The sequence below is a fragment of the Triturus cristatus genome, chromosome 5_2 (genome assembly GCF_964204655.1).
Source record: "Triturus cristatus chromosome 5_2, aTriCri1.1, whole genome shotgun sequence".
NCBI lineage: Eukaryota > Metazoa > Chordata > Amphibia > Caudata > Salamandridae > Triturus > Triturus cristatus.
This window is the reverse complement of record NC_140588.1, coordinates 1,012,914,079-1,013,058,257: the sequence shown is the minus strand read 5'-3', so window position 1 is coordinate 1,013,058,257 and position 144,179 is coordinate 1,012,914,079. Positions and strand designations below refer to the sequence as shown.

Sequence of the window (144,179 nt, the reverse complement as noted above, 5' to 3'; positions counted from 1 at the left end):
GACATCGTAAATTACGATATAAGTAAGGTATACCAAAAGAAGGGATTTTAAGGAACCAGGGATCATTGAGTGCATTATATAGAATAAATTAAGAAGTTAAGTGGTACTTAAAAAACACTAAAAGCACTAAACGTGGGCCCACAACAGATTCATAATGGCCCAATCCTCTTTCCCAAAGGCAGCATTGCTTAGCGGTATCATTCCCTGGCAATGTAGTGTGTATTTTACTCATATCGCTTTCTGATTACAGCGGTGCCCCTGATGAAGTTTGCTACCGCTATACAGATGTCGGTGGAAGCCAATGATTACAAATAATTAAAACCTTCACTATACATACACGAACTAAGATTTCTCAATTATGGAAGCAAGAATCTGGCTCTCACTGACTTACAGAGTGCACAAAATAGTACACAGTTGAGCGTGCTTTGTTTAGATGAATTGTCGCAAGGAGTGAGTTTGTCTGACCATCTTCCTTGGCGAGGAAACGCTACCAAAAAGTGCAAAGTGCTTAACTGAAACCTAGTAAGATAAAATCTGGTCTGAGGATTTAAAATAAAAGTTAAATAAACTGTGGGTTAGCCAAAACAAGGGGGTAGACTCCAGGATAACCCGGGAGCTGATGAATGTGTGCTTTGCCCCTGCTGAGAAACGCCTGTTTGATGGTATACTTGGCATTTGGGGGAATATTCTCGAGGTTTTAAAAAAAAGTGTCCTAGACCTAGCTCTAAAAACATGTCTCTCAAAAAATAAAAACAGAATCTTTTTAAAACTATGAGCAGTAAGGCAATCCTTAATAATGTCTCTGGAGAATGCTAAGTTCTCCAAAAGTCAAATAAATCGTAGCCCATAGAAACAAGGGGGCAAGGCCAATACAGTCCTCTATGGACTCTAAGCCCAGTTCTGCGTGGCAAACAGATGTAGAGGCGTATTTTGGTAACATCGATAGTCTTTTAATAAAATTGTTCTCTACTACTTGGAGCTGTTGACATCTATTATACCCCCATACCTCTGCCTGATAAGTACCGATAGGGAGGCATTTGGCTCTGTAGAGTTAGTAATTCTTTCACAGGTTTTGACCCCAGCTTAGATACAAACCGAAAAAGCGCATCCGCTTCCCAGCTTGTCTGCTCTGCTCTAACAGTCAAAAAGGGGTCATATTTCATCTGAGCATTGAATAAGTTGCCCATATGAGAGACTTTTCTAACTTTTTCTATCACCTTTCCCTGAATGACAAAGGTTTTAGTTTTTGTGGTCCGAGGACCACAGACCATGATATATGGTTTGTTAAAGTTTACTTTTAAATTAAGAGATGCCATGAATCCTGTAAAGGCGTCGAGACGTTTTTGCAGGCTTATCGCTGTCCTTGCCGTCAACACAGTGTCATCTGTGTATGAGAGCAGAGGGACAAACTTCCTACCAATTTTGGGGAAGTCAAGCTCCCTTTTTAATAAAAAGGCCTCCAGCCCATTAGTGTAAATAAGAAATAAAAACGGGGCTAAGATGCAACCTTGTCGGACCCCCTCCGTAGAAATGATAGATTGTGCTTTTCCCCCTTACAGACATATCTTACAGTCATTGATGTATTTGTATGAAGCCTACGTAGAAGGGTAACTAATGCTTTTTCAACACCCATATCTTCCATCATAGCCCACAATTTGTCCCGGTTGACAATATCAAAAGCACTGGACAAGTCCATGAAGGCCAGGTGAATAGAACTGGTCATGGACATGGACAAGACTGGGCAAGTTGACTTACAATCAACAGTTGGGACTGAGAGGCATTTAATTAACCTGGTAACCTCCATTTCCTAATAATTAAAAACACTTGCAACATATTGGTTTCATACGGCACTTTTTCCAGTTAAATGATCTTCAATATGTACTCACAACAAAAGGACAAAAAGCTGAGTTGGCCTTTTTTGGATTCCAACTCATGACCTACAGCTTTCTGAGGTATCACTGATCGTTGGAACAGTTGCTGTTGTTGTAAAAAAAATCTCAATAAAGGGATAAGGGCAGTAAATGCAAATTCTTAGGCAAAGTGGATGTTTTGAAAGAGATATGGCAGAGGAACCGTTTGAAATATTATCTCAACCAGTATGCTTCAGCCACCACCCACTCATCTTAGGCTTTTCCATAACCCACCACCATCCGAGGAATCACCCAGAGACATCTCTCTATGTGTCCATCCAATCACTGAACAGGTGTCTCATTCATTTGTGCCCCACCATCCTCCTCCCATCGAAGTAACCACCTCCTGGCATCAGGCTTGGGACCAGAAGAGTTACGTGTGCTCCCTGATCCCATAACAACACTTCAGCCAGGCGAGGATATGGGATTTGGGGTTTTCTGTCGGAATTAGGATTTAATCATGAAACCCAAAGTAGTGATGGGTCCCTCCTAGGTAATTCTTCCTCGATTTGTATGTTTATATTCAGGGGTTTGGCCTTTAAATCAGTACTATTGTTATTAGGAGATAAGTATCTATAATAGCGTGTTTTGTGACCCTGTAGAAGTATCACAAAGCTGCTATTACAAAGGCCACTAGGTGGGGAGCGTGGCTTGGACAGCCATCATGGCGGACGCAGCCTAGTGAGGCTCTGACCGCCCAAGCACCAAATCAGACATAATCCGCTGTTATCTCTCCCCCGGACAAGCCAAAACACAACGCTCCTGATGGGAGCACAGCGGTGCCCTTGACCTCGGTGCGGCAGTTGATCTGACGTCGGACAGACCTCAACCAGGGAGGAGGAGTTGCGGCCTAGTGTTCGAGCCTGCACCAGCGAGCGGGACCCTGCTAACACAGGCTCCCGGAACGGAGTGTGCGGCCCATAGAGATATCAGGACGCTGCCCCTGATGAGCCCCATCGATGCCTGAGGGGCCTGTGGCATGGGGACTAAGATACGTGTCCTTGCCGGGGCCGGGTCTGTGGCCTGGTTGCTGGTGACTGCATGGTCCCCAGGGCACGGTGGATACAGAGGAGGATCCCCCGGGTGCGTTGGGCAGCGACGTTCTGGGTGGTAGGAGCCCAGCGGCACCCTTTGCCCCTGTGAGGTGGACGACTCTGCTCCTGGAGGGCCTCGGATGAGAAGGGAGAAGCGGCGGCCTTTTGTTTGGGCCTGCGCCGGTTGGTGAGTGCACAGCGGCAGCGGGTGCCAGGGGCCGCAGGTGTGTCTCGCTGTGGCCGGGGCACTGCCCCCGGGGAGCCCTGCCAGCCCCTGGGGTGCCAGAGGAGACGGCTATACCCACCCGTGCCTGGGCCGAACCCGCAACTCCACCACTGGGGCCTGTGGGGCTTGGGGGCCTGAGGGAGCATTCTGATTGGGTGCCGGGGCCACTGCCCACCTCGCGGGGGGATCTTTGCGGCACCTCTACGACACTTGGCATGGCAGCGGGGATCGGCGCAACGGCCCGATAGCGGGTGGCCATTATAACACAATCACCAACATTGCTGCCGACTGGTACTGGCCCTCGGTGCCCTAGTTAAAGAGTTCGCTATCCCTGTCGGCAGTACTGCCGGGGTGCATACCAGACAAGGCCTGCTGAGGGGGCAGGCTCCCGCCTTCCCGTGGCACCGGACGGGGCGTGCCTAATCCATTGGACTTCCCCCCCTTCAGAATGCTGGGCCTGCCGGGGGACCTCCTATGGTGCCGTGACGCGAGCTGTGCCCCGAGCTGGCATTGGGGCCACCCCGTCGGGGACAAGTGGAGGCGACTGCTTGCGCGCAGGGGTTGTGGGCCTGGACCCGCCCCCCTACATCATCCTGTGAAGAGCAGCGGTCCATGGTCCCCACAGGGTTACACCCGAGTGTGGGGAGCTGTGGGCCAGGGGTCCGGCGAGTCTGGGTCCTTTATGGGGTTTACTTGGCAGATTGCCAGTGGGCTACGGAGGCGGCTAGGCTTGGTGTGCCTTGCGGCCCGGGGTGGCTGGAATCTGTGAGGCCCGGCACACAGCAGTGCCCGCGAACACCCCCACTGAAGCGCCCGAGAAGTAGGACACCTGATGGAGACACTTACCAGATAACTCCACAGGGGCGGATACAGACAGGTGTGAAGAAGACAACACACGCTTAGCCAGTGGCGCCCCCCCTCATCATGGCCAAGGATAAGCCAGCAGGCCCCACTTCCAAGCAAAGCACATTGGACCAATTCACCACGGTCCCCGGCGGCGCAAGTAATACAGACAATGGGAGCCCCATCCCCGACAATGCCGCCCTGCTGGCCACAATCACCCAGGCCCGCAACACCCTAGATGCGAAGATCAGTGCAGTGGGATCAGAGGTCTCCTTCCTGCGGCAAGATCTCAGAAAAGCCGTTGACCACATTACAGAGGCGGAAACCCATGTATCAACAGTGGAAGATACAGTGGCAACCCTACAGCAAAAAGTGAATAAACTCACCACCGTAGCACAGGAGTTGGTTTCCTGGGTTGAAGGGCCACTCCAGACGCAATAGAATACTTATTTCTACCACGCAGCTACATACATAGGGCCTTGTCAGGTTCTATCCTTCCCAAGGGTCTCTCAGATCATTCCCCGATCTTACTTAGATTACATATTGGGCTAAACAAACCCCCCTCCAGATGGCGAATGTCACCATGGCATCTACGTGACCAGGGCTATCAGAATGTCCTAAGACAGGTGATTACAGACTATTTAGCATCTAACTTGGCCACTGCTCCTTCCAGTAGAATACTGTGGGAAGCCCTTAAACCCACACTCTGTGGGGTAGACATCAGCTATCTCGCCGGTGAAAAACGCAAGCGCCTCGCCCAAATAGTATCCCTGGAAAATCGCCAGAGAACTCTTCAAGCCAAGGTGAAGGAGGCTCAGGCACAATACCGCAGCGTAGCCTCCTCCAAATACAGCAGCTACATCAGCATCTCACTACTGAGGCGCAAGAGATTTGGTTGCCGACCCAACATAGAATTTATCAATGGGGTGACAAATCTAGCAAGATGCTTCCCGGCATATGTCAGGCTGAAATGTCTCCCGCCTTGGTGCTGATACTGCAAAACACAGACAGGATTCTATGTACTACCCCCGAAGAGGTCGCTCAGACGTTTGCAACCTATTACACCTCCCTATATGCACAGAAGGAATCCATATTGAGTGCGCTGATAGAAGAATTCCTAAAATACATACCACCCCAAAAGGTATCTGATCACATACGGGACCAATTAGACGCTCCCATAACAGTGGAAGAACTCGGTGCAGCTTTTCAAATATATAACCCGGCCGAGCGCCTGGTCCTAATGGATCTCCAAGTGAATTCCCATCGATCGCACATGACCCAGCTCAGTCCACATCTGCTCGAGGCACTCCACGAGGCCCTGGAGCAGCGCATCTTACCCCCGATTGGCGCCACGCCGAGATAGTGGTGTTCCTTAAACTGGGACTCCCCCCGGAAGAACCCTCTTCCTACCGCCCAATCTCCCTCTTGAATTTTGAATCCAAATTACTGGGCACAGTCCTTGCCGACCGCCTCTGCATGTATATTCACAAGCTTATCCACCCTGACCAGGCCGGCATCATGCCACACCGTCCTACACGGCATAACATTCAACGAGTCCACAATGCCATTGCGAAAGCCCCGGAATTGGGCCGCCCGGCGGCCATACTATTAGCCGACATAGACAAGGTGTTCGACTCCCTAAGCAAGACCTATCTATTTCAGCTCCTCCCAACGCTTAACTTTGGTCCGCGCTTCTTGTCTTATATACAGTTATTATACACAGAGCACTCTACCTCGGTGCGGGTAGCAGGATTCCGGTCGGCGCACTTCCCAAATCGTCGGGGTACGAGACAGGGCTGCCATCTGTCTCTATTACTATTTGCGCTCACGATAGAGCGTGTAGCAGCATGGGTGCGGCGAGACCCATTATTACGAGGGTATGACTGGTAAATGGACAGGTCTAATAGGATTGCGTTGTACGCAGACGATGTGTTATTCTTCTTAACAGATCCCAGATTCTCTGGCCCACAAATTCTCCAGATGCTTTGGGTGTTTGGGGAAACCTCCAGCCGTGGAACCAACCCAGCGAAGTCGGTGTTATTCCCAATATGCGGGGACCAGGGGCGTGGCTCCTGGGCTTCGCAATTGTCCCACGCAACAGGGCGCTTTAATACCTAGTGGTCTTCATTTTGCCATGTCCCACGATATCCTGAGCACATAATATCAACCCACTACTATCCTGTATCCGGGAGGAGATGAGGGCATGGTCCCCTCTGCCTTTGTCTCTGTTCGGACGATCAGCAATCTTTAAAATGGTCTCCCTACTTCGCATCTTATACCGACTACAAAATTTTCCATACAAAATCCTGTGCATATGGTTTGCCCAGGTCAACGCGCTCCTCAACCGCTTCTTATGGGGGGGAGGCTCTGTCCACTTTGCATTGTGAACCAGCACACAGTTGACGCACTGTGATGAGATAGCGGCTGCTGATGTATATGGCTATTATGCTGCATCTCACCTGCTGAACATAAATGAGTGGTAGTACAGCTCACACACAGACCCAGCGTTCGCTGTGGAGAGACTTGCGATGGGGAACACCCCCTTCCTGAGCTTTCTCTACAGCCTCAACAACCTTGACCATTTACCCCCCGCTTGTAGAGTTGTCATATAGCTCTGGCGTCACCCTATGAAGAAAAAGAGCTGGGACAGGCGATTGACACAGACTCTGTGGCTGGGAACCTACATGCGACCTGTCGCCGGGCTCCCAGGATTCCGAGCATGGGACCGTATTGGAATCTCTAATCTAGGCGATATATTACAGGGATCCACACTGAAATCTTTCCAACAATAGCAAACAGAATATCATCTTCACCGGACACAGTTTTATAAATATCTGCAGCTGAGACACGCCTTGACCGCCCTGATCCGCTCCCAAGACAGCCTGCCAAAATTTCACCCCTTAGAGGGACACCTACTGATGGGGGATCTTGGCGCGCAAAAGGTTTGGCAAATCTATCAGACACTGATTACCCACACCCAAACTACACTACACACAACCCGAACTGCCTGGGAAGCTGACATCCCTGACCTTACAGATGATGATTGGACTGAAGCCTTAGCCAGTCCACGGGGTGCCACTGTAGCCTCGAGATACCACCTAATCCAGTTTAAATACCTTCATAGAGCACATTACACAAACTCCCACCTCTTGAGGATGGGTGCTATCCAGTCCTCCACATGCCTCAGATGTGGCGAGTCAGAGGGATCCTTCCTACACACGGTTTGGAGCTGTGGGGCACTGCAGCTGTTCTGTCTAGGTCAGGTCCTGTCCTGGCGACTTCCATTCGAACCCACGCTATTCTTATTTCGCAGTACTGAGGGGATAGGAGGAAATCAGTACAAGCATCACTCATTATTTCTGGGCCTCACACTTGCCAAGTGGGATATTGCACAAACATGGAAGGGGACCTCCCCACCGTCACTGGGGGGGGGGGGGGGGTGGGGGTGGAGGAAGGCCATGAACAGGTGCATGGGGCCAAGATTGCCTTGTACCAGGCACGTGGCTGTTCTAAAAAACACAGGAAAATTTGGTCTCGCTGGGCAACCTACCGGGGTATAGACCTGGCTCCCCTGCCGTCCCTAAACCCTCCTTAAACCAGGCAATATAATCAGTGTGGATAACACAACAGTACAATGAGTCATTTCCGTCATCTACATATGTTCACACAGACATTTCTTGCAGTGGAACATGTGTCAAGTTTAGTTGTTGGCCTGTACGTTTACAGGCGATACTGTTGTTTGGATATAATTGGTACCATCTCATATATACTGTATCCGAAATAAATGGATTGGGCATTGCCCGTTATGTACCGCAAAACTCAATAAAATTTGTTATTAAAAAAAGGCCACTAGGTGACGCTGTGGCCATAAAAATCAAACAAAGCTAAATGGAAAATACCAGTGCAAGCATTAAATCCATCCTCCCGAGACCAACTCGCACAGGAGTGAGAAGAGCTGGATATGGAGGACCAAGTGAACGAACTAAGACAAAAGCACTGAGAGAGGATGTGGTGTCACAGCCTGCGCTGCCAACTTAGGAACTGGGGAACCAAGTTCAAGTGTCAGCGATTTTGGCCATGATATTACTTGAATGTTGGGCCAACCACTGGTGGCTGCCTCTGTGCGGGGATGGGGGGCAAGAGGGGGGAGGCATTATATAAAAATAAAAAATTAACTTACCTTCATTGCTTTCTGCATGTCTCTACCATAGTCCTTGCAGAGCACCGGAAGCACCCACTTTAATACCTGCCAATCACAACGCTGCAGGAGCAAAGTCGTGATTTGTCTGAGCGGCCGAAAAAGCCACTCAGGCAGTAACTGGGAGGCTGGGCATGTTCTCCACTGGGCTGTGCAACACAGCCCAGTGGAGAACATGCCAAGTGAGGGCCGACCAAGCCGCCATGCGCACTTAGGGAGGGAGTGCAAACCATTCCTGCTCCCTCTGATGGCGGCGAGCCCTGCTTCGCCTGACCTGGTTGGAGTCAGAAGTCTTGCTCAGAAAACGAAAATGATAATAACATAGTTATTATCATTTTCTTTTTCCTTTGCGCTGCTCAACGAGCAATGGGGCGAAGCTCCTCCGCCTTAGTGGAGGAGCCACCACTGGGGCCAACCTACCAGGAACATCTGCTCCGAATCCCTCCCCTAGCAGCCACCCGACCCATTTGCCAGACGAACAGTGGCGGCCGCTCCTTCTCCCACCTGGCGGCTAAGGCCTAGAACCTCAGAGCTTCACCATTGCTCAGGAGTTCAGGAAGGACTTCAAGACCTTGTGTTCAACCAATAGGAAATCAGACAGCAGCATCCAGTAGCACCTCGAGACCCTCACGGGTGAAGCAGCCGCACTCTACAAATACTGATCGATAGGTGCATCACACTTGCACCATGCAATGCAGCGCAAGCGCGACGCAACTACTAAGGACGATTTGTCAAGTCACGCTAGGCCCCCATGCGAGAAACAGCATAACAATATAGGCTTTACATAAAAAATGCTGTTACCATGTAAGTCTTTTACAACAATAGATTTTAGAACCGATATGCCTTTACCACGGATGACTTTTACCACGAAAATTGTGGTAAATGTAAGTATTTTGCAGGTAATTAGTAAGCATTTAAATCTATAAATATATCATTTGTATCCTTACAATCCTGGTGCGTTTCAGTTCTCTAATGAGCCTTGTACACAGGTGGCCTAAAATCAGTATTTCAAATGACCATGTGCTTTTATGTACGAATTCCCGGACTGCCATGTTCTTATGTAGTCCGCTGGTCATGTATTCCCTTTACAGTGCGCAATGGAATCAAATAAAACTTTTAAATGAACTCACACAGCAGCATACTTGCACTACCTCTGTGGGGAGCAGGCAAAGTTGACAAACATTTCATCTTCACAAACTTGAAAACTTGTGAACTTCTTAAAAATTTGCAGATGGAATTTTCTTTAAGCACAACATTAGTGATTGCATGTAATTTGCAACAACTATCTCTAGTTTGATTTTGCAGTCTTGTGGTACTTATTGCACAAATTAACCAATTTATCTTTTACATATTAGTAGTGACGCTATTTTATTTTCCATCATTCCATAATCATCAGGGACAAATTAAATTGGCTATGGCAAATAGCTGGTAACCATTAGCAACCGGAAGCAGAAGTAGCCGGGAGCAGCAAATGAGCGAGCAAGCGAGCTGGAAGCAAGGAGCAACGAGGAGCGAGGAGCCTTTGACCCGTGCCTGAGCCACCCCCGCTGAGGCGCCCCCTCCCAAACTGTGGCAGTAGCTTGGGGTTGATACGGCATGTTGCACACGAAGGCGGCAGGATAGTACAGCCTAGAGCAACGTGGAGGGGCAAAGAGTCCATGAAACCGATTCGCCTCACCCCAGACGTCAGCTTCGGTCTAGTCTTGGTCTCTGACCTGAGACTCGACCCCAGGCATATCAGACTGGTCTCAGGATTCCTGTGCAAGGTTTTGGGCTCAGCGAAGCAAGGTAAGGTAAGGTGCGGGGGTAGAAGAGGTAACAGCCGGTGCGAGGGAGTCGTGTCAGTCACGCTCCCTGTCTGGCCCCCCACACACCGCCCAGCAGGCGATCTACCTGGCAGGGTTGAAAGGTGGCTGGCAGGATTGAAGGTGGCTCAAAGGTGAGCCAAGCCACTTCACTCATCCTAGTCTGGTAACACTAACAACCAGACTCGGAGAGCACCCGTTGTCTGAGACGCAGTTCCTCAGCAGGATAGCAAAAGGATTGAGATTAAAAGGATTGAAGCAAGGGGGGCCTGAGTTGGAGACTCCGCCGCACCGGCACACAATACGAACCGCAAGTGCGTTATTTCGCACCTTTCGTATGCGGACTCCACGGAATTAAAAATCGGAAGATGCCACAAGTTTGCTGAGAGGTTTTTCCGAACTGAGCGCGCTGCGCTTACTGTTATTTCTGCACTAGACGTCTTCTCCTCAGAACGCCCGCCATTTTGAGTGTGCTGCATTTCTTTATGACGCGCTCGCATGTAGTGAATTAAAGTGGATTCTCCTTCTCAGCGAGTGTAGTAACAGACGGCACCATTCCTGACATCTGGAGAGACTAACTATCACAGTGAGAAGAACCCTGCCTTCTATAGCCAGACTTTCTTGTCATGTTGTTCACCTCAGCTATTCTATCTCCCCTGCTGACTAATATTAAGGTATGCAAACTGATCTACTGCTGACTATGTTTTTTCCTCAATGGCTCTAAATGCTTTGAAGCCATTTTGCAACCTGGAAGAGCACAATATGACCTGCCTGTGTGTTTCTCATGCCTAAATAACACATTTTCTTTTTTCTTCATCATTCAAGGGAGTTCTCTTTTTGATATACTTATTGCAGCGATTTCTGTTATGAAAACTTTGCATCACTTATAATAATCTGGTCTCCTCCTCTTCTTAATCTACATCTTGGGATTATTTTCTACGAGGAGATTGATTCTTGGAGCACTAGTTTATTACAACGTGCAATTTTATTGGGTTATCGTATGCATATGGGCAGAATACGCAAACCTCAATTTAGCTTTGTTCCTAAAACTTCCTCCACAGCAACGTCTCCATCTCTTGTTTCCTCCACGTCTACTGCTCCTTCATCCATTATAGATATGGCTGGAGTGTCTTCTGTTCGCAATCAATTGGTGCATTCAGCTCCGCAGAAATCCTCCCCACCTACCTCAACACCTAAAAGACTGAAACAAGACCTTCCGTCTCCAGATAAGACATCTTCTCCCATTTCCTTGGAGTTGCTCTTGGATGAAATTCGTGCCTTGCGCCCGTTTGTGGAGGAGACGAACAATAAAATGCAGTTACTGGAGGAAAAATGGTCTTCAATGGAAGGTAGAATCTCCACAGTTGAGCAACAACTTTCCACTGTTCAAGGTGACTCTCAAAGAATATCCTCTCTGGAGAAAGAGGTTTGTATACTCCAGCAACACACTGAAGATTTGGAAAATCACAACAGGAGGAATAACCTACGAATTTATGGACTACCTGAAGCCTTGGAAGGGGAAGACCCTGTCGCCTTTTTCACCTCCTTCTTACCAAAACTACTGGATATGCCTAAATCAACATCTCTCAATATTCAAAGAGCCCACAGACTTGGCCCTCGCCCTTCGCTTTCTTCTTCTTCAGTCAGGCCCCAAGGAGCTATTATCCTTTTTTTGAAATATACCGGCCTACTCTCAGTCCTCTCTGCAGCCAGAGCTAAATGACAACTCTCTTGGCTTGGTTAGAAAGTTTTTCTATCCCAAGATGTTTCTAATGCTACAGCAACCAGACGCAAAGAATTCCTAAGTCTTCGACCACCTCTTCGCACATTGGGAGCCCACTATGGCCTCTTCCATCCCTGCATTTTCAAAGTAACCTTCCAAAATCGTACTCTCTCCTTTGAAGATACTGCAGATCTTAGGAAGTTCATACACTCTCATACTTCAACCAACATGGATACTGCTGGTCCTTCTAACGGTTGATATGTTATATTCATCATTGTATTCTGCACACAACTTTCATACTGCCAATGTATGATATTAGTACGTTCATCTTTATCTCTACTCCTGTTTTTATTCATCCTCCTCTCTCTTTTTTGCATTTATTGATAAGGATAATTTCTTCGAGTACTATCTTTCCGACATAACATGGTTAACAATATAGTTAGTATTAATATTTTCTATGGTTAATTGTTATGTTATATGATTCATATTTGTCTTTGTGTCTCTACTTTCTTAAATGTGTATCTTCTAATTTTTTCTTGATTCCCCTTTATATTTCACAGGTTCATCCGTCGCTCTAATTTTTTTAAACCTTTTTTCTCTTTTGGTCCGTCCACATGTCTCTCTTATTCTGGTGTGGTCCGGACTTCCTGGTTGGGCTGTTCATCTTCCGTACGTCGCCATTGCCCCACCCTTATTTCGTCCTCATTCCCCTCAGGTATGTCTCTTCAGTCGTCCTTTGGATATGTACTGTCTCTCCTTATATTCTTTTTCTTCCTTCTGTCTTTCACTCTTCCTTGCCTCTCTTCCTTTTTTCCCCTTCCCATTGATCTCCTTTTTCACTTTCTCTTCATTGCATATTTTGTTCTATGTACATTTTTTAATGTTTTTGTATTCAGAGTTATTTCCTGGAATGTAAAAGGTTTTATTAATCCAATTAAAAGACAGAGAATCCTTTCCCATCTTGCCTCTTATAACCCTGATCTGGTTTTGCTACAAGAGACTCATCTCACAGAAATTAAGGCGTTAAAATTAAAAAGAAGTTGGGTGGGTACGGTCTTATTTTCTCCTTCTAATGATAAAAAGAATGGTGTTGTAATTTTATGTCATAAGAAATTAAACTGTAAAGTATTATTACAATAAATTGACACAGAAGGTGGATGGATACTAGCTACACTGTTAATTAGCAATGTTGCTTTAACTGTTTTTAATATCCATTGTCCAACACATCCCGATTGTTCCTTTTGGCCTTTAATTACACAAAAATGTATCCAATTTCAAGATGATCTCTTCATACTAGGAGGTGATTGCAATCAAGTTATAGACCCTTTTCTTGACCGTCAGTCTCAGGTCCGTTTTGTCCCCCATAAGACCCACAAGCACTTTCTAGACACTCTATTGCAGACACACCTCATTGACTCTTGGAGACTCTCTCATCCTGACACTCTAGATTTTTCTTTTTTCTCCCCTCCTCACTCATCCCTTTCTCGCCTAGACTATATCTTTCTCTCACAATCCTTATCTCAGAATCTCCTATCTTCCTCTATTGAACCTATAGTTATTTCTGACCACGCTCCAATTGTAACTGATCTTGATTTGCTCCCTCCGCATCCCAAGTCTTCTCATTGGCATTTTAATAATTCTCTTCTCTCAGACCCTCTCTTCTCTTCCTCTTTCCGCTCCTTTGCTAAATAATTTTTTGAACTTAACTCTGATCCCTATTTATCCCCTCATATCATTTGGGACTCTTTTAAGGCTACTGTGAGAGGCTTTATCATAGATTTTGTTTAAAAAAAAAGAAGCGCTTCCTTCAGCAACGGAAAGCCACTTTAGCGCAATTGAATTTTAGACTTCTTCGAGAGACTCAATCTCACCCGATTTGATACGAGCAAAACTCGCTTTTAATAAAACTACCACTGATAATGCCTCCTCTGTGCTCCTTCGTAGTAGTGCCCGTTATTATGGGGGTCGTAATAAATCGTAATAAATCAGGGAAACTCTTGGCAAATTATCTCAAAACGCACAAAGAACGTACTCTCATAGACTCTATTTATTCTTCTACTAATTCCTTTTTACATAAAGATCAAGATATTCTTAATGAATTTAAACTTTTCTATCAAAACCTTTACACTGCAGAATCCCCCCCCCTCCTCTTCCCTCATTAAGGCCTATCTTGATAAACTCCCTCCTCCGTCTAACTCCCATCTCAATCTTTCTGGTCTTGAAGTCAATTTATCCCTTAACGAGTTATCCACTGCCTTAAATTCTCTCACTAAAGGCAAAACTCCCGGCTCAGATGGCTTTTCTGTTGAATTTTACTTACACTTTTCTGAATTATTACTCCTGAAACTTTTAACACTTTTTCATTCATTTTTCTTAACTGGCAAGACTGATGGTACTTTTCAAGAAGCCACAATCTGCCTCATTCATAAAGAAGGTCGGGACCCTAAATTTTGTAAGAACTACCGTCCGATATCCTTGGTTAATGTTGATTATAAATTATTTGCTAAATCGCTTGCTTTACATTTAGACCCCCTCATGCCTTATCTTATCGGTAAAGAGCAATGCGGTTTTGTCAAGGGTAGACTTACCTCTGACAATTCCCATCTTTTCCTTAATGTTTTAAATAAAATTCCTTCCTTTTCCATTTCTCTGGCAGCTATTTCTGTCGATGCTGAGAACGCTTTTGACAGAGTAGATTGGTCCTTTTTATTTGCCTCACTACAATGGCATGGTTTTGGCCCTAAATTGATCTCCCTTATCTCCTTATTGTACTCCGCTCCTAAAGCCTCGATATTAGCCAATGGTCGAGTTTCATCTTATTTTACTCTCCAACGAGGCGTCCGTCAAGGATGTCCATTATTAAGGGTGGGCGTAGTGGGCGTAGTGGGGCTACGTGAAGCAGCACGTAGTGTGCCCAAATCTACGCACACTACGCGCTTCGCGTAGCCCCACTACGTGCCACCCACCTCCCGCCCGCCCTTCTTTTAAATAATATCAGCAATATAAAATAAATTAAAGTAAAGCGACTTACCGTAAGCGCGGCGTCTCCGGGGCTCCCTCTTCTTCGTTTCTAATTTCTTCTGGCAAATGCGCATGCGCGGACGCCCGCGCATGCGCATTTCTCGCGAGAAATGCGCATGCGCGGGTGTCCGCGCATGCGCATTTGCCAGAAGAAATTAGAAACAGAAAGAGGGAGCCCCGGAGACGCCGCACTTACGGGTAAGTCGACTTACTTTAATTTATTTTTCATTGCTTATATTATTAAAAGGAGGGCAGGCGGGAGGTGGGTGGCGGGTGGCAAGCAGCTACGCTTCGCCCTCGGCGTGTGCGTAGCGCTGCCCTGCTTCGCCTACTTCGGAAAGTGCGAAGCAGGCAGCGCTACGTACACTACGTGGGCGAAGCGTAGTGCTACGCCCGGGGTTATCCATTATCCCCTCTTCTTTTTGTTCTCGCTCTTGAACCCTTTTTATCCTCTATTTGTTATAATGATTCCATTTCCGGCTTTCCTTATGGGGACCAACAACTAAAACCTTCTGCCTACGCCGACGATATTCTGTTATTTATTTCAAATCCTGATTCCTCTATTCCCTCTTTATTGCTTGAATTTGATTCCTTTTCGCAGGTTTCTGGCTACAAAATTAATTCAGATAAAACAGAAATTCTCCCTCTCACAAACTTTTGTCTCCCTCATGCCTTTTCTTCCACTGGATTTGCTTGGAATAGCTCCAAAATTAAATATCTGGGTATATGGTTTTCCAACTCCATTACCTCTTCAGCCAAACTAAATATGTCCATAGTTCTGTCCCGAATTGAAAAATTGTTCTCTTCCTGGAACCCCCTTTTTCTTTCTTGGTGGGGCCGATTAGATTCAATTAAGATGATGATTGCTCCTCTATTTTAAGCGTATCGATTCCTGCCTCTCTACGTTTCTTTGGAAGAGTAAACATGCCAGAATCGCCTTGTCCTCTCTTTGCAAACCAAAATCTAATGGTGGGGTAAACTTCCCAGATTTTCGTCTCTATCACAAATCTTTTTCCCTTCGTCAAGCCTCGAAATGGCTCATACCTGATCCTTCCCCTCTTACCCCTCTCTGGCTCTCCATTGAACATACTTTATTATTACTTTTTTCTTTTTAGGAAGTTATGTCTTTTTCTTCAAAAACTTCCCACACCTCCCTCCCTCTCTTTAGACACACCTGTTCCCTTTTGAAACCTTTAGTTCAACCCACCTCTACTTCTCGGGAATCTTTCTTAGACTCCTCCATTTGGCATAATTCCCTTATTTTACTTAATAACAGGCCTATTTTTGGGAAATCGTGGAGATTAAAGGGTATCATTTGGGTTAAACATTTCTTCAATGGCCTTTCTCCATGTTCCTTTCCCAAATTTCAAGCTCTATTTCATTGACCCCGTTCTTTCCTGCAGAAATTTACTATTCTTTATGGCGATTATTCTTGATGTTTATTATTCCCTTCCCTCTTTATCCTCTATTAACGCCCAAAACTCTCTTCTTAAAATACTTGTTTCTCTACCCGTAGCCTCCCTTATATATAAATATTTCTTAGCCACTAATCCTGATCCAACAAAATCTAAATTGGAACTTTCTTGGGAATCTGACTTGGGATGCGAATGGACTATCAACTTCTGGGACAAACTGTGGTCTAGATCTTTAAAAATCTCTTGTTCTGCTTCCCTTACCCAATCTATGTTCTTTCTCTATCATAGACTTTATCTTACCCCTGCCTCAATAGCCAGATTTTCCTCTTCTATTGATTCTAACTGTTGGATTTGTGGTTCTTCCAACGCTGATCTCATACATCTTCTTTTCCTCTGTCGTTCAGTTTCCAACTTTTGGGAGAGTCTGGTCATATATCTCCCGATTGTTTAAGATCTCCATCTCCCACTCTATACCCCTCCTATTCGCTGGAAGTCTCTCTAACTCCTTAGATCTTCCTTCACACAATCATGGTCTCCTTGATCTCATGCTTGCTCTAGCCTTCCAACACATCTCTGTCAATTGGAAATCCCTCACGAAACTTTCCATTCAACATTGGTGGAATAGCCTCTGTCATTTTCATAGACTTGATGTTGCCTTTGCCTCCTCCTGTAAACCAATTATTATTAGAGATTCAATCTGGCTACCCTTTACTATCTATATAAATCAGATTGTTTTAAAAAAGAATTCACCTCTGTCCTCTGAGAATTTTAAACCCCCTTGAAATATGTCATCTCTGTTCTTTATTTTTTCTACCTATGCTGATTTAATTTATGGACTTCATTGATCAATCATTCACTCATATTGATATGTAATATGCAATGTAATATGCAACTTTCTTTACGTTATGGTATTGCTTTCCCTTCCCCCCTCTTCCTATTCCTCTCCCCCCTACCTCATATAAAAATCCAAAATTGCTTTTATTCTTCCATTCATGTACTAGCCAATTCTCTTGTTATTCCTTTACTTTTACATTTTGATTCTAGTTGCTGGTATGTTGTATTTTCTCTATTGATTGATAAATAAAGCTTTTCAAACATAAAAAAATAAAAAGGGTTGAAGCAAGGCTAGTGCCGGGGTTCCCTACGTTGGGGCGGAACCGGCTAGCACTAGGCCGGTGCGGCTTACTCTTTCCGTGGTGACCACCACTGCACCTTGACAGACGTGTAGCAAATCTAGCATGGGGAAATCTTTCATGTACAGTGAAAGAGCACAACTAAATACTTCAACTGACTACCACAATGCAAGCTCATTTATCACACAACAAGTGCTGGGCGCGCCCTCGCTCAGAGTAACTGCTGCCTTATAGCTAAGCATAAAACATCTTGTAATCCAACTTATACTGAAAAAGTTGTAAGTGTGTGCTCATGCCCCTCCTGCACAGGTAGGGTGTGGCGGCGCACCAAATATTTCTCCACATGGGTAGGTGCTTTCCCTGACCAATGGCTTTAGGAATTTCCCGAAGCAGCAATTGTATAGCTTAGCCAGCAGTCACTTCAGCATCAAAGTACTCAAGCATCTAAGATACTGTTATTGTCAATACTGAGCATATTCATACTTTTTCAACTAAACTGCAGAGTGGCGAGAAGGAGCACGAGATCCGGCCAGGTCAGACAACCATGATCGACAGCATAAAAAGTTCCACAAGAAACTGACTTCAACTGGAACAGCAAAGATTAGTCAACAGTGGCAGCGGGCCAGGCTAGTCCTTTAATATCACCTCTTCAAATCCTCTTTGGGAAATCGGGCAATATTTGAAAATTCACATATTTAAAAGATCCCGCTGCAGCTATCTTCTTCAGAATTGAAAGTATAAAGGGCTTGCATAACCCTCTTATTCCACAAAAACCAGACTCCTCTACAAAGTGTATGGTCCAGCAACAAAAATCCAATACAAAAGAGGACGCACATAATGAAATCAAAGCAACAAGCAACCCACAATGAAACAACATAATTGCCATCCAGGCACAGGTGCACACCTCAAAAAGCCATATTATGGCAACTGAATTAGATCAACAACGTCCCCTACTACTTTCTGAACATCCAGCTTATAATATTGTCCAGACATAGGCTATGTTCAAAGGATCAACTCATCTATATTCTACACCAAAAATGGACCTAAACCAGATCGAAATATATTGCTTAGACATGGGAGATAGCTCTTTAATGTACTGGGCCTGCAAAGGACGATCTGGATGTCCCTAGGCTTCACTCAACACTAATGATGGATAACGCTGATCTTATAAAAGCCCTGGAGATCAAAACCCATTATTAGACTAACAATGAAGAAGCATGTGCTTTAATGCCAATCGAGATCCTGAGCCAGTCTTCCCGACTGCATCAAGCATTCTCAATTAATATTTCTGAAATAACCAAAAATATGACAATTTCTTCAATAATAGAAATCCCTAGTCACTCAACACCACAATTCAAACTAACACAAATAACTGCTCTAAGGCAATAACACACAATGTATTCAGTTCAATGCAAGACTAATTTGGTACGATAAGTCAGAAACATTGTAATGCATCGTCAGCACAGCAGAATAACGATAATGTCGAAGCTCATGCAGTCCCTCAATCTAAGGAGCATCATGGCCATATTAATACAGAGAACATTTCATCGCTACACACTTCCTTAATAAATATTCTACAATCATCAATTTCTGTACTAAATATGCAATCTGACAAATTAGACCTCCAGATGATATCATGAACACCATGGCAACACACATTGCCAGCATCAATATCAAACTATAAAAATGAACACACCGGTTTTCAACAGTACAAGCAACAACATGTTCGGGCAACAAGGAAACTGTAAATGCTGCCCAATACTTGACAAACTAAGCACTCTACCAGTTATTTTATCCGACATTCTGAATGAGTTGAGAAATAGTGAGAACCCAACATTATCTAATCCCAGCCGCGGTCCGTGCAGGTAACAGCGGTGGGTCCAGGTAAAGGGGGATTTTGAGGGACGATGCAGAGGGAAAATAAATAATTTTCCCTCAGCATCGTCCCTCGAAATCCCCCCTTAGCTGGCCCCACCGCTGTTACCTGCACGGACCGCGGCTGGGATTGGATAATGTTGGGTTCTCACTATTTCTCAACTCATTCAGAATGCCCCACCGCTGTTACCTGCACGGACCACGGCTGTCTAATCTGCATACTTCAGAGGGAAAGACCCAAGAACAAGCGCAGGCAACAGCAAAGCAACAAAGAGCAGGAAAAGAAAATAATACACACAATAGTCTCTGTAGATTCTCAATTGCACTGATTATTCCACCGTGACACAGCCATCTACATCCAGTTCTCCAACCACAACTATGGAAGTTGATGATTTTAAATCTCAAGCACAAACTCAACGGCAAAAGAAACCCACTAGGAAGATGAGATGGATCGCCAATCATCCATTGCAAAAATGCGAATACAGAAAAACCTATACCCTATGTTCACTGTCAAACAGAAACATCAATCCCCACCAGCAACAATCATCCCAAAGGCACCCATAAAAGCTATAACTACTGCATCACCTGATGGAGCAGTTTCGAAACTACCCTCCATAGATCTATCAGAAAAGTCACCATTAATTTCTGACAGACCAGGTCCTGTGCAGAAGACCCAGAAAGTAAAAACTGACATGCGTGGTCAGAACATGCAAGATCCGTCTCTACCGATCCTCTCCGCGGTCACGGCACTTGAGCCACAATACAAACCAGAGATTAAAATCCAATTAACTGACAAAATGAACATATCCTCCAGGAACCACATAAGGAGGTACAATTCGGACAGGGTCATGTCTATAAGCAGGAACTCATCAACTGCCTTAAGAGTAACAACGGTCCCTTCAGACAACCATAGTACAAAAGGACTAGAATGTACAGTAACAACAGCACAGGCAGATAGGGTCATCTCAGTTGCTTACCCCAATACTAAAAGGCAACTCTGCTGATAAGCAATATTACGAACATCATGACCGGTACCTCCCCGTAAGCAACAGGAAAATGGTAAAAGTTAATATTTATAACAAAGGGAGAATAAATAACACAACGCAGTTACAAAATCCCATTTGGGAATCAACACAAAATCCCTCAGAGCTCAGTTCTCGCCCCCCAACGCTAATAGTGACTCCTGGCAAATCGTGTTAACACCTCAATACGAGTCACATGGACAGCAGGACATATTAAACAGGGGAAACATCATGAGGCTGTTCGGAGAGATACCTACATTGTGACACATCAAATCAACTGATTTAATATCAGTTAGATTCCTGCCCAACAAAGACGGCAGCCACTCTGAGAAAACCTTAACATCGTGTAATTCAGAGGAGACAGTCATTCTAATAAACAGTGCAAATAAACAATTTAAATCGTGGGGTACACATCTTTCTAAGCCCTATCAATCTCCCTTGCTAACCTTGGCTCCAAGGCAGAGCATCCACACGGGTACCATCCCAGTAGACTCAATTTAAAGAATGCTCATGGCTCAAAAGGTAAAGACATGAAATCAAATAGCACAGACTAGAGTCATCCTTAATGCCCCAAACATGCAATGACCTGCAAACCAAGTGATGAGCAAACTGAAAGAAAACGCCCTTAGTATCCTCTCCTTGAAGATCGCGGGAGCAAAGCTTAAACCTTCAGATAATGTATTGCAAACCATCTGGGGCAAATATGAAATTATAACCTTGCCAGAGACCTAGCTGTCCGGCACGCAGCAACTAGCTGGCTACACTCTTCACCAGGTGGATGCAAATAAAACACATCAGTTTGGAAGGCCTAAAGGGGGTCTATCAGTCTACATATCAAATGCATTGAAGGTTGAATCTGAGCAACTACTAACTCCAACCTTGGATATACAGATAATTAAGCTTAGCCTCCGCCATTAACTTTGGAAAACACCAGTAATTTTGTTTAATATCTACGCTCATCCAAATGCACTGAAACAATCATCTGCACTATTTAGCAAATGACTACATGAGGTAGCCGAAGTAAGATTCAAGACTCCTACTTGTGAAATAATAACATTCGACTTCAATACGCATCTAATATATACACTGGATGAGGATGAGATTTGGCAGCCGAGAATTAAATTTAGGCAGTTAATCCACAAGTCAACTATCCTTAAAAATGACTTAAGCGAATCGGGAAATAACTGGTCACAGCACTAGAACACTTGGGCATGAAGGAAATGAATGGCAAAACGAAAGACAATAATCCTCCAAATTTCACATATTATGGACCAACATCAGGATCAATAATTGACTATACGATTCTCTCCCTACCAATATTGCAACAGCTGAAAAAGTACAAAATCAAATGCTTGGCTCATAGTGATCATTCATATCAACATCTGGAGATCAGCCTAAATCCTGACAGACATCCTTTGGCACTCGCAGTAATCGGAGAAAGGGAAACAACAAATATAAAACGATTAAAGTGGCTGCATCATTCACTCTCAAATTTGGCTGCAAGACAAAAGTGTTAATGGAGGATAGTATAGCTTCATCTACCACTCCAATAAATGCTTAGATAGGTTTTATGACACGACTGCTATGCATGCTTCAGCATTAACATCCAGAGCAAGCCAAAGATCCCAACGGCCGGGGGCATCAATGAAAAAAACCCTTGATCCAAGAAAAGACCTGAGAAGGGAAATCAGGAAGGTCAGGAAACCTGGTACAGCAACAATTGCATGGGGAAAAATTAAAAAAAAACTGAAGAAAGCAATATAAAAACAACTCTGGCAAGAGAGGAGAAGAAAGTCAGAAGATTTCTGGGCTAAGCTCTTGTTCAACTGTAAACAATCAAATACCAGAGCCTTCTGGAGAACAATTAATAGCATTCGCAGGGAAGGAAGAGTAATAAACACCGCATGTGTCACGGAAAAAGACTGGGCAGCTTACTTGATGAAGACCTTTGCCAATCAAGAGTGCTCCTTAGTGCATGGAAATTGTTAAGTAGTCGAGTCAGACTGTGTCAAAAATCCAATAACTTAACCATAGAGCAGTAGCCCAACTCCTCCGGCATACTCATACTGTGCACTGGCACGAGTGGTAAATGCTGTCATGGACGGTAGAAGCAACAGGGCGCCATGGCCTAACGGTATTCCGCAAGCTATATTTAAGCAAGATCCGAAATACTGGGCCAGCCCAATAACAGCACTGCTCCAAGAGTTGGAGTCCATGTGAATAATCCCAAACAACTGGAGGAGGTCAATAATAAACCCAATTTTCAAATGGGGATCGAGCAAATCCAGTGAAACACAGGATAATTGTGCTCGCAAGTCCTGGAAGATTTAATTGATTGGTCTAACACCAATAACTTGATCCCACTCCACTGACAGGTTTCTGAAAAGGTTATGGTACCACCTTCAACATGCGAGCAGTAACAACAGTTGCTGAGAAATGTAAACGCTGGAAGAAAAATCTGCTTCTCTTTTTTATAGACCTAAAAGCGGCTTTTGATCGAGTCGATAGAGCCCTATTGTAGGGAAAACAAAGGCAGAGAGGCCTTCAAGGAAACACCTTAAACTACAAGTTATTATACACTGATACCTGGATTCAAATCAAGGTGTTGAATGGAACAAGACTGTCCAGGCGAATACCTACAGCCATTGGCCTCAAGCAAGGGTGTATTCTTGCCCTGCACATCTTTAACCTTTTCATGGCTGATCTATCGCCCCAGCTCGACCAGGTAAATTCTCACCCTCCGACATTGATACCATTGACCCTGACACACCTCTCACATGCTGATGGCATTGTACTGCTGAGTCATACGAGGGTGGGACTCCAAAGATCAATTGAAGAACTTGCAGTATTTGCTAAGATCAATCAATTAGAAATGAATGCAACTAAGACAAAAACAATGTCATTATGGACTAGAGAAGTTAAAAACAAGTGTTCTCTTTGGAAATGCTCATCATCGTATCCATACACTTATTCACCACGGGCATTCACTCTCACAATAGGACTCGTAAATACTTCACTCAGGATGCTAAAGCACTTATAACGATATTTAATTAATTGATATTTTAATTGACAATACTCCAATAATACATAAAAAATATGTGCAACTGAAAAATTTAAAAAGACATACACAACATATTAAAAACCCCTATGTATCACAGTTGTACAAATTCATTGCACTACCCACTACTTGGAAAGTAAAAAAATTAGACAGATATATTTGTCTTGTCACTGTTAATTTGAGGATGGTTACTTTCCTGTCTTCGTGTTATTGATTTCTTTTAACAAATGTAACAAAGTTTTAGGCGTCAACGCGTTTCGGTGGCGTAATCTCAATCAAACCGCCTTCTTCAGGACAAAAAGTTTGATTCACTCCTTTCCATTATAAAAAATGGTACAAACATTTGATTCTTTATGTACTGGTGCAAAAGCACTCATCGTACGGTTGCTTTGGTAGAGATTCTTTTTGGTGGTTCTCCAATGATTCAATGTTCCCTATGGATCCCCACTATGTATCTGTATGGGGTTCCTCGCTGTTCAGTCAGTAGTCCTGTACTGTTCAAATCAACCCCTTTTATATTTAAGCGGTTCACTTGGCCTCAGAGGTTTAGTATATTCCCAGAGTGCGTATCCGTAGTTTTGTGGCTCACGGTGTCTGCTTACTCCGGTCCAGGTTCTCCTTTTCTATGGAATAGACCCAGCACCCCTCTTAAAATCAAACTAGGAAATGTAAGCACAGAAGAGGTTAACAATTACAAGTACCTAGGCTTATTATTTGACAAGCAGTATATGGTGAGAAAAAACAATGCTTTAACTCACACTTGTTGTGCTCTTGCCAAGAAACTGGATGGGTGTTCCTTTCAGCCACTGTTAGCAATCATTACTGCAAATTGCTACCAATGCTGGCCTACCAGAGTGTGGTCATGCATGGCAAAGATGCACAAATCCTGTATAAACTCCAAACAAATAGCTATAAACATGTTTTTGGGCTTCCCCATAATGCTTCACATGCGCAAGTCGATCTGGAATTTGGGCTAACACAACAAAGCATAGCAAGAAGATTTCACCTTAGTAAAACTTGGCACGAAATTCAAATTAATCAATCTAGCCCTTTGGTCTTATGGCAGTCTTTGAGGCATGATGCAAACTCTAACTACAATAAAGCTTATGGTCATCCTTGGAAAAAACGAATATAATTGATTTATGAGACTTAAATCTATCACACTCAACTTTTTGTCGGGCAATCATCAAAGCAGCTAAAATCCCCTCTCTCAAGGATGACAAGAATAAATTCACTGTTTAATCTCATGCCTGAATGGTAATACAAACATATGTCATCCTGCAACCAGCAGCATATTTCTTCATGACCTATGCAGCATATTTAAAGAAAAAACTACTGGCCATCCGGTTAGGGAAGCTGCCGACTCTGGCAGACAAACCCGTATGGAGATATAAAGGATCAAAATTGTGCCTTAAAAGAAGATATCATACACTTGATCTGAATATGTCCTGCTCTAAAGGGAGCCCGCACTTTATTGCTGCAGCACACCTTCAATGATCGGGGGATTCGAACTTGCCGAACGGCCATAATGAAGAGCGTAGATCCTACTGACCCCCAGATGAACTGCAAATTCCTGAAATTTCTGACATTGCATGGCTAATTACTTAAACTGACCACTATGGGCACAGCACAAACAGCAAGTTAGTACAGTGGCAAGGAACAAGACGACGATGAAATACAGTTTTAAGATCTTTTAAGCGGTTTCAGATTTGCAAGGACATATCCAGTTTTGCAGCACTCTGCACAGTTGGAACTTATATATTAATTTGATATGCGTATACACAATGGCACTTGAACTACTCTCTATCAGTAGAGAGATGTTAAACATTGCAAAGTATTTATGATAAAAAACAATGGAAATTTTAGCATTTTAAGAGTGTCTAAGCGATTTTCGATCTGTGATTTGTTGTCTAATACGTATCATTTTTGTACAATCAGAAGTAATACAATAATGATATGCATATGTATAATGTCACTTTAAATTGCACCAGTAGTTATAGCGAAGATTTTTATTGGATTTTTTCCCCCAAGTCAGAGCGAGTGATACATTAAATCTTCATTGTTGCCTTACATTTATGAAATATCATTGTGCATATAAACATTATAGGAACCAAAACATAGAATAAACCAACATTTAGGGAGGGAGAGGAACATCACACAAGAGTAAAATGTGTTTGATAGTTGGATTTAACCAGTGAAATTTGGATTATAATAGTAACAGACCGTCATAGCCATCTAAGAGATTGACGACTGGTCTAATGCTGCAAGAGCATACTGTATTTTAGTAGCCGTGACTGCAGACGCTGGCTCCACCTTGATGCCAGTTGCGCAATATCATCCGGGCATAACACATAAACCCCTGGTACATTGTGCTTATATTTGTATGACCTGTCTCCCTTGAGGGTTGATACAAATATGTAAGCTTCAAAGGTATTTCATTCTCGTTGTTATACTCACATCTATGTAAGAGATAATCCCTAACCTGCAGAAACTTGAAAAAGTAGCTTTGCAGGAGCCCATTTGTCTCCTGAAGAGAAGCAAAAGTCCGAACCTCCTGTGTGTCATAAAGTTGCCCTACATTTTATAAGCCCAGGTGTCCTGAAGATTGCCCTATACTATCATGAAACATGTCTGGAAGTGATGGATTGCCCCATAGCGGAGTATAAAAGTGGACTGGTGGTATAGAATATTTGATACACATATCACGCCAAATCCGAACCACGTCTCTGATTACCTTAAATCTGACCCTCTTAAAGTAGTTAGGATCCAATAGTTTCTGTATTGAGTACCTAATATCATAGCCGAGTGCAAGTTGATACCCAAATACAATCAGAGCGGGTTTATTCCTGATCAATAAGCTTTGAATCCGCCCAGTGAACGAGGCTCAGAAGTATAGCTTAAAATCCGGTAGCTTGAATCCTCCCTGTATATAAGGCTATTTCATGAAGCAAATAGTTTGCCTGGCCTTCCTCTAGCCCTATATGGAGCTACTGATAGCTCCTTCAAGCTGTTTGAAAACATAATCCGGGACCTGAAGTTGTATGGCCCGAAATAAGTAAAGAAACTTCGGTAATATGTGCATTTTAATGATGTTGCAGCGTTCCAAGATACTTAGTGGGAGCCAATGCCATAGCTGTAATTTAGCTATAACTGTTTTAGGAGGGGCTCATAATTGAGCGTATTGATATTTTTCACATGGCTGCTCAACCGTATGCCAAGGTATGTAGCCGCGTCGGTGACTCCTATTATCGGGGTTAGTGATTTAAAGTTAAGGATTATCCGAGTTTTCAATAAATTCAGTTTATACTTAGAGAGTACACCGAATCACTCAGCCTCCTTAGATATGAAATTAATAGAATCTCTAGCATCTGAATATTATCCAGAACATCAGAGAGTTTCCAGTGAGGAGACGATATAGGTCACGCCACCCTACAAATTACCTAACTGTATTTATTTACAGCTTTATATAGTCTATGAACTGCCTGTTAGCGAGTAATAAATAAAAAAACAGGATTTCCTCTTACAAAGAACATATAAGAACATACCTTCTAAAAGTGGATAGGAGAAGAGGTGGGTTAGAGGGGGCAATCCAGGCTGGTCCATAGTTGGCTGCAGAGACAGGATTGCTGTCTGCAAAGGTTCTAATGTTTCTAACTATCAAGTTTCTGGCCTTCATTATAGCCACCTCCCCGTATGGAGATTGTTTGTGATGAACGAATAATGTTGTCATACCCTATTTGTTTTAAAACTTGCCGATCCTTGTATGCCAGATGGGTTTCAGTTATACCTAATATGTGTGGGTTATAGGCAATTAGCTCCTCCCACATTAGACCCAGATTTCTAGCTTGTTTTAACCCAGCAACGTTCCAACACATACTTTATAAGCTAACCATTGAGGTATTCTAAAGTTAACAGTTTCTAACCTATCTTCAGTGTTAAGATGCTTCCCTGGTCCAGATTTGTATAAAATTGTATGTGCTATTTCCACCCGTTCTGACTCGTATGGTAAAGCGGAGATTTTAATGCAACACAAACATAAATACTTGTCTACTACAGTATGATTTTAGATTTTAATTTGTTGATTGTCGAATATCATTCTATGAAATCAATAATTGAAGTGGAAATTAAAGTTTCTTGGAAAACTGGCTAAAACACAGATTTTTTTTAATTTTAATAGTTTCCGTTTTATAATATGCAGCATTTGGAATTATTGTGATGGTTTTTATTAACTTATAACAATAAAATTGACTCAGAGACTATGGCATATTTACAATATGGTTTTAATATATTCTTTTCTCCGTACACTTAATCTAAAAAATATGCCATCTTTAATTTGCTTTTGCCGTATACATGTATGTACATCACACCATATATTCATTACACAACAATTAGAAAACTTTAGATGAAGATACTGTAGTCATATATTTGTATTTTTCAGTAATACATGTCTATGAGAGAACTCATTTTAAATGCGAAAGCACACTTGAATGCACACCAACGAAGTATAATGGTTATATGGAAAAATATATAAAAACAAAATCCAACATTATTTGTAAAACAGTATAAAACGTTCTGTTAATCTAGCGCTGGTGACGTATACAGTGCAGGCCAAGAAGTGGGATCTCATGTCATCATTCTGAAGCTGACACTTGCCCTCTTACATGGAGCAGTGAAACACCAAATAAACAGAAATACGTTATTTCAGGTGTTTTGCCAATGCATTTTTAAGACAGATTCCCATTGACAAATCTCACAGAATTTCCATACATTCTGCTTGGGAATATCCCAAAATAAACTTAAATTCAGAAAAGAATTGTTAACAAAACCTTGCTAAGAAAGTGAGGAATTTAATCCACAAAATGTTTTGGTGTCAAAAATTGCCGTATTAAAAGTGAGCTATCCAGCAGCACATTGACATACACACATTAAAATGTTTGCAATATTTATATATTCCAATATACCATGTGAGTGTATTGGAAAGAGAAGAAGAAGCAAGAAAGAGGAAAGAGGGGTTTAGGGAGACAGACAGAGAAAGAGAGTTCTCCCTTCCTTTCCACCACTGGAATTCAATGCCAACTTAGTAAGGCAGTAGACATTGGAACACATGATTTGTTCGTTCGACATGTTTTGGCATTCATACAAGCCAAACTGGTCTACTCTTTTTGGGAAAGTCAATGTCAGGCACATTCCTAGTGGTGGTGCATGAGAAGCTGCGTTTTTAATGTACTGGGTGGACAGCAGATGCATTAGTGAGGCCAAGCTTTTACAGTAGGCATATGTTTGGACATGCATACCCTTTACTAGGGTAAGGAATTGACTTGATTGTAATGCCTAATACCTATGGGGTGATGGTTTCTGGTAAGTGATTGGGTTTGTTGTGCAGGAAGACCTTCCTCTAATTATTATGATACATCCACATACAGAACTTTCATTTTTGTGGCAAGGAAAGATGCAAAGCTATCGCTTAGCTCCTGAGATCAAGGAGGGTGGCTGGGATTGGCTCTTTGCATCTGAACATTATGCAGATCATCAGAGAGTTTCCAGTGAGGAGACGATATAGGTCATGCCACCATATAAATTACCGAACTCTATTTATTTACAGTTTTATATAGTGTATGAACTACTTGTTAGTGAGCAAATAAAAAAACAGGATTTTCTCTTACAAAGAACATATATAATAACATACTTTCTAAATGTGGATAGGAGAAGAGGTAGGTTAGAGGGGGCAATCCAGGCTGGTCCATAGTTGGCTGCAGAGACAGGATACTGATTTCACAGAGAGTGATGGAGCAAGAACCGTCCCGGTTCCGGCGGCAGGGTAGGTCTACGAGCTTTAGCGTTCCCACACGCTGGACCCTAATTGAAGTCCTTATACCCGCCGGCAACTGTTGCAAGACTTCTTTGCTATCAGTTTAGGTTACCTTACCAAGCTTGTGTGGTGTGTAGATTTTTCGCATGTCCACCTTGTGTAGATAGTTCCACCACTGATCCTGAGGAAGTGACCTAACCGCTATGGCTACTATGGCACGAAACATGTAGATCCCTTTGAGAGTAGGGTATACATAACTAGATTCATCATTTCTAGCTTTAATACCCACCTCAACCACTTTTATTTTAATTAGGCGGTTTACCACAATAATAAAGTGTCTTTTTGGACGAACTGACCTATTTTACATTCACTTCACCTACACTCACATCTACACACACTAGGGCCCTTACCCCCACTGCACCCATCGGCAGGAACAAAAGATCCCCTGCTAAAGAGACCCAATTTTGGGTGCCCGTCAGGTATTGCAGCGCCGACCTGACGAGGGGCAGGTTCAAATGATGAAGCATGACACCTAGCTTGCTGGGTGTGTGAGAGCCCTAGTTCCAACAAGGGAATCTCCCTTTCTTCCCTCCTGCTTATCTAACAGCGGGGCCCACTTGGAACCCCTTACACGTGACAGTACTTTTTCTTATCTTTCTTTCTTATCTTCTTTAGAGGAACGCTGTACCTTTTCTTGTACACAAACTTGACGGGGTATGTACATTGGACCTCATTAAACTTACCCCTTTGTCCCTACGTTTGTTGATAAGGAGCAAGAAGATAACATGGGAAAGAGAAGACTTTAGAGGCTTAAACATGCATGGAAAGAGATGAAACAACAGCGATATAGGTCTAATTGGCTTAAATGTTTGAATACGTTTTCATTTTTATGTAACAATGAAGCACATCTTGACATCTAATCCAAGTGAGATGGCTGCCCCTGAGGAGGATTGTAAAATATTGAATTAATATTTTTAATCTAGTCTTGTGAGCTCTTTGCTCCTTATTTTGTTTCACAATTCAAATATTTTGGCTTGTTGGATCATAGTTATTCAAAATTTCAGATGTAAATGGCTCTGCAGATTATACATAGCAGTTTATATTTGATCTACATTGTCTATCAGCACACTGCTACAATGCTCCGCAATTCAATTATTTTATTCAGTTCTCAAAATAAGAGTGTCCATGGTCAGTCTCAAGGTCTTCTTTGTCTTTTCTGCACTTTCATGCCAAAGTAGATAACTTCTTGCCAACACGTTTCATTCCAATGGTATAAAACCAAGGAAATCCTCAGAGCTTACAGTAAATTATCCACTATCCATTAATAAAGAGGCGCTCAGACAGAAATAAAACAAGCGTGAAACGTGTATAAATCACCTTCCAGGAAATGCAAAATCAGTCAATGCAATAGGTTCCGGTCCTAAGTCAGCTATGTCTCTTGACTTCAAAAGGTTCCTTGGCTCACATGTGACTCCAGGCCTCGTGTATTCGACATTCTGTACAGTGTGGGATCACAGTAGGTAGTAATAGCACTGATGCTGGTACTCTGAATAAGATTGCTACAACTACTCAATAAGGGAAATGGCTAGAGTTTGGACCAACAGGCAGAAGTTGACCAGTGTCAGAAACAATTTTAAGGTTTTGGGGGTGAGCAGAGTAGCTGTAGTTGCTTGAATTGTGTGGTTAGTTTGTGGTGTCATTCAAAAGAAAAGCTTGATCTGGAAACCAATAAACTTAACTGCAGAAATTGGTAGAAGTTATCACTTTACTCTTCAACTAACCAGGTCTGTTGAAATTAAATGTACGATGTCTGCAAAGAAGAATTCATTTTTTACTTTTTCTATTTTTAGGGTTTAACTCATCGTCCAGCTATCTATTCTCTTGCCCCCTTTATTCATTTTGGCACAGCTGTGCTAATGAACTTTAATACCCAAACAATTTCCTGAATTTCCCCAAGGTGCTTCTACAACAAATGGCAATAAAACAATTGTAAACACACCAGACAATAAGGTCCCTATTGTGCAACATGGCAAATATTTGCAAAATACGCATGCACAGTTATGAATTGGACTGGCCACCTGCAGAGCTTCTATGTTGCTCAGAGACTTACCCTTCACTACACTGATTCAAAATGTGGGATAACATTTGTGTTCACCTCTAGAGTAGTGGTCAAGTGACTTCAATCACTATTCTAGTCATGCCCTCAATTATTATCCTGCATGGTAAATAGATGCAAAGTATATGAGGTTTGGTGCACACAAAGGTGGGGGGAATCATACCTGATGACTAAAGAGTCATAAAGCGGTACAAGCCTGAGCAGGTACACAGAGTGGGGCGATGGTGTAAGTAGTGTATCTAACCAGATGGACAGCAAGTACTCTTAGAAAGTCCTGAAAAAGTCTAACCAATTTGTGTAAAACTAGCCATATATGAAGCAAGCAGTAGAAAGGCCGGAGATACAGAGTGTTTCTTCACACACCCCGGGGGTATACGTGAGATATGTATTGACTGAAACAAAGATGTACAGGTTATGTACAAACTTTATAAACATCATTAGACACAAAACCAATCTCCTGTTGGTTGTGTTGAACTGCCCCACGGAGGTAGATGGAAAAGGAGAAATGATAGAATCCTTCACTGTGAGATGCCCTTGAGCTGCATTGTATGCAGACTATGAAAAGAAGGAGAATTATGGCTGTATCATCAGGTCAATATTTGGCTCTACAGTTTTAGGTTGAAATGTAGACAGTCCTGAGTGAACAAAATGCCCACAACTGAATGATTTTGGAATTTTTAGTGGCAGCCATACAACTAGGTCAGGGTATATGTTGTGTAATGTCTGGAATTTCACGTAACGCTTATTATGCAAAATTGCCCAAATAACGGCATTATGCCACATTGCATAATTATGTTGCATGCGCAGCACTAAAGCAAACGGCCTGAACACAAGCGGCTATTGCTAGCGCCAGTTGTTATGTCTTGCTATATTTTTATTGGGAAATGCCTCCTTGCTTCAAAAATTGACACAAGGAACATTTTACGATAAAATAGAATGTTAAATGATGGATATGCATTTTGCATAATTATATGTATTTTTGTGTGATTTTCCCAAAACTTCACATACTTACATAAATGCAAATTACAAATATTTGGCACACCCCACAGACATCTTAGGAATGCCATTATCCATTAAAGATGCCCCATGCTAAATTTCACAGGTTTTCATTGCTTTACACCCACAGCTCGAGCTTTGTAGACCAAATTGAATTACACCTGCCTTGGCTTTTCCAAAATCTCCTACTATTCTAGTTTGAAAGCCCTCGCCAAGTACAGAACTCCACACTGCCTCGCGCGTCCAGGCACAAGGAAAATCCATATATACTGCAGACTTTATGGCGACCCTCAAGACAGCCTTGGAAGTTCCAGTGGAGAGCAGCCTTTGATTATTGCTTGCTCTTCTGTCCCATCTCTGCCTCCCTCCTGGCATCGGCCACATCCGTAGGAACTCGCACCGTCAGCCCATCCATGGCCTTCTTCATACACACCTGGCAGCCAAGGCGAGACCTAAAAAAAGGAGATGTAGTAAGACTTCACAAGCCATGGAGAATCTTTGCAGTTTATTGGCTAACTAGCACATACATTCCAAAAATGAATTACAAAGCATGTGTCCAAGATCAGTTCTCGGACAGCATTTTATGAAATCTACTGTACATGCTAAGGTGGACTGGTGCCAGATATTACTGAGCGTTGTGAATGACCGCTGACCCCTAGTTTGAGAGATCTCAAATGAGTTAAGCACACTTTATCCTAAAGGTAGCCTGATCTTCCTACATGTTTCCATTGAAGACTGGGCTGCTGACATTACCACAAAACTCATAGGGGTATATTTACTAACATTTGACACAGTGCAGCGCGGCAACCAAAGTGCAAGGATGCGGGCGGGAAATCAAGCCTAGGTTTTGTAATGGGAGGGTAACATTCCAGTACAAAATACTATTCCTACACCTACTTTCAGAATGTCCCATGTCTGTATGTGTGCTGTACTGTCCAGCACACAGGCAAAGATGGAAACATTTGGAGAAAAGAGAACGCTTCTGCCAGGTTATGCCTGCCTTGAGGAGGTTTACATTTCTGGTGCAAAGGCCTGTCTATCTTTTTAGTAGATAGGGCTTTACATCAACATCCAACAACGGTACACCCTCTGGTTCCAGCAGAAAATACGTTGTTCCCTGGAAAGTAAATTCCAATTTTACACTTTGTGCCAGTTTCCGACACTTTTGTGATGCAAACCATGCCCAAAGTGTTAGAAAATATGCCCCTCAATTTAAATTCCTGAACAATCTCCTGTTTGTGCAAGACATTATCTCCCAAATTCAGAATACGAGTCTAATACTGAAAAGTATTAATTCAGCACACCTTCCGCACGGCTGGGTACTGGATAGCTTAAGCTTTGTAAAATTAAAAAACATCTGCATTACAGTAAGGTAGACCCAGGTATGTGATGGCAACATTTAACAAGTTATATCCAAGGGTACCTGAAGACAGAGTGACACCATAAACATGGCAGATGGTGGGCTTCATCGGTGTATATTAACAATAAAAACAGCATAGGGGATATACATGACAGGTTAGGTTAGGTGAAGTGAGGCTAGGCAAGGCATTTGTACAGCATGGCATGCACTCTGAAAGGAGTCATGCAAACTAGTCTTGACCCCACGACGCCAATCCCTGTTCACATTCTGCAGTTAAGGGTGAAGCAAGTCAGGCACATCCTCGGGCACGTCAACTGTAAGAAATACAATGAGGTCTCCGAAGATGCCAGCTAACGGAGTAAGACTCAAGCAATGACTTTAAGGCTCGGACTTCAAATAGTCCTTACATGGAAAAGGCAGCAGCAGCCCAACTCCTTTGGTTAATAGGTGTACACCCATAAATCCCACTGTAGGAGGCTCCACCAGGGGTGCAGAGAAATGTAAGTGTAGTCGTAGGAGTAAGTTTAAACGGAAAGACAAACGGCGAAGACAGAAAGAGCTGCAGGATGGTCAACAGATGCTGCAGCCAAAAAGGTCTGTATTGCGAATGAAGGATGTATTGCGAGTGAAGGATGTATTCAGAGTGAAGGATGTTTTGCGAGTGGAGGATGTATTCAGAGTGAAGGATGTATTGCAAGTGGAGGATGTATTGCAAGTGGAGGAGGTATTGCGAGTGAAGGATGTATTCAGAGTGAAGGATGTATTGTGAGTGGAGGATGTATTCAGAGTGAAGGATGTATTGCAAGTGGAGGATGTATTGCAAGCGAACGTTGTACTGCGAGTGAAGGATGTATTGCGAGTGAAGGATGTATTGCGAGTGAAGGATGTATTGCGAGTGGAGGATGTATTGCGAGTGAAGGATGTATTGCGAGTGAAGGATGTATTGCGAGTTAAGGATGTATTGCGAGTGGAGGATCTATTGCGAGTGGAGGATGTATTGCGAGTGGAGGATGTATTGCGAGTGAAGGATGTATTCAGATTGAAGGATGTATTGCGAGTGGAGGATGTATTCAGAGTGAAGGATGTATTGCAAGTGGAGGATGTATTGCAAGCGAACGTTGTACTGCGAGTGAAGGATGTATTGCGAGTGAAGGATGTATTGCGAGTTGAGGATGTATTGCAAGCGAACGTTGTACTGCGAGTGAAGGATGTATTGCGAGTGAAGGATGTCAGGACAGCAGGTCCATTAACACTCTAAATGAGTTAAGTGGCTGAAGCGCAATAGACGGGATTTCAAAAGACACTTCTGCTTGGGGTTCTGAGGAGACAATGTGCATAAATATGCCTTCTGCCGCTGCCCTTCTTCAGGATGAAAGAACTAATAATTAGACACAGGAGGGGAGAATGAGAAGACACTGGGATTTATTCATCATTAAGAAACTAAACATTAAATAAGGATTGGCAATTGATGATGCAAATCTGAACATGCACGTAGTAAATTCGTGAGCGATGGTGCAAATCCGAGCACGCACTAGTATTTGATGACTGAAGGTGTAAATCTGAGCATGTACAAGGATTACTGACTACAGTTCCAGATTACACAATCTGGAACCGCATTTGGAATTAATGAACGGTAATGCTAATCTGAACTTCCATGGTGAATTAAGGAACTATAGTACAAAGCTGAACATTTACTAGGAGTCACTGAGTGCTGATGCAAATCAGACCATGCACTCTGGAAAACAAGTTAAGGGAAAATCTGAAAATGTAGTAACAATTACTGAGTGATGGTGCAAATCTGACCATTTACTTATTATAGAGTGATGGGAAAATCTTCTACTAATACAAATATTTAACACTCTATGTTGAATTTGCATCACAACAATATCAACATGTATCACTATATTTATGTTACCTGCTGTTCCAGCAATGCCTTTACCTTCCTGTGTCTAGAGACAAATTAAAAACCAGACCACTAGATCTACTAGGTTTGTCAGTGCTTTTTTCTCTTCTGGTTATTCCCCAAACCACATCCCATCATGAAAGTAAACTCTCCCACAAAGGTCTAGAGACGTTTATCCACAAACAATTAGGCAGGTGCCACCTACGTCCCAGTGAGTCCGTATGCTAAGTCCAACATGTCCATCTCCTCGTCTGTGACGGGGTCCAACTGGTCATAGATCTTCTGTTCGAATATGAGATGGCAGGTTGAACAGGCTAGAGTCCCTTCACAAGCACCTGGGAGCGAGAGGAAGCAAGGGTTGAGTAATTCTTGATCAGAAAGAAACTTGACAGCAACAGTGAGGGCAGTGGCACACACACAGACTGGAAAAGTGTTTAGGTGGAACACCTCCATTCCCATTCTTGCCACATGGCCAGTACTGTAGAGGATAGGTTTGGGAAGCAAAACACCACAGAGGCACCTAGCCAGTTGGTAAAAGGTCCACTTTTACCGCGAAGGTGAAGTGAGGCATTAAAAGAACAAATCATCTTTTGCCAAAATAAACTGTGAACCTGAAAGTTGGACTAATGGATGGGGAAAGTATACCTTCCATGCACCATAAACAAACCTATACATTCCCATGTGCAAGGTGACCTTCCCTGTTCCATTCCTGGTCATCCACCTTTTCCTCCTTTCATCTGCCGACCACTGTATATAACAGACCTTCAGTCATGCCTATATCTTCCAGCCTTCAACCCCCCCCCCCCCCCAGAACCTCAGGAAGCTTGCTTGCAATGACATGTCTCCCCACTTCGACCTATTTTGCTACTAAACCCTCATGTAATTAAACATCAACCTGATATTTTATTTTTCTATCACTATCACATCACACAGAACCTCCAAAGGTGTCAATTGCCATCCAAAGCATCTGCGGGCTTAGTGTTATCAAATATATGTCCTTAGCCAGATAAGACAGATAATCAGTATCTTGCCAACACAAAAAAGGAAATTATATCTTTGTGCCTCACCCATGGCGGTTTCCTTACAAAATCTTGTCTGCTCATAGTAAACTCCTTCACGGTCCCATTGATGAAGGTTGGTGTTTTAGCTCCACTTCACTCTTTCGGGGGCAGTAACTGGGTTAATGTAATTTTTGCTTCTTGCAACAAACTCACTCACTCCTCCAAGTTATCTTTACAGTTTTCTTAATCCTAGAACCTCATGTACGAAGGTGTTTTGCAGCCTCTAAGCCTGTGATTTGCATAAAAGCAGGGTTTCAAACTGCACAACACAGTTTTACAGTGCATGAGGCTGTCATATATGGGTTGCCCAGGGCAGTATACCAGGGCAAGTGGGAGGGGAGTAATATTGTTTCAGGTGATTCTGAGGTGCACAGATTTCCCATACACAGTAAGAGCTTTTGAGACCTAATTAGGAGGGGTGTAGAACAAACAGCATTACCCCATTTGGGAATCACAATTTAATATATCAATGCTTCACAACCACAATTGCAGTCGCAACCCAGTGACCAGATATCGACACCTCAAAAGGGGTTGTATATGAATTGCAAAGGGGAATTTATGTCAGTGGGACAGCTCCCCTTTAGGAATCATATCAAGCAACTTCGGGGAAGTAAATAAACTATTGCCTGGTCCCTCCAAAAGTGTTTCTAAATGGGAATATATGGAATACCTGAAGGTGTCGAAGGATCTGACATGCACTCTTTCTTGAAATCTTCAATCCCTAAGATTGTTGGACTGACAGACATTTCTACTCTCATTATTCAAAAAGCCCATCACATAGGCCCGAAGACCACTTCTTCAAAGTGGTAATTTAAAGCTAGAGGTATCATAGTTCTGTTTCTGCAGTTTACTTATCTAATGAAAGTCCTTTTTGCAGCCAAGCAACAGAAGCAAATGCTCTGGTCTGGTCATAAGTTCTTCTTTTCCCAAGATGTGTCAATAGCAATGGCAAATAGAAGAAATACATTTTTAGACCTAAGTCCAGGGCTGGGATCTATAAAAGCTAGATAGGGGTGATCCATCCATGTGATGATGCAATTTTTTAAAAATCATAATACAAAACACATTTACTGATGAAAGACACAAAAAGCTGAAAGAACACTTTGCTCATGTTAGAGACAGTGACACATGAAACAGAGACAAGAGTAGTAGAAGCACTGTAAACACATACAAAGTAATACTAATACATATAAATGAGTTGCACTAATGAGAAATACTTATGAAAATGTTATTTATTAATGTTTACTGATGAATTCATGTTGTATTAATAGAGTGGCCTAGTGGCCATGTAGAAAAGTCGGTTCAAAAATGTGTAGAAACATGGTATGAACTTGAAACTTTGCATTATAATACTGGAGATGGTATAGTTAATGAAAAGTGACAAACTAATTTTGTAGAATTAATTTAGAAAACTATATACTTACATGAACATTGAGAAACATTTGGGGTAGTAGGGTATTTCTAAGCTTAGCTATTTTTATCGAATAACATGTGGTGAAATTTCTACTTTATTTCTTACTTCAAATGATGTATTTGCATTATATTTGATATTAATTTAGACTTTATTTCATATAATTGTGGTATGCCAACTTAAAGGGTTATTTCCAAATGTGCTTTCTCTAATGCTGACATGTGTCTTGACCTAATACAATGGGTCTTTAATAGCAAGTGAATGTTGCATTATTGGGTTCAGTACACATATAACTTTTCAACATTCCTAAATGTTTCTTCAATGTTCACAGAGAATTATTCCTGTAAGAACAGGTATTCAGCTGTTGCTCTAAATGGCAACTTTGTATTTCCTTTTCACCGATGTGAGGTCTATGTGGACTTTCAAATCTCCTATTTCTCATGACTATTATGGGAAAGCATATTACTGTTGAGAGTATCCTAGGTGACGTTATGTGAATCCGAACATATGACAATCTTTCTAGGGTGGTGTGATGCTACAAAACCAGGACTTTGTTAGAGACTTTATAAAAGAAGAAACCCCAGAGGCGGAGCAGTGCTAGACTTTTTCTTTTCCCCTTGATCGAGGACGCAATGCTTATCAATTTTAGATGCTCTTTAAGAACCATAATTTTACTTTTGGACTGCCTTGCTGAATGCTACAGTCAGTATCAGATGGACTCAATTTCTTTATGAACCAATTAATTTCGTATTACTTCGCCCTATGCCGATAGACTCGCCCTTAATGGACTCTAAACCTGAGCCCTTTCTAAAAAAAAATTCTTTAGGATTTTGAGCTGTTAGACAATCAAATTATACTTCTGCTTTTAATGGTAGTGGGACTCTAGGTTAGAACATTTAGGGCCTCATTACGATGTTGGTCGGTGGTCCCGACATCGTAACTAGGACGCGACCGCACATGGTGCAGTTGCAAACTTCCATTTTACAATGGGAGATTGTGCTGCAATCCGAAACTGCCCGCAGGACAAGCTCCCATTGTAAAAGGGACTTTTTTGCACATCCCTGCACCGTATGGCAGAACCTCACGGTGTCTGCTACAGGGTGCAGGGATAGGGCAACAACTGTATGGTCAGGGGAGAAGGGGGCCCTGCTGGGGGCCCCAAAGTCACTTTCTGACAGCCTTTCTATGTGGGAAAGGCTGACATGGAAAGGCTGTCAGAAACCAACATCATAACCACCCGAGGGTGGAAATGCTGTCCTTAAGGGATTATGAGCGGTTTCCGACTGGCCGATGAACTTATTGGGCCTGTCGGAAGCCAGTTGGTTTGCCCAGCCGGTTTACACTCCAACCGCAAAAGTTGTAATTCGGCAGTCAGAATGTTAATCAGTGGTTGGAGGCTTTCTGTCTGACATCGAAATAGGGCCCTTAATCTTTAATAGACTATAAGCGAAATCTAAAAATCTTATTAATACACTTATGAATGAGGGCATTTGGTTAGTAAAACAAAATTCAACTGTTTCTTTATTTGTTCTGATATTTGACTCAACAAAGAATTTTTGAAGATAGTATTTGTGCAAATTTACCAATTTAGGACAAATGCATACGATATGATCAATAGTTTCAAATGTGTAACTACACAGATGACAAGAGTTGTTGTTCCTGAGAATGAGATTCCAAGATTTCTCAACCTGAGCCGAAGGGATGTAGAATCTCAGGAATTTTCTTTACATTACAGCTTCTAGGTTGGAATCAAGATAACGTTGCTTGAAGTTGAGCTATGATTTATTTAGTAAGTTGCTGTGTTTGTAATTAAATAGTGACTTCAAATCCCAAGTTTGGCAATTCAATTTCAGTTTGTTTTACCAGGTTCTTCCATTCAGTTTGGGCCATAGATGACAGCATTTCAAAAGCTTGAGGATTGTGATGTTAAATTACTTTACTAATGTCATCCAAGTTGAGGTTAGAATTTTTATATCTGTTTTGTTTCAAGTCCTCCAGAATTACTCCTTGTATGGTGAGGCTGTTGGCATTAACACAGTCAAATAAGTAATTCACTATTGAAGCGTTATGAAACCTTTGTAAAGATTGTGTGTTTAGTTCTAGCCTTATCTTACTTTGCAGGGTCGAGGTTTGCAGTTTCAAAAGTTGTTGAATATTTTGCATACCATTTAATTTTAACTGTGTTAATAGTTTTTGTTTAAATACCAAGGATGAATATAATAAAAAAAGGGCTTAGTTTTGATGTTAGACCCATTCTTTATTGACTTATTCTTCTTCCTCCATAGCACTTTGAAAACAATCTCAGAGCTTTTGCAGTTTCAATCAAATTTTGCTTCTTGATTTTCAAACAAGCTGACCAGGAAAGTCCAAACTCAATGTTTACTCCCCTAGTATGCATAGCTGTATTACTGTTCTATAATTGTGTTTCCCGGATCCCAAGCCATTGGTTTTACTTTTTTGTTGAATGTTACAACGTTTGGTCCTGCAAAGTTGACATTTAAGTCATTTTCTAGGTTGTAGGCATTGACATTGGACAGCTGAAGCATCGTTGCTTTTGCGGTTCAGGAGAGCATGACAATATTGTCAGCATATGCCAGACGAGTGATGCCATAACTGCTAAGGTTTGAAGGGAGGCCATCTAAATACTTCGGGAGGTCAGAGATGTACAGCAAGAACAATAACAGGTCTAAAATACAGCCTTGTTTATGGCAGTATGAGGTATACATTTATGGTGACAGGATGTTTGTGGAGATCAGTTTAACTCTTACCCAGGTATCCTTGTGTAGTTCTCTGTTATGAGATGAAATAGTTCTCTACTAAGAGATTAAGTAGATTTGGATCAATATCCCAGTTCATCAATTTATTTGAATTCAGCTGAAAAAAAGCTAGGGCTCAGGCCCCAGTGCACCACAGAAGTTGGCACTTGTGATTCTCATTGCCATCAGGAAGTTGTTCAAGCATGCTAGTAGCAACTTCCAAATAAGCGCCATTTGTTGTGGGTAACATGATGCCTAACGGCAGCAGCCATATGTCAGGTAGGCCAAGAAATTAGTTCTAGCAGTACAATCATTAACCCAAAGCCTGGCACAGGTGATGGTGGGAGTTTCACTTGTGGTCAGATGTGCTCCTGTTGTTCAACTGAGAGATGAGATTGAGTTGGAGGTTGATATTGAGGATGAGATTGAGGATGAGGATGAGATTGAGATTAGATGAGATGAGGTAGGTGAGAAAAGCAACTCAGAGACCGAATAGCTGTTAATGTCAAAAGCAAAACAAATCAAGAGCAGTTATGGATGCTAGGTGACCCTAGTCTGAAGGATACCATCTCCACCATCACAGCAATTGAACAGTCCAAGAGGTGGCTAAAAACTGTTAGTGAAAGGAAATTGGATTATAAGTGTGGGGGTGTTTGTTGTATTAACAATTGTGTGGTCAAGGAGGAGGGCACTCTCAGGGAAAGTGAAAAACAATGAACCTGTTATAGGTGCTCAAGAATGCTGTTCGGGGTTGCCTGAACTGCTCTAGTGTTTTAGCGCATTTTGTACAACATGCTTAAGGGCATGGAGCTTCCAAGATGATATTGATGGAGCAGGTGGTGCAAAATTTTGTATACCTCCTCTATTTTTGCATGAAAATACTAATTATATAATCTATTAATTATAATATTATTAAACGACTGTTGCATGTATACTAATCAAAATTATTAATACTAAAATACACATGGGATTTGTTAATTACATGGCTAAATAACTCTGATGAGAACTACACGTTTTTGATTTAAAAAAAAACGGAACAAAGGCTTGTAGTGGGAATACTATCATCAGAAGGAGGCTGGAATGCCTTTCCAGTTACTGCCAGACTGACGTCTTGCTCACAGGAATTCAATTTTGAAGTTCAATGTGTTTCTGAGAAAAAGAATGCCATGACAGACATTTTGTCCAGACTGCCCATTCAACCACAAGAGGGTTCGTAAGGGTTCAATGAGGAGCATTGTATACCCACTCTGGCATGTGCTGCACGTGTTTTCTCTTGGAACCTCTGCAGCAGTGTGGCTTGAAGCAGATATGCTTGATGCGGGGCTGAATGCTGTACGCCTGTGGGTAGAAATAGGTGAGACTGGAGACTGACGGAGTCCTATTGTTCAAGGATGAGAAGTGCCTTCCCCCGCCTGGATTAAGTGTTGCTTGAGGCAGCTCCTGACATTGATACTGGATAGAGTACAGGTATACAGTACCCATTCCAGCAAGACCAAATACTTGGATTGAAAAATACCATTCGATTATAAACCATCTAAAACGGCAGAGATAATTACAAAATTACCCCTAGCTGAAATCCAACTAGTAAAACTAGGAGCATTTCTTGGTGTGTTATGCCTCAACATATCAGATACATGATACCTAAGCGATTATAAGATGGTGCATAGATAAGTATCGTGGAAACCCTGCCGGTTACTAGTGCAGCAGCCCATTTTTTATGGGGTCCCAAGGGGATCGCTGCATGAGCAGCTGTCCCCTTGGGGAATTTCGCGCAGTGGAACAGTCCACACAGCGCGTGAGGGCTCTAGGCAGGCAGGGGGCGGGGCTTAGCAGCACGAGCAAAGCAGGCAGCAGTTAGGGAAAACTGTGTTTTTTTTCTGTGAGGAGATTGTGAGGCTGTCGTTTTTGGGACACAAGCCTTGCCAATTTTCCTCATTTCTGCTAGTTTTGGCGTGTTTTTTCTTCAGGCTTTGCTTCAGGATGGCAGAGTCAGAGGCTGTGAAGGAGGCATTGCGCATTATTTATGACGCAGGTCGTGAGAACCTATTGCAGCCTGGTGTTTCGTCAGTTTTAGCGGCGGTGGGGAGACGCCCGTAGAGGATGGCAGATCAAGGAGTCTCGGAAGCAGTGGCAGCTTGTTTACCTGCGAAGAGCCGGTCGCAAGGGGCTGTGGGTCGTGCCGAGGTGGAAACATCGACGCTGCAACATAGAGGTCGTGTGGCGCGTCGCAGCGGAGCCAGCAGGTCACAGGCTACCAGATGTCACTCGCTTCCTGACAAGTCTTCAGGTCAGTTGAGGGCGGTATCTTCTCTCCGCATGGGGCGTGCTAGGAGGAGAGTACAGAGCAGGGGTGGTACTACCTCCAGAAGCCTTACTACAGCAAGTTCCCTGTCAAGCAAGGGGAGGGGGGGTTATTATGACATTGGGGTAAAGGAAAATTTGGTTTTGCCGGCACCTACATCAGCTTTTAAGAGAGCGCACGTTTTTGGCAAGGTGCTCACAAGCATTGCTAATTTTCAAAGAATGTCTTCCATTAATATTGCGCCTCCTGTGTCTTTTGAGGGACGCTCTGCTGTTTTGGTGGATTATTCTAGTGACAATGGTGATGACAGTGAGGGGGGGCAAATTTTGGCAGAGGTAAAGCACAATAATACGAACGATAATTTTGCTCCGGTGCAGGGTACTGCAGGGGAGGGAGCCGTTCCTGAGGTGCTTTTGGCCCCGGTGCCTAAGGGCCCGCCTGGGGAGTATGTCAACTCATATTTACAAGACAATATCAACACTTTAGCTGTTGATTTAAAAGACTCAGCGTTTGAGGAGGTTCAGGATTTGGATGGTGCTGACTAACTGTCTCACAATATATACCCTACGTCATGTTCTGAACCTCCTGGGTATTCTTCAGGTTTTGAATCTATTTTACCGGAATCTCGTTCTCCTCCTTGTTTCTCACAGTTTACTTTTGACTCTGCATTAGGGCCAAGTCGAGGGCAATGGGTCTGGGTGGATCATGCCACTCCATCTTCGGCAACGGGCAGTGCTACGCAGTTTCGGGATGGTGGTAATTTGCTAGCGGCGTCTGGCGCGAGCGGCTGGAAGTCTTCATCTTACAAGGTCCCGCAGATGGCGGCGGCGTGTCCAAGTACAAGAAGGCAAAGCATGGCGTGGCTGTTGGTAAGGGGGTTGTGTCACAGAGCGGATCAAAGGCGGATTTTGCTGTGACCAATCGGGATTGTTATGATGGCGGGGTGGGAGACGGGGAAATGCCGAGTGGGAGTAATAATGATTTGGTCATACCTGAGGAATATGCTGGTCAAGGTTTGGTGGACGAAAATATACATGAAGGTTTTCTATTTGATGAAGGGATTTTTGATGCAAGAGCTATGCGTCAAGAACAACTAGCGGTTCCAAAGGGGTCGGGGTCAACTGTTGTTGCTAGTATTTTTCAGAGGTCACGAGGGGGCAAGACAGCGGAGCAGGAACGGCTTCGGGGGCAACAACGGCGAGAGGATCCTCAGGAGTTCCAGAAGCGGGCTACTCAATTGACATCAGGTAGGCCGCAGTGGTGGTCTTCGTGGCCGCAACCTTTGACAGACAAACCTAGTGTACGTTCAGTGGGGGTGGGTGATGACTCAGTGAAGGAAGGTTCGGGTTGCGGGGCAGGGGAGGCGTTTGATAAATCTGCAGAACAGGTGGGAGTGGGTTCAAGTGCTGTGGGATCAAATAAGGCGCCAAGCATTGATAAACAGGTTAGCACTGATAAACAGGTTTTGGATGGGTCTGAATCCTCATCTGGGCAAGTTTCAGGTGCTGTTCACCCCATGCACAAAAAATTACCTTACATGGGTTTGTCCATGCCCCTGGGTACGCATTTGGCTGAGAAAACTAAGAAGAGGATTTGGGACCACGAATTTGTAGACGTATTCAAGCTCCTTCATAGGGATATTCAAGCAAATGAGGGGTCCAAGGAAGAAGAGTGGGAGCTTTCGAGGCGTCCTAGGGTTCCAAAAAATATCGAAAATTGGACAGCAGCATTTTTTATTTATGCAAGCATCTATTGTGAAAAACATCAGGACAGGGCTGTTGCAAGTATATTGATATCATACGCAAAGCACATTTACAGTCCGGGGGGTTCGCATGGCTCAACTATGATGAGGAGTTTAGGGCTAGAGTAAGTCTTTTCCATGATAAGCCTTGGGGGGATGTGGATCAGGAACTGTGGCTTCAGTGGATGTCCTTGTCTCAGACGGCTGCGACAACGCATACTTCAAGCGGGCTCCCAATTACTTATCGGCCCTTTCTGCCTCGCCCCGCCCAATTTGGGGCGGGTGTTGTGGGAAGAGGACAACTACCAGTTACGGTATCCTGTTGGAACTTTAATCGAGGTTCCTGCATCAGGCAATTTTGCAGGTTTATGCACGAATGTTCACAGTGTGGTGGGAAACATGCCATCATCCAGTGTTTTGGCAACCAAAGGTTTGGGGATCAGGGAAAATCACCAAGAGGTAGGGGAGCTTTTCCGCAGTTTATCTCAAAGGGCTCATACCCCAATTAAGTTATGGGTCATGACACAGTGGTTGGAAAGGTATCCTGATACGGTATCAGCTTCAAAACTCTATTGGGGTTTCAAGGAGGGTTTTAAGATAGGTTATCAGGGTCCCCGTTATAATAGATGGTCTGACAATTTAAAATCGGCGAGGGAGTTGCCTCAAGTGGTGCAGAAGAAATTGGATTTGGAGATACAGGAGGGCAGGATAGCAGGTCCATTTAAGCACTGTCCTTTGAGGAATTTGATGATATCTCTGTTGGGTTTGGTTCCCAAAAAATTGGCAGGTGAATTTAGACTAATCCATCACTTATCGTGGCCGGAGGGTCAGTCTATTAATGACTTCATTTCCCCGTCAGACTCCAATGTGTCTTATACATCTGTTGATGATGCCCTGAGGATGGTACGCACAGCTGGGAGTGGTGCGGAACTGGCTAAATGTGATATCCAGTCAGCGTTTCGTTTACTGCCCATTCACCCATCAGATTTTGAGCTGTTGGGCATGTTTTTCAATGATTCTTTTTACATTGACAGAGTCCTCCCAATGGGTTGTTCGGTACTTTTCTTCAGTGGTGTTTTTCGGAAAAAAGCGGTCACAAACAGGTATGTCACTATTTAGATGATTTCTTGTTTATTGGCAAAGCTCAGACACATCAGTGCCACAGATGCCTGAACATTTTCCAACAATTGGCTGAGGAGTTCGGCGTTCCTTTGGCTCGGAAAAAAACTGAGGGTCCTGGTACCAAACTTACATTCTTAGGTATTGAAATTGACACAGAATTTATGGTGGCTAGGTTGCCGGCGTCTAAAGTGAATGAGATTAGGTCATTTTTATTGGAGATCATTGACAAGAAAAAAGTTCAGCTCAGGCAGGTTCAGCGTCTTTTGGGCTATTTGAATTTCGCTTGCCGCGTGGTGCGTGATGCAAAAACAACAATTGATGGACAGAATGCAGAACAATGTCATACATTCACCCCAGTACAGAGATCTGGACCTAAATCCATCGTTTTTTTGCTCACCATGCCATTCCAGTTTGAACCCAGCCATATGCAAATCAGTCTTGACCCTGTGCCCCATGGGAACAGTCCAGCCCGAACTGCCAAGCCAGGTCCTCCCTGGACTGGAAACAAGCATCCTAGGACCGGTTTCGGGCTTTCAGCCCTCGTCAGCCAGGATAGCTTGATTCCAGTGGCATGGGGAGCAAGGGACTCACGTCTGAGCATACCCTTCCCACTCGGGGTGACAAATGCAAAAACAACAATTGATGGACAGAATGCAGAACAATGTCATACATTCACCCCAGTACAGAGATCTGGGCCTAAATCCATCGTTTTTTTGCTCACCATGCCATTCCAGTTTGAACCCAGCCATATGCAAATCAGTCTTGACCCTGTGCCCCATGGGAACAGTCCAGCCCGAACTGCCAAGCCAGGTCCTCCCTGGGCTGGAAACAAGCATCCTAGGACCGGTTTCGGGCTTTCAGCCCTCGTCAGCCAGGATAGCTTGATTCCAGTGGCATGGAGAGCAAGGGACTCACGTCTGAGCATACCCTTCCCACTCGGGGTGACAAATGCAAAAACAACAATTGATGGACAGAATGCAGAACAATGTCATACATTCACCCCAGTACAGAGATCTGGGCCTAAATCCATCGTTTTTTTGCTCACCATGCCATTCCAGTTTGAACCCAGCCATATGCAAATCAGTCTTGACCCTGTGCCCCATGGGAACAGTCCAGCCCGAACTGCCAAGCCAGGTCCTCCCTGGACTGGAAACAAGCATCCTAGGACCGGTTTCGGGCTTTCAGCCCTCGTCAGCCAGGATAGCTTGATTCCAGTGGCATGGAGAGCAAGGGACTCACGTCTGAGCATACCCTTCCCACTCGGGGTGACAAATGCAAAAACAACAATTGATGGACAGAATGCAGAACAATGTCATACATTCACCCCAGTACAGAGATCTGGGCCTTAATCCATCGTTTTTTTGCTCACCATGCCATTCCAGTTTGAACCCAGCCATATGCAAATCAGTCTTGACCCTGTGCCCCATGGGAACAGTCCAGCCTGAACTGCCAAGCCAGGTCCTCCCTGGACTGGAAACAAGCATCCTAGGACCGGTTTCGGGCTTTCAGCCCTCGTCAGCCAGGATAGCTTGATTCCAGTGGCATGGAGAGCAAGGGACTCACGTCTGAGCATACCCTTCCCACTCGGGGTGACTGATGCAAAAACAACAATTGATGGACAGAATGTAGAACAATGTCATACATTCACCCCAGTACAGAGATCTGGGCCTAAATCCATCGTTTTTTTGCTCACCATGCCATTCCAGTTTGAACCCAGCCATATGCAAATCAGTCTTGACCCTGTGCCCCATGGGAACAGTCCAGCCCGAACTGCCAAGCCAGGTCCTCCCTGGACTGGAAACAAGCATCCAAGGACCGGTTTCGGGCTTTCAGCCCTCGTCAGCCAGGATAGCTTGATTCCAGTGGCATGGAGAGCAAGGGACTCACGTCTGAGCATACCCTTCCCACTCGGGGTGACAAATGCAAAAACAACAATTGATGGACAGAATGCAGAACAATGTCATACATTCACCCCAGTACAGAGATCTGGGCCTAAATCCATCGTTTTTTTGCTCACCATGCCATTCCAGTTTGAACCCAGCCATATGCAAATCAGTCTTGACCCTGTGCCCCATGGGAACAGTCCAGCCCGAACTGCCAAGCCAGGTCCTCCCTGGACTGGAAACAAGCATCCTAGGACCGGTTTCGGGCTTTCAGCCCTCGTCAGCCAGGATAGCTTGATTCCAGTGGCATGGAGAGCAAGGGACTCACGTCTGAGCATACCCTTCCCACTCGGGGTGACAAATGCAAAAACAACAATTGATGGACAGAATGCAGAACAATGTCATACATTCACCCCAGTACAGAGATCTGGGCCTAAATCCATCGTTTTTTTGCTCACCATGCCATTCCAGTTTGAACCCAGCCATATGCAAATCAGTCTTGACCCTGTGCCCCATGGGAACAGTCCAGCCCGAACTGCCAAGCCAGGTCCTCCCTGGACTGGAAACAAGCATCCTAGGACCGGTTTCGGGCTTTCAGCCCTCGTCAGCCAGGATAGCTTGATTCCAGTGGCATGGAGAGCAAGGGACTCACGTCTGAGCATACCCTTCCCACTCGGGGTGACAAATGCAAAAACAACAATTGATGGACAGAATGCAGAACAATGTCATACATTCACCCCAGTACAGAGATCTGGGCCTAAATCCATCGTTTTTTTGCTCACCATGCCATTCCAGTTTGAACCCAGCCATATGCAAATCAATCTTGACCCTGTGCCCCATGGGAACAGTCCAGCCCGAACTGCCAAGCCAGGTCCTCCCTGGACTGGAAACAAGCATCCTAGGACCGGTTTCGGGCTTTCAGCCCTCGTCAGCCAGTATAGCTTGATTCCAGTGGCATGGAGAGCAAGGGACTCACGTCTGAGCATACCCTTCCCACTCGGGGTGACAAATGCAAAAACAACAATTGATGGACAGAATGCAGAACAATGTCATACATTCACCCCAGTACAGAGATCTGGGCCTAAATCCATCGTTTTTTTGCTCACCATGCCATTCCAGTTTGAACCCAGCCATATGCAAATCAGTCTTGACCCTGTGCCCCATGGGAACAGTCCAGCCCGAACTGCCAAGCCAGGTCCTCCCTGGACTGGAAACAAGCATCCTAGGACCGGTTTCGGGCTTTCAGCCCTCGTCAGCCAGGATAGCTTGATTCCAGTGGCATGGAGAGCAAGGGACTCACGTCTGAGCATACCCTTCCCACTCGGGGTGACAAATGCAAAAACAACAATTGATGGACAGAATGCAGAACAATGTCATACATTCACCCCAGTACAGAGATCTGGGCCTAAATCCATCGTTTTTTTGCTCACCATGCCATTCCAGTTTGAACCCAGCCATATGCAAATCAGTCTTGACCCTGTGCCCCATGGGAACAGTCCAGCCCGAACTGCCAAGCCAGGTCCTCCCTGGACTGGAGACAAGCATCCTAGGACCGGTTTCGGGCTTTCAGCCCTCGTCAGCCAGGATAGCTTGATTCCAGTGGCATGGAGAGCAAGGGACTCACGTCTGAGCATACCCTTCCCACTCGGGGTGACAAATGCAAAAACAACAATTGATGGACAGAATGCAGAACAATGTCATCCATTCACCCCAGTACAGAGATCTGGGCCTAAATCCATCGTTTTTTTGCTCACCATGCCATTCCAGTTTGAACCCAGCCATATGCAAATCAGTCTTGACCCTGTGCCCCATGGGAACAGTCCAGCCCGAACTGCCAAGCCAGGTCCTCCCTGGACTGGAAACAAGCATCCTAGGACCGGTTTCGGGCTTTCAGCCCTCGTCAGCCAGGATAGCTTGATTCCAGTGGCATGGAGAGCAAGGGACTCACGTCTGAGCATACCCTTCCCACTCGGAGTGACAAATGCAAAAACAACAATTGATGGACAGAATGCAGAACAATGTCATACATTCACCCCAGTACAGAGATCTGGGCCTAAATCCATCGTTTTTTTGCTCACCATGCCATTCCAGTTTGAACCCAGCCATATGCAAATCAGTCTTGACCCTGTGCCCCATGGGAACAGTCCAGCCCGAACTGCCAAGCCAGGTCCTCCCTGGACTGGAAACAAGCATCCTAGGACCGGTTTCGGGCTTTCAGCCCTCGTCAGCCAGGATAGCTTGATTCCAGTGGCATGGAGAGCAAGGGACTCACGTCTGAGCATACCCTTCCCACTCGGGGTGACAAATGCAAAAACAACAATTGATGGACAGAATGCAGAACAATGTCATACATTCACCCCAGTACAGAGATCTGGGCCTAAATCCATCGTTTTTTTGCTCACCATGCCATTCCAGTTTGAACCCAGCCATATGCAAATCAGTCTTGACCCTGTGCCCCATGGGAACAGTTCAGCCCGAACTGCCAAGCCAGGTCCTCCCTGGACTGGAAACAAGCATCCTAGGACCGGTTTCGGGCTTTCAGCCCTCGTCAGCCAGGATAGCTTGATTCCAGTGGCATGGAGAGCAAGGGACTCACGTCTGAGCATACCCTTCCCACTCGGGGTGACAAATGCAAAAACAACAATTGATGGACAGAATGCAGAACAATGTCATACATTCACCCCAGTACAGAGATCTGGGCCTAAATCCATCGTTTTTTTGCTCACCATGCCATTCCAGTTTGAACCCAGCCATATGCAAATCAGTCTTGACCCTGTGCCCCATGGGAACAGTCCAGCCCGAACTGCCAAGCCAGGTCCTCCCTGGACTGGAAACAAGCATCCTAGGACCGGTTTCGGGCTTTCAGCCCTCGTCAGCCAGGATAGCTTGATTCCAGTGGCATGGAGAGCAAGGGACTCACGTCTGAGCATACCCTTCCCACTCGGGGTGACAAATGCAAAAACAACAATTGATGGACAGAATGCAGAACAATGTCATACATTCACCCCAGTACAGAGATCTGGGCCTAAATCCATCGTTTTTTTGCTCACCATGCCATTCCAGTTTGAACCCAGCCATATGCAAATCAGTCTTGACCCTGTGCCCCATGGGAACAGTCCAGCCCGAACTGCCAAGCCAGGTCCTCCCTGGACTGGAAACAAGCATCCTAGGACCGGTTTCGGGCTTTCAGCCCTCGTCAGCCAGGATAGCTTGATTCCAGTGGCATGGAGAGCAAGGGACTCACGTCTGAGCATACCCTTCCCACTCGGGGTGACAAATGCAAAAACAACAATTGATGGACAGAATGCAGAACAATGTCATACATTCACCCCAGTACAGAGATCTGGGCCTAAATCCATCGTTTTTTTGCTCACCATGCCATTCCAGTTTGAACCCAGCCATATGCAAATCAGTCTTGACCCTGTGCCCCATGGGAACAGTCCAGCCCGAACTGCCAAGCCAGGTCCTCCCTGGACTGGAAACAAGCATCCTAGGACCGGTTTCGGGCTTTCAGCCCTCGTCAGCCAGGATAGCTTGATTCCAGTGGCATGGAGAGCAAGGGACTCACGTCTGAGCATACCCTTCCCACTCGGGGTGACAAATGCAAAAACAACAATTGATGGACAGAATGCAGAACAATGTCATACATTCACCCCAGTACAGAGATCTGGGCCTAAATCCATCGTTTTTTTGCTCACCATGCCATTCCAGTTTGAACCCAGCCATATGCAAATCAGTCTTGACCCTGTGCCCCATGGGAACAGTCCAGCCCGAACTGCCAAGCCAGGTCCTCCCTGGACTGGAAACAAGCATCCTAGGACCGGTTTCGGGCTTTCAGCCCTCGTCAGCCAGGATAGCTTGATTCCAGTGGCATGGAGAGCAAGGGACTCACGTCTGAGCATACCCTTCCCACTCGGGGTGACAAATGCAAAAACAACAATTGATGGACAGAATGCAGAACAATGTCATACATTCACCCCAGTACAGAGATCTGGGCCTAAATCCATCGTTTTTTTGCTCACCATGCCATTCCAGTTTGAACCCAGCCATATGCAAATCAGTCTTGACCCTGTGCCCCATGGGAACAGTCCAGCCCGAACTGCCAAGCCAGGTCCTCCCTGGACTGGAAACAAGCATCCTAGGACCGGTTTCGGGCTTTCAGCCCTCGTCAGCCAGGATAGCTTGATTCCAGTGGCATGGAGAGCAAGGGACTCACGTCTGAGCATACCCTTCCCACTCGGGGTGACAAATGCAAAAACAACAATTGATGGACAGAATGCAGAACAATGTCATACATTCACCCCAGTACAGAGATCTGGGCCTAAATCCATCGTTTTTTTGCTCACCATGCCATTCCAGTTTGAACCCAGCCATATGCAAATCAGTCTTGACCCTGTGCCCCATGGGAACAGTCCAGCCCGAACTGCCAAGCCAGGTCCTCCCTGGACTGGAAACAAGCATCCTAGGACCGGTTTCGGGCTTTCAGCCCTCGTCAGCCAGGATAGCTTGATTCCAGTGGCATGGAGAGCAAGGGACTCACGTCTGAGCATACCCTTCCCACTCGGGGTGACAAATGCAAAAACAACAATTGATGGACAGAATGCAGAACAATGTCATACATTCACCCCAGTACAGAGATCTGGGCCTAAATCCATCGTTTTTTTGCTCACCATGCCATTCCAGTTTGAACCCAGCCATATGCAAATCAGTCTTGACCCTGTGCCCCATGGGAACAGTCCAGCCCGAACCGCCAAGCCAGGTCCTCCCTGGACTGGAAACAAGCATCCTAGGACCGGTTTCTGGCTTTCAGCCCTCGTCAGCCAGGATAGCTTGATTCCAGTGGCATGGAGAGCAAGGGACTCACGTCTGAGCATACCCTTCCCACTCGGGGTGACAAATGCAAAAACAACAATTGATGGACAGAATGCAGAACAATGTCATACATTCACCCCAGTACAGAGATCTGGGCCTAAATCCATCGTTTTTTTGCTCACCATGCCATTCCAGTTTGAACCCAGCCATATGCAAATCAGTCTTGACCCTGTGCCCCATGGGAACAGTCCAGCCCGAACTGCCAAGCCAGGTCCTCCCTGGACTGGAAACAAGCATCCTAGGACCGGTTTCGGGCTTTCAGCCCTCGTCAGCCAGGATAGCTTGATTCCAGTGGCATGGAGAGCAAGGGACTCACGTCTGAGCATACCCTTCCCACTCGGGGTGACAAATGCAAAAACAACAATTGATGGACAGAATGCAGAACAATGTCATACATTCACCCCAGTACAGAGATCTGGGCCTAAATCCATCGTTTTTTTGCTCACCATGCCATTCCAGTTTGAACCCAGCCATATGCAAATCAGTCTTGACCCTGTGCCCCATGGGAACAGTCCAGCCCGAACTGCCAAGCCAGGTCCTCCCTGGACTGGAAACAAGCATCCTAGGACCGGTTTCGGGCTTTCAGCCCTCGTCAGCCAGGATAGCTTGATTCCAGTGGCATGGAGAGCAAGGGACTCACGTCTGAGCATACCCTTCCCACTCGGGGTGACAAATGCAAAAACAACAATTGATGGACAGAATGCAGAACAATGTCATACATTCACCCCAGTACAGAGATCTGGGCCTAAATCCATCGTTTTTTTGCTCACCATGCCATTCCAGTTTGAACCCAGCCATATGCAAATCAGTCTTGACCCTGTGCCCCATGGGAACAGTCCAGCCCGAACTGCCAAGCCAGGTCCTCCCTGGACTGGAAACAAGCATCCTAGGACCGGTTTCGGGCTTTCAGCCCTCGTCAGCCAGGATAGCTTGATTCCAGTGGCATGGAGAGCAAGGGACTCACGTCTGAGCATACCCTTCCCACTCGGGGTGACAAATGCAAAAACAACAATTGATGGACAGAATGCAGAACAATGTCATACATTCACCCCAGTACAGAGATCTGGGCCTAAATCCATCGTTGTTTTGCTCACCATGCCATTCCAGTTTGAACCCAGCCATATGCAAATCAGTCTTGACCCTGTGCCCCATGGGAACAGTCAGGCCCGAACCGCCAAGCCAGGTCCTCCCTGGACTGGAAACAAGCATCCTAGGACCGGTTTCGGGCTTTCAGCCCTCGTCAGCCAGGATAGCTTGATTCCAGTGGCATGGAGAGCAAGGGACTCACGTCTGAGCATACCCTTCCCACTCGGGGTGACAAATGCAAAAACAACAATTGATGGACAGAATGCAGAACAATGTCATACATTCACCCCAGTACAGAGATCTGGGCCTAAATCCATCGTTTTTTTGCTCACCATGCCATTCCAGTTTGAACCCAGCCATATGCAAATCAGTCTTGACCCTGTGCCCCATGGGAACAGTCCAGCCCGAACTGCCAAGCCAGGTCCTCCCTTGGACTGGAAACAAGCATCCTAGGACCGGTTTCGGGCTTTCAGCCCTCGTCAGCCAGGATAGCTTGATTCCAGTGGCATGGAGAGCAAGGGACTCACGTCTGAGCATACCCTTCCCACTCGGGGTGACAAATGCAAAAACAACAATTGATGGACAGAATGCAGAACAATGTCATACATTCACCCCAGTACAGAGATCTGGGCCTAAATCCATCGTTTTTTTGCTCACCATGCCATTCCAGTTTGAACCCAGCCATATGCAAATCAGTCTTGACCCTGTGCCCCATGGGAACAGTCCAGCCCGAACTGCCAAGCCAGGTCCTCCCTGGACTAGAAACAAGCATCCTAGGACCGGTTTCGGGCTTTCAGCCCTCGTCAGCCAGGATAGCTTGATTCCAGTGGCATGGAGAGCAAGGGACTCACGTCTGAGCATACCCTTCCCACTCGGGGTGACAAATGCAAAAACAACAATTGATGGACAGAATGCAGAACAATGTCATACATTCACCCCAGTACAGAGATCTGGGCCTAAATCCATCGTTTTTTTGCTCACCATGCCATTCCAGTTTGAACCCAGCCATATGCAAATCAGTCTTGACCCTGTGCCCCATGGGAACAGTCCAGCCCGAACTGCCAAGCCAGGTCCTCCCTGGACTGGAAACAAGCATCCTAGGACCGGTTTCGGGCTTTCAGCCCTCGTCAGCCAGGATAGCTTGATTCCAGTGGCATGGAGAGCAAGGGACTCACGTCTGAGCATACCCTTCCCACTCGGGGTGACAAATGCAAAAACAACAATTGATGGACAGAATGCAGAACAATGTCATACATTCACCCCAGTACAGAGATCTGGGCCTAAATCCATCGTTTTTTTGCTCACCATGCCATTCCAGTTTGAACCCAGCCATATGCAAATCAGTCTTGACCCTGTGCCCCATGGGAACAGTCCAGCCCGAACTGCCAAGCCAGGTCCTCCCTGGACTGGAAACAAGCATCCTAGGACCGGTTTCGGGCTTTCAGCCCTCGTCAGCCAGGATAGCTTGATTCCATTGGCATGGAGAGCAAGGGACTCACGTCTGAGCATACCCTTCCCACTCGGGGTGACAAATGCAAAAACAACAATTGATGGACAGAATGCAGAACAATGTCATACATTCACCCCAGTACAGAGATCTGGGCCTAAATCCATCGTTTTTTTGCTCACCATGCCATTCCAGTTTGAACCCAGCCATATGCAAATCAGTCTTGACCCTGTGCCCCATGGGAACAGTCCAGCCCGAACTGCCAAGCCAGGTCCTCCCTGGACTGGAAACAAGCATCCTAGGACCGGTTTCGGGCTTTCAGCCCTCGTCAGCCAGGATAGCTTGATTCCAGTGGCATGGAGAGCAAGGGACTCACGTCTGAGCATACCCTTCCCACTCGGGGTGACAAATGCAAAAACAACAATTGATGGACAGAATGCAGAACAATGTCATACATTCACCCCAGTACAGAGATCTGGGCCTAAATCCATCGTTTTTTTGCTCACCATGCCATTCCAGTTTGAACCCAGCCATATGCAAATCAGTCTTGACCCTGTGCCCCATGGGAACAGTCCAGCCCGAACTGCCAAGCCAGGTCCTCCCTGGACTGGAAACAAGCATCCTAGGACCGGTTTCGGGCTTTCAGCCCTCGTCAGCCAGGATAGCTTGATTCCAGTGGCATGGAGAGCAAGGGACTCACGTCTGAGCATACCCTTCCCACTCGGGGTGACAAATGCAAAAACAACAATTGATGGACAGAATGCAGAACAATGTCATACATTCACCCCAGTACAGAGATCTGGGCCTAAATCCATCGTTTTTTTGCTCACCATGCCATTCCAGTTTGAACCCAGCCATATGCAAATCAGTCTTGACCCTGTGCCCCATGGGAACAGTCCAGCCCGAACTGCCAAGCCAGGTCCTCCCTGGACTGGAAACAAGCATCCTAGGACCGGTTTCGGGCTTTCAGCCCTCGTCAGCCAGGATAGCTTGATTCCAGTGGCATGGAGAGCAAGGGACTCACGTCTGAGCATACCCTTCCCACTCGGGGTGACAAATGCAAAAACAACAATTGATGGACAGAATGCAGAACAATGTCATACATTCACCCCAGTACAGAGATCTGGGCCTAAATCCATCGTTTTTTTGCTCACCATGCCATTCCAGTTTGAACCCAGCCATATGCAAATCAGTCTTGACCCTGTGCCCCATGGGAACAGTCCAGCCCGAACTGCCAAGCCAGGTCCTCCCTGGACTGGAAACAAGCATCCTAGGACCGGTTTCGGGCTTTCAGCCCTCGTCAGCCAGGATAGCTTGATTCCATTGGCATGGAGAGCAAGGGACTCACGTCTGAGCATACCCTTCCCACTCGGGGTGACAAATGCAAAAACAACAATTGATGGACAGAATGCAGAACAATGTCATACATTCACCCCAGTACAGAGATCTGGGCCTAAATCCATCGTTTTTTTGCTCACCATGCCATTCCAGTTTGAACCCAGCCATATGCAAATCAGTCTTGACCCTGTGCCCCATGGGAACAGTCCAGCCCGAACTGCCAAGCCAGGTCCTCCCTGGACTGGAAACAAGCATCCTAGGACCGGTTTCGGGCTTTCAGCCCTCGTCAGCCAGGATAGCTTGATTCCAGTGGCATGGAGAGCAAGGGACTCACGTCTGAGCATACCCTTCCCACTCGGGGTGACAAATGCAAAAACAACAATTGATGGACAGAATGCAGAACAATGTCATACATTCACCCCAGTACAGAGATCTGGGCCTAAATCCATCGTTTATTTGCTCACCATGCCATTCCAGTTTGAACCCAGCCATATGCAAATCAGTCTTGACCCTGTGCCCCATGGGAACAGTCCAGCCCGAACTGCCAAGCCAGGTCCTCCCTGGACTGTAAACAAGCATCCTAGGACCGGTTTCGGGCTTTCAGCCCTCGTCAGCCAGGATAGCTTGATTCCAGTGGCATGGAGAGCAAGGGACTCACGTCTGAGCATACCCTTCCCACTCGGGGTGACAAATGCAAAAACAACAATTGATGGACAGAATGCAGAACAATGTCATACATTCACCCCAGTACAGAGATCTGGGCCTAAATCCATCGTTTTTTTGCTCACCATGCCATTCCAGTTTGAACCCAGCCATATGCAAATCAGTCTTGACCCTGTGCCCCATGGGAACAGTCCAGCCCGAACTGCCAAGCCAGGTCCTCCCTGGACTGGAAATAAGCATCCTAGGACCGGTTTCGGGCTTTCAGCCCTCGTCAGCCAGGATAGCTTGATTCCAGTGGCATGGAGAGCAAGGGACTCACGTCTGAGCATACCCTTCCCACTCGGGGTGACAAATGCAAAAACAACAATTGATGGACAGAATGCAGAACAATGTCATACATTCACCCCAGTACAGAGATCTGGGCCTAAATCCATTGTTTTTTTGCTCACCATGCCATTCCAGTTTGAACCCAGCCATATGCAAATCAGTCTTGACCCTGTGCCCCATGGGAACAGTCCAGCCCGAACTGCCAAGCCAGGTCCTCCCTGGACTGGAAACAAGCATCCTAGGACCGGTTTCGGGCTTTCAGCCCTCGTCAGCCAGGATAGCTTGATTCCAGTGGCATGGAGAGCAAGGGACTCACGTCTGAGCATACCCTTCCCACTCGGGGTGACAAATGCAAAAACAACAATTGATGGACAGAATGCAGAACAATGTCATACATTCACCCCAGTACAGAGATCTGGGCCTAAATCCATCGTTTTTTTGCTCACCATGCCATTCCAGTTTGAACCCAGCCATATGCAAATCAGTCTTGACCCTGTGCCCCATGGGAACAGTCCAGCCCGAACTGCCAAGCCAGGTCCTCCCTGGACTGGAAACAAGCATCCTAGGACCGGTTTCGGGCTTTCAGCCCTCGTCAGCCAGGATAGCTTGATTCCAGTGGCATGGAGAGCAAGGGACTCACGTCTGAGCATACCCTTCCCACTCGGGGTGACAAATGCAAAAACAACAATTGATGGACAGAATGCAGAACAATGTCATACATTCACCCCAGTACAGAGATCTGGGCCTAAATCCATCGTTTTTTTGCTCACCATGCCATTCCAGTTTGAACCCAGCCATATGCAAATCAGTCTTGACCCTGTGCCCCATGGGAACAGTCCAGCCCGAACTGCCAAGCCAGGTCCTCCCTGGACTGGAAACAAGCATCCTAGGACCGGTTTCGGGCTTTCAGCCCTCGTCGTCCCAGACGTGGGACCCGTGCTCACTACGCCACTGGAGTCAAGCTATCCTGGCTGATGACGGCTGATAGCCAGAAACCGGTCCTAGGATGCTTGACTCCGGTCCAGGGAAGACATGGCTTGGCAGTTCAGGCTGGACTGTTCTTATGAGGCACAGGGTCAAGACTGATTTGCATATGGCCATGTCTGAACTGGGGTGGCGTAGTGGGCAAAAGAACGATGGATTTAACCCAGACCTCTTGACTGGGGGAGAATGTCTGCATTGTCAGCATTCCGTCCATCATTTGTTTGTTGTAACGCTTTTCGCCCTAAGTGGGATGGGTATTCCCAGACGTGGGACCCGTGCTCACTACGCCACTGGAGTCAAGCTATCCTGGCTGATGACGGCTGATAGCCAGAAACCGGTCCTAGGATGCTTGACTCTGGTCCAGGGAAGACATGGCTTGGCAGTTCAGGCTGGACTGTTCCCATGAGGCACAGGGTCAAGACTGATTTGCATATGGCCATGTCTGAACTGGGGTGGCGTAGTGGGCAAAAGAACGATGGATTTAACCCAGATCTCTTGACTGGGGGAGAATGTCTGCATTGTCAGCATTCCGTCCATCATTTGTTTGTTGTAACGCTTTTCGCCCTAAGTGGGATGGGTATTCCCAGACGTGGGACCCGTGCTCACTACGCCACTGGAGTCAAGCTATCCTGGCTGATGACGGCTGATAGCCAGAAACCGGTCCTAGGATGCTTGACTCCGGTCCAGGGAAGACATGGCTTGGCAGTTCAGGCTGGACTGTTCCCATGAGGCACAGGGTCAAGACTGATTTGCATATGGCCATGTCTGAACTGGGGTGGCGTAGTGGGCAAAAGAACGATGGATTTAACCCAGATCTCTTGACTGGGGGAGAATGTCTGCATTGTCAGCATTCCGTCCATCATTTGTTTGTTGTAACGCTTTTCGCCCTAAGTGGGATGGGTATTCCCAGACGTGGGACCCGTGCTCACTACGCCACTGGAGTCAAGCTATCCTGGCTGATGACGGCTGATAGCCAGAAACCGGTCCTAGGATGCTTGACTCCGGTCCAGGGAAGACATGGCTTGGCAGTTCAGGCTGGACTGTTCCCATGAGGCACAGGGTCAAGACTGATTTGCATATGGCCATGTCTGAACTGGGGTGGCGTAGTGGGCAAAAGAACGATGGATTTAACCCAGATCTCTTGACTGGGGGAGAATGTCTGCATTGTCAGCATTCCGTCCATCATTTGTTTGTTGTAACGCGTGGTGCGTGATGGCAGGACCTTCTGTAGACGCTTGGGGATGGCGATGTCTGGGGCATTTCTTCCTCATCACAGGATTAGGCTCACCAAGCAGATTAAGGAGGATTTACTAATTTGGCTGCAATTTTTGAAGGATTTTAATGGAGTCTCTCTATATTTTGTGGAGGATGACACCATCTGGCATTTTCAGATTTTTTCAGACGCTTCTAGAGCGCATGGCTTTGGCATTTTTTGGGAGGGTCGTTGGTGTGCGGAAAAATGGCCTCCACATTGGCTACAACAGGGCCGAAGCAGAGCCTTTCTTGAATTGTTTCCTCTCATAGTGGCTGTTTTAGTTTGGGGGGAGGAGTTTAAGGATAGGAATGTTCTTTTTCATACTGACAGTATGGCTGTTGTGGAGCTAATTCACAAACAAAAGGCAAAAGATGTGTGTGTACTACACCTGTTGTGTGTTTTTATGCTGCAAAGCCTCAGATTAAACATTGTGTTTCGAGACACATTCCAGGTGTTAATAACTCAATTGCGGATGCTCTGTCTCGAGTCTTACTCGTTTAGACGGTGCGGCCCTGCTTGGACTGATCCCGCTACTTGGCGATTGACAAGCCTATCTCAAGTGCTGATTGATTTTTTCAAACGTTGCGGATTACTCACCGCTGGATGTCTTGTGCCTTTTCCCACACTTGACTAATTGTTTCACCATTAGTATCCCGATTGCCGATTCCGAAGTGTAACTCGCATGCCTTACGGTGTTCCTGTGGGCCTCCTTAGTTTTGGTGTCCTTTATAGACACCTGAAGATACCCTTCTAAATGTGACGGACTTTATTTATTTGTTCCACATTATCCTGCAATTAATTATGAGGCGGTGATTAAATTAACCACGGACACAGGTATTTTAAAATATCTCAATAACCATAGTCCTGATGATGACCTCAACGCAAGGAGGTTGAAACGTCGTCGACCGGACAGCATCATTTGCGGCTAAATTACAGGGTCCTGTGAGACCTTTATGATTATGTGTAAATTATTCATTGTATATAACTCTCCTCGACCTTGAATTTATTTGAATTATTTTGCCGTACCTTGTTGTCATTCTCACACTTATGTCACTGCGCCGTTCACTTCTTCACTTCACTGTCAGTGCACATATGTTTGTTATGGTTATTTTGAATTGTATATACCAATTGTGTATCTAATTATAAAATCTGTTTCCTTTTCTACCCCTTGGTCTCTCTTGTCTTCCCTTCTCTTGATTGAATTATGTATCGATTGGTCCTCTCATTTATTTTCCCTGTTGAGACATTGTTTTTTGTTACTGTCTCGAGTCAATTCGCAGAAATTTCGCAGTTTGGCGCCGGGAGCGGATGGCTGCAAAACTTCGATCCCGAAAGACATCTGGGCGCTGGGGGAATGAGAATCATTGATCTGGTGGAAAATTCTATAGCCCCTTCTACTAGACGCAGTTATCATCAGGCCTGGTTGGAGTTTTTAAGTTATGTTAAGTTTCACAAAATGGTTCTTTCTACAGAGGGCATCAGAGAGGTTATGTTACGGTTTGTTTTGCATTTGGTCAATTTGGGGTTATCTCATACAAAAATCTCAGGAAAATTGGCCGGCATTTCGTTTTATAGTCAGTTGTGGTGGAGACAGGAGTTTACGGGGGATGTTTTATTAAGGCGTATGTTGAAGGGTCTGGGGAGGGAACGTTCTTCTTCTTCGGAGTTACGTGAGCCAATCACTTTTCACATTTTCAACAAATTTTAAAGCAGTTAACAGTGTGCTGTTATGATTTGTGGGAGGTTTCACGTTTTAGACTTTGTATGATTTGGCTGTTTTTTGGCGCTTTTAGAGTTTCCGAGTTGTTAGGTCTGCGGGATCAGAAGGGCATGCAGGTAGAGGATATTCAAGTGCAAGGTGGGAAGGTTAGGATTCTTTTAAGGAAGTCAAAAACTGATCAGCTGGGTAGAGGCACTTGCATCTTTTTAAAGGGTAGCGGAGTGCAGGATTGTTGTCCAGTGAAGGAATGGGAGTCATTTTTTGTTTCCTTAGGCCTACAACGAGGGGACATATTCATTCACAAGAATGGGAGTAAAATTACCAGTGGACAACTATTGGCAGTTTTACGTAAAACTTTGTCATTGTTGGGAAAGAACACCGCACTGTTTGGGACTCACTCTTTTCGGATAGGGGCAGCGACTGAAACCTACAGATTGGGTTGGGGTTTGGATGACATTAAAAAGATTGGGAGATGGAAATCTGATTGCTGCACACGTTATGTAAGGAAATTAGATGTTATTTACTATGTGGACTAATTTTATTTTTTCCCCGCTAGGTCGTGTTAAAAGTTCATTATCATCAAAGAGGCGGACATGGATAGTGGGCTATTCGTTTGTAAAGTGGTCAGCCAGCTTCGCCCAACAGCAGATTTATGGCCGAGCTCTTGGTTTGCCTAGCAAGGGACATGAAGTTGTATGGCGGGGGAAAAGGGGGGAAGAAGTGGGATGATTTATTTCCTATGCTTTCTGAGCTGTCTTCTGCTAGAGGTTTCCTTGATTTATTAATAATCCATTTGGGGGAAAATGATCTTGTGGCATTGTCCGGTTTATCCCTTTTAAAGAAAATGAAAGTGGACTTGGCGGTGCTCCAGAATAACTGGGTAGGTACAACTCTGGCTTGGACTGAATTTATTTACAGGCAACATTGGAGGGGAGCTCGCAACCACACCACGATGGAAAGAGCTCGCAGGGAAATGAAAATATTTTGTTCTGCAATGGGGTTAAAGTTTTTAGCTCATGATAATATCACGGGTGCGGAATATCATCTTTTCAGGGAAGACGGGGTGCACTTGTCACAAATGGGCCAGGCATACTATTTAATGGAGTTGAGAGATCTATTGGCGGATTTTTGGGGCGAGAATCTTTGGTGTTCCTTTAATATCCACTAAGGTTGTGGCAGCAAACATAATTTTTGTTTAAAGGGGAGGAGGGGGGGGAACCAGGAAAACTCTCTGGTTTTCCTGGGTGGCGTTTTTTCTTGGGGGTTGGATGGTCTGGAGCGGCTTATCCTTCCCTCTGGGGTGGGGGAGGGGCGTTGGAAAGGTTGATTGGGATTGTGCATTTCATGTGGTATTTTTGATGAGAAGTCTTGTGGGGAATATTTGGTTGGATAGCAAAAAGTTTCAAGAGTAATGACAACGGGGTTTTTGCTCCAAGAATGTTTATTGTAGCAAGATTCTAATTTATGTTGCCTGGCCTAATAAAGTGACCTTTTATGCTAAGTGCAAATATTTGGTGTGGTTGTTCTTATTGCGCGATCTCTATTATGATTTAACGTCATTACGTAAACACGCTTCGTGTGCATATGCCTATCGTTAATTTAAAAATAAATACGCGTCCTCGCTACAAGGCTCTTCATGGATGAAAACACACTTGTTGGGGACATAACTGACTGAGCCCTGCACGCCAGTGCCGACCGGTAAAACGAGCAAATCTCCTCCTTCCTTTTTCTATGCAGGGCAGAGTTTTGACCTCACGTTAGTCGGCAACATATTATTTAAAGAACGAGGTCGCTATTTCTTGCTCTGAATATGTTTTAAATCTTTTCGTAGGATTGGACCTTCAATATGGATAATGAACACTAAAGCTGTCTAAAGTATCTCTACAAATGCAGAAAATAAGTGTGTTATCTATTTTATAAAGAACGATAGAAAACAAACATGAGAAGATAATACAAATTCATTATCGCGTCCCTCCACGTTAAAAAAACATTGGTGTTAACTTATAACTACTGCCTTTAGTTTTAACATCATATTGCTGCGTCTGAATCCTCAGTCACAGTATGGTGGAACAAGGATTAGAACTAGTATTCGGAGCAGGACATATTGAGTATCGGTACCTTCAGCAAGAATCCCATAGTGGGTGGAAAAAGAGGTATAGAGGCGGTAAGAAAGTGGCTCTGTATATACTGTTCCCAAATAGGTACAGTGTGTTTACAGAGTCCACAGAGGTTTGGCAGAGGCTAAAGTTAGATATAACCTTACTCTCTAAAGTGGTAGCTTGGTCGAGCAGTAAGGCAGTATCAGAGGACAGTGTTAAGCATTTGATGTACACACTCAGTCAGCAAATGGTCTCACACACTTAAGAACTGAACTCTAGGCCAATGGTTTGTATATAAAAATATATGCTTGTTTTATTTTAGAACCAATAATAGGTATCAAAATATACTTTCTCAGAATGAGATGCTTTAGATAAATACTTTTCAATAGGCAATAGACTGTTGAATGCAATAGTTACAGTTGTTGCAATAGGCAACACAATTTCAAACACAATTATACATTGAGCTCAATGGGAGTTTCTAGTTACATGCAATTGATTACTTTTTGGATTACTTTTCTTACCACAGGACTGGATCCTAGATTCAGTCCTGGGACATCTCCTGTAAATAGTTGAGTAAAAACGTTTTGGTTACAGTGGTGATTTTAAGGAATATTATTGTATCTTAAAAGTTGACACTTAGAAACTTTTCACATAGAATTACCAATGTTATCCTATGAGAGGAAATTCACTTAGCAGGTAAGTGGGGTTATTGTTACTTTTTCTAACTCCTGGATCCAGCACTGGGACATCTCCTGTAAACAGTTGAAAGAATGTGTTTTTGTTATACAGGCGATTTTTAACGAACATTTGTAAGTTTGCAAAATCGACACTTAGAAGAATTTCTGGTGAAAACCAGGCAATGTTATCCTATGGAGGAAATCCGAGTTATAGGTAAGTACGGTTGTAATTACTTTTCAGGGTCAGTGCTGGGCACCAAGATCCAGCACTGGGATCTCTCCTGATAACAGGTGAGTAAATTCGTTTTCGTAATTCGGCTGATTTTAGATGAATATTTTAAAGTTTCAAAACTCGACACTTAGAAGAATTTCCAAGTGAAACCAGTCAATGTTACCCTATGGAAGAAAAGTGAGTTATCGGCTTTTGGGTAAGTACTCGACTGGCAGGTTTAAGGTTCTGGGCATAGACTCAGGGGTCTCCCAGGGTCAGGTAGGTACCGTTGTTACACCCTTAGCGGCACAGGGGCAGCCGGGTGCAGAGAGAGTTAGGCCCAATGTTATCCTATGGGATGCAGGGGGCCCTTGGTTGGTGGCTGCTGGCTAGCAGGCCACGCGGCTGTGGGAGCTGGGCTCCTGGTCACTTACTCAGGGCAAGTGGGGAAGAAGATTAGAGAAGAGGTTGCACTGCCAGGGGCACTTGGGCGGCTGGGTGCAGGGTGCTTTTGAGCCGTCGGGCGCTCAATGGATTTCAATGGAGAAGCTCAAGAACGAACAAAGGCTGCAAGCTCGGGGACGAAGATTCTTCAGGCGCGACCACCACTTTGAGAGGTAAGTTGGGTAGTTGGAGGATAGGTAGGCACCCAGGAGTCGGCACAGGGGACCACAGGGCGCCGGGTGCAGGGGTGCCTTTTGGCGTCTGGAAATCTTACCCTCTGCTGGTTGCGGTTGGAGGGGTCCCTGGTTCTGAGGCTGCAGGCGTCGTCAGGAGCGTCGAGGTGGGTCCTTGGGTGCTGGATTCGGGGTCACAGTCACCGGGGGGACATCCTCATGGTCTTCGTCCACTCCGGCATAAGCCAGGCTTGGCGGGTGCAGAGTGTGCAGGGTTCACGGTTCCTGGCTGATGCCAGGGGCTTGTTACTTGCTTTGAGTAGTACCACTGCTCGTGGGAGTCCCAGTTAGTTGGAGTTCCAAGGCAGTCAGGTCCTCCGGGGTTTTTGAGGTTGCTGACCACTGGAGAAGCCGGGGTTTAGCAGGAGCAGGTTCGAGGGTTGACTGGCCGGCAGGGCTGGCACCAAATCAGTTGGTGTCTTCCTCTTGTTAGCAGCTGCACGGCAGGTCTTCTTGTTTCTTGATCTTCTTGCTTGTTTCAGAATCTGGATCTGAGGAAGGAAGGTTCAGGGTGCCCATAAATCCTAAATTTAGGGGTGTTACAGGTAGGTAAAGGGCAGGGACCAATGGGTCCCTTCCCTGGGGTGGGCACACCCCCTATCTTGCCACTCTCCTGTGGGAGGGGCGCATTAGCCTAGTCCTGATTGGGCAGGGCTTCCCATCTTCAAGATGGCGAAAGCCCGGAGATGTGCTTCACCTCACCTCCCCCACCTGGGGGGTGGGGTTGGCAGAGGCTGGCACACCCCCTTTCCTCACTTAGCTTTTCCCGACGATCTTCCCGCCAGAGTGGGGGTCAGAACCGGTGGGGGCCAGTTGCTGAGTACAGCAAGTGGCCTGGAGAAGCTCACAATGGCGGCATGCCTTTGAAGCTTCCCCTGCCCATCCTGGGGGAGGAGACCTAGCACCTCGCCCAGGATGTGCATTGTTGCAGGCCCAAGAGAGCGGATGACTCTCTACCCAGGGGTCCAGCAACATGTCTGCTGTGTGGCAGCCTAGGCTGCCCCTCAGACAAGACGTGGATTGTAGGTTAGGTTCAGGGGGCAACTCTAAGTTGCCCTCTGTCGTGCATCTTACAGTAAATCCCACACTGGCATCAGTGTGGGTTTACTGTGCTCAGAAGTTTGATACCAAACTTCTCAGTCTTCAGTGTAGCCATCATGGTGCTGTGGAGTTCGTGTTGACGACCTCCCAGCACCATATACTCTTAATGGCAGCACTGCCGTTACAGTGCGCAGGAATGCACCTGTGCCCACACCACTGGCATAGGGCACCCAGCTAGAGGGGTGACTGAGGTATGCCAGGGCAGTGTGTGTTGTGGGCATGGCACACAGGGATGTGTGCCATGTCGACTCTTTGTTTTGTTCTGCACCAAGACACCCAGCCTGCAAAGGCAGTGTGTGTGTGTCAGGGTACAGGGCCTCTAAGGGTGGCACAATAAGTGCTGCTCTCCTTAGGGGCCTTCTCTGGTCACCAGGCCCTGGGTACCTAGGGTACCATTTACCAGGGGCTGACATGTGACCAGAGATGCCAATTGGGTTTTGGCTGTTAGGCAGTTTTTAGGGAAGGAACACAGGCCCTGGGCACCTGATTGGCAGGAACCCAGGGCACACTAAGGAAAAGTGCATCAGTTATCAGGCAAAAAGAATGGGGGGGGGGGGTAATGCAACAGAAACCCATTTCCTTACAGAGGCATACGACCACTATGGGAACTAGACTGCATACATGCCTTATTGCTAAAGCATGAAACCACAGATTGGCATACTACACATTTCTTTCTGTGCCCGTTCACATTTGATGGGGTATAAGGTAAATCACAGTACACAACTATCTTGGCCAACACATTTTGAATACTTCTTTTTCCTTTTTACTGTTCTTGCATCTTTTCCTTTCCCTGGAATTTTATTTTATTCTATATTTTGGTGAAGGTTACACTTGTTGCGCAGCAACAACATTGCTGTGGATATATTGAATTTCGTGGATATGATTAGTCTGGCCAATTATTTAAATAAAAAAATTACATTGTTTACAGATATCCCTGTAGTGGGCCAGCCAATTCATGTGATGCCATCACAGTTGGTCCTGAGGAAGGTGGAGTTTATACATCTTATTCACCGAAACAATCATAGACTGTACTACATAACTCCAACTTACAACACGGCAACGTTGAACAGATAAACACGTTCCCGTTTTTATTTAAAAAAGTGATTGAAAAAAATAGTTGGAAAAAAATCATGAATGGCAAAAGTGTGGGGATGAATGTGTGTGCATATCAAGAATGAGTGGTATGGCTCATGTGGGGACAGATTGTGGCTATGATTTAGTATAAAAAATCTTTATATGAAAATATAATATTAAATTCCTTGTATCTTAAGATTGAAAAGATGGTATACACGCATGAAAGGAAATTAATGACTACTATGTATTGTATTACACCAAATAATAATGTATATATTGTTATATAGCACTGTATATATTGTATCTAATTTTCTATGGTTTCAATTATAGTATAATGTATAAAAGAAGATATAATTTCAAAATAAATTAATAGTATAAAAAAGAGAAAAAAAGAAATAAAAATTCAAATGCTACAAGGAACAAAAAGTGTAATTGGTTAGATCTTGTACATTGTGGCCAGTATTGGGAGCCAATCCAGGCCCCTAGGGAAGTGACAGAGGTCAGGAAGGACAGTTAAAAAAGAAATTGTCCCAGACCTCAGACAAAGTCTTGCATAGTGTACCTTTTCTTATAAAGTTATTTTATGCAGTTGTTTAACTATAGGTCGTTCTCTGGACTTGATGGTCCTTCTACCCACCAATTGTTGTTTTTTCTACATCTCTCTCTTTTCTTAATTCATACACAGGTGCACTGAGCCTCAAATTTCTTATTTAGTCTCACTCTGGTTTGAGCGGGCACATTATTGTTTAAAATGGAAGCATGAAAATCATTTGGTCTTTCAGATGATGTATTCTGTAACTTAAAAGGTCAAGTGTCTTCAACAAGAAAAAAGTAGGCGTATGCAATGCAGAAAATAGTGAATGGATAAAACTGCTAAACCTAAAGAAAAAAGCTAAAAGAATGGAGTCCCACGCTCAGTTCATGTTAGAATACCTGAGAGCAGGAATCATTCCCTCGGGGCTAAGAGTGAGAAATGTCCTTGCCCTTTTCACAGAAATACGTACATTTTTAGAGAAATCGTCTCACATAGCAAACAGATGTGCTAGGGACTGGATGATTCTGATTGTCGAAAGTGCTAGAGAAGTGGTGATCTTTTTAAATCAAGAAATCTTAGAGTTAGAGGACAAACTGAAAAGTATGATAGCCCCAGAGGAAAAAAAAATACAATTGGAAAGCATTTCCTGTGAACTATATGACTTTGAGGAATATCTTATAAAGAAAAAAACTGAAAAACTAAAAAAAGATATCAGATGGTATAGTCAGGAAAAGGCCTACCCATACGTCTCAGAAAATGATGATCAAGAATGGAATAAAGAAACAGGACACTGTCACCACAATAGATCATTGAGGAAAAAGCTGATCGCTTTCTCAGACACATACTCCCCAGAATCAGAAAGCGAACACTCTGGAACATTAGACAATACTAATTCAGATCAGATACTATCCAGGGCTAGACAGGGGGAAAACAATTGTTATCCATCAGCATAAGGAGCCAAAACAGGCACCAGAGACAGAACAGCGGTGGATATTATCAACAAGACCCTTAACCTCATTTTCAATAGCTGAAAATCAGAAAACAACTGTATTGAAGGCCATACAGAAAGGACCCCACACTGAAGATGACAACATTCCAATTCAATTCCTGAGCCTCATCGTAATCGGGCCCTTAAGGGTTTTGTTCTTCAAAAGGTTATAAGCGAAATCTAAAAATCTTATTAATACACTTATGAATGAGGGGATTTGATTAGTAAAAACTAAATTCAACTACTTTTTAAACTGTTCTGATATTGGACTCTACGATAAATTTTTGAAGATAGAATTTTTGGAAATGTAAAAATTTAGCACAAATTCATATGATATGATCAATAATATCAAATTTGTAACTACGCAGATGAAAAGAGTTGTTGTTTCTGAGAATAAGATTCCAAGATTCCTCAACCTGAGCCAAAGAGTTGTAGAATCTCAGGAATTTTCTTTTCATTCCAGCTTCTAGGTTGGAATCAAGATATCACTGCTTGAAGGTGAGTTAGGAAGTATTTAGTAAATTGCTGTGTTTGTGATTCAGTAGTGACTTCAAATCCACATTATGGTAATTCAACTTTAAGATTTTTTACCAGGTTCTACCTTTCAGTTCGGGCATGGATGACAGCATTTCCAAATCTTGAGGATTGTGGATGTTAAATTTAATTGCAACTGTGTTAATTATTTTTTATTAAATACCAAAGATGCATATAATTCAAAAAGGGATACGTTTTAATGTTAGACCCATCCTTTATTGACGTATTCTTCTTCCTCCATAGCACTTTGAAAACTTACTCAGAGCTTTTGCAGTTTCAATCAATTTTTGCTTCTTGATTTTCAAACCAGCTAACCATGAAAGTGCAGACTCGATGTTCGCTTCCCTAGTAAGCATAGCTGTCTTACTGTTCTATAATTGTGTTTTCCAGATCCCAAGCCATTGGTTTTACTTTTTTCTGGATTGTTACAACTTATAGGTTTGCAAAGTTGACATGAAAGTCATTTTCTAGGTTGCAGGCATTGAGCTGAGACAGCTGAAGCATCAGGCCTTTTACGGTTTGGGAGAGCAAGACAATATTGTCCGCATCTGCCAGATGTATGATGCCATAATTGCTAAGGATTCGAGGGAGGCTGTCAGAACCATCCAAATACTTTGGGAGGTCGGAGATGTATAGCGAGAACAATCAAAGGACTAAAATAAAGCCTTGTTTAGTGCAGTATGAGGTATACATTTTTGGTGATAGGATGTTTGTTGAGATCAGTTTAACTCTTACCCAGGTATCATTCTGCAAGAGATGAAGTAGATTTAGATCAATGTCCTAGTTCAGCAATTCGTTCCAAAGTCTACCACGATTGATCTTATTGAAGGCAGAACTGTAATTGATTGAAAAAAGCGTAGATTGGTGTTTTTCACTGGGTGGGTGGAATTAAGTGGTTATCCTTTACCCAGTCTGTTTGTAAATTATTCAGAGGTTTAGTAAATAGTTTCCCACCACAGTCTAACCAGGCTACTATACAATAGTTACTTGGATCAGACTTCTGTCCTTTTTTGAAAACCTGATAAATGTTAAAACCTTTCAAAGAGATGGGAACAGTTCCAACAGCAAATACTTGAGAGAATAGTTTGAACAAAATAGCAATCTAGAAGGTGTGGTCTGTTTTTGGTACCCCTGTCAGTAGCCCACGCGGGCCCGCAGCTCGGGAGAAACGAGATCTCTTTATGAAAGTGGTAATTTCATTAACAGTTAATGTGGGGACAATTTTTTCGTAAATAAAGTTTGGTATTGTTACCATTATGTAAAAGTAATATAGTGTTCCAATATGCCCAAATACTGCTTGAGATAAAGTCATCATTTGCTGATCTATGTGCACTATACCTGGCCTCATGATCCCCTGTCCTTCAAGGTCCTCATTACCCCTACTGTATCATCACTTGGGCTCTATTTGCTTCTTCTGGGTGGGGCAACTCTTGCTTGTTCTGCTTTATGTGTACCCTGTCTATTTCAACCTGTAAATCTTTTAGCTAGTCTGGCCAAGGAATATTTCAGCAGTATTCACTGCTCCGTGAGAGGAGCTGATGCAGTTTTGATGATGGGAGGCATGCATTATCTGCGCCATCTCTTATCTTCAGGTGCTTACCTGCTCGCAAGACACACATGAAATGCATTGATGAGCTTCTGGTCTTGCTGGGCCTGGTACAGAAGTCTTAGTAGTCACTGTGGGTCTGAGGCTCAAAATAGGTATACAGCAAGGTGTGTCATTCCCTTCACCACACTTCCCTACTTTGATTCATTGCATAAACATATTTGTTTGGTGCTGCCATCTCTTAGTCTCTCCATGGGAGCCAGTTAAAATAATATATTGGTGAGACCCTAGGTCACATGACCCAATTTTGAATTCTCAAAACAAATATAGGTAGAACAGGAGTGAGTAGCGTTATCCGTCTGTGAAATGTAAACAATCTTCTTCATTGCTTCCTTTGTAATCACACTGCCCCCTCTGCTTGTAGCTGGACCTTTTTGCTCCCTCACACATCTGCCGACCAATAGTGGCTAGTGATCTTTGAAAGTTGTTGGTGTGTAATACTTGCCCTTAATTCCAGTGAACAAGCGAAGCGTGTAAGCCAGATGACTTCTAGGAGGGTGCATGAATTCTCCCCAAAGAAATCGTTTAAGAAATAGTGTTAAACGCTGCATTTCGAAAGCACAGTTGTCACTTAAATTTGCTAAAAATCTATAGGCCTTGAAACGGCACTCATAAAATATTCCAGTCGTTTCGTGGTGTAACATGGAGGCCTGATCCTCCCCAGTAGCTGACCCTGTTTGGTTCATATGTTGAATTCAGCTGAAAAAAAGCTAGACCTCTAGCCCCAGTGCACCACAGAAGTTGGCACCTGTGATTCTCATTGCCATTAGGAAGTTGTTCAGGCATGCTAGTAGCAACTTCCAAATGAGCGCTATTTGTTGTGGGTAACATGATGCCTAACAGCAGTTTAATTTTTTTGGGGGGGATTATTTCCCCTTGGTCCCAGATCTCAAAACAATTCTTGCAGGGGGTACCTTTTCTTATATAGAAGCTCATGAATGTCATCGAGGGATGTCGTCAAAGAAGATACTGTTGCAGGTTCATTTTTGGTCACCTGGGATGGATGGAATTGCTGATCATTGGGTACGAAAAAGTCCACAGTGTACTGTACCAACATAGAGAGAATGTTTAAAGTCAAGTCAGATCCTCGTGTTCCTGTCTGATGGCCAAAGAATCCCTGGGAAAAGTTAGAATCGCTATTTCGGGTCAGTTTCATTGCTTTCCACATGGCTCTCAGTGCTGTCACTGGATGAGTTTCATTCAAAGTGGCCTGAGGTAAAATGTATACCTCGATTAACTACCTTGGCCATTATTGAATTTTTAAAGAAATATTTGCTAGGAAAGGACACTCCAATACCATTGTCACAGATAATGGTGTACAGCTCCCATTCCTGGAGTTCAAAGTGTTTCCATCCACATACAACATTAAACATCTTATAGCTGCCATGTATGATCCCCAGTGCCATGGGCAGGTGGAAAGATTTAATTGAGTACTGAAGGAAAGTATAGCGTGAGTGAAAGTGAATGGGCTAGCTTATAAAGACTTTTTGGGATCTAAATTTTAGTTGTACCACATTACACCTGGCAGCATGAATGAATGAATGAATTTAAATGTACAAAAGCGCGAACTTAGCCCAAGGGCGTCAAGGTGCTAGATGCAAAACCTCAGGGGACGGGAGAAAAGGAACATGCTCATACTGAAGGACCACAAAAGAGCCAGGTCTTTAAAGCCCTACAGATTAAAGGTCGCAAGGCCTCACTAGAGATGTTCAAAGGAAGAGAATTTCACAATGTGGGCGCCATGGTGGAAAAGGCTCTGCCGCCCCATTTAGCCTTCTTAAACCTAGGCACAACAAGAAGGTTTTTGTCCGCGGACGGAAGAGATCTGGAGGGGACATAATGACAGACGATCGACTTAATGCCCTCGGGACCATAATCATAAAAGGCTTCATGAGTCAGACATGGGATCTTAAAAATGGTCCTATCATTCATCGGGAGCCAGTGCAGAAGCTTAATCGAGGCTGTAACTGAGTGAAATCTAGAAATATTCAAGACAAGTCTGGTCGCTGCGTTCTGCACCATCTGCAACCGATGGATGAGACATTTATTAATGCCCAAATAAAGGGCATTACAATAATCCAGTCTTGAGGTTACCAAGGCCACAACGGCCTGCTTACGTGCTTCAAAGGAAAGATAATGAGAGATCTTTCTAAGAATCCTGATGATACCAAAGCAGGTGGAAACAGTCCTGTTTAACTGCAGCCTCATGGAGAGAGCATTGTCCATGATCACCCCTAGGTTTTTCCCATTAGAAACTGGACAAGGACAGACCCCCAGCGCGGCCGGCCACCAATCGCTGGACCAGATTTCCTGATCATTCCCAAAGATCAAGACCTCGGTCTTCTCTCCACTCAGCTTCAGGAAATTTTCCACCATCCAGAGGGAAACTGCCTCCATGCAGCTCCTAAAATTGAGGGCCGCGTCTTTAACGGTATGTGTTGTAGAAACCATTATTTGGGTGTCGTCCGCACAGCCCAAAAGATCTTACCACCTTTGCAAGTGGGGCCACATAGATATTAAAAAGTGTAGGGCTCAAAGAAGAGCCCTGGGGGACACCGCACTGCAGAGCTTTAGGGGCAGAAAAATACTGGCCTAATTTCACCCTTTGTTCATGTTCCCCAAGGAAGGAGGCTCAGAGCTGTACCCCCGATACCCATCTCTCGAAGGCGAGCCACCAGCCTACGAGGAGATAAGGTGTCGAAGGCCGCGGTGAGATCCAAGAGCACCAAAAGCGTAGTGCGGCCAGCATCGACCTGAATCCGGATGTTATTAAAGACTGCCGTCAGGGCTGTCTCCGTACTATGATATCTCCTGAAACTATGTTGAGAACCATCCAGGAGATGATGGTCTTTTAAGTATGTGCTGAGATGGGGATTTAAATGGGCCTCCAAGATCTTAGCAGGAACGGGAAGCAGGGAGATCGGCCGGAAATTTTTTAATTCACCAGGGTCTAAAGAGGGCTTCTTCAATAGTGGTTTAACTACCGCTATCTTCCACAAAGACGGGTAAACTCCTTCAGAGATGGCAACATTCATGACCCTCATGAAGAGAGGAATCACGATCTCCCGGCAGCTTTTTAACACCTTGAGCAGGCAAGGATCTAGAGGGGAGCCTGAGTTGACACGGTCCAGGAGCCTATCTGTCACCTCCAAAGACAGAGGGGGGAAAGTAAGAAACCTAGGGGTCTCCCCCGCGGGGGGGGGCCTCACAGGAGAGAATCGACATCTCCATTCCAGACCTTATACTGGAGTTCGCTATTTCCAGCAGGGAATAACTATCGGAGATTTTAGCTTGAAAAAAATCCGATATTTTATCACAGAGTTCCTGTGAAGGCTCTGAGGGATCCGATACCCGCGGGGAGATGAGGGAATTGATAACCGTAAAAAGATCCCTGGAGGATTTCAGGGAGGTGGTAACCCTGGAAAAGTATAATCTCTTTTCCTCCATCATAGCATCAGTCCATTACTGTTGCTTACGGGGAGGGAGCAGGCCTCAAAACGGTGTCCTTAGTAATATGAAAGTAAGACAACTAGTGCAGGATTTGGACCAAAGCAGGGGTTTGGTGCGGATAGATTTGAGAATGTGTAATATCCTCAGTTCTTGTTAATATGTTCCCTTTCATCCTGTACCTAGCTACTCAGCCAGTGTGAGTGTTCCGGTTAGAATGTTAGTGTGAGTGGAATGCTTGGGTGCCTGGTGTATGAGTGAGTCAGTTGGAAGATGGGCTGAGCAGCTGGAGGCTGCTCCAGGTGGGGCTTGTTGTAACTTCTTCCTAAGAACTTAATAAACATCATCTACTTGTACCTGGTCACGTCTACAACGTTTACTTGTGACTCCTGAACATGTGGGACCAGCCCACAACAGAATGTTAAGGAGAGCATTGTTGCTAAACTGTAGGGAGAAAATGAAAACATTGTATGATAAAATAAGTTTCAGCTAAAGAACCTGATTTTGTGTTGAGCGACGGGATCAGGATTCATAAATCAGGATTTGTTAAAAAGGGATCTTCCAGTTATAGCAAACCTTCTGCAAGTGGTAAATGTTCATCTACAGAGCGATGGTCTAGTGTGAAATAGTCACAGGGTTGCAAGTATGCATCTGTGAGGGAGCCAATGAGTATTCTGTGAAATTATATAAGGCAAATGAGTCTGTTCCTCTTTATGAGTCTACACGTGTTCCTTGTCTGACTAAGGAGTTGCTGATTGTAGTGGAAGTTGAATCTGTGATACAGACTTCAGAAAGTTTTATTGCTGAACATGTTAGGTTGATGGCTCCCAACCGAACTCCATCTTTAAAACTAACGGATTGTGTTTGAATATTGATTAATTCGTACTCTTTCAATGTTATTTCCATTCCTGAGATTATGTTCTGTGCATTTATCTCTACAGTTTCCATTATACATTTCCATTTTATTTTTTATTTTTTCATTTTTTGTTGATTCTTCTTTTGCTCTCTTATGATGGGGGTAAATGTGCCACATGCAGTTTCTACTGTACAGCTTCTATTGTTGAGTTTGTTTTCCTTGTCATTGGAATGTTGAGCATCTGACCTTTACGTGCCCTGCTTCTCGAACATGAAGAAGAGAAACATTGAGTTCTCAATCGAGAACTATCTTGAATAAACAGCTCTACCTGGATCTCCAGCTTAAATTTCAACAGAGTGCCTTGTGTGTAGATGCTGTCTTGGTTGCAACAGTATGTGTGCCATCTTGTTCTGTACCTGCAGTCAGCTCAAACCGCCCACAAGAGTGGCCCTCATAATTCAAAATTGCCAATTAAGGTCACACCTTAATTTGTAAAATCCAAGTGGCATATTTTGCGTTCTCATTTGAAACTATTTCAGTTGCAACTTAGAGCACAGAGTCCTAAGGAAAGTAAAGTAGCATGACTAACACATTATTTCTTAACATTAGCATTGCAGCGATTGATCTTGAGCCCTGAGGACAGGTGGTTTCTTGGCTGCCTATGAGAAGGAATATTTCATATGGGTACGGTAATGCTAAATAGATGACATGCTACTTGTCTGGTTTAGCAACCTTTTAGAGCACAGTGCTGATCACTGAAGGTGAACCTGGAGTTTTACATTATTTGGGTGACTTTCACTTGATTAGGTGAGAAGATGGTCCTGTGTCATGCAAAAATATACCAGAGAGTGTTGAGAAGGTGGCAATTAAACTGGGTGTGCCAATGGCACTAGCAAAGTCGAACACTCCAGTCAGAATTCTGATAATCTGGCATAACATTGTGAGAAAGGAGCCGAGTGTCACAAAAGATAGAACAAGGCATTTATGAGGGTCTCTTGAGGACACAACATAGCACTTCATGGGCATATACGTTTTGCAAGTAATTTGGTGAATCAAGTGATTAGATAAGACTGAGGCTGAGATGAGATTGAGGATGAGGTGAGATTGAGATAAAATGAGATGGGCAAGATAGAAAATAAGATGAAATTGAGGATACAATGAGATGTAGATTGTGGGGCTGAGATAAAACGTGGATGAGTTGAAATTGAGGATGAGATAAAATGAGTGAACATGATCTGAGATGATGTTGATCACATGATGAGATAAGATTGAGGATGAGATCAACTGAGTGAACATGATGTGAAATGATAGTGATCACGTGATGAGATGAGACTGAGGATACGATAAAATGAGTGAACAATATGTGAGATGATATTGATCACGTGATGAGAAAAGATTGAGGATGAGTTCAAATGGGTGAGGGCTCTCCTGAGGACACAACATAACACTTCATGGACATATAAAGTTTACGTGTAATTTGATGAAACAAGGGATTAGATGAGACTGTGGTTGAGATGAGATTGAGGATGAGGTGAGATTGAGATTACATGAGATTGAGCATGATCGAAAATAAGATGAAATTGAGGAAACAATGAAATGTCGATTGTGGGGTTGAGACAAAACGTGGTTGAGTTGAAATTGAGGATGAGATCAAATGAGTGAACATGATGTGAGATGATATTGATCACGTGATGAGATGAGATAAAATGAAATGAGATTCATAATGAGATGAGCTGAAATGAGTTTGAGATGAGCTGAGATGAGATGAGTTCAGGATGAGCTGAGATGAGTTCAGGATGAGATGAGCTGAGCTGAAATGAGTTCAGGATGAGATGAGGTGAGATGAGTTCAGGATGAGCTGAAATGAGTTCAGGATGAGATGAGATGAGCTGAAATGCGTTCAGGGTGAGATGAGCTGAAATGAGTTCGGGATGAGATGAGATGAGGTGAAATGAGTTCTGGATGAGATGAAATGAGATCAGGGTGAGATGAGGTCAGATCAGATGTAACACTGTATGGTAGAAGACTAATTAAAATTAAGAATTAGAACAAAAGCCTTCTAAGTTGGCCTTCAAACTTTTGAAAAATTGTTAATAATTGTTAATTGTCAATAGAGCAATGAAGAGCCTTAGGTTTTAAGGAAGTGGTCTGGTGGGTGATATTTATACATTAACTCTAGCTGGAAGGTCTGCAGGACCTGGGCGGTCACATTCAAGGGGAACCTGTCAGATCTGAAGTTGAAACATAGCATGTCATTGGAGTCTCCAAAGTACAGAAACGCTGAGTCATGATAACTTATCTTACATTGCGCAGTAACTGGCTTATGCCCACTCAAATAGCAGTTGAATTTTGTAAGACAGCTGCAGCATTAATATATTTAGGAGATAGTAAGGATGAGCAACTGTGTTACAAGGTTGCAAAGTACGTCAAGGCAACCTTGGCAGCCAGACTCAGTAGAAAAAGAGACTGCCTCAGCACTTTAGACTGAAAAGAGATGATACAGTTAGCCCCATATTAATATTTACATATTTTATTATGAATACATCAAATATCCACTGGAGTAAGAATCATAGAGTAATTCAAACGTCACTGCATTTCCATGAAACCTGTGCCTTAAATATTTAATTTAATTTAATTTAGTACTTGTAGGGCGCAACGAATCATCCCCAAGGGGATCTCTCGGTGCCTGGGAGGCAGATTACCAGAAAAGTGAAGATCTAACAGAACAGCCACGTCTTAAGAAGCTTCTTGAATTGTGACAGGTTAGGACATGCTCGCAGCTCATCTGGTAGGCTGTTCCAGTGGGCGGGGGCTAGATGAGAAAATGCCCTCCCTCCCATCTTGGTTTTTCTGATTCTACAGGTGCGGAGCAGCCTTTGACTACCAGAGCTCAGTGGGCGCCCTGGAGAGTACCATTGCATCTTCTTAGTTAAATATGTCGGTCCAAGTCCATGTAGGGCTTTGAATGCCAGGCACAGGAGTTTAAAAATTGATCTTTTCCTAATAGGAAGCCAATGAAGGTGCCGTAATAAAGGTAGTGATGGGGTTTGTGGCGGTTTGTTTAAGGCCAGGCGTGCTGCAGTGTTTTGTACTACCTGCAGCCGTGATAACAGATCTTCTCTGATCCCGACCAGTAGAGAGTTCCCATAGCCTAGTCTACTGACTAGAAGCGAAAAACACAATTAGTTAGAGGGTCAGACCCTCTTACTGACTAGAAGCGCCTGAATGAGAATTTTCCTTGTGTGAAGGGGGATCCAGGGAAAGACTTTTCTTAGCATGTGCATTATGCCAAAGCACTTGCCCGCTGTGATTTTTACGTGCTCCTCCATCGAGAGTTTGTCATCGATCATCACCCCCAGGTCCTTTGCCCATTTTTTAGGAATGGGGGCTTCCCCTAATTCTTCTGGCCACCACTCTGTGGACCATAGCTCCTCAGCTTTGCCGAGTAGCAAGATCTCCGTTTTACTGGAGTTCAATTGTAAAACGTTCTTGCTCATCCAGGTAGCGATTTTTAGCAAACAGCCTTTGAATTTTTCTCTGGTCACAGCAGGGTCTTTCCCAATTGGGACTATCACCTGTGTGTCATCTGTATAGGAGATCGTATGGAACCCACAAGATCTAATAATTGGGGCCAACGTGGAGACATAAATATTGAACAGGGTGGGACTTAGGATGGAACCCTGAGGTACCCCCTTGTCCACCACTGCCGTGTTAGATACAAACGTGTCCATTTGTACACATTGTGTTCTTAATGACAGGAAACTATGTATTCAATTTAAGGCTGGGCCTCTGACACCAATCCCTCGCAGTTTATCCAAAAGGACACTGTCAGAGATGGTGTCAAAGGCTGCTGAGAGATCCAGAAGAACCAGTATAGCGGGGGTTCCTTCATCCAATAGCATCCTTATTGAATCTGTGACCTCTGTTAGAGCCGATTGCGTGCTATGACCCGCGCGGAAACCCGACTGCGATGGGTCAAGCAGATGATTTTGTTCCAAATAGGAAGAAAGTTGTCGATTAATCAGAGATTCCATAATTTTAGAACAAAATGGAAGAAGAGAGATAGGTCTATAGTTTTGTAGGTCTGCTGGGTCTGCATGTGGCTTTTTAAGTAGTGGCTTTATATATGCCTGTTTCCATTTTACCGGGCACATAGCTGTGTCCAGAGATAAGTTACATACCTCCGTGATTGAGGAGGATAAGGCAGGAGACATAACAAACAGAACAATTTAGTCTCTAAAGTCGACTCTGCAACTGGCCTTAAGGCTAAGACTCGCCTGGCACAGTCACAGGCAGAGGCGTTGTCTGCTGGGGTAGGAAGAGCAGAGCTTTTGTGGAATCGCCCTGACCATAATTCCAGCTTTCAGAGCCCAGAAGTGATCTGGCGGAAGAGCTCTCTGGTATTAGCCAGGGAGCTAGAATCTCACCCTTGGTGCCTACAAAAGAGTCCGGCGATTCGGGCAAACTAAAAGTGGACAACTCCGCGATTGTACCTGCCGAGATTAGTAAGGAGGAGGGTAAAAGTGTTAAGGAGTTTCCCCTCTTTATAAAAAAGCTACTACAGTCCTCGGCCCGAATCACCTCAGGCAGCGGCCACCGATCTTGCTAGCCCGAGTCAACTCCCACTTGATCTGAGCTCATCATCGTCGCCTGTTACCTCTTCCGCCCCGCTAGCGCCTCCGCAAGCCCAAATCTCATCAGCTTCAAACTATATGATACAAGAATTGAATACGAATTCTTCGACTCCCGTCCCCACGCCTGCGGAAGCATCAGCGCTGCAGTTATTCTCCCAGCCGGATCAGGATTTGATTTTGATGGATACCAACTTGGTCCCTGCGACCGGGCCCCAGGTTCAGCTACATCAACAAAAGGTTCCAGTTTAGAAGTCAAAGACCTCAAAAACGTTACTATTGGTCTTTAATGAGAAAGTGCAGAAGGTTCCAGATACTCCTCAATCTTCAGCCTTCGACTCAGCCCCAGATCCTGAAGAAACTCCAATTGACGATTTAACATAGGCTGACACCACTAAACAATTAGATATTAAAACGCTGCTCAACCTCATACTCGATGAAATAAGAGATATGAAGCGGTCACAGGAGAATGAAATTGCTTCTCTTCATCTCCGTTTAGGAGAGATCGAAGAGGCAGTGGCTTGTCTTCCAGTTAAGATAAAGGAAGTTGAGTCCAGCATTTCTCAGTTAGAGGACCAGATGACCGGTTTGCTTACTAAAGTACGCGAAGTCACTAAAGATAGAAGCTCGCTAGAAAATAAGCTTGAGGAGCTGGAAAATCACTCACGCCGTTCCAACCTGCGCATAGTGGGAGTTTTGAGAAAATAGAAGGAGCACAGATACCGCAATGGGTAGAATCCTTTGTTAAGAATAAAGTCCTCCCCGAGTTTAGTGGCAATCTAACTATTACCAGGGCTCACAGAGTTCCGTTCCATCCTCTGCCAAGCACGAACGGCCCTCGTACCATCCTGGTCAACTTCGCTGACTTTCGAATTAAGGAGAGGATATTGTCCAAAGCCATACAACAAATACAATTTCCAGTGAACGAAACTTCCAACTGCTGAATTTTTCCTGATATGTCTGAAGCTGCGGCTCGGAGACGCAAAGAATTTGTCAAGCTGCTTTTTCTGTTCAAAGTTCAAGGCGCGCAGGCGTCAATTGCCCAACAGTCGAAACTGCGCGTCCTGGTCAAAGGGAAATTACATTTGTTTACTAATTTAGAAGATGCACAGGATCTTCTTAACCTCTTCCATGCTCATGACGTCTCCCGGCCGTCATGAGTCACAATGGGCATGTGCGGACGACGGCCGGGAGACGTCATGACCACGCCCACGAATGGAATGTCCAGCATGCGGCAGCGCTGCAGCGGAATTTGCGCCGCAGCGAAGAGGTTAAGGAAATTTCGAGTACACAATGAATTAACAATCTAATGTATGCTTTTTCTTCCTATTGACATTTAGATGGTTTCATATTTCTCAGACTGGTTGTATAAAGCATCGCTTTGCCGGGGGGGGGGGGCATGGCACCCATAAAAGTAGCGGGGGGAGTGAGAGGTGGTCAGCGTGGTGGTTCACCTTTCCCGAGGGGTGGGTTTAAAGGGGGAGGGTAGGGCGAGGGGGAGGGTTCGAAAGAGGGGGTGAAAGCAGTTGTAAAATTAGCAGTAGCAGGATTTTTATGGGAAAAATAAGGGTCAAGAGTATGTGTAATATTGACGCAATTAGCAAGGCTTACAGATTCCGGGTCAAAAATGATGAGTAAGTGCTGTACTTTCTTGCTCAACGTAAATGGGATTTTGAACACACAAAAATATGGAGCTCTAATTAGATGCTTAACTTCCTTTTCACCCCAAGTATTATTTCTACAGGAGACCCATCTAAAAACCAACGCTCCAAGAATATTCCTCCCCAGATGGTACTCGCATGCCTTTTTTGCTTCTGCAGGACTGGCTAAGAGAGGAGTTACGATATATTTTGCAGGGGTCTTACCTGGGAATTAGCTCAAGTAAGGAGAGATCCCCAGGGGAGATGGATATGGGTCGAGGCTAAATTAAACAGCACGATATTGCATTTTATCAACTAATATGGTCCTATTGTGGATGATACTACTGCCCTATTCAGAATTATTGAGTTACTTAGGGGGTACCCAGGAAAATAATTATGGGAGGTGATTTTAACTATATTCAGGACTTGAAGAAAGATACCTCGAATAAAAATAAAAAAGAGCTCAAACTCAAAACTAAAAAGATGATCGAGATTTTAAGACGGGAACATATTTTGATTGATCCATGGCGTGTAGCTAATCCATCGAAATTGGAATTTACCTGCTACTCGAATCAATTCCATACGGCTTCTCGAATTGATTTCTTTTTAATATCAAAATCCTTGGGCAGTACAACCTCTGACATAGATATTAATCCATTCTCTGATCATTCTTTAATTAAACTTAATATAGAAATAGGGGCTAGCAGGAGGCCAAGATCCAGGTGGCAGATGGATTGTCTCCTCCTGCAGGACCCCCAATGGGTGGCTGATACTAAGGACTGGATTGCTGAATTTTTTAAGATCATTGAGAACACGGCAGAAATTTTCTCAGTCTGGGGGGGATTTAAGGCAGCCCTTCGTGGGCAATTGATTACATTATCTGCCAAGTTAAACTGAGGAAAGAGAACATTTTTAAACTCCAGCAGGCAGTAGTAGAAGCTACAAAATTAAGATATGCCCAGCCTGTGGGGATGTGGGATACTAAAACAAAGTTAGACAGGGCCAAAAACGAATTAAAGAAGTTTTTTATTTTGGAGGAGATTGCCAGCTCCAGAACATATCTACAGCGAGTGTATGAGGAGAGCCAGATGGTTGGCAAGATGCTTGCCGGTAGTACTAAAACTAAACAGGAGGCAGCCACCATCACTCAAATCACAGACACCAAAACAGGAATGTCTTTAACGGGCAAAGAGGATATAGCGCAAGTTTTTTTAGAACATTATTCTCAGTTATACACTACTAGATATGAAGCTGGAGTGAATCAAATCAATAACTATTTTGAGGGGGTTGAGTTACCCACTCTTCCAGGGCCAATGGTGGAACAGCTCCTGCTAGATATTTCTGAAGAAGAAATTGTTAAAGTAATAAAGTCTATGGCAGGAGCGCAAGCTTGTGGAGCAGATAGACATCCAATTCAATTTTGTAAAACTTTTTTTAGAGAGCTGACCCCTTTTTTCTAGTAAACCTTTTTAATTAGATCACTCAGGGAGGTTACGTTCCACCAAGTTTTAAGGAATCCATATTGGTTAGTTTTGTCAAAAAAGAGAAAAACAGTAAAGATGTTAATTCATATAGGTCAATCAGTCTTCTTAACGCGGATTTTAAAATACTAATGAAAATTTGGCCACAATGCCTTACCCCCATCGCCCAGGAGCTAATTCACTGTGATCAAACCGGGTTTGTAGCTGGAAGGTCCATGTCCACTAATACTGGGTTCCTAATTCAAGCTCTTGACTATCTAACAAATAATAAAATACCTACCCTTATTACTATGGTCGATGCTGAAAAAGCATTCGACCTGGTAAATTGGGATGCACTTTTTTTTGGCCTCTGTAAATTTGGCATCCCTGTTCAAATACTAAATATGCTGAACAATATTTACCAAGGCGCTCAAGCCCAGGTGATAGTCAATGGAGATTCAATAGGGAGTATCGAAATAAACCGCAGCACTAGACCAGGGTGTCCGATGTCACCCCTACTTTTTACTTTTTTCATCAAACCCCTAGCGGTAAGAATCTGTGGAAATCCCTTGATTAGAGCCCCATGCGAAGGGATGTCCAAGTTAAAATTATGTGCGGATGACATAATTATGTACCTCTGTCCCGATAAACAGATCGTTCAGGAAGCTCTTCCATAATTCAGTAAATTCGAACAAATAGGAGGCTATAAAATAAATCAAAATAAAACTGAGATTCTTGTGCTTAATACAGATTGTAACTTCCTACCTTCGACTTTAAGAATTCAGGCCTTGAAAGAAGAGCCAATAAGATATCTGGGTATTTATGTTTCGACCCGTATAGAACAACTTTTTAACTTGAATTACCTGGCAATGAGAAATAAAATAAAAACCCTATTGGATAAGTGGTCGCTTCTACCTTTGTCCTTGATCGATCGTGTAGCACTCTTAAAGATGTCAATTTTTCCACTTTTAACATTTCTGTTTATTAATGTACCCTTAAAAATCAATGTTAAATATTTTTTAAAAATTGACTGTATGTTCAGGGAATTTGTTTGGAATAAAACAACGTCCAGGGTTAAACTGCCCATACTACAACTAGAGATAAATCAAGGGGGCTTGGCCCTACCAAATACCCGTACTTACTACGATGCAGCTTTATTAACAGCTCGTTTACTGGAACCTGGTGAGCGGATGGATACATATTTTCTTGAAAGAATGATTGGCGAGTCCAGCACACAAATTCCAATTTTTTTTTAAAACATCCAAACTTCCGAAAAAGTCCGTTATAAGACTATCCGTGACTTTTTTGATCGACTCCAGTCATTTTTTAAACAGGCGAACTCGTCAGGGTTTGCTTTTTTTAAATTAGAGGAATGTAGGGGGTTTGGCCTGCAAATTCATTCCAGTCGTTTAAAGAGATGGAAGGACATTGGCTTTGAAAATCTGGGCCATCTCTTTATTGTAAATACAGTAATTTCTTGGGAAGGAGTCCTAGGTAGAACAGGGAGCCGAATTAAGCCAGGGTACCTGGAATACATGCAGTTAGTAAATTTTATTAAAAAACATAATTCCATGCTAAGCGGGGTTCCAAATCCTATGGTCAATGCTTTATATCAAATAAAATTAAAGAGAGTAGGAAACTGGTACTCCTTATTGATGAAACACAATGCACTCCCCCTGGTTGATGAATTTCTGGAAAAAATAACCCGGGAGACTAATTGTTCCTTCTCTAACCTGGCAGGGTATAGCCCGGCTAGGAAGTAAGGCCCTGAGAGCAGCTAATTTTAAAAGAATGGCCTTTTTGTCTCGGTGGCTGGCTTACTACACCCCGAAAAAGCTAAATAAATGTCATGTGGAAGTGGAGAATAAATGTTTTCGATGTCTGTCCCAAGGTAAGGGAGATTGGCTCCATATATTTATTACATGCCCAAAGCTTGAAGCCTTCTGGAATAACATTTTTTTAGCAATGAGCCAGGCTATAAAAAAAAAAGATTAATCCCGAGACAGAAGTGGCTCTCTTTGGGCTCTCCAAAGTTAGGTCAGATTTGACCAGGGCCGAGGAGGCGTGTATCTCAATTTGCTCTATAGTAGCACGCTCGTTAATTCTCCAAAATTGGAGATCAAAAAAGATTCCATCTTATCCTAAATGGATAAATAAAATGTTTAGGATAAGGAGACTTGAGGAAGTTTACGCTAAACGGGTTGGGGCAACAAAAGAATTTATAGAAGTTTGGAGGTTTTTTGTCAACTTGGATGTATCATTGGAAGTTTAGCATTTTAGCACTTTAGCACCTTAGCACATTGCACTTTAGAAAATTTAGCACCTTAACACGTTGCACTATAAGCCCCTACATAATGGGGGGGGAAACCATCGCACTGTATTATTGCTAAGATTCTGCACATGAAGAAGGTTGTAGAGAACCCAATTGAATCCAGTTGTCATTTTCTTGATCATCAGGCACAAGACACTTTTGGGTATTTTAGGAAGTGGAAGATGTAATTGCTTCTAGATGTTTATGAATTTATGGTGTACCGGACTTCTATTTATTTATATTAGGACGTGTTCATCCCTGTTTTTTAAAGGTTTCAGCTGTTAAATGTATTTATTGTGTATTTGCGTCAAATACGGATGGTTATTGGTTGTTCCTTTTCCTTCTGACCAATGTAACGATATTCTTTCTCTCTGCTCTGCTCAGCAAAAAAATTTAAAAAATTTAAAAAAGAGGATAAGGCAGGAGCCAGATCTGCGATGATGTGAGGGGGGGCCACGTCTGACGGCGAGCCTGATTTATTGTGTGACAATAAGGCACACACTTGTTTGCTGGAAATGGCTGCGAAGGTCTCAAGGCTAGGGGAGGACGGGTCTTCCAAGGGGGGATTGAGTACCGGAACAGCCTCTTCCACCTCAAACGTGTTGTAGATTTTTTCAACTTTCTGTTTGAAATAGATGGCTATATCATCACACCCTGTGTAGGTGAAGGGGTGGCATTGTTGGATCTGGGATTGGTGAACTCATTAAGAATTTTGAAGAGTTCTTTGGTGGAATTACTGGCTTCCGCAATTCTTTCCCCTAAGTGGGCTCTCCTTGCTCTATTGCAGTTCCCCAAATACGCTCTATGTAAAGATCTATAGGCCAGTTTTTCCTCTTCCCTCTTAGATTTCCTCCATTTACACTCAGCGCCTCTGCAGTTTGCTTTTTCTATCTTCAAGCTTTCTGAATACCAAGGAGCTGGAGCGGCTCTTTCCCTTACTATAACTGTCCTGGCTGGAGCTATAGTATCAAGAGCCGTTGTTATGGCGGTCTCTAGCATATGAAGCGCTACACGGGTTGCTATAGCCAGCCCTCCACCCCTTTTGCCTATTCTGTCATGCCTCACCACTGTATAATCTGCAGGAAAGGGCATAGCTACACAAGGAGCTGATTGAGAGTTCAGCCAGGTTTCTGTGAAAACGCAAATATCTGGCTTTAAATCATCCAGGAGATCCCAGACTTCCCCAGCATGTTTAGGGATGGACCTAGCACTGAGATATAGACCTTGAAAGGTCGTCATAGGCACATCCGTCCTACGCTTTTCGCCTGCAGTCTGTTCCACCAATCCTCGCCAGTCCGCGAGATGGCGGCCGGCGAAGTTCACAGTGCTGTGCCCCTGATTGATGCGCCAGCCACATTGCGGGCAGTTACTGGCCATCTCCTCCAGCTCTGCCAGAGCCTTTCTCCTACAGTCAATCCCAGGGACCTTGTCCCTTAAGTCAAATAGTAACTGTTTGGTATACGTAATTAGAGGCATTTTTAAGAACCTGGGAGAAGATAAATGGACGAAGTGTCCTGGCAGCTGGCAGCGTTCAGGCGCAGGCGCAGGCAGGCTTGCCTTAGGCGCGCGTCCACTGCACGTCCTTGAAGATGGTAGCTTTATGCCAAACTGCCCGTAAACACTAGTGCGCTAACCGCAACAAAGATGGCGCCCGTTCTCGGCCCCCTGCACTCGGCTTACTCTCTCCACACAATCGGTCATAGGGTAGACCGTGATGGACCGGAGAGTTGCCGATGGGTTCTCAGGTGAGCGATTACAGATAAAGCAGTCTCAGTATTAAGGTACACAATGCTAGTTGCAGAAAAGTAATATTTGTTTAAAAATGAGGCGAATAAAGCAGTGTAAACCCACAATCAGTACGAAGCTATGTCGCAGTATGCCACGTCCACTATGCGACCTGCAGGTGGTAGCTTTATGCCTAACTGCCCGTAAACACTAGTGCGCTAACCGCAACAAAGATGGTGCCCGTTCTCGGCCCCCTGCACTCGGCTTACTCTCTCCACACAATGGGTCATTGGGTAGACCGGGATGGACCGGATAGTTGCAGGTGGGTGCTCAGATGAGCGAATATAAGGACTATATTGACTCTATGTAGGAAAATACCCAAATAAGTCATTATACTGTTCTGCCAGTCTCATGGTCCACAGTTTGGGTGAAGATCCTATGCAACAGTAAGCCACAATGTGATGTAGCTATCACACTCTTGAGGGAACACTAGCTGCTACTGCTCCTTCAGTGAGCTGAGCCAAAAGCAGTCAGGTACCGTGAGTAGGAGATATGCATAAAAGCTGTTTCAGGGAATTCATTTGGAAGGGATTTTGCGATTCTGGGCCTCATTACAAGGTCCCATTATCTCTCCTGGTACACTCCCCTCCCCCCACCCCCCACCATTTGGCTTCGTTTATGGGATAACAAGTGGGACCCTGAGGGTTCATCTTAGGAAGAATTACCAGGAAAATCAGTCATTCTGAACCCAAATACCCCTGTTTTTCCCCAAAATCCTCCTCAATATTAATTTCCACAGATCTAGAGAGTAAGCGGGGATCTCATAAGCTCAGTTCTACTAGCAACTCCCGAAAGGGCTGAATCGAGATTAATAAGGTCCTTGTAATGAGACTCCGCAAGGTAAGGAAAGAAGTGAATGAAAGAGTCTCCATCTCAAGCATTGGGAGGGCAATCCTGGTAGGTGTGCCTCACTAGTGGACATGGTGTAAACACATTATTATTATTATTATTATATTTAAGCTTATAAAGCGCGCAGCTACCCGGAGGTTTCCCGGCGCTAGAGACAAAAGCATTATTGGTTAAATAACCAGGTCTTAACTTCCTTACGAAATTTGAGATAACAGGGTTCTATGCGGAAAGATAAAGGAAGAGAGTTCCAGAGGGATGGAGCCAGGACGGAAAAGGAACGCCATCCCATCCTGGCTCTCTTGACTCTAGGGACTTGGAACCTATGCTGGTTAGAAGATCGAAGGGTCCGGGCGGGGCTGTATCGATGCACCAAGGTACTGAGATATGAGGGGGCATGGCCTGTGTTTATTCTGTGCATATAGCACAGGGCCTTAAATTTAGTGTGGTTTTCAATACGTAACCAATGCAGTTTACGAAGTGAATTAGAGGTGGGAGATAAGTGAGGCAATTTACAGAGCAGCCGAGCCGCCATGTTTTGAACTATCTGCAATTTTCTGGTTACCTCTTTGCACGCCCCCAGGAGAAGAATGTTACCGTAGTCCAGTCTAGAGGTGATTAAGGCCTGGACTACGTTTTTTTGGGTCTCCTGAGGGAGCAACCCAATGATTTTGCGAAGCCACTTGATGATGGTAATGCAGGAAGGAGATTTTTACCACATGATGTTTCTTCAGCAAATATGAACCGGGCCCATTTCACAGTAGAACAGACTGTAGCAACTATGGGAAATATGAGCATGAGAGGCTTGGTTTTAAGGTAATCATGTTGGCTCATGTCATTCGCGTATAGTCCTAGAATGGGATAAACCAACACTATCCCATGTTAGAGAGGTGTACATGACCTCCGTCCCAGAGAAAAGCAGCGTTTAATGACCAATAATGCAATCAGAGACCACTGTAAGCACAGACCTGTGGTAGGGCTGTAAACAGATGTTGCTATTCACAACTCGTTGGTACTGAAATGTATTTGCTTGAAAGGAACCAAAATAGCTATTACAGGGAGCAAATTCTATCAAACCGAATTTTACACAAACTTGTACTTTTCCCACTCGTGGGTGTCGCTCTAGCCAAAACCTTGGCTTTGGGAATGCTTCCAGTTGAGCTGGACTTAGCCTAAGGGACACATATTTCATATCCAAAGAATAGGGCAAAAACACCTTACCTCAGTGCTCAATAAACATTTATGGATTCAGTGGTTGGCACCAACTCAGCATTGGAGCTTCAGTTTGGTGACTGTGTCCAGAACGTATCCACAACTGGAGATCCAAGGAGCATACACCAGAGAAACAGGATACAACTTACCATAGCCCTCAATGTCCAGGTTTTGCTTCATGACCACGTCCAGCAAGCTCTCCCCCTCCTTAGCAGCGGCTGTGAGGCGCTCTCCATCCCGGTTTATGAAATGCACCGTGATTTTATCCTCAGATGCTCTGTAGAGTAATATGCAGCAAATTAAGTGATGCAAATCAGATGCAGCCTTTCAAGAGAGCGGTGTCAAACCTAGAGACTGGTACCTATAATGAAACCTAGAAATGTAATGCTCCAATAATGCATCTATCAATACTGGTTATTGCAACACAAACATCCAATAAGTGGTGCTTTTCTGTTTCTTTGGCTGGCACTGGTAGTATTCAAAATTGGTGCTAGTATTTCTAAGGCAGAGTCCAATGTAAGCAAGAAAACGTCCATTATGTCTTATTGAAAAAATTAACAAGTGATTTATTATAACGAGCAATTGAGTTCATTTATTATAAAGTGCATTTGAGTTCCTTCTGTGGCCCATATATACATTTCAACATACAAAAAACATTTTTAAAGTGCATAAACTGATATACAGTCCTTCTAGTCATCGGTTTTAGGGTATTTATGCATGACTGGAGTGTCCATTTGCCAACCTGGGGTAGTTTATATGACTTAAGGCTTTATATATGTTTAAGTGATCCTTTGCCTCTCGTAGTAAAAATCAATCCATGTATTTGGCTTTGCTCTCAGGGAAAACACCTCGAATATAACATTGATATGTTTCAGCCTACAACATGTCAGGCCTCATCAGGACAATAATAAGGGCATGTGTGTAAGTCTATATCCTGCAATTGATCATCCTTAGTCTGGGTGATGGGCTGTAAATTAGAGGAACAAAAATTGTGCAGAGTAGCAAGGATCCCTTAAAAGGGGCAAAGAAGCCCTCTAAGTGGCGGTTCCTACGCTAAGGCGGAGGAGCGACGCCACACTGCTCATTGAGTTGTGGGAAAAAAAAAATGATAATAACAAGACGTTATCATCATTTTATTTTTCTGTGTCACTCAAAGCCATGTTGGGGTGGGGTGGGGCTCACCGCCGCCAGAAGGAACAGGAGTGTTTTGCACACTTAGCATGTTCCCTAATAGGCTCCCAGTCACTGCCTTAGCACCAATCATGACTGTGCTGATGCAACATCGTGATTGGCTGGGAGAGTCGTGGGAGCCAGGGAGCCTCCGGTGCTGCCAGCAGAGTGAGTATTAGGACATGCCACACACACCAGGGCATGTTCTACCTTATACTTACAATGCACCCTGCCCTTGGGCCTACCAGAGGGGTGTCTGATATGAAGATGATATGTGGGTGCACTTGCCTAGTTAGCATGGCAGTACCAGACTGCACACAGGCTCTGCAATGGCAAGCCTGAGACACACTTTAACAGGCTGCTTCTGTGGGTGGCACAACCAGTGCTGAAAGCCCACCAGTAGCATTTGGATTACCAGCCTTGGGCACTCCTGGTGCACTGTACTAGGGTCTGACAGGTAAACCAAACCAGCCAATCATGGAATCACTAATCCATACATCAATTTACAACAGGGAGCACTTGCACTGTGGCACTGGATAGCAGTGGCACAGTGCCCAAAGCATCTAACACCAGCAAAAACACATGAGGCAACAGCAAAAAATGGAAGGGAGACCCACGCCAAGGTGCCAGGTATAACAAAATGAATTTGAAAATTCGGCTATAATACATCCCTTATTTGATAAGCAAGAAAGTAATCCCTACTCTATTTTAAGTTATGCAAAGTAAAAGAGGCAAAACACAGGGCTTGCACGGTTATGAATTTCAGCCATGGTGCACAAAACAACGCCCCCAAATTGGGGTTAGTTTTTTGCAACCAGTATGTAATTTTGTGAAGCAACTTGTGTACTAATGGATAGTTTTGCAAAAGTCTGTTCTGAGTGGATCGCAGTCTGACCTATCTCCTGAATATTAATGAGATAGATCACAAATTGTGGCTTACTCTGATTTGACTCCTTCACAGGGATCGCGGCCTGCTAAGTCAACAGATCGCCATGTCTCTTCTTGCATTTAAATAAAGTAAACTTTTTGTTTCATGCTGCTCGTTTTCCTTAACGGATTCAGGGTGGGTGTAAAAAAAAAAGTTAACTCTTTTCAAAGAGTTTATTTGAGAGTTGTCAGAGATTCCCTGGACCACTGCCTACACCCCAATAAACTTTTATTTTAATTCACAAAGGAGAAGGGGTCCCCTTGGAACTCCTTCCTGTTTGCAAATGGCTCACCATCCTGACTCAGCAGTAGGTAAACGTCAGAGCTTGAAATGGAAAAATAAAAGTGCCGGTACTCTGTATCAGAGTACCTGCTTGTTTCTGAAAAGTGCCGGTACTCTCCCCTCAAAATAAAACAAGCATTGGCCGCACGCGCGCCTCCCGCTTTAAGTTAAAAAAAAAAAGACAAGCTCGGCGGAGCGTGGCGCGCGCGTGCTTGGGGGCGGGGGAGCGGACCCTTTGAAGTGCTCCTAAAAAGCGAATTGCATGGCTGCACGATGCGCGTGATTGTGCGCGTGCTAGCAATGCAATCCGCTTTTTGGGAGCACTTTCCAGCCCGCTCTCTATAGTCTCGCATTGCGATCCCTTACGCGATAGCAAGGCGAGACCTAAAAATGCCGGTACTCAGTACCCGACAGTACCGGCCCATTTAAAGCATTGGAAACGTTCATTTTTTTTTGGCGACCAGATTACAGGCACAAAACACTGATACGTCTCCCTTTCAAATATCGATTCCATTTGGAGCCACAAACTCATTTTAGGAGTCGGTAATAATTTACAGACCCCTAAAAAGGGGGATTCTACATATTAAAAACTTATTTTTCTATGTTTGTAAACCGAATCGTGGTTCGCAACCGTAAAAACATTTTGTACATCAAAACATCTCTGCTTAAAGTGGATGAACGTTTTCTAAAGCTGCAAAGAACTAAATATAACAGTAAAAAAAAAACTTATAGTGGGTTTAGCGTGGATAAGGTGCCCTTGCCTTTCCTCTCACTCTGGCGCATGAGAGGACCTGAGTTCCTATGACGACAGCACAGGACAAGGTCACAGCTCACAATCTGTCTATCTATCCTATGAAGGCCATATCTCCAAGAAAGTCATATGGAACTTGACAAGACTGAGGTAGAAATAGAAGCTTGCGACACTAGGAGACTTTGGATCAAGAAATATTGGATTGTCTCCAATCTTTTTATCTATTTGTTTTCTGTATTTCAGAGCATGCTGCAAACTGGATTAAGAGGTTCATGGCTGGTTTATGTTCCTCAGACTTACTCAGGCTCTTTAACCGTTTCGACAGCTACATTTGAACTGCATCTGCGTGTCTGCCAATCCGTGCCTGGTGCGTCAAAAGGCTTACTTTAAAATTAAATTGTTCATATTGATTCAAAATAAAAACGCCCAATAACATTTTAGAGGCAGGTTTAACGTACTTCAGTAAGGCACCCATTTAACCTTAAAGAGCAGAGACCACACCCACACTGACCCCAAATAAGTGTCTTGCAGTCTCAGAGGGGTTCCTGTCCTAAACAGTGAAACGGAGTAGGAGACACAGCAAAGGGACTCCAGCTGCAGGTGATTGGTCTCTCAGGTGAGCGAACGGTTTCATAGCCATCAGGAAAGGTTCTGAAAGGTATTGTGCGTCCTCATTAGATGGAAAAATAAACACAGGGCACAGTCTCCATCAGACTCTCACCGTAAAATTAAAGGGAATGTGGTTCAGTGGGCACGTGTAAAGAAGGGAGTAAGTCAGGATACAGCTACACTGCAGTTACCACTGAGCTCTTGGCAGGATACATCTTTTTGAGAGTGAGAAACTTTGGCTCCATCTGACAAATCTGCACAACATTTTTGCCAAAAAGATATTTGTGTCTGAATTCTCTTCACCATGGTTTGAACAGATTGGCCAAGTGGGGGGACAGAGATTGTTTGAGGGGCCCACAACTTGTGTTTCCCATTCAAAAGCCCATAAACAAATATTGCACTCATTAAAACCAGCTAGATAGCTTTACACCAAACTGTGCCAGAAGAAATTCTGTGGTTCAGCTTGAAATTGGGTTGTAGATAGGGGTGTGTGATATATTTTGATCCACCGCAGGAATTGGTAGAATTTTGGCCACTCTGCATTATGCATTTTAACGTGGAGTTCTGGTCAAATTCCACCAACCGCCACGTGACAGAGTTTATCTTGTGCGGCTCAATAATAAGTTGGAGAGCACAAGCAAGATTTGGCATTCCCCATCGCGATATTCAGTCGCTAGGAGGGCATGTTTCTCGAATGCAGGCTGGCGCGATCGCTCGTGGTCAGCAAGCTGCCACTCACGTAGAAAGTTTACTTGAGCGGCAGCAAAATCAGCTCGAGCAGCTGCACGCTGTGGCGCGCCGTGTAGTGCTGTTCGCGCTGATGTTTCGGCGCAGAACGAGCTCCTGGCGCTAAATCACAGCGTGAGCAGCGCAACCTGCCTATTTCCGCCCATTTGCTGAATCTCGCTGAGTTTTTTTGTAACACCTCAGAAATCCGCAGAGCACAACTCTGCAAGTTCCGCCCAGGCCTGGTTGTAGATTGTAACTCTATGGGAGTCTATCTACTCAAAGACAGTGTAGGGCAGAACACAACCAACACGGCACAATGATAAAGATTACAAAACATGACACTTGAACTGAAGGGACATACGTCATGAACCAAAACATTACACAGGGCCGGCTTTAGAGATTGTGGCGCCCTGTGCGACAATCTTTGTTGGCGCCCCCCCCCCCCCGCACCCCCCCAGCAAACATTTTTTGTGTTGAGTTGTATGGTTTCTCAAACGCATATTAAATATATACAGGATACATTTTATAATATATAAAATGTATGCTCAAATGTCATGTAAATTAAATAGGGATTAGATGGGGAACAGATATTACGACACCATCAGTCAATTATAGCTTATGTTATAGCCCAAAACAATATACATCTTGTTGATGTAATTATTAACATTTTCTAACTGTTAATTTTGTAAAAACAATTTGCAAATTTCAAGAAAATTGAACTTTACGGGCTTTCATTTTTGCAAATGCCAATATTGATGTGGATAAGTCCAGTTGTTGTGCAATATCATTTTTAATGGATAGGATTGCCAAAGATGATAGCCTTTCATCTTTCATTGTGGATCTTAAATATGTTTTAATTAACTTTAACTTAGAAAAACTTCTCTCTCCACTAGCTACTACCTCGGATTCCCTCACTGCCACCCTCCAACAGAGCCCCTCATCTTTAAGTAGCCCCTCTCTCATATGCATTTCATTTGTTGTATAGCGCTACTCATATCAGTGTAGTGTGTGTCAGTACTTTACACCACGCACACATTATACAGAGACAATGAATCATACAAGTATATAAATCAGTATACAGGGAATGCCACATAAGCAAATGAGGATTACAAGGTGTATGAATCACATTTCATCCATGCTGGTGGGCCGGATATTTTAAGAGGGTTTGGTCTGGGGAAACACAACCTTAGGATTTAAAGAGTATTCCATGGGGTCGGTTCAGCTTTACTGATAAAAATGTATATCTGCCCAAACATACTCATTTTAGCAAAATTAGAATAATGAAAGACTGGGGAAGTTCTAACTATGTCACAAAAAAAGAAAGCGAAGTTCTAACTATACCATTCATGTTTGTATGCAGCTCTTTGATGACAGTTCATTGGTCACTGTCCTATGTTTGGATTGTAACTTCTGAACTGCAAGTAACAAAAGGATCTCTGTGACAAAGGCAGTAACCCACTGAGCTTCCACATAAAATACAGTTCATCTGCATTTAAAAACTACTAACAGACAAATGATTGCTCTCCAGCAGGATCATTAATCACCAGCGTTATCTGTGCATCTTTTATTGTCTTATTGTTGTCCTGCATCACACACGAAGTATGTGCCCTGCTGGGCCTGCGCATATTTTAAAAAGAAAAACATATTAGTAACACATTCTCTTACCTACTCCGTTAGTCAAACTTTGTGTCACAGCCTGCTGTGATAAGCAGCTGCAGGAGTCAGGAAAGGTGAATATGAATAAACAAACATATTTTCTCCTGCGCTGCATAGAAAAATAAATATCCACGCAGCAGAACATTGTGGCCATTGCCGGGAATGTGGAGATGAAGGGGTGAAAAAATAAACAAAGCCTCGTTAACATGAAAATGGTCTTTTAAAGACCTGTGAAGTACTCGGGTGCGGCTGCGATAATCTCTAAAACGTTGTGTGTGCGCACGCCCGGGAAGCTGTCTCTGCCCGGGCTGACACACACGACGTGTTCTTTGCGCGCCTGCCTTCAAGCCCTCACTGCGAGGGCCAAGGCTCATGTTTGGGTCGTTAAAACCGGGCCTGAGAAGGAGGGGAGGTCACCACCCTATATTGTTTGTGCACAGTGCACATTTAAATTATTGATTGATTTTTAAAAAGTAGACCGTCACCTAACTCACGTTATGTTGCTGCAGAGAGGAGGCTCAGTCTCTGTGCCACTGCCAAAAATCCCGTGGACTGTCGGAGAGCGCGCGCAACCACCAGTAACATTAGCCGCCGGAAGAGTATCTGCGAGTTTCCCAAGGCCCGCCCCCGCGATGTAGGTAACGGTTTCAGTTACAGGCCAATCCAAATCCAATCAAACGTTCAACACTTAGTTAGAGGCAGTCAGGCAGAGCAACGCATGGGCGGGCAAAAACAAAAGCGTGCCTCCTGATTTGGTAACACGGTTTTCCTCTCTTTCCATTTCTACGAAGATACATCGTAGAAAAGAAAGAGGGGACAACCGTTTAACAGTGCAGGCAGGCTCAGTGAGTGCTGATTTAAGAGTAAGAGACGTAGGTGGCGGCCGGCAACCCCCTGACCTTGGCACCCGGTGCGGTCGCACCGCTCGCACCGCCCAAAAGCCGGCCCTGCAGCGAGGGTGGCAACAGGTAGGTTTATAAGACAAAAACAAGACTGAACAGTAACTGGGGATACAAAATGAGTAAATGTGTGGCGGTCAGAAATAAATGTGAAGGTTGGGAGATAGTGGCTTCAGGTTCTTTTACTAGTGCTCTTAGGAACCTTCACTGTTGTCTGTGACAGAGCATCTTACATAGATATACTGCAAGCAAAAAGTGCAAAAAGCAGGAGTTAATAAGGAGAGGGAGCTATATCTAAAGAAATAAGTATAAGTACTGGGGAGCATGCAAGCTAACAGTGAAAATAGATTTATACAAAAAATAGTGCAAAAAACGGACAGCTGATCTTGAAAGGAGAGGATGTGCTGAGCTATGTAAAACTGTACAGAGACAAATTGGTATAAAAAGTAGTAAACATGAGGAGGGATAAGTAGAGGATGTATAATGAAGATACAAAGAGGTATATCTCAAAAATATCCAGTGTGACTGGGGACAGGGAGTATCAGATGCATTGTAGAAATAAAAAGACAACTTAGAGTGTGGTCTCTGAAAGCAGAAATATCATATGCAGAGGTGCGAGGTTTCATGGGAAGTTTTCAGAGAAGAAGGACAGTCAGGACAGATGGGCTGACGATGGAGCTTTACATCTTGTTGGAGGAAGCCATTGCACCACTTTTGTGTAAATTGATGAGCTATGTTTGACCTACTAGTGTCAAACTCATGTTATGGGGACATGTTACTATATCAGTGATATTGAAGCCTGGGAAATAATCTACAGATCTGTCTCACTCCTGAGTTATGGAATGAAAGTATTTGTAACATTGTTTGTTCCCAGCATTAATCACCGATTAGGAGGCCTTACTTCTCATGCCCGCCCGAAGGAGTTTTGAGCAGGGACACACATGTGTGAGTTAATGCTGGATAGACCTTGATGACAAACTTCCAAATACTTTTGTCCATTATTATGATTACCACCAGCAAGGTATTGGAACATGCTACCTGGGCCTGTTTATTGAGAAACGTACCCATGTTTGTTTTTGGATCATAAATGACTAAAGCAGTAAAAGCCTTGTGTGCCAAATGAACAGCGAGAGGCTTCATTAGAGATGCCATCTAGTGAAGTATAAGTATTTGGAAGGATGCTGGTCAGGGTTGTCCCATGCCGTCTGCCAGGGTTATCATTATGTATCATGCTTTGCCGAAATAGCAAGAGGTGCCCAAGATAATAAATCTTTTGTATAAAATATTAGGTGAAAACAGAATTTGCTATAAATGGATGAGCTGTTATTTTTTCTAGTGAGACACACATGGCCTCAACATTGGAGAAGTTGATTGCACACTCGGGAATTATTCAATAATCACTCAGAATTCTCCCTAGCCAAGATTGAGAAGATCTAACAGTTTAGGTAGGAAGCTTCTGACATTCTTACAGCTCTGCCACACTTTGGTTTGAATATTGTTAATACAGGCTTCCCTGGGCATCTCTACATCATAAATTATGGAAATTAGGGAAATTACCACTAGCCTCTCGGTTTCTTCTGCCAATATCAAGCAATTAGGACCTGTTCTTATTACCAACAGTCAGTCTGTTTAACCCGCCATGAAATCAAGGCTTAGCTCCTTCTCAGTGGAAGGCCTACCTCTCGACTGATGATCCAAATAAATTGCGACCAACATGCCAGTCATCTTTTTTGGGAAACTTTAGAAAAAAGGGTCAATTAAATGTGTTCACTGAGAATAATATATTTCACCAGCTATGAGCAGGCTTCCCACCACCCCACAGAACAAAGCTAGCTGCTACCTCATTTTTGGATAACCATAGGAAGGCAGCAGACCATGGCAGGGGCAGCACTGATTCTTTCAGACCTTTCTACAGCCTGCCATACCATCAAACCCTTGTTTCAGCTTGCTAGACTCAAGGACATCGGTCTTGATGACGTTAATATAAAAGAGTTCCAATCATTTCCAGCAGATTCATCTCAGACTGACTTCCTTCCACCGTTCAATTCTACACCTAGCCAGGCTGACTATGGAGTTCCACAGCGATCAGCGCTCTCACCGTTACTCTTTAACATCTGTTTGGCTTTTGTGGCTACTCTTGGAGAACTGTACTCCTAACACAATGGGGTTCAGTTCTATAGGTATACTGATGATACACAAATGTCAAACTAACAGCCCAGCAGCCAACTCAATTTTCTCCTGGCTTCATGCAAGAAGAGTTAAGAACCAAGGTCTTAATCAGCAGACATGAATGGATAGCTTTAATTTGTCTCAAATTCAAACCTTCCAAAACAGAACTATTCAGTAATAGGAACTCCAGGGAAAAATGAAACCCGATCTGTTGGTCCGCAAAAATAGGCTATGCACCAACTCCAGCAAAAACAATTCACAACGCGTGCATTTTTATTGCTTCTGCTCTCCCCTTAGATACTCTGGGGTATATTCATAAGAACACATGATAACTACCGCAAGAGTAGCGTAACACAACTTTCAATATCGCAGCCCATCGCGGAAAAATAACCCCGTGACAACTGTGGAAATATGGATTTTTATGGCCAGTTATGTCCCCTATCTTGGACCCCAACGGTTTCATGTATAAATCACAAGTACATGTATGTTTCCTCCAGTTCCAGTTATGAAGACGCAAACACATGTGCGTCCACCGCCAACATGTCCTCTTTCAGATCCGCCATGAATGGGTCGGATATTCCATTCCTAAGTATGAAAGGCCACCGGCTTTATATGGTTCATTTATGCCATTTTACAGTCCAGGCGAGTAGGCCCTGATTCTGCCATTAAGCCTTTTTCTGCCTTCTGCCTCTGAAAGCTCCAGTCTGAGCTCGCATCTGTATCCATGAACTTTGTCCTACTCCCTGCGCGACTAACGGTGCCTGACTCGACCTGTCTGCTTGCCAAAAACTGTATTTCACCTTCGAGATTATCTGCTCCGCTCCCCATCCAATGCATTCCTGTCTAGTAGTTTAAGTAAACATTCTTCCAGCTACCGAGCAAAAGGCCCGGCTTCTCTGTCTTTATGCAAGTAATTCATAGCCCTGTTACTATGGAAGATTTCTGCCCTCGCATCTAGTGTAGACACTTAGACGCTTGTACACGCACTAACAGTCAGTATAGTCAGTATAGAATAAGATTCTATCCTAAGAGACCTCTCTTTTGGGATAACACAGTTCTTTAAACATAGGATGTAAGATATGATTTAGGATTAGGTTGACATAACCCCAGACTTCTGTCTCCACATGTAGAGCTAAATGTCAAGTCCCCTTCACCCCCTAGTTGCACGTCAATCACACGTCATGCTGCTGCGCGCGCATCTCTGCCAAGTATTTCTGCTGACATTGCGAAATTCTTTCATGGAACCACCCTATTGTGACATCATACCTGATGACGTTCTTTAGTTACGCCCAGTTACACCCACTTTAGTTACGCATGTATGTTTTTATCTTTGTTATCAACTGTTACGCCTCCTGCATCTGTTTCACTGTAATGCCTATTGTATAAAAATGATTACTTGTCAATAAAGTATGGTCCTTCACTTCCTGAACCTTCGTGGTGATGGAATATGGAGTCCATCAATTCGAATTGATTTTGGAATAAAGCCCGTTCCGAACCTCTAATACCACGGATTCTGCCTCTTATTTTACTGAGCTATTATTATAGATTTTCCGCATCAAATTAAGTTCCGGTAATTAAATTATTTACCACATATATGGCGCCCGAACAGGGACACTTTCTCATCTCACGCGCCGGAGGTACGTTGCAGGCCCGGTCTCCTGTCACAGCTGGACGGACAACAACGCGTACCCACAGGATTTCCTGTATCTCCCTCCTGCCGAGCGGGGGTAACTGAGGCTGCGATCAACACCCAGACGAGGCGGTGAGAAGTGCGAAGTATCCCGACCAGAGCCTAGCTGAGAGAGCAAGATCCGAGGTATACAGAGGCCCACCAGTTTCCGAAGTTTCCGAAGTTTCGAGTCGAGTCCAGTCCGGTTCAAGTCCAGTTCAGTTCAGTTCCGAGGCCTTCCGTTCCGAGCTACCCGGTGAGTACCATTGTCGGGGAGGCGTTCTGACGTGCACATAGTTTGTGCCGGTCAAGACGGGTTTGGGTACACAAATCCGGTCTGCACTGTTTCAGCAGTGTATCTGTACTGTTTAGCAGTATATCAAGTATGTCTAGTATATAATTCAGAAATTACCTAGTTAGTGCCGAGTATTATGCTTAGTGACTAGTTCCCTAAATGGCCATCATTGTTGTTCATTAAATGTTAAATGTTAAAATGTTTTAAATACGTTCTGCATATTGTGGTGTGAATGACTGTTCATTATTGTGTTTTGTTGTATTAAACGTGTTCAAAATTAGGTATCAGATCAGTTCTCAATATGCCGCTCTTTTCGAAATTAAGACAGATCAAAACTAGAAAAGGGGTACTCGAAGAAGCTGTTCCCATTCCTCCTAGGGACACTCCAGGGTACTTCATGTATCATAAACATGGCCTAGACGCCATATTATTTCTTGATTTATGGGTAGACTACACCAAGGAATTACCAGAAAGTCAGAGGTGGCCCGCAGCTGGGACCTGGGATGCAGATTGCATCATGAAAGTAGAGGAAGAATTATGGACAAAGAAAGCTAGACAGTCACAGAAAGATGCCATTGAATTATGGCGTAAAGAATCATATAGACGTACAGAAAAAGCGCTCAGACAGGAAGAGAAAAGTAAGGAGAATTCAAATAAAGTTCGAGAAAATCTATTAATTGAAGAGGGTACTCGAGTAAAATCAGAACAAATAGACAGACAAAGAAATGCCCTTATGAATGGTATGTATCCTCTTCTGGCCGAAGGATTACCTAAGGCTACTCCGGAGATACCAAAAGACTTGCCACCCCCATTGTTTCCGATAAAAGTACATCCCAAAGGGCATCCCAGAACCGCAGAAGATGTTTTTCTTTCCTCTTATTTAGACGACGCAGCTCCCGAGTATGCTAATACTGCGCCACACAGACCGCCTGTCGAGGGGGTTCAACGCCAAGACCCTCCTCCGTCTGTACCTCCGCAACAGCAAACTCCGACACAAGTTCCGGCAAGCACATCTGTTTCTACAACTGTATCCACACCTATGGTTGCTATATCACGTTCAACAAATCCTTTCACACCCAGCACCCCAGGTGGTGCTACCGGAGGTACATCAAACATTTTTTCCACGCCACCCAGAGTAAATAAACTTTCCTTTCAAGAATTAGCCCACCAACGTACGCCCAAACTAGTAACTCCCGACATGCTTAAGGAACTCCTAATAGATTGTAGATATGACCCTGTGCCCGGAAAAGGGGACGAAATGCTGCTGGCATCATTACGTATCCGACGAGCTGCAATATATTTAGGGAGGCTACCAGGAATGACTACACATTTAGAAAATATATATCACTTTGTCCAGTCAGGACGAGATTCTGAAAGTATTAATAGAGCCTTGGAGTACCAGAAAGTGGAGATACAGGGGGAACTGTTACGTTTCCTCATAAATTGTGTGATCAGAAATCAAGACCGACCAGGGGTAAATCCGGAAGAGATGCAAATTCTTACAACATGGAGTCGGAATATATCAGAGGGGAGACATGATAAACGATCATGTATAGTAGCTATGTGCCGCAAGATCCGCAAAGAAGTAGAACGAATACACGAAGAAAGATTAGCAGTAGACGAGCCTGAACAAACCGAGGAGGAGGAAGAATTAGAACTGCCCACAGGACAGTTAGAAACAATGGCCTATGTAGGTAGAGGAAGATCTTGCAATAATACTAGACGCTTTACTGATCCGATACGTCCGATACGTCCAGATAATAGCAGAAATTTCCAAACCCCTATAATAAATATAAGGTCCCCCGAACATTCGTTCCAAGCTGCTGACAAATTACTTAGAGAACGAAGGGGTTATCATATACTCGATTCTATGGACGAACAAGAATTAGCCAGGTCAGCCGTTCATTGGATTGATAGTCCCGGAAAATATAGTGATGATACATTAGCGCACACGTTTTTGAACCTCACCCCAGATGAACAGCGTTTAGCTGGTATCTATATGGTTCAACAACTCCTTATATTATATAAAAGCCAACACTCCGATCCTGGTCCATTACCTGATATATTGACTGAATTACTCACGAATAAATGGAGAGGTTCAGGTACTGAGTTAATTAGAGAAATACTAGAATCCAGAAAGCAGTACATTCTTTTTGTATGCCCCGAACATGTCTCACTGCCCATCAAGGAAAGAACGACGTATTACATGGATAGACAGAATCCCTTACGCGAAGTGCACCCGATAAAAGGTGATGACAATCAGTTTAAACGTGTGTTTGTATACACACCCATATCCAAAATAGAACTATTAGAAATGAAGAAAGTGGTACCCAGTCATGACAAAGACCCAGCGGGTTTCCACCGTGAAATTAAAGACATGTTGCTCATGGGAGAGTATACCTATCCCGACATTATGACAATATTGAAGGTATTAATGCCTGCGGGCATTTACGAAAAACTCAAGGAAAAGGATTGGGAGGTGGGAGACCAAAAGATAGATTGGACAGCATTAGAAAACGAAGAAAAAGCTCGAGGTCCAGGTTCAGGGCTTGGGGAAAAGACCAAAACACTACCAGGTTTACTAGTACAGGTACTGCCACGTTTATTAACTACGAAAAAGGAAGACTGGGGTACAATCTCAGCCTGTAAACAAAAGCACGATGAGGACACTAGTGATTTCTATGCCCGATTCGAAAAATGTTTTGGTATAAATAGTGGAATAAAAGCAAGTAGCGAATCGTATCCACATCTGTTTGTGACAAAATTAGTTGAAAATTCCTTGCCCCAAGTTAAGAATAGAGTATTGAAATTCGAGAGTACATGGCAAGGTAACACTCCGTCACAAATGTTACAAATGCTACAGTACCATCACAATAGAATTAGAGAGGAACAAGAACATGAACAAAGACGCATGAAAGACACGAAAATGAAAATGCTAGTTTCCCAGACAGTTCCAGCTGACGGTCATAAAAAGGGTATGACACAGTCCAGTGTTTCAGCAGGTCCTGTAAAAGGGACATGCAACTATTGTAAACAGCCAGGTCATTATGTACACGATTGTCCAGTTTTAAAACATAATATCGCCATAGGTAATACAAAAGAAAGACCACGGCCACTTAGACAGGATCAGAACCAACAAGGAGCTCCGCAGCATGCACAGTCCATGCCAGCTCCGCAACAATCTATGACAGCTCCACCATCGCAGCCTATTGCTGCCACACAAACAACGACACAACAGATGTACCAGACCGCACAGTATGACTATCCTGATTATCAACGATACTCATGAAACAGCCTAGAGAGGGAAGTTGGCTTACCCCTTATCGAGGTCCCTGTAGATCAAGAAGGACCTTATGTACACAGTGAACTATTAGGCCAAGATAGAAAATTTTTACTTGATACAGGGGCAAGCCGAACAACAATAAAACGTAGTGAAGTTCCAGGGGCACCCCTCTCAGGCTCACAGAATATTTCCCTTGGCTTTTCAGGAAAACCTATCATTAATGAGGTATCACAGCCTCTTCCCCTTACGATTGGTCCCTTGACACGAACTACAGATTTATTGCTTACTAAATCATGTCCAGAAAACCTGTTAGGTATAAAAACTTTGAAAGCTCTAGGAGCTATAATATGTTGTTCTCCGGAAGGAGTAAGATTGTTTTTACGTGATTTCAAAGGGCACTACGTGTCCCGAGACATGGATCACCGACTGCAGACTTTACCCACACATTTATGGGCACAAGGCCCTACAGATGTTGGTTGCATGAACATTACACCATATCGAGTCACACTAAAGGCAGGAGTGGTACTACCACGAATGCGACAATACAAGTTACCCCCAGATGCTGTAGTGGCTTTACTGCAAATCATTGACGAGCTTATTACCCAAGGAGTGGTTGTGGAAACCGACTCCAATGTATGTAATTCCCCGATAATTCCGATTCTTAAACGAACTGATCCGAAAGCCCCGCCAGTATATCGATTGGTTATTGATCTGCGCGAATTAAATAAATGTATTGTACCACAATACCCCGTAGTCCCAGACATTTCTTCATTACTGACAGCCATTGATTCCGAAGCAACATTCTTTACTGTAATTGATCTCAAGAATGCCTTTTTCAGCGTCCCAATAGATCCGGAAAGCCAATACTTGTTCGGATTTAGTTTAAATGGACGAAGCTTTAAATTCACACGCGCACCTCAAGGATTCACAGAAAGCCCCAGCATCTATAGCCAAGCACTAAAACGAGAACTTGACAGTATCCACATGCCAGTCAACACTGCCCTGCTTCAATATGTCGATGATCTGCTGATCACCGCTAGAAGCGAACATGAATGTGAAAAAGCCTCACTGACGGTTTTACAATTCTTGGCCGAAAAAGGGCACAAGGTGTCCCCTTCTAAGCTGCAATTCTGTGTCCAGCGAGTTGTTTACCTTGGTCACTCGCTGTCCAAGGAGGGAAGGCAGCTTACACCCGATCGCATCCAGTTAATTGCTAACATGTCAATACCCAAGACACAAAAGGAGGTGCGGGCTTTTATAGGCCTCACTTCATATTGTAGGCAGTGGATCCCTCAGTATGCATTTCTAGCAAAACCACTCATTCAGTTGACAACGCAGGAGGCAGCCACATTGACTGTCCTCCCTTGGACTCAGGAACATACACAAGCTTTTGAAAGCCTAAAGAAAGCTTTATGTCAAGCACCTGTTTTAGCAACACCATGTTATAATAAACAGTTTACACTCTTTGTTACAGAACGCGAAGGTACTGCCTTGTCAGTACTCATACAGGAACAAGCAGGATCACACAAACCATGTGCTTACTTTTCTAGTTAATTAGATCCCGTAGCTCAGGCTCTGCCTGCGTGCCTGAAATCAGTGGCAGCGACAGCTTTAGCAATCAGACAAAGCGATGCCATAGTGTTAGGACATCCATTGACAGTACAAGTACCACATGCAGTAGAGGTTCTCTTGAACCGCACACAAACACAACACTTGACTATAGCAAGACTCACTGGTTACGAATTAACATTGTTTCAGCCACACATAGAAATCAGACGTTGTAGTACATTGAATCCTGCCACACTGTTACCAGTAAACGGAACAGACCCACTAGCACATGATTGTATTGAAGTTATTACTATCACGACGAAACCCAGACAAGACTTGACAGACGTCCCATTGTCAGACCCAGACCTGACGTTGTATGTAGATGGTTCATATATGAGAACAAGTACAGGAGAGCTAGTGGCTGCTTACGCAGTCACAACAGACACTGAAATCATTGAAACAAATTGCATAAATACCTTGTCAGCTCAAGCAGCAGAGCTCATCGCTCTGACACAAGCCTGTATTCAAGCCACAAATAAAAAAGTCAACATATACACTGATTCACGTTATGCATTCGGAGTTGTACATGACTTCGGCGTGCTGTGGCGAGAGAGAGGTTATTTAACTTCTCACGGTGCCCACATTCAGCACGGACCCCTCATTCATGCCTTATTAGATGCAATACATCTACCCACTGCAATATCAATTATGAAATGTAAAGCTCATACGAAAGTTACTGATATCATTTCCCAAGGCAATGATCTAGCTGACAGAACAGCTAAACAGACTGCTCAAACTCACACATCTGACATGACAAAGACAATAGTTCCGACACCAACACATTGCATGATGGTTAAAGATCCCGCTCTTGACGTAATTGACATACAGACACATGCTACACCAGATGAAATAAAGAAATGGACTGAATTAGGAGGGACCCAAACGGATCAAGGATGGATGACGAAGGAAAAATCTGTGTGGTTCCTTCCTGATTCAATGGTCCAAGTTATCATTAATACTGTACATAGTCCAGCGCACCTAGGAGAAAAAGCTATGCTAGACAGCATTCAACACATTTGGTTCAACAAACATTTACGAGCAGCAGCTAAACAAAAAGTTCGTACCTGTATGATCTGTTGTCAGTTTAACCCAGGTAAAAGCATTCCCGTAGAACAAGGTGGATTTCAGCCTCCTGATCACCCTTTTGAAGTCCTCCAGATGGATTATATCCAGATGGAACGATGTCGAGGATTCAAATATGTTCTCGTAGTTGTCTGTGCTCTTTCCCGTTGGACAGAGGCATACCCGGTTTCAGATTACACTGCCCCGACTACTGCCAAACAGTTGGTTCGAGAATTCTTCCCACGGTACGGTTTACCACGTGTTGTCTACTCAGATAACGGCCAGCCGTTCTCATCCGAACTGATGAAACACGTTTCACTTTTGTTAGGCTATCAGTGGAGATTTCACTGTGTCCGACACCCCGAGGCCGCAGGTCTCGTGGAACGACATAATCAAACCCTGAAAATTAGATTGTCCAAAATATGTAGAGAGAAAGGTGTCGACTGGGTAGTAGCCTTACCAGTTGCACTCTTTTACATGAGAATGGTAGCGCACTCTCGAACAGGGCTATCCCCTTATGAGGTGATCTTCGGTAGACCACCAAATATGTGGGGGACGCCTATACCACGCAAAATAACTGATGTTGACTGTAATATGCTGACAGATTACTTGGCTTCCTTGATGTCTGCACTACAATCTTGTCGTTCACAGGTAGCTGCAGCCTTTCCCGACAACACCGAGGTGAAACCCCATGACGTAATTCCCGGGGACCTGGTGTTAGTGAGGAACTTTGACCGGAAGTCTCAGCTGGATCCTAGGTGGAAATCGCCTCAACTCGTACTGTTAACCACTAGGACAGCTGTGAAGATCGAAGGTCGCAAAGGCTGGATACATTCAAGTCATATCAAGAAATTTTATGGACTACCGTCCGATGTAAACGACACACCTCGCGTGTCTTCACCGATTGACTCAAAGCTTCCTTTGGTTGAACAGAGTAATCAGGAACAATATAAACTAAAACTAAGGTCTAATAAGTCAGACAATTTGATTGTTTAAGTCCTCTCCAAGGTGAATCGGTCGAATTTGTCTCTGACATGTATCCCTTAGACCTGAATAGAGAAAGAAACCGAAAGAAGCAAATGAAACAACATGCGTACTGTAAATCACTGCGTAGTCATTGCACAGTGACGTTATTAATTTTGTTTTTCTTAAGTCTTTTAATAATCGCTGCAAGTATATTGTTGCACATATATTATCCTATTTCTAAACATGTTTACAATGTTACTGCTGAACATTCTTTTAGTGAATTACCCCCGCATGAGTTGTCCTATAGATTTGCGCTGCGCAATAACACTTTTATTAGTATGTTACATCATTCCCATCAGGTTAGCAATGCTACAAATTGTTGGATATGTGGCCGACTCCCTCCCTATCAGAACTATAAGGGAATTCTGCCTCTCTTTCCATATCCGTTCACACACAATGGCTCCTGTGGAGCATGGTTTAGTCTAATTAATTCCCTAGATTCGAATTCCGCAGTTTATCAAGACAACTGGGTATGGGGAAACATGAACTTAGTTTTGCTTAAAGTCTGCTACCCTAACAAGGAGGGACTTCCCAAAAGAACAGGAACTGATCTAGAAAATGAAGTATATGGATTAGGGAATTTCACGCTTAATCTCATGATCCTGAATGTTGAATCCGAAGCCGCACCAATATTGCCCGCTATGTCAGTATTTCCAGTTAAAGGTGAATTATGTGTAAGAAAGAATGGTTCCATACATATGGGCCATAGTAGATGCACCACTGTAATAGGATTCAGTGATCAAGGCAAGTCTACATTTAGAGCTTCTCGCCATTCCTACTTTGTATGTGGTCAGACTGCATATATACGTTTGCCTCTAGATTGGGATGGTACCTGCTACATCGGATTCCTTTTGCCACCTGTTTTCCTAGCTCCTCCTGATTATCATAGAAATACTCATCTAGTACACAATAGAGAACGGAGAGATCTCCCAATCGTCGATTACACTGAAACAGCATGGGAAAAATACACAGATTTCAATAAAGGTCTCTTTCCCTATATAGGTACAGCTACCAATAGTAAGCTGATACGTAGATTAACCAGAACTCTTGAAGCAGTAGTGAACGAAACTATTTCCGCCTTAGGCAATTTAACAGAAGAGCAGTCTGCTATGCGGATTGTTGTGCTTCAAAATCGTCTTGTCCTTGACGTCATCCTGGCCGATAGGGGCGGAGCTTGTAGGGTCATCGGATCAAGTTGTTGCATTTTCATACCAGAAAATTCGCCATCTGTATATAAAGCCATAACTCGCCTTCATAAGATTGTAAGCCAGATACACCAGAATCCAGGCACCTGGACTTGGTCCGGTTGGTTTTGGAGTGTATTATCAACCTTTGGATGGAGGGTCCTATCCTTCCTAGGTATTGGCTTTCTCATACTATTCAGTTGCTGCTTATGCCTACAATGTGGACCAGCGATTTGTGGTCTGTGTGCCACATCGTGTATTCCACCATCAAGATTTCATTCATCCCGGAAGAAGAAAGAAGAACAAATGATGCTATATGAACAGATCAACGGATTAATGAAGATTGATATCTCTTAAGGGCAAGTAGGGGACAAGGAGGGAATGTGGAAATATGGATTTTTATGGCCAGTTATGTCCCCTATCTTGGACCCCAACGGTTTCATGTATAAATCACAAGTACATGTATGTTTCCTCCAGTTCCAGTTATGAAGACGCAAACACATGTGCGTCCACCGCCAACATGTCCTCTTTCAGATCCGCCATGAATGGGTCGGATATTCTATTCCTAAGTATGAAAGGCCACCGGCTTTATATGGTTCATTTATGCCATTTTACAGTCCAGGCGAGTAGGCCCTGATTCTGCCATTAAGCCTTTTTCTGCCTTCTGCCTCTGAAAGCTCCAGTCTGAGCTCGCATCTGTATCCATGAACTTTGTCCTACTCCCTGCGCGACTAACGGTGCCTGACTCGACCTGTCTGCTTGCCAAAAACTGTATTTCACCTTCGAGATTATCTGCTCCGCTCCCCATCCAATGCATTCCTGTCTAGTAGTTTAAGTAAACATTCTTCCAGCTACCGAGCAAAAGGCCCGGCTTCTCTGTCTTTATGCAAGTAATTCATAGCCCTGTTACTATGGAAGATTTCTGCCCTCGCATCTAGTGTAGACACTTAGACGCTTGTACACGCACTAACAGTCAGTATAGTCAGTATAGAATAAGATTCTATCCTAAGAGACCTCTCTTTTGGGATAACACAGTTCTTTAAACATAGGATGTAAGATATGATTTAGGATTAGGTTGACATAACCCCAGACTTCTGTCTCCACATGTAGAGCTAAATGTCAAGTCCCCTTCACCCCCTAGTTGCACGTCAATCACACGTCATGCTGCTGCGCGCGCATCTCTGCCAAGTATTTCTGCTGACATTGCGAAATTCTTTCATGGAACCACCCTATTTTGACATCATACCTGATGACGTTCTTTAGTTACGCCCAGTTACACCCACTTTAGTTACGCATGTATGTTTTTATCTTTGTTATCAACTGTTACGCCTCCTGCATCTGTTTCACTGTAATGCCTATTGTATAAAAATGATTACTTGTCAATAAAGTATGGTCCTTCACTTCCTGAACCTTCGTGGTGATGGAATATGGAGTCCATCAATTCGAATTGATTTTGGAATAAAGCCCGTTCCGAACCTCTAATACCACGGATTCTGCCTCTTATTTTACTGAGCTATTATTATAGATTTTCCGCATCAAATTAAGTTCCGGTAATTAAATTATTTACCACACAACGTGGGATTCACAACAAGGCGGTAGCATGCGATAGTCTGCCAAAACCGCGGACAATGTCTGCGATAAAACCACCTCGATGGAGATAAAACACAAACCACAACACCAAAAAACACGCGATGGGCCAAAGCGCAATCAGGAAATCAGCGATAAGCAGCGCCAGGCCTGCAACACACACCTGGCAGGTGGGAAAAATCTCCATAAAAGCAGAAAAAACACCCACACACAAACTGACCTACACTCAAGCACCATGGAGTCAGCCGGAGCAGGCGCAGAGGACGAGCGCAACCCCACAAGCACCCCGGACAAACAGCCTGGGACCACGGGGACAGGGAAGGGCAAGGACAAGAAGACGAGGAAGACGAAGTTCAGTCCGCAGGCAAACAAGATCATTGTCACAGTGGTGATGGAACACCATCAACAACTCTTCGTCACCTCCAACGTGTCACAGGGCACCAAAACTGCAATATGGTGGGACATCGTTGACAAGGACAATGGATGAGGTCAAGAGGCGATGGAATGACATCAAGCGGAAGACCAAGGAGAAACTCTCCGCCAACCAGAAGGCAGCAATGCAGACTGGAGGTGGGGTCCCAGCTCCACAGCTGGAGCTGGATGACAAGGAGGAGCTGGTGTCGACAGTCATCAGCGTGGAGACTGTTGCTGGAGTCGGGGGACCGGACACTGCTCGACAGGACACAACACAACCGCAACAGTGACCACCAGGTACTGAGGGGACGGGTGGAGATGGCCACGATGGCACACATGCACAATCAAGCAGAGCACAGTGCACACCCACAATGACTCTGGGTCATCGCCCAGATCTACAGTCACAATGCCATGTTGTCTGAATGTCAACTTGTACCATGCGTTTACACACATGTGGACACATAGTATTACACCATCTCCCCTTCGCATCGCAGGGGCACCGTCAACACCTCCTGCAGAGCAGTCCCAGCCACTCTTCACGGATGACGAGGAGGACAACGCCAGCATCAACACCCAAACCATCCAAGACATCATTGACATCATCCGCCACTCACCTCCAGGCTCAGGGCAGCCCAGGTACATCGATGAGACCCCACCCACCCCCCAAACCACCCAGCAGGAGGCACCCACAGCCACGGCATCCTCCCAAGACCTCCAGGAACAACACATGGCCTTCCAACGCCATGTGCTGGAGTGCCAGATGGAGACGGCTGAGCAGGAGCGGGTGGGCTTCGGCATCATGGCTGCCAAACTGTTCACCATCCTTGGGTGTCTATGTCTGCCCCATGGTCTCCAACGAGCCCTGACTGACATCGTTGAAGTCATGACATGGAGAGTAGAACAGCTGTCCACTCAGAGTGGCTCCACCGAAACCAGCCGTGAGCTGGCACACATACGGAGGCTCATGGAGGACATGGTGCGTATGGAGGCGGAAAGGAGGGCAGCCACCGCTGCACATCATTGAAATGTAGCTGGGATCTATCATGCCCTACAGACCTCCACCATGGCATTGCCGCCACAAGGCATGGTGCCGATGAATGCTGCTGCCCACACACCATCCACATCCCCACCCCCTGGTGTGTCAGTGCCTCCCAGTGCAGCAGCCGGATCCACTCAGGCCCCTGATGTGTCAGTGGCACATAGTGCGGTAGGCGTATCCACTCAGGCCCCTGATGTGTCGGTGGCAGACAGTGCGGCAGCCGTTCTGTAACACCCACAGGTGGGGCAGGGCACACACCCGGGGACGAGGACGTGGATGGGACTGTGGTCAGAAGGACCAGGCACTAGCATTCATTACCGCCACCTGGCCTGTGTCTGCTTGGTCCCGCACATGGCCTCATGACCTTCCACTGACCCACGATACACTCCGCTGCACTCACCTTGGACAGCAACATGGACTGCCACTTCCGGATTGGTGACCAATGACACGGCGACCAGGCTGCAGACTGTACCCTTCCCTTCAGCAGGACATGTCATTACCGGATGGACTCTGGCTGGCCCTCCACGGGGCCATAGTGTGTAGTGTGCTAGGCATTGCCCTGAACCGCTCCGGCTACATAACTGCACTGGATGTGCAATAAACATCCATTGACGCACTACTGTGTCATGTCCATCATCAGTCATGTAAGCATGTGTGGATGAATGTAGGGACAATGATTTCCCTTGCGTCAATGATGGTCATCCTGTAAGATGCCAGTCAGAGGGTGCTGCATTGCATTTTGTGTACCGGGTCCCGTGGACACTACAAGTGAGACACACGCATCACTCACTTCCTTGTCCGGACATGAACTGAACCACGCCCAGAGCCCACGTGTCACTGTGGCAAGCCCTGCGCTGGTCCGGCGTACAGCAGGTCAGACCACTCCGCTCCGAGGGGGGGCATCATTGCTCCCCATCGCAGGTGAACTCGCTTGTGGTGTGCAGGTCTTTGTCTAGTTGTCAGCATGTCACAGCCACTCCCTGAGGGCAGGTTTGCACTCACACCACACCCATCCGGCACAGGCGTCACAGGCCATGAGACTCCGCCAACATAAGCGGCCGGCGACGTCACATTCTCCTCTGTCCGTGGTGACTGGATGACGGATGCCACGGTTCCCAATCATGAAGGGCACATGAGTTTTGTTGCGCACAGGGTTAGTGGCAACCCAGGCCTGCATACGGCATGGGCCGACCACCACAAGGCGCTGACTGGGGTTGCACAGGGTTAGTCACATTCAGCGCATTGCGGCAGGCACAGGCACCCCGCCACGGGACGGTGACTTTGGGTGCACTGAGTCAGTGGCACCTTAAGCTGCTGAGCAGGTGAGCACCCTGCGATGATGCCCTGTCCCGGCGGTCCGGGCAACTCAGGTTTCATGTGCCCTGCTGGACCGTAGTGCAGGCCAGAGCCACTCATCTGAGTCAGAGCCGTCATCAGATACATGACTGGCACAGTACACACACTCGCACAAGACAACAGCGCCTGCCCGCCCATGCATATCCAGGCAGAGGCATCACAAAGGCACCCGCCGCCCACGGAGCATGTCCGCTTCTGGGTCACAGACTTAGTGGCACCCATTGGGCTGATAGGTTGAGCAAAAGACACACAATTGATGTACGTAATGCTGAACAAATCAAAAGTGAGCGGGTGTGCAGCTTGCGATGATGCCGGGTACAATGGTATGTCCTCAGCCATGGAGTATTCCAGACCCATCAACACACTTGAGACCTGGTGGCCGGCGGAGCGTGGCTGCATGGTGTGGAGGGTGCCATGTCCGCGGGCCCCGGGCTTGTGGCTTGTAGCAGCAGGTGGTGGGACATCCAGTCTCCACGCCAGTGGCGGAAGGTGAGCAGTGAGGCCTGGGAAGCATGAGCGGGCATGCTCCGTGGGCGCGGGTGCCTTTGTGATGCCTCTGCCTGGGTGAGCATGGGCGGGCAGGTGCTGTTGTCTTGTGCAAGTGTGTGTACTATGCCAGTCATGTATCTGGAGTTTCAGATGACGGCTCGGACTCAGATGTGTGACCTAATGGACTGCACTACATAGTGGCAAGTGGTTGGAAACACACCAGTGGCAGGTGAGTGGTGTGGCCTGGGTGCGCAGGGGCGGCTCCCTCTCTTCTTCTCTCCCTCTCTCTCTCATCTCTTCTTCTCTCACTCTCTCTCTCTCTCTCTCTCTCTCTCTCTCTCTCTCTCCCTCTCGTCTTCTACTCTCTCTCTCTCCCTCTCTTCCTCTCTCTCTCTCTCTCTCTCTCCTTCGCTCTCTCTCTGTCCTTTGATGTGCGCAGGACACACCTTCTCATCATGTTTTTTGTCTTGCAGGCTGTGACCTACGGACTGTCCCGCGGGGAGCCGCCACGTGTCTTCATTTAATTTCGGTGTTCATTTTAAGAAACTTTTATTTGTTGCTTCGAAATTGAATGTGTGATGCTCATTTCTGTGACGACACATGCATTTCAACTGCTGTGATTGTGCGACGTAATGCAAAATATTTTGTACACGTTTTTGTGTAGCTGATGTGGCATGTCTTTTGGGGGGGTGCCAGGGAGTGGTGGTCCGGGGGGTGGTGTCGGTGGGTGTTGTGGCCCTCTTGTGTGTCCGGGCCGCATGATGTGTGGCCCCATGGCATCTGTTGCCCTTCCGATGTGGCCCTGGGCTGGTCTCCCTTTTGTGGTGCTGGCTGCCGTCCGACTTAACACCAGGTCAGAGCAGGTGTAGATTTCTTGCTGCTAACGCGCCTTATTGCCAGATTTGTGTTCTTATCGCAGATCTGTCTGGTCGCTGTGAATGTTGAGAAGTGGTGTTGTCGCGGCTTTTGGCACTGGAACACCTACTCTACATCTCATTAGCGATATTTGCGGGGGTCCTCTGTGGCGATGTTTTTTGCGGCTGCTATTGCATGTAAACTGGTGATAATGGCTGTTAGCAGCAGCTTGTGAATGGGGTGGTACATTTATCACGACTTTGGCTGTGATAAAGTGCCGTTAATTCGGTGATAGCTCCTTGTGAATATGGCCCTCAGAACGCAAAAGTAGCAAAAGCTTGCTTGTGGCACATCAAACTTTTGAGAAAAAATTACCCTACTCTCCAGCAGCATTCCAAGTACCTGTAGTTAGAGCTTTAAGACAATCAAGGCATGATTAAGGTAATGCAATCTACATGGGTCTACCTGAAAAATCTTTTCAAAAACTGCAGCTGGTGCAGAACACCGCTTTTTTGCCTCCCAAATTTACGTTTTTTTCACCCAGCCTTACTTTTCATTCCATCAGTGAGTTCCTCCAAAAAATACCCAAAAGCAAATCGGTCTCAGATAGAGCGTTTACAGTAGTGGCTCCAAATGAGTGTATAAACTTGTTAGAAATAGTTAGCTAGGGTATGCACGTAAGCCAAGCACACAGAAGATAGCCCCTGCTCACCCCCTTGGTAGCTTTGCAGAGCAGTCAGGCTTATCCCAGAGGCAATGTGTAAAGCATTTGCGCAACACTCACACAGCAGTGACACACTAGGCACACCACAAAAGAAACTCCACACTCCAAACTATCCTTTGTATTATCCATAAAAACACATTAGAACACAATCACATAAATTACTGTGCCACTAGGCACTTGTCATGACTTCACAGGGATTACATAAATCACTTCACCAATGGGGCCACTGTCATAAACATTACAGTTAGGGACCTGTAGCTACTGGCAGGATTGCACCCACCATAAAACATTATGCAGGAACATCATCATCAGCAATGCACTATAGTAACTACTAGTGGCGTGCATATGTCATCAACATATCATGCCCACCTTAGGCATATGCAGATTACCATTACTGAACACATAGGGTGCAGCCCTGACAATGTAACATTACCAGTGTCCACAAACCACCAGCACGCAAATTCGGAAATACCCTTACGGAAGGGCCTAGGGTGCAGCTTCTCCACACTCCTACCACCCTTTAGCTGGTAATTCTCATCCACAGCGTGGAGCACAGAAGCCTCCAGGCCTCTCTCACGGTACCGCTCCCGACCGTGACCTCCAATAGTACTCCTCTCTCCAGATGAGGAGTGGGGGCCTTCGTTGAGGTTTATTCTGAGCCGTCCAAGAAAATGCCCCCCCCCCCAACAGAAGGTGAGTATGTAGCTGCCTGCAACTATGCAGTGCAGCTGCGATACTGCCCGGAATGCATCGGATTCTCGTGTGGAACAGGAGACCTCTGTCGAGGTTCCACTCTGTACCCAACCACCCCGCAACAATGCCCCCGGTAGATCCACACCAAGGAGGGAGCCCCTACACTGGCCAAAAGGCGGGAGCCCTCCACTGCCAAGGTCTGGTTGAGGGGTGAAATGGGGCTGGCCGCGCTACCTGGTGGTACAGCTGGCTGCCATGGGGCTACTCAGCCCTTAACCCGCCAAGCCCTCGGGGCGTCCCTGTCAGGGAGAACCCCAGGCCTCCAAGGCTGCTACGGACCCCCTTCCAGGCTGTGCAACACGGTCTGCATGAGGAAAGCGTCCTCATTGCTCTCGGCTGTGTCTCCCTCTGGACGGGGTTGCGGCTTCCTCTGGTTGCCAGGCAATGCCTGGCTCTCCCGCGGCGCTCGATTCCTCACAAACGGCCGAGCTTGGTGCCTTCTTTTTGGTAAGGTGAGGCTCAGCCCAGAACTTGGCTGGCATGAGGCCCAACAAAGCGCCCAAGTTAGTCTACAGACCATAAGCGATCCCCAGACCCTGTACAGCGCTCCACACGTGCTCTGCAACAACAGGGTGAGAAAACTCAGCGCTCACCACGCACTGGGTAAAAATCGCACATTGGTGGCCACAAAGCCCAGGGAGGTCACTGGGGCAGGGAAGAGGTCACAGGCCGGCAAGCACACAGGGTCACTCTGTGTCTTTGCTCTGGGGGACTATAAAACATATTTACAAGTGCGCAACACCCCCAATTCACAGTGTAAGCCCTGTCCCCAGACACACCACAGGCGGTGGTGCCAGCATTGTCGAAGGCAGGCAGAGTCCTATTCAGGTGCAGGTGCTACTCCTCCCACTACTCCAAATGCAGACCAGGCCTATTAAGATGCAAGGGACAACTCCTTCAGCTACTCTAAATTCAGTCACGGGCCATTCAGCCAAGCGTTCAGTCACCCAGGCAGGGCAGAACACACCTCAGCCTGGCCCTCCCCCCCCCCCCCGCCCACACCCGGGACTGGCTGCAGTGAATGCACATCCCCTGTCTGTCAGAACTAGACGGTAAATGCACATACAGGCAGGCACAAAGACACCTAGCACACAGAAATGCCAAATTTTAAAAGTGTCATTTCTAAAATAGTAACAATAAGTCTGTTCTCACCAATAAGCAGGATATATCACTACTATTCCAAACATACAAAATGGTCAAACTACCCCTCTCATGTCAGGAATAACTACCGAAACACATTTCAGGGAATCACCAATGCAAACTTATGAAAGGGCAGCCTCACAGCAGTGAGAAACCACTAGGCTGTTTGTCTCTACCAGGACATGCCACACAGTTACTGCACATGGCCTACCTTTTACCTACAGTGCACACTGCCCCTAGGGCTAGCTAGGGCCTGCCTTATGGGTGACTGATATGTAGTAAAAGGGGAGTTGCAGATATGGCAACCACTTTATATGCCACGTCCCGGCAGCAGTAAACTGCGCACCCAGGCCCTGCAGTGGCAGAGGCCTGAGACAGGTTTGAAAAGGCTACTTTGGTGAGTAGCGCAAGCAGGAGTGCAAACTCACCAGTAGCATTTAATTTACTGGCCCTGGGTATATGGGATATGTGAGAAGTTGGCCTGGTATATGCTGTTCACTAGTTAAAGTGGACACCTTGCACCAGTACAATTCGACTATTATGGTAGTAGGTTTAAGACAACCTTTTAAAGAAAGCTATCCTAGTGGTAGCTGTGGAGAGCAGCCTTCAGGCTAAGTCTTTAGAGGAATGTAAATTAGCTTGTTTTACCTTATAATCTCTTGAATTACTAAATGAAAGGACACCACACAGGTATATATATCAAATATACATGTATTTATTACTAACAACTCTCTGCTAATCTCTTTTATGAAATTAGAAGTCAGGAACATATACACAAATCAACATTTCACAATAAGTTAAGCACAAATAAGGCTGGGGCCCTAGGGGCGTACCAGACCATATACTAAAAATGAGACTTAGAGATAACGACTTGCGAGGGGACAAGGCCTAGGGCCTTCAGAAGCGCTGGGGCCTCACTAATCCACCCAAGGCAGGTAAGTAAAGGACCCACGGGAGACGCATGCAGTGTGAGAACACAGCCGCGAATCCCTATTGACTTCAATGGAGCAAGTTGCGATTGGACATTTAGAGTTTAAGGATACTTCGGAAGAGTCTACAAGCAAGCCACTTACAGGGTACGTAGTTCTAGAGCCAACACCCACAGGAGCACCATAGTGCTGGAGTTACCTCACTCACCCAGGGAAGCCGGGTGCATAGGTGTCTTTTGGTGTCGGGTCGCGGCGTCGTTTTCAATGGGAGCCAAAGAAGACTTGCTGCTTGTGAAGACAGGAGAAGTGTTCGGTGGAATCCAAGGCTGGATTCAGAAGGAAGACCTGAAAGCAGAGAGGACAGTGTTCAAAGTCACTTGGCAGTGACCCGAGGCAAGGAAGATGGATGCCCACAGTCGTTGGGTGATTTCAGGTGATCATGGGTGTCTTGACTCTTCAGCCACGAGGTCCAGGAGGCGTCGACGACAACCAGGAGCTGGATTTGGCGTGTCCCACAAAGTCTGCAGCTTGTTGCGGTGTCGGTGACCAGATTGGAGCCAACAAGCCTTGGTAACAGCAAGTCTCGTGGAAAGGACAAAAAGTCAGCGGTGCAGACCAGCACGGGCTGAGGGACTCCCCAGCGAGGGTGAGTCAGGGCAGGCCTGGAGAAACCAGGGGAGCCCTTTGAAACTGTAGACAAGTCTTCTGGAGACCCACGAGCCAACCAGCAAGGGATCGCGAAGACGCCTCGGAGGATTCACTCAACAGGGGCCCACTGTCACTCGGGACGAGGTAGGCCTCTGATCTTCGGATGGAATCCTGCTGGAGGCTTGGACCACACGTGGTCCAAAGCACATGTTCGTAGAACGTCGTGAAGGGGTTGCACTCGAAAATAGTGCACGGTACCCAGGGATTGCAGTTCCTCGTCACTCGTGGGGTCCACTTGCCTCAGCGTCGCTGGGGAATCACGATGGCCTTGGAGAAGTCAGGAAATCCTCTTCCTGGGCTGCAGGGACTTCGGACTCCGGCGGGAGCGGGAAAGTTTGCAACCGTTGATTTCAAGATTAGGTGCCTGCCAAGCAGGGGAGTCACTCCTTGACTCCAAGGGAGATTCTTCCGTCTTCCAGAGGTAATGGAACATTGAAGGTCCAGGATTCTTCTTCAGAACATTGTCCAGGGATATCTAGTTTGCAATGGCAAGGGTTCCCTAACTTATACTAGAAGGAAGGGAGGGACTAGCTCTGTGACCCCACCTATGGAAGTGGCAGGTAGCCCCTGAGCCGGTTTGAACTGGTGTATGCACAGAGGAGCCTACTGCTCCCCCAGTGCAGGACTTTAAAGCACTCTAGGAGTTCACCCACCCAGCCCCAATACACTAAACCCTGTCTGGGAGGTGACCACACCTCCCTGTGACAGGATGCCTATTGTTGGGCCTTCTCCACTGCGAGTTTCGGTCACCAGTTACTGGTGTGAGGGTATGATTCCAAAGTGTTTGACACCAAACACAACATGTTTTGATGCAGCCATTCCAAAGTTAGCATTAACCGCGAGGTTGTAATCCACTAAAGAGTATATGGTTTGACCGCATTCACAAACAGCCCCAGAGAATAGACTCTGAGAGCTGCAGAGGGGCCCTGCTCAGGCAGAGGCACCCCCTCACATGGAAACCATGCACCCTGCCCTCAGGATTGATAGGGCCTGCCTTTGGGGTGACTGATAGATTTAAATGTGTGTGCAGGGAGAGATATAGTGAACCTATATCTCAGTGAGGAGTGCTAGCACCACCTCACCCAGGCTGCAGTAGCAGGCCTGTGGTGTCAGATTTAGTCTGCTTCCCAAGGGTGGCATAATTCAGGCTTCAGCCCCTGGTAGGCCTGTGAAGTACCTATGCCCTTGGTACCTAAGGTACCATATACTAGGGGCTCATAAGGTACCACAGTATCCAATCACTAGTGCACCTAATATGCACTCCAAGTTGTTAAGAGAGAACAGAGAGGCTGGGGCCCTGATTAGCAGGGTCCCAGCCATCCTATAGCCAGAAACCAGTGTAAACATCAGAAAGAAAGTGGGGGCAACATAAGAGGCAGATCCTACTCTCCTACAGGATACCACTGTACAAGGGACTTATAGGTAAATTAAATATACTAAACAGGTGTAGACCAATCTTACCAAGTTTACCAGAGAGCGCACATGCACCTTTGCACTGAGCAGCAGTGATAACGTGCCCAGAGTCATAAAACCACTAACACCAGGTCTGAAAAAATACAGAAGGAAGGCAAAAAGTTCTGGAATGACCCTGGAAAAAGGACCAAGTCCAACAATACTTCCTGTGGAACTATGCAAAAACTATTTTTTTTTTCAGACCTATCAGCCTTAGGGTGGTTTTCCCCCAAACATTTTGCCTTACTACTCCATTTTTGCTGATCGTGTTTTCATTGATACTAGGACTCTGCGTACTTTACCACTGCTGACCAGTGCTAATGTGTGTGTGCTCACTCTCTTGAACATGGAAAAATTGACTTGTACCCATTGGGCACATTTAATTTACTTGTTAGTCCCTAGCAAAGTGGTACTACATGTACCTAGGGCCTGTAAATTAAATGCAATAGTGGGCCTACAGCACTGATTTTGCCACCCATTTAAGTAGGCTGTCAAACATGTCTCAGGCCTGTCATTGCAGCCCGTGTGTACAGTTTTAAACTGCCATTTTGACCTCGTCAAATAAACCTTATACCAGGCCTAAGCCTTTCTTTTAATACATATGTCACCCCTAGGGTAGTCCACAAACAGCCCATAGGGCATGATGCAGTGTATTTAAAATGTTGGACATGTGTTTTTTACTTTTACATGTCATAGTAATGAAAAACTCTTACATTTGTTTTTCACTACTGCAAGGTCTACCTCTCCCATAGTGGGTTGTCCTATTACATTTAACAAGTGATGACTTTCCATTGGGAGCATGTAGGAATGTTGAGTTTGGTGTCTAAGGAATTGTAATGTAATACCCTCTTTAACGGTAAAGTTAGATTTTAAGTCACAATTCTGAAAATAACACTTTTAGAAAGTTAGCATTTCCTTGTCCCAACCATTTGGTGCCCGCAGCCTGTATCCTGGGTCAATTGACTAGGTCTAGCTGGCAGCTGGTCTTTGTGTATCGCTCCCTGCCAATTAGACAAAGGGGGAATAGGTGTTGGCAGGATGGGCAATCTGACTTGTTAGGGGGAGAAACTGTCACCTACCACACTTGCACATCACAAAGGCTCTTCCCCAGCACACTCACAAAAAGTAGTCTGTTGTGGCCCCTAACAAGCTGGGGCCAGGGCAGGGAGGCAGGAAATTCCATGCACCTCTGGGGTGGAACACTCTAGAAATTTCTCATACTTCAAAGCTTGCACCAAGGATAAATAGTGGACCCTCAAACCCAACTCGTCAATCCTTCAGTACACCTCTGGGCCACTGGAAGACTCAGAAGGAATGCTGTGCTGCTCTGCTGAAGAAAAACTGCTACTCTGCTGCCCTGCTGCCTGAGTGCAAAGAACTGGACCTACATCTTGAACCCAAGACCACCAGAGGGACTCCAAGAGCTTGTTGGCTGGCCTCCTGATCAGAGTCTCGGAGACAGAAAAGGCTCCAACCACCTTGAACCCAGCACCTGGACTCTGCCTGATGTGATTCTTGCTCTCAAGGTAGTCCCACCCCAATCCTGGTCCCTTGGAAGTGGGCCTTAAGGTGATCTGCCATCCAAGCTGTGGTCTCTTAGGCAGACCAGATGCAGCGTGGCGCATGTCCTCACAGGTCCACATCGGAACTGATGCTGCGCAATGCATCCCTGACGCAGAACATCGCATCACAGCCCTCAGCTCAGTTGTACCACCGCTGTGCATCGAATCCCCAACACAGGACTTTCCATCACAAGCCTCCATCAAAGGTATCCACAACAATGATGCAGGACCTCACATCGCAAACCTCGTAGACAGCTCCATTGGAACCATCACTGGGCATTGCATCCTCAGTGCAGACCTTGCATCGCTGACCCCAGCTCATCGGAACCATTGCTGCGCGATGCATCCCTGATGCAGAACATTGCATCACAGCCCTCAGCTCATTTTTACCACCGCTGCTCAACGAATCACCAACACAATGCTTCGCATCACAAGCCTCCATCAACAGCATCCTCAACAACGATGCAGGACATCACATCACAAACCTGGTAGACAGCTCCATTGGAACCACCACTGGGCATTGCATCCTCAGTGCAGACCTTGCATCACTGACCCCAGCTCATTGGAGCTGCCACTGCGCAATGCATCCTCAACGCGGGATCTCACAACGTTTCACAACCAGGAGTTAGGTACTTTGTTCAACGGGCCTAACTTTGTCCCTGTATCTGGGCCGTACTCCATCGCAGTCAGCCTGAGCTTGCGACTATATTCTAGGTCCAGAGCCACCAGAGAACCACAGCTGGTGCTTTGTGATTCTTTTTACTTATAAATGTTTAAAATATGCATATCTTCAGTTCTACTGATTTAGTTTTTGTTTGGTCTCAAATAATTTATTACTTTTTACTCTACTTTTCTAAATTTGTGTGGGATTTTTCTTGTGCTGTGTCTTCACCTTATTACTGTTTGACTGCTGTATGAATACTTTGCTCATTGCCTCTAAGTTAGGCCTAACTGCTTTTGTGCCAAGCTATCGGAGGGTTAAGCACAGGTTAATTTGGGGTTGCTTGTGACATCACTCTGGCAGGAATTGTGGTTGCTGTTTGGGTATGGCTTCACCTCCCTCAACCCATACCCAATTTTCTAAATCTTCTACTCTTCCTTTCACGAATAGGGGTGAAAACTTTTCTTCTACACAATAAATGAGTGTATTCCTCAGTTTTAAAGTCTATGATAATGATATTTTCTATGTTTCCATTGTTAATCGGGCACTTTACTAACACTAGTAACATAGCACACCATAAGCTGTGGGCACATCTGGCACATCTGGTGGCGGAGTGAGCTAAAGAATGATGATGGATTAAACCCAGATCAGTTGACTGGGGGTGAGTGCTTGCAATGTTCAACACTCCGTCCATCATTCCCTTTGGTTGTGCATTGTTCACCCTAAGTTGGCAGGGTATGCCCAGACGTGGGTTCCTTGCTCACTTTTCCACTGGATTCAAGCAAGCCTGGCTGATGATGGCTGATTAGCCAGAAACCGGTCCCAGGATGCTTGTTTCCGGCCCAGGGAAGACATGGCTTGGCAGTTCGGGCTGGACTGTTCCCATGAGGCACAGGGTCAGACTGATTTGCATATGGCCATGTCTGTACTGGGGTGGCGGAGTGAGCTAAAGAATGATGATGGATTAAACCCAGATCAGTTGACTGGGGGTGAGTGCTTGCAATGTTCAACACTCCGTCCATCATCCCCTTTGGTTTTGCATTGTTCGCCCTAAGTTGGCAGGGTATGCCCAGACGTGGGTCCCTTGTTCACTTTACCACTGGATTCAAGCTAGCCTAGCTGATGACGGCTGATTAGCCAGAAACCGGTCCCAGGATGCTTGTTTCCGGACCAGGGAAGACATGGCTTGGCAGTTTGGGCTGGACTGTTCCTATGAGGCACAGGGTCAGACTGATTTGCATACGGCCATGTCTGAACTGGGGTGGCAGAGTGAACTAAAGAATGATGATGGATTAAACCCAGATCAGTTGACTGGGGGTGAGTGCTTGCAATGTTCAACACTCCGTCCATCATCCCCTTTGGTTTTGCATTGTTCGCCCTAAGTTGGCAGGGTATGCCCAGACGTGGGTCCCTTGCTCACTTTGCCACTGGATTCAAGCTAGCCAGGCTGATGACGGCTGATTAGCCAGAAACCGGTCCCAGGATGCTTGTTTCCGGTCCAGAGAAGACATGGCCTGGCAGTTCGGGCTGGACTGTTCCCATGAGGCACAGGGTCAGACTGATTTGCATAAGGCCATGTCTGAACTGGGGTGGCGGAGTGAGCTAAAGAATGATGATGGATTAAACCCAGATCAGTTGACTGGGGGTGAGTGCTTGCAATGTTCAACACTCCGTCCATCATCCCCTTTGGTTTTGCATTGTTCGCCCTAAGTTGGCAGGGTATGCCCAGACGTGGGTCCCTTGCTCACTTTGCCACTGGATTCAAGCTAGCCAGGCTGATGACGGCTGATTAGCCAGAAACCGGTCCCAGGATGCTTGTTTCCGGTCCAGAGAAGACATGGCTTGGCAGTTCGGGCTGGACTGTTCCCATGAGGCACAGGGTCAGACTGATTTGCATAAGGCCATGTCTGAACTGGGGTGGCGGAGTGAGCTAAAGAATGATGATGGATTAAACCCAGATCAGTTGACTGGGGGTGAGTGCTTGCAATGTTCAACACTCCGTCCATCATCCCCTTTGGTTTTGCATTGCAAAAATTATAATGTCAAAAAGTATTTGACATTAGGTAAAGTTAAGTTTAAATACTTAGGTTTTTCCAAATTAACCCTGCAACTATTTTAGCAACAAGTCAATATTTTACCAGACAATTTGAATGCTGGCTGGTACACTCTTTGGTTAAATTTGCGTGATAAAAATGTTTACCACTAACAGGTAGAAAACTAATAGCAGAATTGTTGTCAGTAATAAATAGTTTTGCACAGGCATGAAAGGACCCCAAACTGTCCTGGAAACAAGGTAGGAAGTCATTAGAGGGTGGTGGCTGAGAGCTTCCAGATTAGCACTGATGTTACTGAGCTCTCCAGATGAAGAGTTCGAGGATACACATTTCACAGGTGGAAACTGTAGGAAATCTTGGTAGTCTTATTGGTATCTTCTCTTCACAAAATTGTATCCAGACCCAAGATGGCTCCTAAAGCCTCTAGAACTCCTAATGGTGGTATATGCCGCTGTTGCGGAAAGGAAATAATTCCTTTCCGCAACAGCGGCATATACCACCATTAGAAGTTCTAGAGGCTTTAGGAGCCATCTTGGGTCTGGATACAATTTTGTGAAGAGAAGTTTATACTTGGGAGGAGGTATCCCTACGTCTACCTTTCTTACCCCTTGTGGTGATAGTTGGTTTTCCCGCTGTCACCCATTGGTTATAGTCTTATTGGTAACCAGGTCGGGGATATGAATGCACATTTTCAAAGCCAACATTATTAAAGAAAATTAGGCGGAAAGCAGTGCTTAATTTGAATAAATAAGTGCCAGGGCCCTCGTCAGGAGGCCAGTGCAGCTTGCACCACCCATTTTCCCTGTGAGTGCTGCCAATGACAGTACCAACAAAACTACTAACCATCGCGCTCCTTGTTGTGCTTATCTCAAAATTTGACAATCAACGCCACCATATGGTAGACTGTCATAAGGGCCGGTGGTGACAAGTAGGTGCCGGTGCCAGCACCGGAAACCACCGGCTCAAATTAAGCACTGGATGAAAGTGGTATCTCTTGGTTTGCTATTGATTGTACAATGGGAGTCCCATATTATCTCATATGTCAAGTTATAGGCAACTAAAGAGGAATAAATTAAATCAAACTGGTCAATTAATAGGCTTGAGGGTCCTTTTATATTAATTTATGAACTTGCCGCTAATTTGTTTTATAAAAATATATGAATATTAGATTATTTTATTAATTTCCGTTCAAAATTGTCGATAAATCCTATGTCTTTTTAGCCACTATATTTGACAGATTGTGCAGTCAAATACATAATTTGGTCCGTTTATTAATTTCTTTTTTTTACCTATTATGTGTTGGTAGGAATCCATCCCTCTTAAAACCTCTCAGTAAAGCGTGGAGTTCAGTTTCTGTACTCACTCTCTGTGGGACTGCTTTGAAAATGCTTGACAAGGATGATTGTGGTTGCCAGTCTGACCAAGCATGAGGATAGCTGGCAGCAATGTAAGTTGCCCCTACCTCCTCCTCATCGCGAAATTACTTTCATTCGCTCACTTTAAAACTACATATCAGAAATGGGAAGAAAAAAAAACTTTTTGATTCGCCTTGGCCTTCCGTAACTGTGCATTTTTTAGAATGGCCTTTCCCCTTTTTGGCTGTCAGCCCCTCAATTTATCTATGGTTGCACGAGCCTTGAACTTTTCTCCACGTGTGAGCACTGTTGCCATGGATACTGCAATAACCATGTAAAGCGCAGGGGGCGGGTCCCTGGCGTGGGGGAAGGACATTGTATTTATACCCTGCAGCTATGACTGTAGAATCCACCATAGCACCATAGCCTGTCTGTGCCTGCCGCTTAAACCCAAACATGTTCTACTGCTTCAATGTCCTGAATAACCTGTTGCTCAAATGTGTTTTTGTATTTTTATATCAGTGTCACACTTGTTGTATGTGCTTACAACATTTATTAGATTGTGTTGAGCAGCTAACTTCACCAGGGAACTATTCAGAACTATTTACAAGTTTTGATTTCCCAAAAAAAATTAAAATGTCCCTTAATTTGTTTTTTTTTAAAGGGCTTTATGGTTTGTCTTTCTCACAGTTTGTGGGGTTTTACTTCACAGTATACAAAGGTTGTGCTTTTCTTTTAAGTGTAGGAGAAAAAAAGTTCTGCAATTATGGATTGTATTGAACAATTCCACCACCCACCAGCCCCCATATCGCGAAAGTACTATTTTTAACTTATTTTTGATCAAAAAACATGTGAAACATTCAAATGAAAATAATATGCACAAAGTAACTTTTAAGAGAGTTTGCCCGCCAGGATATTTTTGGGAGAAAAAAAAATGTCAGTGGAAAAAAACCCTCAACATTTTGTGAAAAGCAAAAGCCATAGATTTCCCCCATTCCATCCGCAGAATGGAAACTTTGCACATTTCTGCTATGCAATGCCATGGCCAGCTTCTTCGTCTTCATAATGTCAGGGATGTGTTCAAAGAAACTTCCAGACATGGTACAGTCTTAATTGAGTGTCCTTTGCCCAAACCCAGACACCTTTAGTTAACCCACTATTGTATTGCAGGCAAGAGCGGAGTCGGCCTAACAGCTAGGGCGGTCGACCTCGAATCTGGGGAGCTGGGTTCAAGTCTCGGCAATGAAGCTGAACATCCTGTAATTCTGGGCAAATCACTTAATTTCCATGTGCCTAACAAAAAAAATGAATGTGTCCTCATGTAATGCAACTGGTGCTATGTAAAGCGCTCTGATACCAGATTTGGGTCAAGTTTGCACTATATAAAACTGTAAAATAAAAATAAATAAAGATTCTGTCCATACATTCAAGGTGACCAATAATCACTAGATATACTTGTAACATATGGTTCTTAAGTGAAGGGTATAAATTGAATCGAGCTCCATGTAACATTTGGCCACATGGACCTCCCCCCCCTCCCCCCCACTCCCCCCCTCCCAAGCAGCAGTGCTTAATTTGAGCCAGTGGTTTCCGGTGCTCAGCACTTTGGTGTCAACACCGGCACTTTTGACAGTCTGCCATAAGGTGGTGCTGTCTGGCTAATTTAGAGATAATCACAACAATGGTTTGTTTTTAATTCAATATACATTAAAAATGACTATTCCCTGCCGTCCAACCATTTTTATAGCTGTGGGGACCTGCAATAGTCCGAATTGTCCCACTTGTAGGAGTGTGATGGCTAGTAGTTGTGTAGTTACGATCTTTGGCAGCATGGCTGGGGCAATGTGTGGTGCAAGCTGCAATGGCTGCCTGATGAGAGCCCTGGCACTTCATTTTTTACAAAATAAGCACTGTATCAGTTCGGGCTTACCAGTGCTTCTCGTCCTAGTATTTATTACATAAACAGCCTGTCCCACAACCTGGTGAATTTGGCCAAAATGTGCCATTTTAAGGTGAGGTATGGTATATGGTATTATCAAAGTGACATTGGGTGTCTCTAATACCAAATTTGTCGGGGATTATAGAGTCCATACGTTCTTTGAGGAGAGCTTTTGTTATGTAAATGAAGGAATCAGCTTTTAGTTTCCACTAAATAATGTCCCACTTGAGGCAGATGTTATGTGTAGAGATCTGTTCGCCTAGAACTTCTCACAAAGATTTCTGCTGCACAACCCAGGCAGACAGACTTTGGTGCACCGTAGGCAGCGGTGGTCCCACTGTTATGGCAGAGGAGCATCACCCCCCTGCTGGCAGCGCCGCAAAAGGTGAAAAATGAAAAAAGACAATAAAACGAATTTATTACCATTATATTTTTCCCTTTCCTAAGTTCGAACCCGCTGATGCACTGTCAGACTCGCACTTCCCTCAGCCTCGTTGCCCGGGCTCTCAGTCATGGTTCGCTATAAACTCTCTTAGTTCTATTCTATTCCATTCTACAGGATTTATAAAGCGCACAACTACCCAGAACGGGCTTCCCAGCGTTATTGGACTGATTTGGAGTGAGTGAATTAAAAAGCTAAAAGAGTTTTAAAGATAAGGGAAACTATGTAAATCCGTATTTATATAGGTTTTTTCCTAAAATTAACAAATTTGTCCTCTCTTCTGATACTGACTGGCAAGGAGTTCTAAACGAGCCATGACTGACAGCTTTGTCATTGACCAGGCATTGCTGGTCAGTGGTTGCCCCATCCGACATTTAAGGTGCGAGCCGCCAATGACCTTGGGCCATGTTCAGGAAGTTGCCTTGCAGCGCTACTATAACTAGCCAAAAGAGGGCACCAGATTGCAAAAAATAGCCTCAAATGGTCTGAAAACAGGTTATTTGCTAGGACAAAGAAACTGCCTTAATGGTGCAGTGCCTCTAGCTCTGAATATCCTTTTCCCAGAGCATTGACTGGGCCCATCATAAGCTAGACTATAGGTTCCATGGCACATAGTCAGGCATCGTGCATGGACCACACAGCTTCACACTGTACCAGAGAATCCTTGCCCATTCAGTGGCAAGCAGTCTGCCATGGTGCACAGGAGTGTGCAGGTTTTCTAGAGTAGGGTTTGTACTGGAAGCACTCTATTCGAATACCAAATCGACGTAGACTTGGCGTGTTGTGTTGGGGTATATGACAATTGTTTAGTTTACTTCCACTTAATGACGTGAAATTTCAGGAAAATTATGAAAAATGTAAATCTGTCACCTGGCTCAATATTTGTAGCACAAAATTATTCCTCTCATTTTTGGTTCGAGGATGCATTTTGCGGGGATTAATTACCTCGAAAAACACAAGTGATGTCTGCAATTCTGACCATCTCCATTATTCTCATGCGCGTGCAGTAAAATGTTGCTGCAAATAATGTGTAATTAAACTACATGACATGATGGTGCAATTACGGGAATTTTGCACAACAAATGTAAAATAATATTCACAAAAGTATGCAAATCATGCCAGTTTAATTTAAATTATACTAGGGCCTAGTGCGGTGCAGTTCAACTCACATGTAGCGTGTGGATTTTTTTTTTTTACATTAAACACTTTTTCTGTGTTAGTCCCTGCTTTCAGGAGGCATTTGTTTTAGACGCAAAGCCCAATCTAGCTACCTTAGTAGATTGGGCTGTGCGGCAAAACCTATGGGTGTTTGTGCCACACAAATGACACTCAAGTAACGTCCCCATGAAGTACACTCATGAAAATAAGTGCAAAGTGAATAGGACCCAAGTGCAAAATACAATTTTGCACCGGAAAGTAAATACTCTTGCAAGATTTTGTGTCACTTAACATCTTTCTGTATAAGTCTGCACAAGCACAACATCTTTGTTAGGGCCACTGGAATTATGCAACTATGCGGCTGCAGTGTTTTTCGCATTTTTTATGGATTTGCCTCATTGCCAAATATTCCATCATCTGCTGCATAATTTGCATATTTTAACAAAAAAACTGTTTCTAGCTCAAACGGTTTAAAAGTTACTAGAAACACAGAAACATGTGTTGTAGCGCAGTGGAAAGTCCTTTGCGAAGGTTGACTGGTCACCTTTCAGTGACTTATTGCTATATATGGGTCTTAAACTGGTACTAATCTATTGCATCCTATGCCCAGACAGTGTTAACGAGTGTAAAAAGAGAAAATTATGCCGCATAATTTGCCTTTTCTTGCCGCATAATGCAGTCAATCCTGCCACATAATTTATCCCTCGTTTGCCACATAATTTCTGTGGCCCTGATTTTTGTAAACCTCGCTCTGGCTGTGCAGTGCACTGCTTTGCTCTGGTGTGTGGTAGATGCAGGTAGACTCTATATGGGACATCAAACAGCCTAAAGCTCCTGAACACAATCTGGCCCATGAAGCTAGAAATATTTTGTGACAGATAAATTTGACCAACTCTTTCTTCCTATATATTTTATAAAATTGCACACTATGTTTCATATATAATAGATGGGGAAAAGGTCCTTATGAGTAAAGTCATAATCATGTCACAAACCTTGCAATTCGTAAAATAACAGGGTTTGCAACCTCAAATAGCTTTCTGCTATCAACTAAACCGCTTTGGCGATTCAGAAAGCCCTTTACAAACCACAAAAGAGAATTATTGACTCATTCTGAATCGCAATTAAAAAGAGACATGAAGGGGTGTCCCCTACTAATTGCACACCACAATGAAATGCATTAATGGTTTGTGACCACAGCTGTGGTTAAAAATCATTGATATGGTACTAATTCCTCAAAGGAGTAAAGGAAGTGATGGCCCATTTGCCAAGGGCATTGCGTTAGTAGGCTTCCGTGAGGGGGGAGGGGGCAGGCAGTGATCCAGGTGAACACTGCCTGCTACTCACAATGTCTTCACAGATGGGATTTATTTTTTTAAAATGGCACCAGTTCCTTTAAGAAAAACGGGCTGCATTAAAAAAAATACAAGTTTCCACTTTGAGAATGTAAGCAAAGTGGTGGTGGTCTGTTGCTCCTTTCAGACAACTATCCATATGTTTGTAGCCAATCAATATTAACCCCTTCAGTGCCCCGCCCTTTCCACGCCCTGTGCCGGGCGTTTCATTAGCGGGCGGGGTTCATGACGAGCTGGTCTCGTCATGGGCACAGCGCAACCGCGGCCCATGACGAGTCCAGCTCGTCATGGGCACAGAGGGGGTTAATTAGGCAGGTAGTTATGGCCCCCCTGTAACTACTGATTTTGTGATGTGACCTATTAGTATATAGGTGAAGTCGCAAACTCATAGATAGGCCGCAAATAGCCAGCATCCATCTTCATGCAGGTCAACAGGCCCAATTCATGCGGGAGACTCCCGATTTTTGAAGCACAAAAATGGCTTTCTTTTAGCTTCCCCCGCCCGCATGAAATTGCCTCTGCTTCAATGTACTTTTTCTTGTTTCAAAATGTTGGCCTGTATGCATTGTATGATTTCTGTGCTCAACCTGTCTCTTTGTACATCAGGCCCTAAATCTTATATAAAATGAGTCCGCTTCACTCCTGATGAATCAGCTTTTTAATGTTACTGGGTTGGAGCCACTTTTATTACATATAAACGTATTCTGCAAAACATCTTGTTAAGTGAAAGATATTTAGTTTTTCCATTATCATCAGAGGAAACTCTTTCACATGCTGAGGAGAAGCAATTGTGAGGTTTTACATCCATCGCCTGCCTCTCTCAGCGCCATAGATCATTCTTAAGGCTGTTAAACAGTAATAGAAAAACAGAAAAAAAGAATAAAAACAACAAAATAAAAAAGCCTCCAGTGTATCATGGTAAAAGGTACCCTCAGCACTTGCTAAATCAAAACCATCTGAAACAACCAATAAGGCAGTTCTAGCCTAGGCTCCAATGATAGACACTTGATTGGAGTAGCTGTAATAATTGCATAAAAATTGCATATTCTGATACTCCCCTCTCTTACGTAATTCAACATGGAGATTAAAATTACAAAAACAATGGTTTCAAATCTAACAATTGTGGGACTTCGAGCTGCCAACTGACCACATAATGAGAACCACCCTCATTTCCTGGCTTTTTAGCCAAAAGCATTGTGCGTCTGTGAATTATACGCGCGGGTCGTCAATTTGCATCGTGCAAAGTGCTCCTGGTGAGAAAAAAACAGGACTGGATGAAGGCGGCCCCCGTGAGATGGGACCAATTGAACTGGCCATTGTCAGCTGGACATTGCATAAAGTAGCTGTCAAAACCCCCACTCCTCCACACTGAACGTGCTATTAAAACATAAAATGCGTACAAAATGAAGATTGCGTGCCAGATTTACTGACCCTGCGCACTATGTTTGCATCTCAAAAGTGACTCAAACCCAGCGCAAAGTGTTGTGTTGGGTTTTACTTTTCAGCGCAAATCATGATTGACATTGGAAAGTTGCCTAAAGGAGCCCAAAGTAGGACAATGTTTAGCTTTGGGCAAAGAGGTGTACCAGGGGTGGTATATGGGTGTTCCAATGCGACCACGTGTGGGGTTTGATGCAAATCCCTATTTACAAACATTTGTAGACAGAGATCTGGACCAACACATTACGCCTCCGTGAGAAACCTTCAAAAGTCTCCACACTTTTCCACCTTTGCATGTTTGCTGCACTGTACTTCGTGCGTAGAAAGTGGGGAAAGTATTAAAGCACAGCCTTTGTACTGGGAGAGTCCCCTACGCTTGACAGAATGCCCACACCCTTGCACTATGATGCAGGGGTGTGCATACTGTCACCTAAAGTGCACCAGCGCTGGAGGAGTAGATGTGGAGCAGTATTACTCCCACTCTTTGATGCAACGCAGCACAGCGTGTTACGCCAACAGTTTGAGGCCCACTAGGATGTAGGGCGGATCGCCACCCCTGCATGGCGGAGGCGATCCGGCCTACATCCTTCCCCACCCACCACCCATTTACCCCCCGCCATAGGTGGCATCCTAATCGCCGGTGCGGGACCGCCGTACCACTGGAGGCCGGTCCCAGCACCGCCAGGGTCCGCCCGCCATCCTAATGGACCTCTTAGTAAATTTGCTTTGAAATCTTGAAGCACCATCTACCCATTGCTGATGCAGCATTATCCAGTAGAAGGCTCAGAGAGCGCGCATGAACTACTGGTGCAATCTGAGCTCTCCTGAATTCAGTGATATTGTGAAGCAGAGACATGAAGCCGACTAACCAATGGGTGCGTTTGCTTGAGGGTGGGGTTGAAGTTGAGTGCATTTGTTGTATTCTGAAAGCTCATTGGCCACTCACTCCAAATCATTAACTGCTGCCTGCCCTTCCTCCTCAATATTCACTGATAAGCCCCCGAAAACTGAAAGAGATGCTGTTCCCACCATTCGTGTACGCCTGAGGGGTGAAACTTTAAGGGCAAGTAGGGTGGTAACTTAGAGCATCTATCTATACATGATGATTATTAGGGATTTATATAGTGCAAACCTAGCTGTTAGGCCAGCAACTACTTTCTGCGGGCAGTGCTGAATCTAGAGGGCAGATCATCATTGGAGTTTTCCAACCAAGCAGTCCCTGAGGCGGAGGAAAGTCCACCGGTGGATTCTTCTCTGTGCCTATGGCTTCCTACAGAAATGGAAGGGTTTCAACTCCGCCCAACTCAAAATCCGGCTTTAAGACACACATTCCATAGACAGGAACGTCTGACTCCGTTCATACCAGTTATGGCGTGGATTGAGGTTAAGATGCAATGGAGTGCGCTACTTGTACAAGCTACAGATGTCTGCAGCAGGTGCCTGAACCCACAGAGGTGCCAGGCCAAAAAGTTCATCCATGAGGATATTTGCGAACCCCGGCTTAATTGTCTTAACCCCTAAGTTTTAACTTAAAACAATACTCAATAAGTAAAAGGCTAGTGTATTTCAGGGGCACCCCACGCTCAGTTTTAATGTCATTGGTTGTTTAGGGAACAGATATTTGGAGTCGTCATCTAAATGTGCTCTTTGTAATAAATATAAACAGAGAAGAAGGATTAGAGCGTGATAGAAAGAAGGAAGGAAACAAACAAACAAACAAAGGGAATGTAGGTGAGAATGAACGATGCAGGTAGAAAAGAAGGAAGGAAGATGGAAGGCAGGAAGACAAAGACAGAAAGAAAAGAACCGGAAAGAAACCAGCAGCATATGAGAAAGTGAAAGGACAAGAAGACGAAAGCAAAAGGAAAGAGGAATTTCATACGTGTAAAAAAACGTGAAGTAGAAGAAGGGAGAACATAACAAAAGAATGAAGGATAGCGTAAGAGGTGTAAAACAGAAGAGAACGTTTAGACTGGACAGTGGGGTGAGAGGGGGAAAGCGGAGATACCAAGGATCAAAGAGGATGAAGGGAAGAGTCAAAGAGGAGGAAGAAGGTAAAACGGGAAGAGTGAGAAGGGAATAGACAGAGATAACAGCGATATGAGCGGAAGACGAAAATAAATAAGAAAGAGGAAGGAAGAGAAAAGCAAGAACTGGAAGTGGGGAAAAGTCGGGAAGGGGGTGAACGCACGCGAGCGGTGCACAGAAAGTAAGGCTGCAGTGAACTCACCCTGAGTGCGCGGCGCTGTCCCGAAGGAGGGCTGTGGAGCCGAAGCTCCTTTGACAGACGCTGAGGGGGCCCCGGCTGGCCGCTGCCAGGGGCCGCCTGCACTGGGCTCCGCCTCGGCTGCTGCTGACAAGCAGGGGCAGGAGGAGTCCAGGGATGCTGCGGGCCGTCATGCTTCAGTCTGTGCTTCAGGGAGGGCGGGTGGCACTTGAGGTGCAGGGCTGCTTCTGAGATTTAAGTACAAGCGAGGGGCGGCGCCCTGAGCCGGGGACATCCCTGCTGGGGTGTGCCTGTGCGCTCAGAGCCCAGAGGGAACCCATTCACACGTTTGTTATTTGATGCACAGTTGGCACACCTCCTTAATTGGATAGTTGCTACACTGTGTGATCCTGGGCAAAGTGCCTCATATCCCCGAACCTAATTCCCTCATCTGACAAAACTGGGACCTCTTACAGAAAGTTTTGACAAACTCAATAGATTTAACTTTTGAGCAGTGCATGTATCGAGAAACACAGCAACCCGTACCCTAGAAAAAAATAAATGACTGTTTACTTATTCTGCTTTATTCACTGTAAATCACACGCGTTAGTATTACCAATTCAGTGGTACTTAGCCCACCAAGCTCAGAAGGATAGACGACTGAGACAGCTTTACATGGCTTGAAGCCTGTCACTTAACATTACTGCAGATGTCAGTGGCACACATTTAACTCACTCACCTTTCCAGCATGGTACGTTTGACAGGTGTGAGAACATCAGCACACCTACAGATATCCATCTGTAGACACACATGAACACACCTACAGATATCCATCTGTAGACACATAAACACACCTACAGATATCCATCTGTAGACACATGAACACACCTACAGATATCCATCTGTAGACACATGAACACACCTACAGATATCCATGTGTAGACAGACACACAACACACCTACAGATATCCGTCTGTAGACACATGAACACACCTACAGATATCCATGTGTAGACAGACACACAACACACCTACAGATATCCATGTGTAGACAGACACACATGAACACACCTACAGATATCCATGTATAGACACACATGAACACACCTTCAGATATCCATGTGCAGACACACATGAACACACCTACAGATATCCATGTGTAGACAGACACACATGAACACACCTACAGATATCCATGTATAGACACACATGAACACACCTACAGATATCCATGTGTAGACACACATGAACACACCTACACCTACAGATATCCATGTGTACTTACACATGAACACACCTACAGATATCCATGTGTAGACAGACACACATGAACACACCTACAGATATCCATGTGTAGACACACATGAACACACTTACAGATATCCATGTCTAGACACACATGAACACACCAACAGATATCCATGTGTAGACAGACACACATGAACACACCTACAGATATCCATGTATAGACACACATGAACACATACACAGATATCCATGTATAGACACACATGAACACACCTACAGATATCCATGTGTAGACAGACACACATGAACACACCTACAGATATCCATGTGTAGACAGACACACATGAACACACCTACAGATATCCATGTTTAGACACACACATGAACACACCTACAGATATCCATGTCTAGACACACATGAACACACCTAAAGATATCCATATATAGACAGACACACATGAACACACCTACAGATATCCATGTATAGACACACATGAACACACCTACAGATATCCATGTGCAGACACACATGAACACACCTACAGATATCCATGTGTAGACAGACACACATGAACACACCTACAGATATCCATGTATAGACACACATGAACACATACACAGATATCCATGTGTAGACACACATGAACACACCTACACCTACAGATATCCATGTGAGATACACATGAACACACCTACAGATATCCATGTGTAGACCCAGGTGCAACTCCTCCCACCCATCTAGATACAGATCTCTCTATTCAGCCCTGGGCTGACTCACCCTGTCTCCTGGAATCCCCCAACCCCTGTCACTCTAACTTCAGACAAGGAATACACAACCTAGCAGAGGCAGGTTTGGATGGTTAGACAAGAAAGTACCTATTTTATAAAAGTGGCATTTTCAAACACAGGATGTTAAAACCAACTTCACTAAAAGATGTATTCTAGCATTATGAGTTCAGGCATACTAAACTCGAATTTCTACCATGTTCCCTGAGTCAGTTAGGATTATAAGATGTAATAATCAAACTGCCCATTCTGGCCTATGGGGAACAGGTAGCCTTGCAATAGTGAAAAACGAAAATGGCTGTAATTCACTATTAGGACATGCCACACACGCCATGGCATGTCCTACCTTATACTTACAGTGCACCCTGCCCTTGGGCCTACCATAGGGGTGTCTGATATGAAGAAAAGGGAAGGTTTAGGGACTGGCAAGTGGCTGCACTTACCCAGTCAGCATGGCAGTACCAGACTGCACACAGGCTCTGCAATGGCAAGCCTTAGATACACTTTAACAGGTTGCTTCTGTGGGTGGCAGAACCAGTGCTGCAAGCCAACGAGCAGCATTTGGATTACCAGCCCTGGGCACTACTGGTGCACTGTACTAGGGTCTGACATGTAAATCAAACCAGCCAATCATGGAATCACTAATCCATACATCAATTTACAACAGGGAGCACTTGCACTGTGGCACTGGATAGAAGTGGCATGGTGCCCAAAGCATCTAACACCAGCAAAAACACATGAGGCAACAGCAAAAAATGGAAGGGAGACCCACGCCAAGGTGCCAGGTCTAACAAACACACCTACAGTTATCCATATGTAGACAGACACACATGAACACACCAACAGATATCCATGTGTAGACACACATGAGCACACCTACAGATATCCCTGCGTAGACACTCATGAGCACACCTAGAGATATCCATGTGTAGACAGACACACATGAACACACCTACAGATATCCATGTGTAGACAGACACACATGAACACACCTACATATATCCATGTGTAGACAGACACACATGAACACACCTACAGATATCCATCTATAGACTCACATGAACACATCTACAGATATCCATCTGTAGACACACATGAACACACCTACAGATATCCATCTGTAGACACACATGAACACACCTACAGATATCCATGTGTAGACACACATAAACACACCTACAGATATCCATTTATAGACACACATGAACACTCCTACAGATATCCATGTGTAGACAGACACACATGAACACACACACAGATCAGCAAACAAACTGATACATGTGCACACAGATCTTCAGGCACCCACCTGCACAGACCACCTGACACACTCACCCATGCATGATAGGCTGGTTGTTAGTCTATGTTGCTAACATGAGAATGGAGGTGTCGGGTCTATCTGCCAGGTTGCAAGGAGTCAGACGGAGCTGGGTTGGATGGAAATGATGAATTATTTATTGGCTTATAAGTCTCCGGCCACACATTTGTGTCTTAATTCTGAGAGAACAGCTCCCCACCCAATTCCTGGCCTTCCTCTCTATTGGAAGTGTCCAGAGGAGTGACGTCGGCACAGTGGGGTGGCAGAGCCATTGAGGCTTGCTTTCTGCACGACACCTTCCCCATTCCTGAGAAAGGAAAGAGAGACTACGAGGGAGGGAGAGAGAGAGAATGACTCATAGAGGGAGTAGCGTGTCACAAGACGGTGTTCTGATTTGTTAGACAGTCGCTGACTGGTGGTGATAGCTGTATGTGACTGTGTTCCCCTGACTGCTGGGTCTGCCGTGGGGGCAGTCATTGATGTCTTCACTGCTTGGGGTTGAAGAGATAGTAATAATAATAATAATAGAATACTTTATTTTGTGTTTGAAAACCATCAAAGTATACACACACAGTAAAAAGACACAATAAAAATAGGACATAAACACATCAGATGTACAATAGCAATTCATATGTACTTCGTCCATACCAAAAAGTATATATAAAGATAATAATTATATCCTTGTCCATATTAAAAGATATACGAGTCACATCTCCAATTCCAGTGATGTCACTGACCATGTCATGAGTGATGTAATATGTGACATCATCAGCAGTGCATTGCGGGCGCGTGAGTTATAGATAGCTCAACTATCTATAACAGGTGAATTTCTCTGGTTTTATATGATTCAAATGCCCAACTAACTGTAACATCTTTGAAACCCATGTTTTTTTTAGTGAATTTCAAAGGTTTTTTAAATGCTAATTCCTAACTATAACGTCTGTCAAACCTATGGTTTTTTCAGTGAATTTCGAAGGTTTTTTAAATGTTAATTCCTAACTATAAGGTCTGTAAAACCTGTGGCTTTTTCAATGAATTTCGAAGGTTTTTTAAATGTTAATTTCATATTTTAATGTTTATAAAACCTATATTTTTTCTATTTTCTTTTGTAATATTTTGGAACTCTATTATACTTCTTTTTTTTTTTAAACTTTAAAAATTAAGTAATGTTTTATATCTTCCCCAAAAAATATGTATATCTTTTTTTTTTTGTAGAGAAAACTGCACTCCCATACCGGTAGTGTACCAAGCTCCATCACCACGGGAATCCTATACGCCATATTGCTAAACTCGTAAAGGATGTGCATTTCGTATCCGATGGATTTGTGACACCGCGTCCCGCGTAAAATCATATACGTATGAGTTCGCGCCAGCTGCTATATAAGTATGCGATGGGTACGCAGTACCAAGCCATGCATTACGTCATGTACGTATGGGGTCACGCCCGTTGCGCGTTGGGTATGCGACGAGTGCATGCTGCCAGGCCCTGTGTTACGTCATAGACGTATGGTGTCGCGCCGGGTACGCCATTCCCCCTTTTTTTTTTTTATGTCTCAAAACTATATCTAAATAACTTTAAACTGTATGTGAGAGCAAGTGATAATCTAAAATATTTTAAACATTTATATATTTCTAACTGTAATAAACTTATATTATGATAAATATATTTTCTCAAAATCTTGTCGGGTGTGGCCTCCTTGCGCTCTCGATGCGCGATTGCCATGTGACCTTAAAAAAAAGCATTTGATTAGTTCATAACATTTCCCATTGTAACAGTTGGAGGACCCCACCCATTTTAGTCATTCTCTCTACAGCGTTTGATGAGACACACCCTTCTGCTTAGAGAGCTTTTTTGAAAAGTTTTTTTGCTGTGTACACATATCTTCTACTACACACAACATGCAACGATCATCTTGATCAATATTCATGGTCTGTACATTAGCCATCCAGGTGTGATGCCCATGCATCTCAAACGTTACATCAAAAATCAAATGTGTGTTACACGATGCCCCTGGTGTGTGTGTGTGTGTGCACATTATTGTGCTGCCTTTCGGCCTGGGTATTGGTGGCTCGAAGGGGTATCATCAGCCACGGGCAGAGTGCACATCCTAGATCACATGTGACAAGCAGTAAACAGTAATGTGTACATTTGTATTTCTGTATTCTCTGTTGTCAGGCTTTACCAGTATAGTAGTGTGTCATATGTGAAACTTTCAGATTCACGTTTGGCATGCATTGCTTGACTATAATGAACGTTATCACTATTTATGACGTAGCCTCACTGTTTATCCTCCCTCCATCCGAGCACATTCATGTGTGCCCTTCGCGATAGCAACACTTTCAATAATATCGCACACCATTGACATGAGTGTCTGCGCATATCCACAACCTTGACAACGACGTGATGTTGGCCATTCAATGTTTTCGATCAGCATCTCATTAGCGATAGTTGCCGCCCTCCCAGTACATGCTACATTAATGTAAATTGCGCATTCTGCAACGTCAAAACTACAACAGAAACACACATAAGTAAACTTCCTGGCCAGGCAGGAACTGAACGCCCAGGTCCCCGGAACTATTATTCACACCCCTACGCTCGCCTGGCGTACGCAAGCCCAGCCCACTTTGCGTACGTATAATAGGATAACGATGACGCCACGTGTCCCAGTTCTTCTACACTGCCTTAGGTGATATGGCCGCATCCACCTCGCATATCACAATGCGCAATAAAAAAAGGGATCAATAAGGCGTACACCATCGTCGCAATCAACACTGCACCTGAATTGTGAACCCTGCTGCCCGTCGTGTTTGAACACACAACAACGACAGCAGGTGAGCAGTGGGGCCTGGCCACACAGGGGCTGCAATTGAGCGCGATGCTGCGGCAGGGGTGGGGTGCATCAGCCTGGGTGCGCAGGTACAAACAATCAATATTGCCCTGCTTAATAATGTGTTCTCTGACCTCATTCAGTCACATGTCTGTCTCATTTTAAGGACCTGCTGGACCGTACTGTAGGCCTGAGCCAGTGGGCAGTGCTGCCCTACAGACACGTGGCGTTGGCTTTTGAGGCACTGAAGTGAGCTGATTACTAAGTGTACATACACACAGGCTTGCGCCACTGCATTACACGCCCACATTACGTTTCTACCATGCGCTGTGTTCCTTTGTATGTGAACGTTGGCATAACATATTATTATTTAACCATGTGTATTCTTGTGCACTCCAACTCCTCTTTGAACCCTGATTACCACTAACAGTTCGAAGATCGTACTTCAAGAAGGAAGGATGCACTCAACTGGTATTCTCTATTAACGTTGAAAGAAACCTTCATTTACCTCAAGACGTTTCCAACATTATATATTTTTTCCCTTTTCAGACACTGGATTAGTGGAGCCAAAATGGGCAGAGCGGGTGCTCTCCCCGTGATGATGCCCTGGGCATTCTGATGCCTTCCACCGTGGTATCAAGACACGGTCCCCGACCGGAGACCTGCTGGGCCACCCTGATAGCGGCACCCCGGAGTTGGACCTCGCACCGGCACGTCCTTGGACACACCGGTTGTGGCAGGTGAGCAGTCAAGCCTCGGCGCGCAAGAGCTGCAATTGAGCACAGTGCGGAGAAAGGGGCTGGGGTGCAGCAGCCTGGGTGCACAGGTGCAGGCAAGTGATGTTGCCATAGATAATACTGTAATCTCTGGCCTCCTTCATATCTCTGTTTCATTTTAAGGACTTGTTGGACTGCACTCTTTCTCGCGGACCCCAGCGTCCCAAACACACAGGTAACGGGAGGTGAACAGTGAGGGCTGGGTGCAGTAGGCCGGCGCTCTGTCTCCTCTTCCCTCTGTTCTTTTCACTCTCCCTCCCCTTCTCCCTTCCACCCATTCACTCTCTGTCCCATTCTCACTTTCCTCCGTTCATTCTCACTACCTTTCTTTTTCTCTTAGACATGCCGCACATACTTATGTTTCTTTTTTGTCTTGCAGGTTTTGTACGCTGCTTCCGGAGGAGTCCCACCCACTTCTTTCATGTTTTACTGTTGTTCGAATAAACTTACATTTCCATTTATTTGTGTTGTGTTAATAAAAGTTATTTTTTTTTGCCAAGAAATAAATGAGTGTATGGATCTTCTTTTTCTGACAACACTTGTCTGCAGTTTATTGTGAAAATCGGCGGTTGATAGTAGGTTATAAGGGAAATTTTGTTTAATTTTCCGGTGCACCTACCAAATATCAACCAACGGACAATTACATAAATGAAGCCTGGGTAAATGTACAACTGCAAGAGTTCTATGAGTGTATCCCTTTATAACAGCATTAGTACTGGCCGTGTACTGCCTAGGGCCACTGAGTCTTCAAGGACTGGCGAGGCCCACCCTGCATATTTAAATAAAGCCCCGGAGGTTGCCGATCCCCGGTCTTGAGTTGGCCTTGAAGCCCCCCGAACAATTTGTAAACAATACCCGGGGAGGTGTAGATCCCCTAGTCTGCGAAACGTCTCTGTGCCCTCCCGCACCTAATTTACATGTGAGATTAAGATCCCCAGTGCTGCAGAGACCCCGCAATATATTAATAGGATTGGCCCCGGAACATTACCCACCAGTGGGCTCATTTAAATGAACGGCTGAGACCCCGCTTCATTTTTTTTCCCTCCATATTTACAATCCGGTTCCGCTTTATTGAAACAATACGAGGTTTTCCTCCTCTCACTTCAACGAGGCAAACAAGAATTTGCTATCACAGGGTGCAAGCAATGCTCCCGCCCTGTAATAGCATACATAAATGTCCCGCGCTTGCACACCCCGGAACATTGTATGACCTGCACCTGGGAGGTGGCGCTCCATGGGACCATGATGCTTTGTTTAATGCATAACTACAGATTTAGTATAAACGCATACTAACACTACTTGCACACGTGTGGTACAGCAACCAGAGTGTAGTGAAGAGGCAGAGGAAGCCCAAAATCAAAAAATATAAATCCTACCAGAGGTAGGATCACATAGTTCGATCAGCCGACGACCCTGGGATGAGCAGAAACAGATTCACCAAGAAAACGGGTCTTCAGCACAACCCAAGCAAGCGCAAAATCTTGGTGAGTGCTGCCTTCTTTTCACCTTCTCCCGCTCGTCGCCAAATTTATGTGATGAACAGCAAGACAGCAGTGGATCCGATAAGTAGGTTTATTGCAGGAAAAGTAGACAGCTTAAAGAGCCACCAACAGGACCAGACACCAAGGCATCTGTCTTCTCCAGCACTGTGTACAAACTTCCCAAGATTCCCCTCATGACAGCCCTACATTCTAACATTACACTCTTACATTATAGTATAATTACATACTAACATTGTACTATGACTTACATTATAGTTATGTAGTTCGCTTCCCACTCCCTGTATAGTATAAACGCATACTAACACTACTTACAGTTATACTACAGCGGCCAGTATGCTACAGCGCCCACAGCCCATCACTTTACAACAATCAGCTCGGTTTGATCACCGACTCTTCACACCGGTAGGCGTAGTACTTCGTTTCCCACTTCCGGTATAGTATAGACTCACGGTAGAGCTCAGTAGTTCCCTTCCCACTCCCTGTATGGTATAAACGCCCACTAACACTACTTCCACAGGTATCCTACAAACACCAGAGCACATCTCTTTACAGTAATGACCTCCCGGTTTAGGCTCTAGGTTTCATACCCGACTGTAGCAGCATCTCATCACACCACCATATCACTCAGGGCAACACCGCACTTTCAGACCAGTAGGTGTGACTACTTCGCTTCGCACTCCCCCACAGAGGTTACAGTGCTCCTATCCTCCTGTTTCCTACTCTTTTCGCCCTTTTTCCCCCTTACACGCTTCAATGGAATCACAAAATGGCGGCCAACACTTCCTAGTTGCAACCGCTCGCAGCGCTCACAACCAATAAGCAGCAAGCTTGTGCTCGTAACGCCTCAGCCAATCAGATGGCAGAATTCCCAAATATCGATATGTGTAAATTTTGATACTTCTCCAAAACTACTCAACGGATTTACACCAAATAAACAAAAGCGTGCTTTCTAGACCAAGACCCTTCTCCCTGCCAACTTTGGGGAAATTCTGTTCACCCGTTCGACCTGTAGCCTTGTCTAAAGTTTCCTACAGAAATTAACAATGAGAAAACATGTTTTGGGACCCCCTTTTTTCTCGGCCCTCCCTTTATGAATCACCCCCAAACTTCCCACATAGGAGCTGATATGAACAAAGAATTAGTTTGGATAATTTCATGAAGATTCATCAAACGACGCCAAAGTTATAAACAAAACAACAAATGCTCTTCCTATGGAAACTTGGTCCTAACTATAACTACCTACTGGGACCACCAGAAAGTAATATATATATATATATACATATATATATATATATATATATATATATATATATATATATATATATATATATATATATATATACATACATATATTCACTTAAAAAAACCATAGGTTTCACACATGTTATAGTTAGCTGGACATTTCACTCGTAAAAAACCATTGAAATTACCCTGTTATAGTTAGTTCAGATCACTATAACTCGCGCGACAGCAATCCACTGCTGATGACGTCACATATTACATCACTCATGACATCACTGATGACATCATCCTTGTGATAGAGTGGCGGTCGCGCGAGTTATAGTTATCTGAACTAACTATAACGGAGGAATTTCAATGGTTTTTTACGAGTGAAATGTCCAGCTAACTATAACATGTGTGAAACCTATGGTTTTTTAAGTGAATTTGCAAGGTTTTTTAAATGC

The 144,179-nt window shown here is 44.7% G+C and overlaps 1 protein-coding gene across 1 annotated transcript; it reads right to left on the bottom strand.

The window, feature by feature from the left end:
- Positions 1-27,525: 27,525 nt before the first annotated feature.
- LOC146829593 (adrenodoxin-like) lies at positions 27,526-134,268 on the bottom strand. The gene is made up of 4 exons (XM_085608291.1): positions 134,065-134,268; positions 89,255-89,382; positions 35,653-35,782; positions 27,526-32,636 (listed from the first exon to the last, which is right to left on the bottom strand). The coding sequence occupies exons 1-4, from the start codon at positions 134,232-134,234 to the stop codon at positions 32,516-32,518; spliced, it is 549 nt and encodes a 182-aa protein (XP_085464417.1). The 5' UTR covers positions 134,235-134,268; the 3' UTR covers positions 27,526-32,515.
- Between the last annotated feature and the right edge of the window lie 9,911 nt (positions 134,269-144,179).

What these genes read in the sequence shown, in the direction of transcription:
- LOC146829593 (XM_085608291.1), bottom strand. Translation starts at nt 134,234, where the DNA reads ATGACGGCCCGCAGCATCCCTGGACTCCTCCTGCCCCTGCTTGTCAGC. An exon ending in GACAGCGCCGCGCACTCAGG is followed by an intron (nt 89,383 to 134,064) that starts GTGAGTTCACTG and finishes ATTACTCTACAG; the next exon opens with AGCATCTGAGGATAAAATCA. An exon ending in CCTGGACATTGAGGGCTATG is followed by an intron (nt 35,783 to 89,254) that starts GTAAGTTGTATC and finishes TCTCGCTCCCAG; the next exon opens with GTGCTTGTGAAGGGACTCTA.